At 38.7% G+C, this 144,179-nt stretch overlaps 3 protein-coding genes, 3 long non-coding RNA genes, 13 other non-coding genes and 2 pseudogenes across 23 annotated transcripts; 17 read left to right on the top strand and 4 right to left on the bottom strand.

The window, feature by feature from the left end:
• Positions 1-2,687: 2,687 nt before the first annotated feature.
• Positions 2,688-14,195, top strand: LOC135750182 (uncharacterized). Its single transcript, XR_010532612.2, has 5 exons — positions 2,688-3,246; positions 3,994-4,035; positions 4,113-4,156; positions 8,344-8,390; positions 13,857-14,195. It is a non-coding gene; the product is annotated as an uncharacterized lncRNA (long non-coding RNA).
• Positions 5,435-7,988, bottom strand: LOC135750185 (uncharacterized). 4 transcript variants are annotated; one of them, XR_010532618.2, is made up of 4 exons: positions 7,185-7,988; positions 6,797-6,881; positions 6,658-6,704; positions 5,435-5,809 (listed from the first exon to the last, which is right to left on the bottom strand). It is a non-coding gene; the product is annotated as an uncharacterized lncRNA (long non-coding RNA). The 4 variants fall into 4 exon arrangements; XR_010532615.2 differs by having other exon boundaries at positions 6,658-6,721; XR_010532616.2 differs by having other exon boundaries at positions 6,797-7,988.
• Positions 14,196-17,018: 2,823 nt separating the features above from the next.
• LOC141283064 (uncharacterized) lies at positions 17,019-18,035 on the top strand (annotated as a pseudogene).
• Positions 18,036-43,119: 25,084 nt separating this feature from the next.
• Positions 43,120-73,209, bottom strand: LOC135750179 (uncharacterized). Of its 2 annotated transcripts, XM_065268983.2 has the most exons (4): positions 71,962-73,209; positions 59,636-60,068; positions 47,159-47,241; positions 46,755-46,884 (listed from the first exon to the last, which is right to left on the bottom strand). In XM_065268983.2, exons 1-3 carry the CDS (start codon positions 72,121-72,123, stop codon positions 47,174-47,176), a joined length of 663 nt encoding a protein of 220 aa, XP_065125055.1. In that variant the 5' UTR covers positions 72,124-73,209; the 3' UTR covers positions 46,755-46,884; positions 47,159-47,173. The 2 variants fall into 2 exon arrangements, with proteins under 2 accessions (XP_065125054.1, XP_065125055.1); XM_065268982.2 differs by lacking the exon at positions 47,159-47,241 and having other exon boundaries at positions 43,120-46,884.
• Positions 73,210-78,326: 5,117 nt separating this feature from the next.
• LOC135750180 (uncharacterized) lies at positions 78,327-95,266 on the top strand. The gene is made up of 3 exons (XM_065268984.2): positions 78,327-78,592; positions 78,689-79,124; positions 93,855-95,266. Exons 1-3 carry the CDS (start codon positions 78,431-78,433, stop codon positions 94,760-94,762), a joined length of 1,506 nt encoding a protein of 501 aa, XP_065125056.1. The 5' UTR covers positions 78,327-78,430; the 3' UTR covers positions 94,763-95,266.
• An 892-nt stretch (positions 95,267-96,158) lies between these two features.
• Positions 96,159-98,761, bottom strand: LOC135750160 (uncharacterized). Its single transcript, XR_010532609.2, has 5 exons — positions 97,866-98,761; positions 97,606-97,778; positions 97,333-97,554; positions 97,031-97,253; positions 96,159-96,932 (listed from the first exon to the last, which is right to left on the bottom strand). It is a non-coding gene; the product is annotated as an uncharacterized lncRNA (long non-coding RNA).
• Positions 98,762-110,295: 11,534 nt separating this feature from the next.
• LOC135750205 (5S ribosomal RNA) lies at positions 110,296-110,418 on the top strand (annotated as a pseudogene).
• A 682-nt stretch (positions 110,419-111,100) lies between these two features.
• Positions 111,101-113,728, bottom strand: LOC135750120 (uncharacterized). Its single transcript, XM_065268889.2, has 4 exons — positions 113,336-113,728; positions 112,896-113,104; positions 112,406-112,797; positions 111,101-111,863 (listed from the first exon to the last, which is right to left on the bottom strand). Exons 1-3 carry the CDS (start codon positions 113,657-113,659, stop codon positions 112,590-112,592), a joined length of 741 nt encoding a protein of 246 aa, XP_065124961.1. The 5' UTR covers positions 113,660-113,728; the 3' UTR covers positions 111,101-111,863; positions 112,406-112,589.
• A 2,981-nt stretch (positions 113,729-116,709) lies between these two features.
• On the top strand, positions 116,710-116,828 carry LOC135765951 (5S ribosomal RNA). The gene has a single exon (XR_010541200.1). It is a non-coding gene; the product is annotated as a 5S ribosomal RNA (ribosomal RNA).
• Positions 116,829-118,931: 2,103 nt separating this feature from the next.
• On the top strand, positions 118,932-119,050 carry LOC135766515 (5S ribosomal RNA). The gene has a single exon (XR_010541701.1). It is a non-coding gene; the product is annotated as a 5S ribosomal RNA (ribosomal RNA).
• A 2,099-nt stretch (positions 119,051-121,149) lies between these two features.
• LOC135766514 (5S ribosomal RNA) lies at positions 121,150-121,268 on the top strand. Its single transcript, XR_010541700.1, has one exon. It is a non-coding gene; the product is annotated as a 5S ribosomal RNA (ribosomal RNA).
• Positions 121,269-123,378: 2,110 nt separating this feature from the next.
• LOC135766513 (5S ribosomal RNA) lies at positions 123,379-123,497 on the top strand. The gene has a single exon (XR_010541699.1). It is a non-coding gene; the product is annotated as a 5S ribosomal RNA (ribosomal RNA).
• A 2,099-nt stretch (positions 123,498-125,596) lies between these two features.
• LOC135766512 (5S ribosomal RNA) lies at positions 125,597-125,715 on the top strand. Its single transcript, XR_010541698.1, has one exon. It is a non-coding gene; the product is annotated as a 5S ribosomal RNA (ribosomal RNA).
• Positions 125,716-127,826: 2,111 nt separating this feature from the next.
• Positions 127,827-127,945, top strand: LOC135766511 (5S ribosomal RNA). The gene has a single exon (XR_010541697.1). It is a non-coding gene; the product is annotated as a 5S ribosomal RNA (ribosomal RNA).
• Positions 127,946-130,056: 2,111 nt separating this feature from the next.
• LOC135766510 (5S ribosomal RNA) lies at positions 130,057-130,175 on the top strand. The gene has a single exon (XR_010541696.1). It is a non-coding gene; the product is annotated as a 5S ribosomal RNA (ribosomal RNA).
• A 2,095-nt stretch (positions 130,176-132,270) lies between these two features.
• LOC135766509 (5S ribosomal RNA) lies at positions 132,271-132,389 on the top strand. Its single transcript, XR_010541695.1, has one exon. It is a non-coding gene; the product is annotated as a 5S ribosomal RNA (ribosomal RNA).
• A 2,099-nt stretch (positions 132,390-134,488) lies between these two features.
• On the top strand, positions 134,489-134,607 carry LOC135766508 (5S ribosomal RNA). Its single transcript, XR_010541694.1, has one exon. It is a non-coding gene; the product is annotated as a 5S ribosomal RNA (ribosomal RNA).
• Positions 134,608-136,714: 2,107 nt separating this feature from the next.
• Positions 136,715-136,833, top strand: LOC135766507 (5S ribosomal RNA). The gene has a single exon (XR_010541693.1). It is a non-coding gene; the product is annotated as a 5S ribosomal RNA (ribosomal RNA).
• Positions 136,834-138,937: 2,104 nt separating this feature from the next.
• Positions 138,938-139,056, top strand: LOC135750193 (5S ribosomal RNA). Its single transcript, XR_010541705.1, has one exon. It is a non-coding gene; the product is annotated as a 5S ribosomal RNA (ribosomal RNA).
• A 2,100-nt stretch (positions 139,057-141,156) lies between these two features.
• LOC135766518 (5S ribosomal RNA) lies at positions 141,157-141,275 on the top strand. Its single transcript, XR_010532636.1, has one exon. It is a non-coding gene; the product is annotated as a 5S ribosomal RNA (ribosomal RNA).
• A 2,099-nt stretch (positions 141,276-143,374) lies between these two features.
• LOC135766517 (5S ribosomal RNA) lies at positions 143,375-143,493 on the top strand. The gene has a single exon (XR_010541703.1). It is a non-coding gene; the product is annotated as a 5S ribosomal RNA (ribosomal RNA).
• The last annotated feature ends 686 nt before the right edge of the window (positions 143,494-144,179 follow it).

Raw genomic sequence — 144,179 nt, forward strand, 5'->3', positions numbered from 1 at the left:
TCCAGTAGGATGCTTCCCTATTCTGTGCAATGACTGATTTAATCCAGTGTGTCCAATTCCTAGTCTTGTAGGCCTAATTGCCATCTGTTCTTTTGGATTCCTGCCGTGTCTCATAATAACACCTACTTGTTTTTGTATTTTGTAAAAGTGTCGCCCTGTGTCTGATATGTCCCAATACTCCTGCCATAGATATAGTGTGTGACCTTTTATAATGGTTTTCATTTGTGCTTTACTCAGTGCTACTTGTACATCAACTCTTTCATGCTTTATTGAGCTTTTTGCCAATCCAAAGAAAATAAAACCCACAGAAATAAAACCTCTAGCCCCCTGTCATGGAGTGTAAGAAGCACCTGCAATATTTGGTAGATAATGTCCTGCCTGCACGATGCGTTTCCGTGTTGTAAACTTGATAAAGCAGACAAACTGTCCAAGGCTATGACATTTTTATTCTGATTGTTTTCTTCCAACCATTGTAATGCCCATAATATACCCAACAATTCTACAGTATACACTGATAAATTATCTGTTGCTCTCTTTACAATTCTTACTTCATGGTGGGGAATGTAAATTGCAGCCCCAGTGCGGCCTGACTCTGGCTCCTTTGATCCATCCGTATATATAAGTAATTTATTTCGATAATTGTTCAAATATTCTTGAACAATTATCCACTGTGGTATTACTCCAGAATTCTCTTTAAACATTTGTTGTAAGCTTATATCTACTAGCGGTTGTATGAATCTCCAAGGTGGTATTATGATATTGACACAGTGGGGGTTACTTGTATTTGATTAATGTTTGCCCTTTGTGCATTTGTATTCCCCACCCATCCAAAACTATTGAAATTTGTTCTTGTGTATTCTAAGCATTCTTGTAAGATGGATTTTACGGGATGTGTTTTCCTATGTCCTTGTAAATTTACATAATATGTCAACATTAGTTTGCACAACACTTCATTCATCTGTCGTTCATTACAAAAGAAGATTGATGTTTCTTCATGATGTAGCAAAGATTGTCACAATGATGATTTTTAATCCAGTCTCAGGGAATTTCTAACCATTTATAGGTGAACGTCCAATTACTATACAATGTTATATTACATCTTGCTTTAGATGTAGCAAAACAAGTATGCCTCCCATGAACAGTATGGCCATAAACCATCAACTATTGTATAAAGTAATGACTAAATGAAAAAGGTGCTGAGATGACATTTCCCATACAAAAATGTAATATATGGCCATATATGTACATATATTTTACATAGTATGACATATATTTATACATATATTTGACTTATCTGAGAACACAATATATGCCTGCAACATATATGTACATTTATATGTCCAAACATGTGAAAAAAATATTTGGTTTCATCAATATATGATACCATATATCTGCATATATTACACTATAGTATTTGTTTTTCGCATATATGGACAACATTAATTATAAATATGTGCCATGCATATTTGTTTTCCACATATTTATACATATATTTGACTTATCTGAGAACACAATATATGCCTGCAACATATATGAACATTTATATGTCCAAACATGTGAAAAAAATATTTGGTGTCATCAATATATGATACCATATATCTGCATATATTACACTATAGTATTGGTTTTTCGCATATATGGACAACATTAATTATAAATATGTGACATACATATTTGTTTTCCACATATGTATACATATATTTGACCTATCTGAGAACACAATATATGCCTGCAACATATATGAACATTTATATGTCCAAACATGTGAAAAAAATATTTGGTGTCATCAATATATGATACCATATATCTGCATATATTACAGTATAGTATTGGTTTCTCGCACATATGGACAACATTAATTATAAATATGTGACATACATATATTGTTTTCCACATATTTAATAAATGTATGTAAACATACATGCATGTGATACTGATGCATTTTTAAAGCTGTGGCATATGGTTATGGTACTTTGTGGATGTATTTGTCAAAAATGACAAAGAAAACACTGCATTATTGTATTAAAAATACTATATTATGAAGTCCTGTTAGTTTTGTGACCTAAAGACCCCCCCCCCCGGATCACCATCTTTTTGCTTTTATACAGCAAGTAAAAATTATCTGGTCAGATCATCTTTAAATATGTAAGTGAGTGTTCAAGAAGCTTTGAAATGTATGTTCATTATGGGGAATCAACAGCTATTTTAATTACTTTTAACAAAAATTACTTCTTTAGTTTACCATCATCAGAAATCTGCCAACTTAGTCTGTGTATATTAACAAACAGTGATAAGTTGATACTGATTATTATTAATAATCACAAATCAATACATTGTTATTTTATTTTATTATTTATTTTAGTTTAGTTTTTTATTTTATTTGTGCAGGGATTGGTAAAGTTAATAAATAAATAAATAAATAAATAACCTAATGTTATTTTTTTGGTTGCTTTTATATCTTTTAGTATAGTGTTTGTTTAGCGAATTTACATATTATTATTATTATTATTATTAAATCGTGTTAAATGTATTGCTTAATTAATAATAAATAGTCAAAAGAACATAGCATATAATAAAAATTTCCTCCACTGCCTATTGAATGCGGTACACCCAGTCCAGTAGGAGGCGCTAATGACCCTTCAGTTGCCAACCGCCACTCAGGCCAAAAGCGCAGAAGATGACCGGGAAAATCTGACAGGACTGAGCATAGATATGTATATAAAGGCTAGATGGCTCGTCCGCGCTGATGGCCAATTGAGTGGAACGTCCGCATTTTGGCGGCCATCTTAGGACAGGGCGCTCGCTCACTCGTAGCATTGAGTTTTAATGATGCAGGTACTTTTAAATGACCATAACTTGCTTAATTTTTTACCGATTTTCAAACGGATTGGTTTGTTATAAACGTCAAAGATGTACCTATGACACTGAATACGTATACTAAAATAAATAAAAAATTCATGAAACATGTTAAAGCATCCATAATTATAGCCACGTTAATAACGTTTGTAAAAAACCAAACCGTTTGTAAATCCGTCAAGAATTCAGCAAGTTACGAGCATTTTAGTTGGCGTATGTCACTCACCTTCCGTCCACAGCAGCAGGGAGCAGCACTATGGCAGCACTGACCTAAGATGGCCGCCAAGTGACGACACAGCTGACTCCGCCTTGAGCCATCTAGCCTTTATATACATATCTATGGGACTGAGGACTGAGAGAAGAGTATAACAGTACAGCGGGGTTTTAGAAGTAAGTTCAAAATATTTAATATATTTTGCATAAGTTTCTTGCTGTCTAGTTTGTTACAGCCTAATTAGTCATTACTGTTAGGGGAGGTTTGCAAGTTTTTGTCGTAGTAATCGTGTAGCTTGCAGTTTACTATGGTTTGATGCTTAATTTTTCATGGGTGTTTTTGTAAGTAACGTTATGTTTTAATTTAATGTTATTGCACAATGCACAAAACTGTTCAGAATCTTTCCGTTTATATTATTCTGGTTAACCTTATGAAGCATTTACTTAAAGGAACAGTGATTAATAAGGCACTTATTTATGCAGTTAATTCATAATTTACAAAATACGATTTGTTTAAAAAAGGCAATACATTTATAATGCCTAACAGTCACTTGAGAAATTATTCTAGAAAAATAACGTGTACAGACATTTTCACAGACATTGTAATGTAACTGTTACATCTGCATGTAAATTATACAGATAAAAGCAGCTTTCTGGCAACAGGTGGTGTGCTTTATTAATATATTTAAAATGTTCATATCTAATGCATTTTGACATCCCTTATATTTATCTTTATGTAAGAGTTATACTTTTATTTTAGTGAGAGGGTTATGTTTGTGTTTAAGCAGACATTGCAAGCAGGCCAAGCACTTATAGCTTGACATGGCTGGAGTCAATACTACCTCACCAAAATTACAACTAATGTTTGGCTTAATCCTTGCCTAATTGCAGTGTTTTTCCCTTTTATTATTTCTCTTTTTGTAGGCCCATCAGAGTGATTTTCTGAGTTCTTTCACATGCTGTATGGTAAGAGTGAATTTCTGCCAGTTGATATCGGTGACAGGTGTTAATTATTAAGTTTATCTTTGTATTTTTTATTAAAGGTCAGCGAATGGATGGATTATCCAGTCATGGTACATAATGAAAGGTAAATGGCAAGTAATTAAGTAATGTACTAAATGTATAAACTGTAGTGTATTCAGTAGCTACTAATCACCCCAGATAGCAATTTTGTTCCGGCCCAGCTCCGGCCCACACAACCAGTTTTTCCTCGGCCCACATACAACAAAGAATGACGGCCCTACAGTGGCCCAGTTCTGAATTACGGACAAAGGCCACACATGGGCCACAACTGGCCCATGTCTCTGACAGATAATAGCCCATAATTGGCCCAAACCTGGGCCAGAACAGGTTCTAACATCGGTACCAGTTCTCAGCCATAGGTCAACCATATTAAAACCAGCATTTAACCAGAACTTCCAAAACTGAGCCATAACTCAGCCTAATCTTGCCCAAATTATATTAATAAATAAATCACACGAAAAATTACTTTCAAATTGATTGCCTTTTTATTAATCAATAGCACACAAGTCAATAACACTACAACATTGTATGTGTTAAAACTCTTCTAGTATAAACTGCCAGCAATAAACAAAAATACTAGTTTGTTCAAATACATTATTGGCATGAATCTACCAACAACTTAAATTACAAAGCAATTTCATCCTTAGTAAACAAACAAATGTTTAGAACAAACTGATAATAAAAAAAACCTTTGTGACAGTTACATTTGTGTGTCAAACGTAGCTTGCCCAAATTGCCAGCTATACACAAATACAGAAGTTCATTGAAATTAATATATAAGCATGAATAGAAATTTAAATGAATTACCATGGGTAAATACAAGTTTAAACCAAACTGAACTTAAAAGTTAGTTAATTAGAAACTTCATGTGTATGTGAAACCAACTCTACAGCCAGCCAGCCAGCAAAGATACAAGGTCCAGTTAAAGTATTAGCATGAATCTAACTTAGGTAATTTAAAATAAAACGAAAAATTAAAACAATACAATTCATAAAAATGAAACAAACAATCAAACACTACTAATAATCTATGTGTATGAGAAAGTGTTCCTATTCAGGATTGTCCTCAACAAGAAGTACTGCTTTCCAGCCTATCTTTTCTTCTCAGCTCCTCTTTCCATAGATGTAAACATTACAGCAGCCCACTAAAAGAAAACAGATGCAAATCAATAATTGTTATGAAGCAAAAGCCATATAATAAAGTAATTAAAAGCATAATGGTATACTTTAAAACAAACAGTTAGATAAACAATTAGAAGATGAACCTTTTAGGATGAACAGCTTCTGTTTTCTTCCTCAAGTTGCTTTGGATGAAAATGTCTGCGTTGAATGTCTAAATAAAATGAAACATAGCTTAGACCTTAAAGAGGTACTTTTCATTTAGATACAAAGCAAATGAGATATGTTCTAAGCATGTATTTAAAATATATTATATTAGGAATATCCCCATTATTATTTACCAAGAAAATTAAGTCAAATCAATATAAATGAAAGAGAGAAGAACCATATACTGCACGTCTAAGGTCTTCACAATTGTTGTCATACTTTATCCACCTATGACAAATTCAGCTTTGCAGATATAATTCTAAAGATTTGTCAAGTATTGATTTTGGAAGCAATTAAATTAACATTAAATTAAATGGTGGCCCTGATGTACTGTCACTAACCTGAATGTCACCTCCTCCTGTCCTGTCAGCATCCTTGTCCCACCTCTTTACCTGAAGCAAACACAGCACATGATTAACAGAAAATAATTTCACAGTATTCTATATGTAAGGGATAATCCACGGCCAGCCATGCATTAAAGGGTTTTAATGCACGACGTAGAGGCGAAGAACCACCCGACGCGTAGCGGAGGGTGGTTGCCTCTGCGAAGTGCATTAAAACCCTTTAATGCATGGCTAGCCGTGGATTATCCCACTTATACCTTGGTTATTTGCCAAGTTAAAGCTGTAATTAATGTTTACAGTGTAATTTTAACCGACAGGTAAAAAATGACGGTCATCTTCTTAAGTTAAGGCTCGCACTCCGTCCGCTTTAAATAAAGTAGTGCCATTGTATTGCATTTATTTAAATGAATTATCATATTTATTTAAACTCATTAAATAATTTATGAATGACAGCCAACACTGACAGTGACAAGGCAATCTTTATTTGAACTAATCATTTATTTAAATGAATTATGTAAAGTGTGAAATAAAACCGACGTCTCTAACCACGATTACTATATAAGGACACATTACATTTATTGAAATGGATTAAATTAAATGAAAACAAAAATCAAACAGTTGGAAATCTCTCTCTCGCTCTCTCTGCAAGTGTAACTGTGTTACTATGGTTACCAATGTTTATAGTAGTGGATTAATTTCTAACTTTAATCAAACTGACTGGAACTACCTGTGCGTTAAACGGTTTTAATGCACACCTTCCAGCCAATCAGAATCGAGTATTTAAACAGACCATGGTATAAATTCAAAATATTTGTATTTTTACCAATTTCCTTTGTATTCAACAATGCAATTCGTGTAACTAAAGTAATGTTAGGCTATGGTCAGTTCTTACTCACCTAATGAATGAAACCACTGTCCAGCCCTCTGTATTTATCAGCTTTCACTGAAATCACAATGTGACTATTTAGCCATATAGAGCAATCTTTTGATATATAAACACAAAGATGCAAACATGAGCCTCAATATTTAATTTACCTTAATGTGTCTATTGGAATATACACCCCATCATCCTTCTCTTGTCCCACTCCATAGTCTTCATGTCTTGATGAACACAGACACACTTTCATCAAAAAAGGAAATTAAACGTTACAGAAATACGTTTTTTAAATATGTTTTTTATATAAATGTTCTAACATCAGGAAGACCAGATAACCAAATTCGATTACTTCATTATAATATGATCACAGTTATTCTTAACCTGATGGAAAACAGCTAATTTAATATCAATATAACGTTAATTGTCACACATTACGTTATACACGAATCACGTAAACGTTTGCATCCCTTTATACGTTTGTAAGACATTTAAACAAAAACATTTTTATGATTGGAAAAGTTTAAATATTTAAGTTCAGGTACTTACTATCTTTCATCCTGCTGCCTTTGAAATCTGTGTGTCCGTTATGATTGATTGACGCGGTGTAACTGCTACTCCGACGGTAACCCCGCCTATTGGTTAATTTGATTGGCCGCCGCTCGGCTTCCGTTAACAGGAAAGCTCGTCTTCTGTTATGTGATTGGCCAGTGGCACTCGCCTTTTTTGATTTGATTGGCCATCTCAATCATTTTTGACAAGGTGTTCAACGTAATGCTGAGTTGCAGGAACTAGAAAAAGATGACGTTAAAATACCGCGAGAGTGATTTGAAATCAGAATGCTGTCCATGATCTTTCGAGTCGCTCTCGCAGTACTTTGATGTCATCCGCGTGTAGGTTCTTGTTGCACTTCATAAATAAACTGCGCATCCTTAACGTAACGCGAAGGTTAACAATACATTTGGTTTATTTCTGCAGTATCTAACATTTGATTGTACACAATGATAGTTTTACTTAGTCATTGAAGTCAGAAATCTTCAGCACAGTAACGTTTATTTCTGCAGTATCTAACATCTGATTGTACACAATGATAGTTTAGTCATTGAAGTCAGAAATCTTCAGCAGGAATAAACTCCTGCTACAATGAAAATCGCGCAAAAGCAAGTTTAAATAGAAACGATCCATGGTGCTTCTCAAAGCAATGTTATAGAAACTTTTAAATTCAGAAAGAAAAACTTTTGGAAGTTCAGGGTCATTTGAACAAAATAATCTTGACCCATGATCTGAAGGCAAGTTTATGTGATTGAAATGTAGACAAACATTATTGTCCAAATATATTAGTTTCTTTTAATACAAAACTAACATTTTACTTAATAAAGGTTAAATAAACATTAAGATTAAGATAGCCTGAAAATCCTTCAATTTAATTATTTATTATAAATCAGTATTTTAAATGTGGCTTACAATCACTAGACTGATCTGGGCCAGAATCACTACACTGATCTGGGCCACATACCTCCCAATCACAACTGGCCCAAATATTATCTGCCATCATGGATCCAGTGCCATCATTGCCACACCCGGCCCATACTTGGCTGACATGTTGCATGCCGTTGCCGGCGGCACGCCAGCAGTGCCATCATGAGGCCACATTCGGGCCGAGTCCGTCTGCTATCTGGGACATTACCTCTATCACTCTCTCTAAAAGACTGAGTTAGAAGAAGCTGAGCGACTCTTCATAGTGAAGATGTTATGGTAATGTAAATCTTACGTTTTTATATTGCAGTTATATATAATATATCAGAGACAGCACGTCATTTTAACCCTGTTTTATGGTAAATGGGGTTTTGCACCCTAAAGGCGCTTTTCCATTGCATAGTACCCTACAGGTAAGGTCGAGTCAGCTCACTTTACATTGGCTTGGTTAGCTTTTCCATTGAGGGAGGGATTATAGGGGTGTCAAATGTATATAGCACGACATTCGTTGCTCGACTTATCGAGGCTGTTTTTTAAGATGGCTCCTGTCTGTATGTACTGTCTTTATAATGGATCTTCTTATTAGGGCTGTCACTTTTGAGAAAAATCAAGCACCCATATCCCGCGCTTGAGCGTGTTTCTGAAAAGTAATCGTCACTGAAAACAAGCACACATACATAGCCTATGTATGCGCGCGTGCATATACATTAACCCTGCGCGTGCTGTTTGCTTGACCGTTTTTAATGATAGAGAGCACAAACCATTGATATTTGAGAAATAAAACTTACCGCTGAGTTAAGCAGATCTTACTTCGCTCTGTCGTCTATGTGACATGCGACAGTCAGCACGTGATCATTTTAAATCAGTTTACAAGACAAATGCTGTTGGTTGATTAATATAAAGTTTACATCAGGGCTTTGAACCTGAATTTTTTCCCAATTGGTTCGTTCCGAACAGAAACAGTATTTTAACGTTTCCGGTTTTTGGTTCAACCCTAAAGTTGACGTTCCTGAACCGGTTAGAACAAAAAATAAAGTTCCCGGACCGGTTAATAACGTTCCATGTCAGCTGTGGGACATAAAAATAAGTAGGCTGATCATTAGGACATTAAAATTAAGAAAAATTATGTAGACTAATAAGTTAAGTCTCTATCTTGTCATCGAACATTAAAAAGGCTAAATTATGTAAGCGACATAACTGACATGCCTACATTTGTTGAGTGCACTTAAACGCACACACACAGACGGAGAACGAATTCCAAACGGCGCTTCGGGAAGAAGATGCTGCATAAACAGTCGCTCCACATAAAGTGAAAATGATGATGTTTTTCAGTGCTTTATTCGCCAAATGTATTTTATACATCAAGAGTTCTGTCTTTGAAGGGCATAGGGATAATCATGTTTGATTGGAGTTAGGGCTGTCACTTTTGAGAGAGATCAAATTCGAACGGATATCGAATATCATGCAATATATTCGCTTATCTAGGTGCCCCCCCCCCGCGTGCATCAAAAAAAAAAACCACTATAAGGGAGATTCAATCACAAATTTATTAACAGTGACAGTCATAAACAGGACTGTCTGAATTATTTATTTTACTTTTGAAACAGCAGGTTATAAACTTATGATGAATAACAACTTATATGAAAAAAAAACTATTCAGAACAGGTACAGACAATAACTTAAACTGCAGCAGGAAGCCCAAACGGAATTCACGCCGCAGATTTCAATGGAAAACTCAGTGGATTTAATGCGCGTCATTGACAAGCAAACATATCCCGCGCTTGAGCGTGTTTGTGAGAAGTAATATCTTTGACAACAAGCACACATACATAGCCTATCCCACACGTTTGTGAGCCGTCATTGACAAGTACATTAACCCTACGCGTGCTGTTTGCTTGACCGGTTTTAATGATAGAGTGCACAAACCCTTTGATACTTGAGAAAAAAATTACTTACCGCTAAGTTAAGCAGATCTCACTTGACTCTGTTGTCTATGTGACGCGCGACAGTCAGCACATGATCATTTCAAATCCGGTTACAATGCTGTTGTTGTTCAATATAGTTTACATTGCGTTGTAAAAATGATGAAATTATCTTCATACATGCTAATTTCATAATGTGAACCTATTAGCACAAGCTTTTTATTCTGCTATAATATTTAATATTAACAATAATATGTCATTTTATATACAAACTATAATTCTATCTTGACATGCACATTAGGTTCATGTTGGTCCAATTTGATTCCCTCTCTTGCACACAGTTGCCGTCGTCGGTCTCACTCTCAGCCTCCTTCCTATTACGAGGTGTTACTTAAAAAAATGCGCTACACATGGTATTTTAAAAACCGGATGGTTTATTTATAGTTCGAATACGGATATTTCACGTCATGTTCAAATGCATATTCGAATATCGAATAAAAAGTCACAGCCTTAATTGGAGTTGGGCCGGACACATTCAAATACATGTGCGTCTGTGTGTACAGAATTTTTTTTATTTTAGCGCCTTTTTGCGGTTAAATTGTTTAAAATCACTTAAGTGTTAACATTTGCAAGCCTTTGAAAACACGTGCAAATGATCAACTTTCACCCTATTTAAATTTGCATATTATTCCGCAAATCGCATGCGAGCCGAACTGTGGGTTGTGATCTGTACAGATCACTGACCAACTGCGATCCGTTACACCACTAATTAGTATTAAAAAAAAACAAACAAACATCTTGAGATACTTGGTAGCTTACAATATTTACTAGGGCTGGGTATTGTTTCAAATCTTTCGATCCGGTGCCAGTTTCGATACCTCCGTTTCGATACCGTTTCCTAACGGTACTTTTTCCCGATACCATATGATTAAAAATCCATTGAAACCTTAACAAAAATGCAATAAACACACAACTTTTATTAATTATTATTAATAAAACTGGTTGTGCGTTTTGGATATGGGGTGCGCCAGCATACACACTTATCAGTTTTTTTTATGAAAATAAGGACAAAAATAAAGAATTTAAGAATATAATTAACACTGCTTTATTTTATGAAATGTCAAATGGTCTTTAGCTTGGACTAGAAGTATTTAAATAAGTGGGTTCATTATATCTGCAACTTTGACAAAAAGTTACAATATTTAAATGGGTGACTTGAGTTTTACTGGGAAGATTTGTATGCATGTGTGTTTTTTGTAAACAATTCCATTTAATCAAAATATTAAATACATTTGGGATTTAATGATTTAAAATGATTAGAAAATGCGTTCAATGTCATTTCATTCAAGTGAAATTAGCAAACCAGTTAAATTTAGTTTGTTTTAAACAACGAGCCAGGCTTTGTAAGCAGTGTTGGGCTGCGAGTGTGCATTAAGTTTAAACCATAGACTGTAAAAAATAGGTTTAAACGCATCGTCCATTTTGGGAGATGAGGGCATGAAGGCTTTGCGATGCGGAGAGACAGGCGCGAGTATTTCATAAGGATTGAGAGACCGAAGCTGCGCGTGTGGGTCAAGTTTAAACACCTTGTCGAGAGACTGTTGTGCTTTAAATTGAAACCCCTCTTCACTTTAGGAGAAGCGCCGTTTTGGTTGACGTGCCTTTCACGGAGACAACACGGCCATACTTGCGCTAACTCTAAGACAAATGTCACAAAGACTTTCTGTATATTTCTCATATTGCATCCTTTCTACACTTGTGTTGTTGAGTGACTGCGAGAATTTTCAGAAATCCTCTCCGTCACGTGGTGATGGACAGCCAATCACCAGCGCTTTAGATCCTTACATGCAATTACAGGCTCACACAGACACAGCCGCTTGGCTTTTTGGAAGCGACATTTGGCACAGAAAGATAAATAATTTTTCGATACTTCAAGTATCGGAGTTTTTCGTTCGATACCATAAAAGAATCGACGTTCGGTACCCAGCCCTAATATTTACCTCTTATGATTGAGCATTAGAGACTTGGGCTTGAGTAGGCTACCTGCTGGTGGCAAGCTTCTCATTTCTCTGAGTCAACGATGACCGGAAGTGACCTTCACAGAGTCAAATTGCACAGAAATCTTGTCAAAGAACTGAAAAATGAACGTTATTTACCGGTTACCATTATTTTCAATTAACGGTTTTGTTCTGGAACATATATTTTTGGAAAGTTTCTGGTTTCATTTCTGGTCCTTGCAAAACGTCAAAAGTTTCTGGTTTTCGTTTTTGTTCCTTGAACCGGTTCAACGCCTTGGTTTACATTGCGTTGTAAAAAAGATGATGAAATTCTTCATACAGGCTAATTTCACAACAAAAATGTATTAAAGGGACATTCCACTTTTTTTTGAAAATATGCTCATTTTCCAGCTCCCCTAGAGTTAAATATTTGATTCAATCCAATCCATTGAATCTGATTAGACCATTAGCATTGTGCTAAAAAATAACCAAAGAGTTTCAATATTTTTCATATTTAAAACTTGACTCTTCTGTAATTAAATTGTGTTCTAAGACCGACGGAAATTAAAAGTTGTTATTTTCTACGCAGATATGGTTAGACCTACTCTCATTCTGGCATAATAATCAGTGACTTTGCCGATGTAACATGGCTGCAGCAGGCGTAGTGATATTACGCACTGCCCGAAAATAGTCCCCTGCCTTTGAAAGTAACGAAGGGGACTATTTTCGGGCAGTGTGTAATATCACTACACCTGCTGCAGCCATGTTACATCAGCAAAGTCACTGATTATTATGCCAGTTTGAGAGTATATTTTCTTGGTAAGAATCAAATGTTTAACTCAGGGGAGCTGAAAAATTTGCATATTTTCAAAAATAGTGGAATGTCCCTTTAACACAAGCTTTTTATTCTGCTATAACACTATAAACAATGATATATGTAATTTTATATACAAACTATAATTCTATCTATCTGGTTCGTGTTGGTCCAATTTAATTCAGAGCACTTGTTTGGTTTGGTGTTTTCATTTTCATTGTAAGCCTTTAAAAAGTAATTATTTTAGATGCAATTTTGTAATATTTACGGCTTAAATTCTCTTATATATTTTTTTAAATATTTAAAATCATTCCGCAGAATTATCCAAAAAAGTCTGCAGAAGCCGGAGCCACGTCTTCCCTCTCTTGCGCACAGTTGCCGTCGGTCTCCCTATTACGAGGTGTTAAACTGTAAAAAATGCGCTACACATGGCATTTTGAAAACCGGATGGTTTATTTATAGTGGATATTTCACGTCATGTTTGAATGCATATTCAAACATCGAATAAAATGTAACAGCCCTACTTCTTATTATACTGTTTGTACACTTACAAAGTTCCACTTGGGGTTAGTGCCTTGCTCAAGGGCACAACGGTGGTGATGACCAGGATTCAAATCACAAATTCTAGGCTAGCATACTGCTGTGCTACCACCACCCCTTTCAGCTTAGTGCCTGCTTTCAAACCACACCCATGGAGATATCTGCCAACAAATTGACAATCATTCATGGGGCTACAGATGCATTCAAGAATTTTCGATGAGAGGTGGTGGAGGGTGGTGTTTGGCACTATGACCCTATCTCGCCTGCAAATTAAATTGGTGCAAAACTGTGAGTAGTAATAGGCAAGTAAGTGTGGCCTTACTTGCCTATTCACATACTTTGTCACTTAATTTTACTGACTTGCACTAGAAGAAACGGCAATAAAGATTTTTTTATCTTTGTGATAAGTTTATCCACCAGTGTTTTGTCTATTTTTTACCTAAAACTTTTTCTTTAAAATGTACCTTCTCAGATGCAGTTATGTCAAAGCACTCGTTTCGGCTGGACAGATTGGAACAGACCTGAATGGGAAGATGGCAGAGCTAAGACTGGCAATGTCCAGGAAAAATGTTAACTAAAAATGAGTGTTTTCCCCCAGCGAGTGAGTTTGGGAATGTTTTAAATGTGCCTAGAAGTTTGAAAATGTAATACTGAGGGAAAAAAGTGAGCGCTTTGAAAAGGCTTTAAAAAGAAAAAAAAGTCTGATGTTGATGTTAAATGAAGTTAAAGTTTTTACTTGAAAAGTTTGTACTTGTTTGTACTTGTAAAGTCTGTGCTGAAAAAAATGCAGTAAAGTTTGTATTTGAAAAGACTTGGAATTGTGTGTTTTGTAGAATGAGTACAAATATATGTGCAGGCTGTATAAAAAACATAGTTGTGCCACTAATATAAGTGAAAGTACATGGTGTCATCATATTAGAAGCATATTTGTATCCCTAATATAAGTGAAAGTAGGTAGGTACACCAGTTTACCAGGTAGGTAAAACATAATTCAGATGCCAATTTACAATCCAATTAAAATATTAAAGAATAAAAAGAAAAACCATTGCATACCTGGTAAGAATGAAGATCTGTTTACAGATTCCTCAAAGTAAAATTAAATACATGATGCTATATCAAAGATACAGCATCATGGGGGTGCATTTCTAGATATTGAAAGTCCCGCCTAAATCTTCTACACATCTCCTTAAATAGCCAGAGAACAAAGCATATAGGAATTTGGTACTGATTGGTTGTTGTAAAAACTAAGGGCTGTCCTTAATCTGTATACAGTGGGTGATTGGTTTATGCTTAGAATGGGCGGTGTCTATCAACATTGAATGAAGTTTCACATATACTTTAACATTGAATTCTGTTGTTATATGAGTGAGACCATTGTAACCACTTGCAATGAGGCATTCCAATAGAAAACAAATAAGATACAGATTTTAGATTCTTTGTGCATGTAGCATGTCATATACAGTTTGCTTTGAGAGAAAAGAATACAAATGTATGACACCCTAAAGGTGTGTCTTTGAAACCCAAATGTGTCTCAGTGGGAAGTCCACCGTGAATCGTAGAGAGTTGCCTTCCCGGGCACTCACTTTGCCCCCATGCAGTGTCCTTTGGGGAGGTGCTATATTTATTCAGGAAATTATCTTACACCCAGACATGGATTAGACTAGTCCTAGACTAAAATAAATATAAGAGCTGTCCAAACTGAAAACATGACATATCTTAAAATACACCAGTGCCCATAGTTTGGCCTCAAAATGCACACAAGTAATGTTTTTAGCAAGGCATGTTTGTTTAAACTAATTATATTTCTTAATTAAACTAAGGTCTAGTCCTGGCTTAAGCTTATGGAAACCACCCGGGGCCGGAGTGGGACTCATTTTCAGCCCTGGAGTTTCATGACTTAGACCAGCCCACTTTAGTTCATGACTAACTATATTAAAATAATACAGTTAAATCCTCAGTAGCCTATACATAAGTGTGCAATAGTGAACTGTTTTCTGCATCCTTGCAATTCATTGTATTTTTTTAAATAGATAATTTCCAAATTAATGCAAATACAGTAAACAATTATGATTTTTGCTCTAATCTTGCAGCGCTAAGATAAGGTATTTTTATATTATTCAATTAAACATATTCAAAAGCTACTAAAAGGGAACAAATGTGTTTGTGTTTTCCCCTATATTTCTATTTTAAAAAAAATGGTGGGTCTTGAGATTACCTGTTGGGTTGAAAAAGTTTAGAAACTCCTGATATACAATACACAAGCAAGATTTATCAAGTATGCAGAGGAACAGGAGGAAAAATAAAAAAATCCTTATCTTAATTTTTAGTACTTGGATCATGTACATTGCCAAATACCTTGTGTCGTAAAAGAACAAATATTGAATGGACTTGTTTTACTTAAGAAAACATTATATTCATATGAAACGTTTTAAATAAACTGATGAGTTTTGCATCATGAATGAATAATATGAATAATATAAATAACAGACGATGAATAATATAACTATTCATAGATCATTCATTATTTGTCTCATTTTTATTTAAGTGGCCGTTCGTATCAGGTCGCGCATCTAGACGCGCGGCAAATGCCCTCAAATACAGACGCATCTGAATCTAAACTCGTGTTCACAGGCGAGCGCTTTGAAAAGCAACCCGTGCGTCTTGCGCTAACATTTTTAAAGCCGGCAAATTACGCGAGTGGGGCTGAATAAGTGCTGGCAGCAGCAACCTTCAACCCGGTGGCATGACATCTCACAATTCGGCGCAAATTAAAAAATTGCAATCACACAGAGTTACTACAGAAGGCATGCACGGGCATAGGAGAGAGAGCTCGCGCACAAGCACAACCTGTTTGTGTGGGAAAACACTTCTAATCTTTCATGATAAACTCGAATCAGTCGTCTTCTCTGCCAGTAACATGTGACGTTTACGTGAAAATGCAAGTACAAAACACAGCCAACTTTTAAAGTTGCTCTAAGCGAATAATGTGCGACGTCACTTCCTGTTGATGATTGAACTGTTTTCAAACAGACAGAGCGTAGCTAACTCCTCCCCCTCCCTTCCGTGCTTTCATGAACGCGCCCAACCCCCACCCCCAAATCCTTCTTGTCGTTTATTGGCTGGAATACTTTGTTTTGTTTTGTGCTGCTAGGTTTGGCCATTTGTTGATATTGCCGTTTGTGAAGCCTGGGCTGTCTACAGAGATCGCGTTTTTTTACAGTTTGATCAGCGGACAGGCAGCAAGCAGATAGTGAGGAGATGTTTCCGGTATGTAACAAAAAATGTTTTATGGTCTAAAACGCTTCAATTCGCTTAGAGCACCTTTAATTCTTTCATTCAGTGTCATGTTTGAGAGGCTCTGTCTAGGGGTTTCACGCAGAGAAAGAGAGAGAGCGCGCGTGCACAAGAGAGGCACCACCGAGCGCGCACAACAATAAATGAAGCCGTTTTAAATGAAAATAAAAATGTAACGTTAAATGTTGCGGCCATTGTTGATTTTGTGGCGCACACAAACAAATCAATGTATGGATAACACTGCCAGGAGCAGAAGCCGCCATTACGCGAAATGAATGTAAATAGCGACGCGTCGACGCATTTTACGCATGTCGACGTATTTTCATAGTCGACGTAATCGATGACGTCGACGCGTCGTTGCAGCACTAGTTTTGTCTCTTCCTCAAATCTAAAAGTTCACATGAGGTCACACAGTGGTGAAAAGCCTTTCTACTGCACTGAATGTGGAAAATACTTCAGCACCAAACAAAGTCTTGATTTTCATAAGAGAATTCACACAGGAGAAAAACCATACGAATGTCCTCACTGTGAGAAGAGATTTAGTCAAAAACATTGTTTAAAGACGCACATGATTTTACACACCAATAAGAGACCGCATCACTTTAGGGATTCAAGTTCTTCACAGCAGAAAATTTACTCTAAAGAGAAACTCTATCAATGTTCACACTGTGATAAACGTTTCTGCAATAAACATCAGCTGATAATCCATGAGAGAATTCACACTGGAGAGAAACCTCATCACTGTCATGTTTGTGGGAAGAGTTTCAGTCAACAATCAAACTTAGTAAACCACCAGAGAATTCATACAGGTGAAAAACCTTTTAAATGCTCTCAGTGTGACAAGACGTTTGCTTATTCAGCTTCCTTAAAAGCCCATCAGAGACTTCATACTGGAGAAAAATCTCATCACTGTAATGTTTGTGGGAAATTGTCAAACTTTCAAAAGCATCAGAGAACCTTACAAATGCTCTCAGTGTGACAAGACGTTTGCTCGGTCAGGTCAGTTAAAAGACCATCAGAGAGTTCATACAGGTGAAAAATCTTACAAATGCTCTCAGTGTGACAAGTCGTTCACTTTATCTGGTAACTTAAAAGCCCATCAGAGACTTCATACAGGAGAGAAACCTTACAAATGCTCTGTCTGTGGAGAGAGATTCACTCATTTTGGAAGTCTTCAGCATCATCAGAAGAAACATCCTGAAGAACAAGCGACACTGAAATCATCATAGCGCCTTAAAACTGTTTACACACTAACCATGTAATGGTAAAAATAAAACTTGTTCAAATGTCTTCAGTGTGTGTATCGGTTCTTTTTGAACATTTCCATCTCATTTTAACAAAACCATGATAATATTGATAACCGTGATAACTTTGGTCACTATAATCATGATATGAATTTATATAATCACAAAAGATGAATAAACGAAGGGGATGAGTACCTGGCATTTGAATTTCCAGCGTGATTTCTCTCCAGGCTGCTTAATTTTTTATCCTATCATGGTATAGTGGGGATGACACAAACACTCTTTATCTTTCCACATAGATATTGTAGAGTTAAGTGTCTCTAACTTAACAAATAAACAGAGAGATACAGGTCCAACATGTGCTCTCTAATGCTGCGTTTACACCAACCGCGGTAGAGGGGTGAAGCGCGAGTGATTTCAATGTTAACTCAATGTGAAGACGCGTTGAGGCGCGTCAACAGGTCCCGCGGTGCGAAAGAGGCGTGCGGTGCGGAAGGCGCCAATTGAGCGTTGTGCGCGGTACGCGCGAATGGTGCTTTTTGTGCATTTTGTGGTTCACGCGAATTTGCGGCTGACGCCCGAGTTGAATATTTTAGCTTTGGGGGAATTTCGCGCTGCGTTAACCAATCAGGAACCTGCTTGCTGCTGTGGTGACAGCCCCGCCCGGAGTCACTCATTTAACCAATGCTTGATATTGTCCGTAAGCAGTCACCCGGAGCTACACCACACAAGTTCTAATTTCTATAGAGGAGACGGGAATAAAAAAAACCTCGCTTGAAAGAGTGTCAGTGAGGACATTGGGCAACCTGGTAATTGTAATACATATTTCCCTTTTGAGTCACATGACGTTTATCGACCCGCGTCGTTTATTTTACCCCAATAGTAAGGTTACCAAATACAAACTGGTAACTCTCTTGATAAATGCACAATCAACATCAGTCATATTGCAAACAGACAACCGCATAGCACTTGCCCCTCCCACAAGAAGCGGAGTTTGCCTCTGACGCGCGTCAAATGCTTGCTTTTTCCGCACGTCTACTCTGCTCTACACGCGCGAATGCATCCAAATTGTTTCAGCGGCAAACCACGTGTGGTAGACGCGATTTTGACGCCCGAAACGCGGTTGGTGTAAACTCAGCATTAGCACGACTATTCTGCCAGGTTTTCCACTTCTCCCACCTAACCACAAGGGGGCAACGTCACATCATGTGTCCTATAAAATCTACACAAAAAAACACTACATCCTCCTTTCTAAGATCAGTTGTACTGATACATATAACTCCAGATTAACTAACCCCTCTGTACAGTAAGAGACTATATCCAAGGCTAAGTGTTTACCAATTCAAACTTCTATACTATACCTAAGGCAATATAACCCATTGTCTTTTTCTCAAATATTAATGTAGAACTGTACATCCAATGGTATATTAAGAACAATAAGCTAATGAACATTAACTGAACTCTTAACTAAGAAGGTGGGGTAGACTGCCCGATCCTTCTACTGAGTGTGGGGGTTTATTCTGCCCCGTAGAAATCACTCAGTCTCACCAGGGGTACCTGCTATTTAACCACAAAATCCTTCAAGTACCCCGGAGGTTGTCTCTCTTGCAGGGTAACGTGCCAGAGGCTCAGAACTGCATGGTTCAACTGGGCCCCGCTCTGCATTATCGGATCTCACTGGCTGACCCGTATGCTCTGGCTCTAGGATGGTCTGCGCTGCTGGCGCCACTGGCATAGCACTGACTTCCTGACAGTGAGTACATGACTACTGTAAGATGGCGCCGCCCATGGCTGCCGTAGCCTCTCTGTATGTTGTGGCTTGTGTGTTTTGTTTGTTTTGCACTACCCCTGTGTTTTGCCTGCGTGTCTATACAACGGAGGAACTTAGGGCTGCACGATTCGGAGAAAAAATCTTATTGCGATTTTTCTGATCAAAATTGCAATTCGCGATTTTAAGTGCGATTCAATAGTATATAATAAAAGAGCTACATCCAGGTTTGTTGTGGTGGTTTTAATAGCACCAAAGAAAGATGCTGTACTACTGTTTATTTAAAACCTCTTAAACATTGTGCCAAATTGTCTGCAGGACTTTGCTCTTCTGCAGACCAACTTTTTTTTTTAATCTAAGAACATTAAAATACAATTTAACAATTTTTTTTGAAAGTTTTATTTAAAATAACAAATAGGCCAACGTATTTTGGCTGTCACTACAACAATGCTTCTGACAAGCAAATGTTTAGTTTTTTCTTTTAATCATAAGACTATACTCATCTTGTTTTACTTTTCAGGCATCTGTAATAAATGTAAATATATTAGTTATTAGAATCTATGATTTAACATAAGCAAAAAATACAAATAAAACACTGCACAGTCCTCACTGTAGGATTTTAAATGTGGAGCTGCAGAAGCTTGTTCAGTTAAGAGTAAGGAGTGATTTTAATTTTTGGTGTGTAATAAACATTTCTGACACAGAAAGCACCAGGTTAATGCCACTTTAAGACACAAGACAGCTTTAAAACTGCTCTGCTTCAATACTGATAAACATCCAGCTGTTTATGTTCACTTAGACAAGAAAGAAAACTTAAGTTTAGTGATCACACGTGTGCTGACTGCTCTCTGTGTGCGCGCTTCATGAACCCTCGTGCCTGTAAATATTCAAAGTGGTGCAGATGTGCGCGTGCAAGAAAGTATAATGTACCTCTTTCGTCTGCTGTGTTCCGGGCTTTAATGAAACCTGCTTATAGTCTGATGAGGCGCTTGTCATTGTTTGCGATGCATGACGAGAAACGGACGTACATACACCTTTCTTTAAGTCCAACATTACACAAAAGGGAAATGTTTTTGCGCATTTCTGTACTTTCATTTGCCGGTTAATGAGTTATAATGGGTTTTTAAAAAGACTGAATCCAAAATCTGCCAACTTCATGACATTCTGCGTTGTGCAGTTAATTCCATTTGTATGCATTTCGCGATGCTGTCTGTGTTTTCCGCATCGCGGAAATCATATGGCCGTACATTTTGTTGAGGAGTTGAACTGCTGCTCGCGCTCATGTTTTCCAATTGGTGTTATCTGACGTGTTGTCAGTACCTCAGTGTTAATGCACTCTATTAGGTTAAACTGCATCAAACGTAAAATGCACATGAAGCGAACTGTCAAAAACTGCGTACTAGATGATTGTTATATTTGATAGTTTTGAATCGAAATAATCGCAGCTCTTGCGATTCGAAAATCGCATCCATTCACATCGCGATTTCGGTTTAAAAACAATTAATCGTGCAGCCCTAGAGGAATTTATGCATCACAGGGGTTTAACCCCGCCGGATTTATACCCTGATCTACTCACCCGTTCCACGGACATTCTGGATATTCTTGTAAGAGGTACCGCATTCTTCGCCGCTGCTATACGGTGGATCAGAAGGCAGCGGGGAAGGAGAGCTGGTTCTCTGGTATGACTGCGTCGGAGGGGTGCGAGGATGCCTCTTCCGGGTATATTCCTCGAAAACGTGAATTCTCTTTGCAATAAAATGGATGAACTCCAGACAGTGTCTCGTAGCAAAGAGCAAGGAATTTCACTCAACAGCTGTTTTCGCGTTCGTGGAGACTCATCTGTTGCCAGCTACACCCGACGAGGTTGTGAAGCTGGAAGGCTTCTCTTCGTTCTGGGCGGACAGAGACATTGCGGCAGTAAATAAGTTGCATGGTGGTGGACTATTGTTTTTTGTAAACAATCGCTTGTGTTCCGATGTAACAGTGATTAGCCAACACTGTTCCATTGAATTGGAATCACTCTGTATCCTTTGTCATCCATTTTATCCCCCCTGTGAGTTTAGCTCATTTATACTCGTGTGTGTTTACATTCCACCATCTGCTGATGTCACGCAGTGGTAGACGCACTGGCTGAACAAATAATGAGTATGGAAGGCCAGCACCCAGACATCTTTGATATTGTTGTGGGCGACTTCTATGGGGCAAATCTTAGCTGGGCGCTTCCTAGATACAGGCAACAAGTCACATGCACCACTAAGGGAGTGAATACTCTCGACCACTGCTATTGCACAATCAGGCAGGCTTATCATTCGGTGCAACGTGCGGCGCTGGGCAACAGTGATCATGACCTTATCCATCTTATATCTAGTTACAGACAGAAATTAAAACGCTTTAAACCTGTAGTGAGTCAGTTCAGAGTGAGGTCCAGTGAAGAACGCGAGTGACTCCGCGCTTGCCTTGAGGGATCGGGCTGTTATCAGGCCTTTGAGTGGGCAGGCCCAGAAGCTGACAACAACCTGGATGAGTACACTGATACCGTGACATCATTCATTGGCTTCTGTGGGGAAGTTTGTGTCCCTCTCCGCTCCAGAAAGATCTATAACAATGACAAGCCTTGGTTCTCCCCTTAGCTTAAATGGCTGAGGAAGGAAAAGGAGGTGGCCAGACATAGTGGAAATGACGATCTGTTTAAACGGGCTAAGTACAGATGTGCCAATGCAGTACGAGAGGCGAAACAACGCTATACAGACAGGCGGCTGCAGCTGTCGGATGGCAACCCCTCCTCAGTCTGGATCGGCCTGAAGAAAATTAGCAACTACAGACCCAAGTCCCCACCGATGCCCTGCAGCCTCCCCCTCGCCAACAAACTCAACGAGTTTTACTGCAGGTTCGAGACAGTGCCATCTTCATCACTTTCTCTAGTCCCCCCTGGGCCCAGTGCCGGCGCCAGCCGAGCGCTGATGAGGGGGCGTCTAAAATACCAGAGGGGGCGATCACATGAATACATATAATTCCCCCAGCTAGAAAATACATAGGTTTGGTACATTAAGTTTTAAAGTGTTATAAACAAACATCTCTGTAATACAACCACAAAAACTACAGCTATAGTGAGCAACGTACAGAGCTCTGAACAATACAACAACAACAAAAAAACGCATACCTAACGTCACATATTAGCACAACACTACTCATTAGAAGTTCAGACCCAGAGGTAGAAATAAATTTTACGTAATGGTGGGGGCAGTGTTGGCAAATAGAGTTGATGGTTTTCAGCCCAAAAACGGTCCAAACGCAACATTTTATCAACATTTTGGTTCAATTTGATCATACAACGTAGTTATTTTAACTGCAACAAGTAATGCACCAAGCTAGCGATTAAGCAGCTAGAGAACCACAATAGCAAAATGACAATAACTCGTTTACATATACAGCTATGCTGTAGAATAGGCTAATTCAAATTCGTTAATTATAAATTTAACAATGTCTGTTTTTTTATCTATTTACTCCTGATAAACAGGTGTGTGAGAGAGAGAGATCGTACAGGCTTACCTTTAAATGCAGAACAATAATAGGCTGTTGGTTGTACGTTGACTTGCAAGGATGCTGAAGAACATGAACATCTGAACTTTTCAAAACTATGTACAGTCTGGCTGAAGTTCATGGTGCCCGAATTGACTTAATGACAGCCGAATATTTGGATCTTTGCACCTGAAATGCTCCGATAATTCATCCACGCCACGGCATTAATTGATGTGTGACAATCCGGAGTCCGGTTTGTAGAACTTCCAATGCTATTTTCCATATATCCATTGCTACAGGGCAGGCCCAGGTCACTCTCACACTCCTGTCTGTAAATTTTTATATAATTTCCCACTTCGACATCTTGATTTCCCTCTGAGACTCAGAACGCGGGCTCATTGTCGGCGTGCCTCAAGCCGTCAACACAAACTTGTTCAACTTCAGGCGCGGCTGCAAGAACCAACAACCACATGACGTCAAAGTACCGCGAGAACGATTCGAGAAATCATACTAAGTGTCGTTTCGTCTCGCTCTCGCGGCATTTTGACGTCTTCGCCTGATGAATTCGAACAAGCCTATAGGCTATACATGAGTGGGCGTGTGTCACGGTAGAATGCACACTTGTTTTTTTGTTTTGTTAAATAATTAGACTTTAAAATTCCCTTTAGGAAGACAATACAAAAGGCAAACGTGATTTTTAAATAGCGCATTTTATCATTAAAATCCCATTCAACATTAATGGTGATCTGAGGTGGCGGGATAGTGCCAGTGAGGGGGCGACGCCCCCTCACGCCCCCTCGTGGCGCCGGCCCTGCCTGGGCCACAACCATGGCTTCACCCTCCTGTTTCTCCATCTCTGTCCCCTCCCTCTTCGTTCACCACCTCCCCCATCCCCCCTCCTCACCAGCCCATCAGTGCTTTCTTTGTCACTGAGAGGCAGGTGATACGACTGCTCAGGACAGGACACTCGGAAAGCACCCGGCCCTGACTCTGTCTCACCGTCTACCCTGAAGTACTGTGCTGAACAACTCGCACCGGTGTTTACCCACATCTTTAACATCTCATTGGAGCTGTGTCATGTCCCAGCGTGCTTCAAGGCGGCGACCATCATCCCTATACCCAAGAAGGTCAAGGTTTTGGGCCTAAACGATTACAGACCTGTCGCTCTTACCTTCCTACCAATAAAGGTGATGGAGCGCCTCGTTCTGGCCCATTTGAAGTCCATCACAGATCCTGCACTGGATCCCCTGCAGTTTGCCTACAGAGCCAATAGATCTGGGGAGGACGCAGTGAATATGGCTCTGCATTATGTCTTAGAACACCTTGACACTGCAACAAACTATGCCAGGATTATGTTTCTGGACTTCAGCTTGGCCTTCAATACAATCCTTCCCTCTATCCTGGAGCACCAGCTGTCCCTGCTGCAGGTACCAGTCTCCACTTGCAAATGGATTGAAAACTGACTTTCTCACCAACAGGTCCCAGCGGGTGAAGCTGGGGTCGTGTATCTCCAGCTTTAGGTCTACCAGGTTCCCCACAAGGCTGCGTTCTTTCCCCTGCCCTGTTTACACTTTATACAAACAGCTGCACCTCTCTCCACCACTCGGTGAAGCTCCTGAAGTTTGCAGATGATACCACCCTGGTGGGCCTCATATCTAGGGGGGATGAATCTGCTTACAGGAGGAGGAAAGAGTGGTTGCAGAGCTAGTGTCGCGGGTATAACCTAGAGCTTAATGCTCTGAAAACAGTGGAGATGGTGGTGGATTTTAGGAAGAATGCAGATCCACCCCTTCCCATCATGCTGGGGGACACCACAGTGACCATTGTGTAGTCTTGCCGTTTCCTTGGGCTGACCATCTCCCGCAATCTCAATGGAGTCAGAGCATCATGTTCCTCATGAAAAAGGCCCACAAGCGGTTGTATTTTCTGCGACAGCTGAAAAAATTCAGGCTGCCCAGGCCAATATTAATCCGGTTTTACTCTGCCATCATTGAATCCATTATCACACAAGCCATAATTATATGGTTCCCTGCTGCAGCAGCCAAGGACAAGACCAAGCTGCAGCGGGTGATCTGCTCGGCAGAGAGAGTGATCAACATCTCTCTACCTTCTCTGGAGTCCCTTCACAACATCAGGGCTGTGAGAAGGGCAAGAAAAATTATGGCTGACCCATCTCATCCAGGCTGTCCCATGTTTCAGCTGCTCCCTTCAGGTAGAAGGCTTCGGCTCCCGAGAACTGCTAAATCCCGGCATCGCCTGAGCTTCTTTCCCACAGTCGCCAGGCTGCTTAATGACAGTTCAATTTATTTTCAGGTCTGAATGCACTTTTTACACTTTATTGTTTCTATTACTCCTACTTTTATTATTCAGTATTAGTTTAAGTATCATTATTACATTTAGCACCTTTCATATGATTGTGTATTATGTGTCTTATCTTTGTTTTGTCTTAATGTTTCGTTTGCCACATTACATCCATGCATGAGTGGCTGTAAAAAATTCCAAGTGTGTTTCAGACTATATGGCAATAAACTGAACTTTGAACTTGAACTTTGAGATGAGGTGGTTTTGGCACAGGTTCCCTCTGGGAGTGTCAATGACGTATGACCTTGGTGCTTCCGTCTGTCTTATTACTGTCCCCTTCTCCTTTGTGTCCTTTACCCAAACATGATCGCCTGGTGTCAGTCTTGTGAGATGTTGAGCTCTGTGTTTTTTGTTGAAGTCCCGGCTCAATCTCAGTCTCTTTTTCTGTTTCTCTTTTTTCAGTTTTGGTTAAGTCAGTCCAGCCTGGGTAAAGAGATGACAGAGTGACTGGAACTGTTGTTCTGAGCTTCTGGCACATTGATAGCTGTGCTGGACTGTACCCGTTGGCGAGTGGCGTGGCTCTGTAAGCCATGAGTGCCAAATATGGGTCTTTATCTTTCTGGAGGAGACCTTTAACCGTCCGCACAGCTCGCTCAGCCTCATCATTGCTCTGAGCGTATCTGGGGCTAGAAGTTGTGTGTGTGAACCCTCACTGTATTGCAAATTGAGCATTCAGACGAGAACTGGGGTCCATTATCTGTCATGACCTCGGACGGTGTGCCGTGCCTGGCGAAGATAGACTTGCAATGTTCCAGTACTGCTAATGAGGTTGTAGATTTGAGTTTAGCTACCTCAATGAAATGGGAAAAGTAGTCTACCACCAATGGATACTGTTGGAGAAAATGTATTTCTTATGACATTTTTGAATATATTATGTTACCATTTATGAATGTATAATCCTTTGCTTAGAATCATATTTACTAGCTACTCAGAAAAACTGCCAAGGTGAAATAGTGGGTAGAATGTTCCCTTGTTATCATACGACCTTTGATTACTGCATATTCAAGCTACATCATCAAGTTACTATCTTGTTTTTGGTAGAATGTAGACACTCCTATTCTTCTAGACTTAGAAAAATGTGTGATGTTGTTACCATTGTGAAGGTCTGTTAGGTTCGACCTTTGGAATGAACCAACACTGTGATTAGAACCTAAAAAATACAGTCCGCAGAGAGACATCTCAATCTGGGTTCTCCCTGCAGAATATTTACTACCCTATTCGTGGTCTGAGTGTGTCTTATTTTTGTTAAGGTTCATAAGTATTTTAAACCTGACATTTTGGTCCTTCGAGCCGGATTCCAACACATCCAGTGATCAACAGCGGAGGAGACATGCCAAAGCCCGTCGACGGCCGAGTTCTAGGAATTCGAAGAAAGTCCTGGGTGGTGAAAATTCCTCGCCAGGCCGGCATTTAAGTCTCCTCAGCTGGTGATCTCGGGATTGATGGAATCCGAAGCTAAGAAGACAACTCAGATGGAGTGAATCGGGTGAGTTTCTGATTGGTAATTTAAATTGATATTTACCATAAGAAAAGGGGACAGCTGAATTGGTTTGAGTCCAATATGGGTAACTAAGACCCTACAGTGTCGGCCAAGAACAGAATTGTGGGTTCGAGTCCCCAATATCTGTTGGACAGTTGAATTGAGAGGGTTCGAGTCCCCCAATAACTGTCAGTCAGCCGAATGGAGGGTTCGAGTCCCCCAGTAGCTGTAGGGGATCCCGGGGATCGCCCTAAATAATTACTATATTTGTGTAAAACCAAATATTTATTCGGTGTATGTTTTGTGTTTTATGCGTTTTTTGTGTTTGATGTGCTGAAGCAATTGTATTATATTGTATTATATATATACTGTAAATTTACCCGCTGTACTGAAACAGCGACAGGGAGAGAAACCCTGAAGGTTCAAAACAACCAATAAGTTAAACGCTGAAGTAAGCACACTGTGTAAACAAACAGAATGTGGTGTTTAGAATTCCCCGGGGAAAGAAAAGTAGAAAAAATAGAAAAAAAGGAAAGAAATTGTTGAATTTTTGTTGTTTAATTTTTGTTTTTAAAGATGAGAAATTGTAGTAGTGCTTGTGCTAAGAAGGATTTAGAAGGAGAAATAATGGCTATAATGAAACTACTCTAGGAGCAAGGCCAACCCCTCCCGTAGTTCCTATAGCAGCCTCTAATGTCCCTGTAGCAGCCCCTGATATCACTGCCCAAACCGGTCCTCTCCCATATCATGGTCTATATGACCCTGCCAGAGAAGCACGTATTTTGCAGCGATTTTGAGCCATTGACTTTGTCATGTCTCAACAGCGGGGATGGTTATGGTTAAGTTAATAGAAGAGCATTTCATTGCCTATGGATTCTATATTTACTTAAGAAATGTTTGTAAGGCATGTACCATTTGCATAAAACATATCCAGCTACATTGCTTGGTTTGTCTGAAGCAATTCCAAACAGCCATGACTTTGACTGTGTAGATATTATACAAACATTAAGTGTTGATGAATACTTAGACAATCTGCCACTTAAAAATTCCAATTTGATTGTTACAATGATGCTTATCTTTTGTGGACAAAAAGGGAAACGAAAGGCAAAAATCACAAAAAACATGTGATATGACTGGTAACAAAAAACCTAACACTTATATTTATTTTTTGTTATGCCTGGGGAGCTGTGCATAACTCTCGAGCATGGCAGCAGAGAGGTTTCCTGAGATGACCCGGGAACAGGTTGCGGTAAAAGCCCACCTGAAGGGAGATTCTAGTGAGATTGAACGGAAAACCCTTGCTGACCAGGCAGCTACGGTTGCCAGCCGCATGAACGGCAGAGAAACTCTTACTGCTCAAATGCGTCATCTATGGTGACAAACTACTCACAGCTCACAGACATAGCTGTTTTCAATTCAATGCTCCAGAAAGGAGAAATGAGAATGTATTGAAAATAGATAACAATATTTGGAAATTTAACACTGATTCGTAAATCCAAAAGCCTTTTCCTTATTTGGTCACACAGATACACAGTGTCGGACGCTTAGGCGTTTTTCAAATGTGTTCACATTTTAATGCAAATTGGTGGGCGAGGGGTTTTTAGGAAACATGCGAAAGCAATTGTTTGCGGATACGTAACTTGTCAAAAGCACAATTTGGCACCCCATATTCTATCAATTCTAAGCAGAACTCCTCAGGGCTGTTTAGTGAATGGCAGTGTGACTTCATAACTTACACCTAAATACAAGGGTTATCAAGATGTTTTAACTAATAGATTTTCTCATTTGGTGTAAAGTTTTTCCCCACAAAGAAAGGCTTTGCTGCCTTTATGGCTAATATGACAACATAATATTGTGCCAGGGCAAATGTTTAGCTTCTGATGTTTTGGTCACCTAATGGTTTCTATAGTTTCAATGGAAGTCAATACTAGTTATTTCCTAGTAATACTTAGAACAAGATATTTCCTAACAAATCTGTTTAAACAAAGTTTTTTGGCCATGGAGCTCTCTTGTTTTCTTTTCTTTTGTTTTTATGTTTTTGCAGAGATATATGACGACGGCCTTCAAGAAATTCACTGAAAATTTCAGGCCAATGGTCATTTTTAATTATTACACTGAAGGGTATGAGCAAAATTAACACAAAACACAATGTTATTTGCTGTGTTGATTTCTATTCTGATTCACAATTCAGATCCATTATTCCATCCATGATTAGAACATCACAGTATTTTTTTCAGCAGTAACTTTAGCTCATACATACGATAAGATGCCTAATATTTCCAATTGTTGGGTATGTCAATCTTTTCTTCAAACATCTACATCTGATACACACCAGGACTTCTGAACGCCAGTATAAGAGTGACGCCATGGAAAAAGACTATGTTACAACTGAGGATATGATACAATGGTTGTTTGGAGGATCTTGATGGGAAAAACTGTTGAAAATATTTGTTCCAATATTATCTGCTCTTTTTCTGATATGTATGTGTTTGACTTGTGTGATACAATGTGTGTCCAAAATGACAAAGAAAATGATTCAATCTGTACTTACTGATGCATATTTTATGTGTTATATTGCAGACGGAGAAGACTATAAATTTGTTGTTCGGAAAACTACTAAAGCCTATGATGATACTATGTAGAAAATTTCATTTGTCAAAAATAAAGGTTTAACCCTAAAGTGCCTAAGAAGGTAACAGGTTGCAACAGAAGTAAAAGACATTATAAATGATAAACAGGTGGGAATGTTGGAGAAAATGTATTTCTTATGACATTTTTGAATATATTATGTTACGATTTATGAATGTATAATCCTTTGCTTAGAATCATATTTACTAGCTACTCAGAAAAACTGCCAAGGTGAAATAGTGGGTAAAATGTTCCCTTGTTATCATACGACCTTTGATTACTGCATATTCAAGCTACGTCATCAAGTTACTATCTTGTTTTTGGTAGAATGTAGACAATCCTATTCTTCTAGACTTAGAAAAATGTGTGATGTTGTTACCATTGTGAAGGTCTGTTAGGTTCGACCTTTGGAATGAACCAACCCTGTGATTAGAACCTAAATAAATACAGTCCGCAGAGAAGCTCAGATCAAGAGACAGTTGAGTGTTTCCTGATAAGACATCTCAATCTGGGTTCTCCCTGCAGAATATTTACTACCCCATTCGTGGTCTGAGTGTGTCTTATTTTTGTTAAGGTTCATAAGTATTTTAAACCTGACAGATACTGGTTATCGTTCCACTGAAACAAGTCAGCACCCACCTTTGTCCATGTTCTATCAGGGAATTCTGTAGGCAGCAGTGGCTCTTTGGGGTTGATTCTTTCTTTTGCACATGTGTCGCAGCTCTCAACCACTTTCTGAAGCTGTGTAGACAGTCCTGGGGCCTCATTTATAAACGTTGCGTACGCACAAAAGAAGGCCTACGCCACTCTCTACGCAATAGTTGTTATTTATAAAAAGCAAACTTGACGGGAAAATGTGCTGTCGGTCACGCAAGCTCTGACCCAGGCGTACGCACAAAAACGAGTGAAATGAGAAATGGCGACACAGTCGGCAGATGGAAGAAACACGTGAAAGTGACAACAGTGCCTCTCATAAATAACATGAAGACTTCACAAAGCAAAAGTCTTACAATTAACAGCCTTACACGAACACCCGTTTGATCGATCAGCAGTGAAACAAAAAAATAAAGATATCGAAAATTACAACAGAAATTCAAATGAACACATATATATTTGCTAAAAGAAAAGTGAAATATGTTCTGCAATAATATTGGCATGTTGTGCAATTCATCCTCATAAAGAATATAGTTCACAGAACGAAATAATGTACAAAACTGATATTCTGGCGGAGCAGATATAGATGCAATTACATAGACAGATAGATAGATAATTAAGGAGATATATAGATAGATAGATAAATAAATAGATAGATGTATTAATTGTCCACTGGGGAAAGTTGTTTTCGTAGTAAACCATATCTTCATAATCTACGGAATTATGGTATTCATATGCCTTTACTGTGTTTTATTTTTGATAAAACAATGCATGGCGTATGTCTAAACCATTCAGAAAGCAACAAGAAATTACATTTGCGCTAAACAATGTCCCCTTTCCCCAACCCGTGGCAGACACACTCTGGCGATGGAGTGCTAGACGTTTTTGTGCCTCGACTTTGATGTCCGACCATTTCTTTATTTCGGCCACGGTCCGAGGTTGTGAGGCTACAGCATTTACGGAGTCTGCCACCGTTTGCCACTCAAGTGCCTTTTTTGGCATTAGTAATGCCCACACTGTGCCCTCCAAACAACATTTTTCTCCTCTTTTCCACCTCGCCAACGATAACTTCTACTTCACATTGAGTGAAGTTACGTTTTTTTGATTTCCTCTCTGTGTTTGCCATGATTTCGCAATCAATGCATATTAAATTGTGGGCGTTTCACGGACTATTTATGGACAACTATGGGCGTGTCATGAAGCCGCAAAAGCTGCGCTACATTTAGAATTGATTGTGATTTATTAAGGGAAAAATGCGTAGGATGTGCGTGCGCACGGTTTTATAAATCCGATTATTTCTGTGCGTACGCTCGTCCTATGTTTTATCCGTACGCCACTTCTGACGCAAATCCTACGCAAAGTTTTATAAATGAGGCCCCTGGTCACCAGACAGATTGCTTGGCTCTTTCACAACACTTTGCTATGCCCTGGTGTCCTGCGTGCAGTTTCTGAAGGATGTCTGTCTGTAGTAGCTGGGGAATAACTAGTCTACATCCTTTCAGTAGTAAGCCGTTCTCCACTGATAGCTCTTCCGCAACCTGTTTGTACGGTAGGTAAGCTCTGTCTATTGTGGATCTGTCTGGCCAACCTCAGTACAGTACCTTTTCACTTGGCTCAGTATTTCATTACAATCTTGATTTCCCTTATTTCTTGTAGCCTCTTTTCTGTAGCTGGGAGGGTTGACATGATCATGTTTACATACAGGTTGACTTCCTGTTCCTGCTCCAGCTGCCCTCTGTCTCTCAAATGCACCCTTGATAGAACGTCCGCCGTGGCCAACTTCTTGCCGGTCACATGGGAGATTGAGAAACTGAAAGCCATCAGTCTCATTCTGAGTCTCTGGATGCGTGGCGGGAGCTCATCCAGGCTCCTGGAGCCTAGTAACGGAACCAGAGGCTTGTGGTCTGTCTCAACATGGAAAGTAATGGCCACCAGGTAGTCTGAGAAACGCTTGCACGTCCATGTGATTGCCAAAGGCTCTTTCTCAATCTGCGCATACCTTTTCTCAGTGTCTGTGAGTGCTCTGTTGTAAAGCTATATGTGACTGGCTTGAGGTGGCCCTCCTCCTGTCTCTGGAGTAGTACAGCTCCCAGTCCAAATGATGAGGCATCAGCTGAGACGACCGTCTCCGCTTTTGGGTTGTAGAGGGCCAGACCAGGTGGCATGCTCAGATCCTCTTTGATGCTGTTGAATGCTTTTTTTATCATGCCCCCATGAAACATGTTTTGCTTCCTCAACAGGTCCCGGAGTGGTCTCTTTTCTGCCAGATGAGGTTAGTACTTCCCCAGGTGATTTACCATCCCGAGGAATCCTCTCAGTCACTGCCCTCACATTGTTAGGATCTGCTCTCAAGCCGGCTTCATCTATGATTTGTCCGAGAATTTTGACATGGTCTTTTGAGATCTCACATTTTCTTACCTCTCAGCATGATGCCTGCCTCCTGCAGCCTCCCCAGCACCGCAAGCAGTAGTGTGTCGTGCTGGGTTTGTATGTCTCCGTACACGAGCACGTCGTCCATTTGGCACAGGACACCATAGAGTCCCTCCAGTATCTGAGACATTCTCTTCTTGTAATGTTCTGGTGCTGAGGATATGCCAAAGCAGAGGGGTTAAAACAAAACCTCCCAAAGGGAGTGAGGAACGTTGTGAGGAGAGCGGACTCCTTGGCGAGGGGAATTTGCCAAAACCCTGAGTTTGCATCAATTTTTGAGAATAATTTGACGCCCTCTAGCTGTCCAACTGTGTGTTCGACTGATGGGAGCATATGTCTCTCCCTTTTGACTGACTTGGTCAGATCCACGCAATGCGCACCTCATCTTTGCCTGGCTTTGGGACAGTGACCATACAGCGCACCAGTCTGTGGGTTGTTCAACCCTTGAGATCACCCCCATCTCTTCCATGCGTGTGAGTTCTTTTTTAACTTTAGACATGAGAGGCAACGGGATTCGTGGTGGGGTTGATATGGAGAATGGTTTGGCGTCTGCTTTAAGCTCTATCTTGTATTCACCCTCCATCTTGCCTAACCCTTTGAACAGTGTGGGGAACTGCTCCTTGACTCTTTTCAGGACTACATACACTACATACACTTCCGGTTTGGGGATTTTACGGTCTGTTCTTATCGTGGCTGTGAATCTTTCCTTCACCATGATGTGTCACCATGGACCTAGGGTGACCATTCGTGCCAGTTCCGCCGGACACGTCCCGAACATGTTTTCGGGTTCGTTCTCCGGAAGTCGCGTTGGTCGACCGCATACGTCAACAAGGTTTAATATTTCAGGTTTAATTTCAGAAAAGCAACCGTTACATTTCAAGGTAAGAATGAAATTACAATGGCTGTATGTCATAAAAGAAATAAATCTTAATTTTCTAATGTATTTTAACTGAAATGTGAGAACCTTGATGACGTATGCGGTCGAGTAACACGACATCCGGAGAACGAACCCGAAAACATGTTCCGGACGTGTCCGGCGGAACTGGCACGAATGGCCACCCTACCTGGACCCTGCAGCACTTTCTTTGCTCTCTCTAGCTCTGGAAACTGCCTTTTCTGAAATACGTCTTCCGATAGCACTGTTACGTCTGCCCCTGTATCAATTTTAAATACAGCTGTGTGCACATTCACTTAAGTTTGATTAGCCACGGTTCACCATCTGAACTGACTGTGCCTAGGAAAGCTATATCCTCCTGCTAGAGCCCCTGACCTGCACACTTTTGCAAAGTGACCCTTTTTCTGACACCGGTTACATGCTACTTCTCTGGCAGGGAACTAATTTTTGCTGTGTGCTGGCGTTTTACCACACCAAATGCATTGTGTCTGGTTACCTGGCTGGGTCTGATAACTGCTTTTATAATTGGTTCCAGGCTGCATTTTCTGCTGTCTTCCTTTGCCTTTGTCAAACTTGTGTTTTGGTTAAATGCTATCCACGTCTGTGGCCTCTGCCTTAAAGTTACTCTTCAACAGATCCTGTTGTTTTTTTACGCTTTCACTCTGACGTGCGCGCATCACCGCTCTCTCCAGCGTTAGTTCAGTGTCCAGCTGCAGTTGCTCCGACAGCTTTTTATTGCGCAAGCCTACAAAAAGTCTGTCACGGACCATATCATCATGTAGCTGTCCATAGCCGCAGTGCTCTGACAAGCAGTGGAGTGCAGTGATAAAACTGTCTCTCCTTGTTCCTGCTGTTTCTGGTTGAATTTGGCTCGCTCAAAGATAACATTTCTCCTCACTACGAAATGTCCCTCTAGCTTCTCTTTGACAGTGTTGTACATGCTTGCCGCCACCTCTGTCATACGAAGTGAAGTCACGATATCTTCAGCCTCGTCCCCCATAGTATAAATTAAAGTGTTCACCTGGTTTTCATCCGGCTGTAGTTCTAGACCTGATGCAATCCGGAATCTCTCAAACTTTCCAATCCACTTGGGCCACTCACTTGGGTGGTGGTGGAATCTGGAATCGCTCCATTTTCTTTCCTCTTTGTCTGTCGCGAGCGTTAACTAGGGTTCACGTTAGTCTTTCAATCTAGCTTAACTTCAGACTTACTAACTAAAGTTAACGTGAGATCTGTTTCGACCTCACTCTGACCGTCACTACGGTCTAAAAAGTAATGATCACCTTCGTTCTGCCTATGACCGAGACCATATGTCAACAAAGTCATGCCATGACCTCCTGAAGCAGAACGACCCGCGTCTATAATTAGCAGAGAATGCTCCCGGTTCAGTCTCTCACCTTGATCGCCTCATACGAGACCGTGAGTAAGAGACTACGTATTCAGGTAAGAAATTCCTGACTATTTCCTTGTTGCATTCCACTAATTCGTTACCTAAACGGTGCGGGTGCCTTGTGCCCCCGAGAATTGTTGTGGTTTGTGTATTGACTTATTATTTCTAGGTATATACCTTTCATTTAAACTTATATGCACTAGATTTCCGGGTAATTTAAGTTGTTTATCCGTGTGCCTCTACTGCTGTTCGCAGCCGTGGGCTTTGTGCGAGCCCACTAAGTGCGTTCGCGCGCTGGTGTGGGCCGCCATTATACCTGTGTTTGTATTTACTGCTGTTTTCAGCTGGTATATTGTCTGCTACTAGTGCTATTTTTTGTTGAATTATTTAGTTGGGGGCTGTTTTTTCCAGTACATTATAAACAGCCCTGTTATTATTGTGTTCACTATTTCAGTCTGTTAGGTGCGTTTACGTGCTGGTGCAGGCTGTGGCAGTATTTCCCCACACCCTATACCCCTGTTCGCAGCTGGTAAGGGGTTAGTGTGTGCCTGCTAAGTGCATTCGTGCGCCGGTGCGGGCCATCATAATACTGTGTGCTGTCCTTTTCTGCTCTTAGGTACTTTTTTCGCCTTGAGTGGCGGCTACAATCACACTTTTTCCTGCAATACTCCCCTCTGACACACCCTATACCCCTGTTTGCAGCTGGTGGGGATAGTGTGCGACCGCTAAGTGCATTCGTGCGCTGGTGCGGCCCACCGTATTACCTTGGCGGATTGCTGGAGGAGGACTCCAGGCATTATATTGGGTTTCTGTGTTGCTGCAATGGCTTCCCACTACTGCAGGATCTGCAACGCCTCCATGAGTTCTAGGGATGGGCACAGGGAGTGCCCCACATGCCTTGGAGCTGCCCACGTGCTGGAAGACGTGGACAATCCCTGTAGTGCAGCCTGTGATCTCTCCAGGGACGAGCGACGGCGCCGGGCCAGCCAGGTGCGCGGCCATGTGCGTGAGGAAGGGAGCGGGAAGCGGCGCTCCCCTGACCAGCCGTCCCTCTCCAGTAGGCATGGGCGTAAACACAAGCGCAAGCGTTCACGTTCGCGTGATCGACAGCGGGATTCCCCCCATGGAGTTACCCAGGTTGAGCCACCCAAATCTGTTAAGCCCCCTGCCTCAGCTACGGTGGCAGAAGGCAGCAGCACGGGGTCACTCGAGATCCTTGCGGCTCTCCAGGCTCTGTCACGGAGGTTGGACAAGTTAGAAGGTAACCAACAGGACTTATTACATGAGGATCCCCTCTCAGTCAGGCCCGAGAGCTTCGGCGAGGAGGAACAGCAAGACAATGTAGATGTGTTATCCCTATGCGCTTCACACACAGTGGTGGACGACACCACAGGTGGCGACGACCTCGAAGGGGAGCTACATTCTAGCTCTGCTGAGCCAGCTGACGGCTCTACGGAGCCAGGAGAGGCCCCTGTCAGTTCCCTGATGTCACGGGTACTGAGCGCTGCCAAGGTTTTGGGCCTTCAGGGGCCTACATCTGCCCCGGCTCCCGCTGAAGGTGTTTGGGAGGGCATCTCCCGACCTGAACCACGGCCTTCTATACCTGTAGCAGATGACTATACTGCAATGCTGAGGTCATCAAGGGGTACAAATTCGAAACGGCCCCAGTTTAATGCAGGTTGTCGCCAGCTGGCAAATGCTAGTTATCCGGTTGAAACTGGACTGGGGAACATGCCACCAGTTGAGTCACCTATGGCTGCATTGACGTCTCTGGGGTTTTCCCGTGTATCCTCCGATCCACGGTGCCCTCGCAAGGAGTGTGCCAAGACGGACCGTCTGGTCACCAGTTCCTTCAACGCATCAGCTAGAGCGGCCCGTATGGGTAACGCTCTAGCCATCACCCTGGCGGCTCTACGGAAGACACTGGGCCCAGACGATCATGATTCCAGGGCCCTGGTCGACGCGGCTCTTTCTTCCCACTCCCAGCTGACACGTGACGTGGGGGATGCTATGGCCTCTGCAGTGCTGTGTCTCAGACAAGTTTGGCTGGCACAAACCTCCCTGCCAGATGCCATCAGACAGGAGCTACTCAACCTCCCTGTGGTACCAGGACACGTCTTTCACACTGGATTCCAGGAGGTGCTTGATCGGATTGAACGGACTGCAGCATCTAGGGAAGCTGTCCAGAGGGTTTGCTCTAGGTCTGCTTCAACTGCCGGCCGCCCACCTGTCAGTAGGTATAGGCTGCGGCAGCCTACCCGGCCTCCATCAGCAGGTGACAACCCAGAGGCACGGGACTGGCGATTTCGTGCACCTGACCGACGTACAGCCTCAAATTCCAGAATTAAGGGACGACGAGGACCACAGCGGGGCACAGGCAGGGGTGCAGGCCGCGGTGGCGGTCCTGCATAGGAGTCCCGGGTCGCCCGTCGATTGTCCTTCCCAGCTGTCACGGACCTCCTGGGAGGGCATTGTGCCAGACCCTTGGGTCGTGGCTACGGTGGCTCGTGGCTAACGATTACAATTTCGGCGGCGACCCCCAACGTTTTCAGGGATCAAGATAACGTCCGTAAAAGACCCTGTTTTAATGTCCGTCCTCGTCAAAGAGGTCCAGGAGTTACTTCTGAAAGGGGCCATCTCAGAAGTTCCGCCCAGCGCACAGCTCACTGGGTTTTACTCCAAATACTTTATTGTTCCAAAAAAAGACGGCGGTCATCGGCCTGTTCTCGACCTCAGGCCCTTGAACCGATATCTCAAGGTGCTACCCTTCAAGATGGTCCACACAAGGGTGGTGATGCAGTCTATCCAGCAGGGGGAGTGGTTCACGTCCCTGGATCTGAAAGACGCCTACTTCCACGTCCCAATCTGTTCAGAACACCGGCCCTTCCTGCGCTTTGCCTTTCAAGGCAGGGTATTCCAGTTTCAGGTCCTTCCCTTTGGTCTTTCTCTGGCCCCAAGGGTCTTTACGCGCGTGGTGTCAGCTGCGCTGTCCCCCCTCCAGGCTCGAGGGTTGAAGATCTTGCCCTACCTGGACGATTGGCTCATGTGTGCCCCCTCTCAGGAGCAGGTAATAAGACACGAGCACAGTTCTGGCCCACATTCAAATGCTAGGCTTCACGGTCAACCACAAAAAGAGCAACCTGCAACCCCGCCAACAGGCAGAGTTCCTCGGCATCCTTCTGGACTCGGTAAGCATGACTGCGTCTCTCACTTCACAAAGAGCAGACAGCTTGATCAACATGACGAAGCAGTTCCACTTGGGCAGCCTTGTCACAGCTCACAGAGTCCAAAAGCTACTGGGCTTGGTGGCCGCAGCAGCAGCAGTGATTCCTCTGGGCCTGCTGAGGGCACGCCCCCTGCAGTGCTGGTTCAATGCTTTCCATCTTCACCCCAGAGACGACAGGCAGATGAAACTGCGTATATCTCAAACCTTCATCAAAGCCCTACGCCCTTGGAGCAACCGGGAGTTCATTTTACAAGGTGTCCCACTGGGGGGCCTTCCCCACAGGAGACAGGTCATCTCAACGGACGTGTCCCTGACAGGCTGGGGGGCTGTCTGGGAAGGAAGGGCAGTGAGGGGCACATGGCAGCCGCTGTGGATGAAGGAGCACGTAAATGTCCTCTAGTTGAAGGCCATCCATCTTGCTCTTCAGAAATTCCTGCCAGAGTTGCAAGGCCAACATGTTCTGGTGAGGACAGACAGCACTTCGGCAGTGTATCATATCAATCACCAGGGAGGCACGAGGTCCCAGCGATGCCTCCAGGTGGCAGAGGAGTTGCTGATATGGGCATGGCCTCGATTTTCCTCACTGAGGGCAGTGCACATCCCAGGTGTGGAGAACAGAGCGGCCGACATTCTCTCCAGGACAGGGCCACTCCCGGGAGAGTGGAGGTTGAACACCGACGTAGTTGTTCAGATCTGGATGCGTTACGGTGCGGCCCAGATGGATCTCTTTGCTTCAGCGGAGACAACACACTGCCCAGAATGGTACTCCCTCATGGGGCAGGAGGGCAGTTCGGGCCTGGATGCTCTGTCGCAAGACTGGCCAACAGGCTTGTTATACGCTTTTCCTCCTCTCCCTCTCATAGCTCAGGTCCTCCGAAGGATCAGAGAGGGCCAACACTCAGTCCTGTTGGTCGCGCCACGGTGGCCGGCGAGGCCATGGTTCCCAGAACTCCTCCGGATGCTGCAGGGTCAGCCATGGCAGTTACCGTGCAGAGCAGATCTCCTGACGCAAGCAGACGGGCGGATTTGGCATCCGAACCCGGGAGCCCTGCGTCTATGGGTTTGGCCCCTGCAGAGCCCATCGATGGACAGCTAGATAAGGCTGTACAGGAGACACTTAATAATGCCAGGGCCCCATCTACCAGAGCTGGCTACGCACTCAGATGGAGGATCTTTTCAGAGTGGTGTTTTGGCTTGGGCATCGAGCCAACGGTTTGTCCCGTGCCACAAGTATTATGCTTCTTGCAGTCCCATTTTGATCTGGGCAAGGCAGCCAGTACGATTAAGGTCTATGCTTCAGCCATTTCAGCTTTTCACCAGGGGGCAGATAACACATCCCTGGGTAGGCACCCTCTGATTAGCCGGTTCTTAAGGGGAGCCCGCCAGTTACGTCCAGGTCGCACCTTGCGGGCACCAAGCTGGGACCTGCCTACAGTTCTGACATTTCTCACTGAAGGTCCTTATGAGCCTATTGCAGACACAGATTTACGGTCTTTGTCTCTAAAGACAGCATTTCTCTTGGCTCTCTGTTCAACCAAACGAGTCGGGGAGCTGTGTGCTCTCTCCGTTAGTGATGACTGTTTGAGGTGGCAGGCAGGGGGCACTGGCGTGTCACTCTGGCCGAATCCAGCTTTCCTGCCAAAAGTGCTTGATCAGCAGTCCATGAACAAGGTGTTGGAGCTGGCCCAATTCCAGCCTTCCGCTGCCTCACAGGCAGAGCATGACAAGCTTAGCACATTGTGTCCAGTCAGGGCCTTGAAAGCCTATCTGATCCGTACACAGGCTTTAAGAAGAATGCACTCTCAACTGTTTGTCTGTTATGGGGCGGCAAGGCAGGGACTGCCGCTTTCCAAACAGAGGCTATCTCATTGGCTGGTGGAGGTTATTTCCCATGCCTATAAGGCTCAGGGGATACCGGTCCCAACAGGTACAAGGGCTCATTCTACTAGGAGTGTGGCTACATCTTGGGCTGCCCTCAAGGGTGTGGCAGCAAGCGACATCTGTGCAGCGGCTTCGTGGTCTACGCCATGCACTTTTACAAGATTTTACCGGGTGGATGTGACTCGACCAGCTCCGGTCGGCGACGCTGCCCTCATGTCTGTGACTGAGCGAGGTTCTAATTGATCCTGGGTTCCTCGCGACTCTGTTGGTATGTGTCATCCCTTTTTAGACCGTAGTGACGGTCAGAGTGAGGTCGAAACAGATCGTAGGTTACGCAGGTAACCATGGATCTGTGAGACCGAGGGATGACCGTCACTATCCTTGTCGCTCGGACCATTCTGAGGCGCTCAAGGTAGGAGACTGAACCGGGAGCATTCTCTGCTAATTATAGACGCGGGTCATTCTGCTTCCGGAGGTCATGGACATGACTTTGTTGACATATGGTCTCGGTGATAGGCAGAACGAAGGTGATCATTCCTTTTTAGACCGTAGTGACGGTCATCCCTCGGTCTCACAGATCCATGGTTACCTGTGTAACCTACGTTCTCTCCAGTTAAATCGGCAAAACGACATTTCTTGTTAACCCGATTTGAGAAACTGAAATCTTCTGACACCATGTAGAGTAAAGTGTCTCTAACTTAACAAATAAACACAGAGATACAGGTCCAACGTATTCTGCCAGGTTTTCCACTTTCCCCCACCTAACCACAAGGGGGCAATGTCACATCATGTGTCCTATAAAATCCCTGAACACTACAGATATATACATATCTATACATATCTATAATCGTTCCATAACTCCACAAGTTTCTCCTCCTACTGTACAGTCTTCCTAGCTCTTTTTGACATTTGTCTGCGTTGAATTGTTGTGGCCGCACTAATTGCGTTATTGGGTTCTGTGCTTCAATAGACCAATTTCGTGTTTGCAAACAGAGATGACGTTTTTGTGGGCGGAGCCAAACTGGTTGCAGAAAGTGACTGCTCCGCGGTAGGGTTGTGAAGTGTTTTAGCATTAAACCGTGATTTTTATGGATCCGGTGTTCTGTCAAAGTCTGATTCCCCTATGTTTCCCTTTAGTGCAATGTTTCTTATAGCATTTTAATCACGTTACGTTTATTTTTTAGATAGATAAAAAGTTTAAATGGCTTGGCATGTATGTAATGTATAGGTATTGTTCTTTTCTGCTAAATCAATTATTTTTACAGTCTGAATCGCTAAAGTACATATAAAAGCAATACTATCATGTATTATATATAATAGCGTTTATTAAATATTTCATAATTTACCTGTTTTCTATTATTTCTTCCTTATATTTATCTTACATGTTTGTTCTAAAACTATTATAAAAGTATTATGTTTAAACATACATTAAAAAGGCCTGTTTATATATTAATAACACTTTATATCATGTGTGTTTGTGTGCTATATTTATATATTTATTAAGTATGTAAACATAATAATTTTAGAACAAACAGGAAGAAGACATAAGCTAAGATATAAGGAAATAAAAAGAAATAATAGAAAACGAAAAAATTATGAAATATAAAAAAAAATTCATTTCAGTATAAAAAAACATTTATTCTGAATAAATTATAATTGTAACGTGATAAAAACGCTATAAGAAACACATGGAGGGAACAGACTTCGACAGAACACCGGACATCTTCTCTACATATTTTCTATTCTAATTATTAAAAGATTTCCAGATGATTTCCTCGCTCCATTTTGTCCGTTTAAGGGCTTATTGTAATCATAAACACCTACGTTTATCTTCAAATTATGTCTTCGACGATGGTATTCTATAAAAATGAAAGCCATCTTTTTTGGCATTCTAATTCTGACACTTAACAGCACAACAGTACATTTTCTAGTGAGTTATCTTGCTCTTTTCACTCGTGTCAGATTCATTTCCACTGTTTTTCTGCAACCGCATTGCGCGTGCAGATTGCAGTGACGTAACTGTGACGTCTACTCTAAATTGGTCTATTGGTTCTTGATCTGCCGGTTTTTGTAGGGAGATGTCACACAGCAGGATTGTCTCACAAAATTTCACTGCCAGAGTTTTGTCAGAGGATAATTTTAATTCGCAGTGGTCATTAATCGTCTGTCTGTGAACATGTCAAACAAACGATCAAAGACGGCAGATGTTAGCCTAGGATTCCAGAAATCTTTTAGGATTTCAAAATTTGTCCCAGACAGCTAAATCGTGGCTGAAATCTCACAGTGTGCACCAGGAAATTAAACCCATCGTCGTTTTGCCAGATATGCAATGTTTTTTTTTTTTTTTTTGATTACAACTGTTTGATGATTTATGCTTTGTATTTTTGTGACTTGGCTTTTGAATTTTGATTTTCCTACATGGTTAATACATTATGTTTGGATTTATTCTGCATTACTCTGAATTCTTGATTGTTGTAAATCTCAGTGTATCCTTTGTTAACATAAATCTATGATATAGTTTAAGTCTTGATAATTAAGTTCTACCCCTAAGTAAGTTGTCGTATTTATATGTAGACTATCAGGGTGGTAGTCATAACCTCTGGCCATTATCTCTCCCATAGTTTAGTTGTTAGTCATATGATTTAACTATATTCAGCTAGACTGAGCTAGTCTGAACCCCTGATTATAGTTTGAGCGTTGTATTAAAGGAAAACACCACTGTTTTTCAATATTTTACTATGTTCTTAACTCAACTTAGACGAATTAATACATACCTATATTTTTTTTAGAAGCCACCAAACACTTCCATGTTTTCCCTATTTAAAGACTGTTACATGAGTAAGTATGGTGGCACAAAATAAAATGTGGCATTTTTTTAATGCTCTTTTTACTCCGTAACGGATATGAAAAAACAGGTTTTAAAAAAGTAAACAAAACCCAACTTAATTACAGTAAAGTGAGTGAATGTAATTCATAACTTTCCACCTCTGGTCATTATTCCTGCTATCAGTGGCGGGGTGAAAAACAAACACAACATTTTCCAGTTATATTTTTATTTTATTAAAATAACATTGGTGAAAAAAAATACTTCTCAATTGCACAAATTCTTCATTAAAACATTTGAAAAACAGAAGTAAGAGAATCCAGTTATTTAACTATTACAGGAAACAAATTTTTAAGATGCACAATCTTCACCTCCAACTAGCAACACTGGACCACTATGTACACTTGCAACTTTCTTTAATGATAAAAATGGTTTTCTTTATTTCAATTTCATGTACAGCTGCTTTGCAACAATGAACAGTTGTAAAAAACGCTATATAAATAAAATCAACTTGACTTGTTTCAATGTTGTGTTTACACGCACAATACAGTTTAGTGTCACCGTCTCACCCTTTTTTAGTTACAGCAGCGGCTCAGGGAACATGACATAATGTTTGGATCTCATTGGTCGACCTGTTTATTCGTCGGGAGGAATAAAGGAAAATTCAACACAGTAATCGAAAAAAACCTTTCCTTTTTACACTGTGAAATAGCCAAAGTCATTCATAGAAATCCATTGGTTTTGTTCTAGCACATTATCACGTCCAACATTTACTCCAAATATACGTGGCCAGTGCTATGATGATTTCAGTGAAGTTTGTTCTTCAGGATGTTTCTTCTGATGATGCTGAAGACTTCTAGAACGACTGAATATCTCTCCACAGTGAGAGCAGACATAAGGTTTCTCTCCTGTATGAAGTCTCTGATGGTCTTTTAACTGACCTGACCGAGTAAACGTCTTGTCACACTGAGAGCATTTGTAAGGTTTAACACAGTGCTTTAAGTGACCCAAACGAGGTGCCGGTACTCTTTTTTTTTTTTTTGCTGATTCGACTCCTCCTATATTGAAAGGGTTTTATATTTAGCAGTCAACAGACTACCTTGTGAAAAATAATAATTCCTTTTATAAGTTTTTGGATTTGCTTGAGCTAGAAATAGCTCATAAATAAAATGTGCAAAAAGATTTTGAAAAATACCATTAGAAAGAACTTTTGAACATAAATAAAATGTGCAAAATGTAAATATGTGAGTAAAATTTTCAGCATGGTTAAATTCTAAAACTAGTTGTTCAGATTGAAAGAGATTGAAAAAAAACTTTAAAATGACACCAAGACCATGTCTATGGGTTCAAGAATAACAAAATACTGCCCATTTGAAACTAGAAAGTCATCACTTTATTTTGTCCCATTGTTTTCCATTTTGCGGGTGGTAAAATTCCCGTGCGCGTCGTTCAAATTCATTGAAATCTCGTTCACTTGTAGTTAAGCAATTAAACTAAATGTATATTAAAATTTCAAGAATGTTTTACTCTGCACATCGCCTGAGGAAATCCGAAGTTGCGTCGAGGGGAACCAAACTGACAGCCGCGACAGCGGAGATTATCACGTACTGTACCTACAAAAGGGTATATTGGAAAAAGCTTGCGTCTAACCTGCAGCTATCATTTTGGCTTGTTGGGATCATGTCAGCCAGCGAGTCCTCTGATTCTGACCTTGTTCTTTTACGACTCAGAGTCTAAAAGAAGGAGGGTATATTAAGTGTTCATTGTATTTTCATTTTAACCGAGCACCTATGGTTGCGCGTTTCACACACACAAGCACACACCTCTCGAGTCCAGACCACACTGACTAGCTGTGTCCCAATTCAAGGGCTGCAACCTTATGAGCATTCGACCTTAAAAGGTGAGCACTCGGTCTTTCAAGGTGGAAGCCTCAGAAGTTCGCGAAGAGAACTGAAATGAGACGGTCTAACCTTCGGAGGACCCATAATTAGCGTCACCTGCTGCACGCGCCCACCTGCACGTTTCTGACTTATTAAAATAAATATGACATCAGAAAAATCATTAATTTATTTTAGAAATATGACACGTTGATGCATATTAAACTATTCAACAGTATACCAAATTAATCAACCTCATAAATATACGCAACATAAAAAGAATATTATTAACACAAAACATAACTTATAATACTAAAACAGTGACAAGAAAAAATATTTTCTGATAAATACATTTTTATTTAATACAGGGTTTAATTGTTTATTTTTAAATATCCACCCATAATATGCAGCCGTTGCAGAGGCGCAATGACTCTTGGGATATCCTCGGCTGTTAAGGATCCATTCGTTCTATCCTTAACAGCGCGGAGAAATGAGGACGCATTTTGAGGCTTCATTCTAAGCATCCTTTGAATTGGGACGGCCTTACTGGCCTTAAGTCGCGCTGCTGTGACGCAATCGGTCTTAAAATACGTCCTTAAAAGGTCGCAGCCCTTGAATTGGGACACAGCTACTGACAGTCAGCGGCAAAAGCGACGCATGCGCTTTTAACTTGTAAACGCATGGGTGTATGTGTAGTCTCTGCTCTCGGTGAGACGAATTAAGAAGCGTACATTGTGAAGGGCGCTCTGAAAAGCGGCAGCGCAGTCAAAGGATTAAATGAAACCTCTGATTTTTAAACAGCTGGCAAATGAGCGTTCCGGTACGCTAAAAGCACGTTCTGGGCGCACGGAGAGGTGGTGGTGCGCTCAAGAGCTATATTTGGAAGTGGCGGTACTGAGTACCGGCGCGTTCCGGCCCACTTAAAGCACTGGTTTAGCACCTATATGAAGTCTCTGGTGCCTTTGAAAGTTTGACGATTGACTAAAACTCTTCCCACAAACACTACAGTGATGAGGTTTTTCTCCAGTATGAATTCTCTTATGGTCTCTTAAGTGACCTGACTGAGTAAATGTCTTGTCACACTGAGAGCATTTGAAAGGTTTTTCACCTGTATGAATTCGCTGGTGTACCACTAAACTGCTAGGATGAATAAAACTCTTCCCACAAACATGACAGTGATGATGTTTCTCTCCAGTATGAATTCTCTCATGGATTATCAGATGGTTTTTATTGCAGAAACGTTTATCACAGTGTGAACATTGATAGAGTTTCTCTTTAGAGTAAATATTCTGCTGTGAAGAACTTGAATCCCTAAAGTGATGCGGTCTCTCATTGGTGTGTAAAAGTAAGTGTGTCTTCAGATAATGTTTACGGCTAAATCTCTTCTCAAAGTGAGGACATTCGTTTGGTTTCTCTCCAGTATGAATTCTCTCATGGATTATCAGCTGATATTTATAACAGAAACGTTTATCACAGTGTGAACATTGATAGACTTTCTCTACAGAGTAAATATTCTGCTGTGATTTTAATGAATCTGAATCCCTAAAGTGATGCGGTCTCTCATTGGTGTGTAAAAGTAAGTGTGTCTTCAAATAATGTTTACGGCTAAATCTCTTCTCACAGTGAGGACATTCGTATGGTTTTTCTCCTGTGTGAATTCTCTTATGAAAATCAAGACTTTGTTTGGTGCTGAAGTAATTTCCACATTCAGTGCAGTAGAAAGGCTTTTCACCACTGTGTGTCCTCATGTGAACTTTTAGCCGAGATAAGACGACAAAACCCTTCCCACACTGCTCACAGTGAAACTGCTGCTTCTTCATCATCTTCTTCTCTCTGTGCTCTTCTGAATGAAGTTTCTTCTCTTGTAAGGAAGTAAAACTGATCTCAGATCTGGTGAAGAGTTCATGTTCTGTGTGTTTTCTCTCATGTCTCTCTAAATGTCTCTGTGAGCTGAATGTCTGTTTGTGCAGAGTTTGTGCTGTTAGTCGCTCTTTTGATGTTGAGGACGTTATTTCTTCACTCTTCACATCTGAAAGAAACATGAAACAATGAAATGATCTTTTCACTCTTATTTACACAAAGAACAATCAATTGAGATTCTGTATCTTTTTCTATATTCACAGATATAGACAGAAGACAGCTGTCAGTCTTGTTATTACAACCGGGTTATTGCACATCAAATAAACCAAAATTTGGAAACATACAAAGCTAAAAAATTTTTTTATAAATTTTGTTATTGGACAGAAAGACAACATAACTTGTGATCAAAGACAAAATATTAAATGTAATGCATGAATATTTACTGAGTGAGTAATCCACTATTTTGTAGAGGGAGTCAAATGGACCAATACTTTCACAGTCCTTGTTGCATTATATGGTGACACTTCTAGAATGAAATAAAAGTATTTTTTAAAACCTACATGCCTGTTGTCCAATAAGTATTAAAGATATCCTAAACTATATCCTTAAAATTTTAGTCCTTAAATTATTTTTCTTTTGGTTAGTGAGTTTGTGTCTGAATACTCCCTTTTATAGATGATTTTATCGGACACAAGTCCAATGACGCGACTACACGTCTAGCCGGAACTTTAGTTCCAGTCTCTGTGTTTAATTGTTTGACTAGTTGCTAAACTGAACTCTTGAACAAATACCTTGTCAAAAATAACAATTCCTATGTAATCTATGTGTTGTTTATTTTGCTTGTTATATAAATAAACTACATTAAAAGGACTTTGTTGTTATCCTTAGCGGAGTTTACCGGAATTTACTCGTGTTCCACGAAAGCCGTTTGTTTATGTTGTTACTGCTCAAACCATCTATTCAGCGCTGCAAACTTGTCACCTTTCAATGAATTTGGTAGCTTTGGATACATAATAGGTCATTCTTGTGATTCAGCTATAGGGATGTATATCCCAGCCAACATTGATATGTGGGCCCCACGTGGGTCCCATCTGGGCAGCATGGTTTTCCCTATGTGGGCCCCATATAGGTTTGCCCACGTGGGATCTGTGGGGCCCTCATGGCACCTATGTAATAATTTTATGCTTGAAATACATTTAAAATCTTGAAATAATAAGTTTTGGTTGATTGTCACTTTTAAACAAAGAGCAAACAATATAACAGATATGATTTGATCAGTATAAAACGTTTTAAATAAAAATTCATTATTTTTTACATTTAATTGTGATATTTATAATGTTTACCTGTTTATCTTGGGCGCTGTTGCTATTTTCCCGGCGTGAAAATGTTTTTGCGCCGGGCGCAAATCAATAAGGGGTTGGTCTGAAGTAGGTTCATTATTCATAGGTGTGGTTTGGGCGTAACGTCAAATAAACCAATCAGAACGCTATCCAACATTCCCTTTAAACGCAAGGGCGCAAGTTCCATGGCGGGTTGCTATTATTAGGACGGATTTACAAGGCGCACGCCAGGAGCGGTTCACAGCCGAGGAGACCGATGTCCTAGTACGTGGGAATCCCACGCTTGCCAGCATAAATCGGGCACGCCGTGTAACGGGAGGTGGATCTGCCTCAGGACCTGACGCCAGCAGAGGACATCGCTGCGTCCACCCTCACCGCTGAAAGGGTTTGGGGGCTTTGAAATCGGACCCAAGAAACGCAAGGTCCAACCCCAAAGTAGACTAACAAATCAAGTTCATATACATTAAGGTTTCTTATGAAAACATTTAAATTATTATTTACATAAAATAAACGTAATACAGCCACACAACAAACTTATGAAAATATTTTAATCGTTATTTGCATGAGAATTTTTTAACGCAGCCACACAATAAAAAAAAACTATCACCACAATGCTCACCACTATGATTCCCCTTATATCGTGTATTAATATTTTTTAGTGTAACAATTTATGATTTGCAAAAATAACTGTTGCATCTGTGTAGATTAGATGCAAAGTGTATGCGCGTTGTGCAAGCTATACGGTCAAGCATGCGCCCTTAAAATAGCATAATGTACAACGCGCAACGCGCCACTGTCTTTAAACTTTTTTTTCTGGTCAGTGGCGCAATTGTTTTTTGAAACTGCAAAATAGCATCAGGAACACGCCTCTTTTTTTGCGCTGAACCACCAGGGAGCGCAAGTTCATTCCCTAGTTTGTCGACGTGCGTCTGTGGAGGGAAAAACCCGCTGTGCGCCGTTGCAAAATACGAATGATACATGCGTCACTGACAAAGTCAATTGCGCTGGGTGCAAGATAGGGCCCTTAATGAGTTTGGCTGTGGATGCTTTGGAAGTTCTTCATAAAACTGTTGAGTAAAGATTAATTGATGAGCAGAATTAAGAGCATCTCCAGAACAGTGAGCAATATGTGTGTTGTTTTTCAGTCTCAAGTATTTTAAGAGTTTGACTTCTTTCAATGCTTATTTTAAGTGTTATGTTAAATTGTTAGTCATTACCTGCATTAGCAGTTTTGAAATGTTGATGATTATTTTAGCATGGAAAGTGTTATAATTTGACAATTAAGTATTTTGATAAATTGAACCTTTACAGTTTTTTAATTTAGATTTCTCATATTGCACCATGTTTTAGATGTCTCCTTATTTAAAACACCTGATTTGACTCATCAGCCTCCTTCCAAAATGGTAAACATGTGTCCCTAACAAGCTAATGAGTTAAATCAGGTGAGTTACATAAGGAGACATCTAAACTTTCTGGGAGGGGGGTGCCCGAGGACCAGGAGTGGGAAACACTGTTATAGATGAATGAACTGTTGAATATTTATGCTGAAAGCTGATATTTAACGAACTGAAATTATTTTGCTTATATCGATTTTAAGTTTTAAACAATATATTATTTAAGTAAATTACAATTAAGCATTAAAAGTACATAATACATAATTACATAATAAGGGACCAGTCCAGTACCCATTAAAAACCCATACTGGGCCCTGGTAAATAATGTGGGCTTCATTAGGTGGAGCCAATATGGGCCCCATGCGTGTTGCCCAGCTGGGTCCCACTGTGGCGGAGTGGAAAAGCTCTATGTGCATATTTATGTGGTATTTACCTCGAGTAATTGGAGGTGTGTGTAAGTAATTAACCCTGCAACTATAAAGCCAAAGCTTGTGTCATGCGGAGGAGGTCATAGTTCATGTGGTCACGTGAGAGAACCCGAAAGCATGTCAGAAATGAAAACGTCTTTGAGTTCCTTGTGCGAGTTTACCATGTTTCCCTGATGCATCCGTGCATGCTGTCTTTGTGGAGTTTACAAGGTGTACCGTCAGTGTCTAAGTTGGGAAAGTCCGTCGCTGTTCTCACACTGTTCTTCCTACCTGCTCTCTTCGGGTTTTTCTTATGATTACCTGCTTGATCAACGAACTCGGCTTGTTTATTGTTGTTGTTTTTTTTTCTTTTTGAGTGTTTTGTTATTTCTCTGAATTTGGCATTTATTGCCGATGTCAATGGGGAAAGCTTCAATGTGTGAATTGTGTGTGTGAAGTTTACTCCACTATTCTGTTGTTTTGAAGTCGTCCACGAATTAAAATTGGGAAAAGAAAAAAATTGAAACGATCTGTGTTTTTTGCTTTATGTATGTAACCAGTGGTATATTTGACTTATCCTGGGTTTAATTTATAAAATTTGACAGAATAACCCCACTCAGTTTCTATATCAAATTCATGTGGGCAACCCAGGTGGGGCCATAGAGACAGAGCGCAGCGCATCATAACCTGAAAACCACGCCCACCGGGGGGGAAACAATCCAACCGTCTCCATTGACTTTGTATTGCGAGAGGCTGCCTCCTTGTCATTTCTGTCTTATAACAAAAAACAGAATAATGCCTAAAAGCTTCTGTGTGACAATATGTACAGCTAACGAGCCAAAGAACCCAGAAATACGTTTTTATAAGATGTCGAGCCGTAAAACTCAGCCTTTAAGGCAGGGCTCTAGAGTGCGACCAATTTGGTCGCACATGCGACCTAATTTCTCAATGGTGCGACTTAAAAAAAATATCAGGTCGCACTGGTGTGACCAGGAGTTCGAGGGAAAAAGCCATGGTCCAGATCTACGTGTGTGTACGTTTAAAAATGCGTGTGCGCTCCAGTCAGAGAGAAAGAGAGAGAGAGAGAGAGAGGTGAGTATAGCCTTGGTCCGTCAGATAAACAGAGTGAATGTAGCCGGGGATGATAAGAGAAGAGGAAAAGAACGATTGACAACTTTTTCGTTAAGAATGTTAAGTTAATGCCTGATCCGTCCAAAGATCATAACCAATGCTCTGACATCAACCTCCCGTCACATCAGGTCCGAACCCGAAGACGGAATTAGGTAATGAGCCTCTTACAATCGAGTCAAAGCCAGAGAATAATTCTTTTGAAGAAAATTATTTGAACGTAACCCCGAACAGCAATACCGCGTGCCGTGCGCCAAATTTATAGAAAAAAGCCAGGAATCAGGACCGCTGTTTTCTTCATAATCTTACTTCCAAATCTAATCCTATAAACCTTTCGGTGTTTGCTGTATCGCTATTACCGCCCTGCCATACTGTCTTAAATGGAGAAATAAGTTAATTCCTTGATTTGCGTTGTTGATTCATTTATAAATAATTCCCCCAAGGGTTTAGTTTATGCGCAAAAGCATTAAAATGAATATAACATGATGATTACATCTATCTTTTGTGAAAAAATAATAAAATAAATAAGCCTACATGAAATGTGTTTAACTTAAAATATTAGCAAATTAACAAAACGAATACAAAATTAGCCTATAGCAGGAATGGGCAACTGGCGGCCCGAGGGCCGCACATGGCCCGGGGTAAATTCTAATACGGCCCCCTGGACCATATTATACATAATCAAATACAAATGATGATTTTTGTATTAGGACGTAAATACTCCCAACCAGGAGGGGGCGCTAGGTCCCGCGGATCCTCACAGTAAGCATAGTCCCGTGTTTGGGTTTATGTGAAGAAGAGGTCTTCACGGAGTCCGAAAACCCGAGGTCAGACCCAAGACCCAATCAGGTTCGGTCTAAAAGTTTCACGCATGCCTCGGACACGGGTCGGGTACAATAATCCGGTCTTGGGTTATTTAAAATGAATGTTTTTTTGCCAAACGGACCCGAGAAGCCCTGAACTCTCGCATGTGTGTCAATGTCCTTTTCAAACGTCTCCTCTGTTTGCAAGAGCGCTTGTGACATTGTGTGGCTGGCGATAGGTTAATTTTCGTTCAGACAGACATGTCAGATATTTTTAAATGTACATTTTAGCGGTTACCTTGGTGTCATCGTCATATAAACAAATGGAGCAGCTCGCCAAATTGGTTGCGAGGCCACCGGGGCCGCAGACTGCATACACGCGAGTTTACATTCTGGTCCAGTCGGGTTAAAACCAATTCCACTGGTTTGGGTGACGGGTTCGTACTCGGGCCAGAATTGCTCTCAGATTTGAAAGGTAAAATACACTGTTATTCAATTTTTTTAGATATATTTTGTTTTGAATTTATGTGTTATTTATTTCAAATAATTTTGTTCTCTAAGGGCAGGATGAGAAACTCCTCTATACTAATTTAAAAGTGCCTTGCTTGTTACAGATGTTAAAGCAATGCAGTTAAGAAGTTTTATCTGAAATGCTTGTCCACTGAAAATAAATTTATGATTTAGAATTAGCATAATTGCTAAGTTTTATAGTTAAAGGAGCAGTGAATCAAATACTAAATTTTAACTTGATAATTTGTTATATAAGAGGTCATCATACTTAAATGAACATCCTGCAAGTTTCAGAACTGAAAACGTCCGTCCTACTGAAATATAACAGTTTTTGGCACCAAGCCAGTAAAACAAGGCAGTGTGGAATTCGAAAAACTATGACGTCAAAGGAGAATTGAAGCACCTCCCAAAGCCAAATAAAACCACCACTTTTGTAGCCCTGCCCACAGCTTCGCGTGACACACGTGTGTCTCAACAAGTAAACATGTCTTTGAAGATTGACAAATGTAACCAAAATGACTTTTAAATAAATTTTTTCTGAGAGACTTTTATTTTGATGCGGTGATCTGTTATGATAGACTAACCATGGAAACGCATTTTCGGTTGTGGAAGAACCGCGTGGGAACAACACAGAAGCTGAATACTTTAATTCGGAGGCTTGGAACATAACATTAGGAATGCGTGGATAAAGGTTGTTTTTGAAGAGTTCCAGCTCACGTGGGGAGTGTTTGATTACCTTGTGTACTGTGCGGATTCACTTGTAAAGAAGTCGATGCTGGATTTGCAGAGAGACTGTGATTAAAAGCACCACTTATATTGGATCTGACAACAATGACACAGCAGTATACACAGTAAGACATTTTACTTTATTTAAGTTACTGCGTTTCACTATTGCTTTGTTAGAAGAGATTGCTTGATATGTCCTGTTGTAACATCCGTGTCTAAACACGTTTGTTTGACTGTTTTAATTTACTAAAAACATTAAACGATTAATAAAGGTACAACACTTAACAATACGACTGTAGTTTAAAGGTAGAAATATACAAAGGTAGTGATAAGGAAGGATTTATCAGCCGCAGTTTAGATTCTGATGCCCGTTTACTGTGTTGTGTACGGTAATTTAGGCGAGTTGCGTTTGAAAGGTCAAACACTCAACAAAGCTTTTTTTATCATATAACTGTGGTATTTAACATTACGTGAATGTAAAAGCAACCTCACAAGCACAATAGAAATATACAAAGTTATTGATAAGGATTTATTAGCCGCAGTTTACATTCTGATGCGCGCTTACTGTGTTGTATACGGTAATTTAGTCACGTCGAGTTTTGTTTCTACTTTAATATACGTATTGTCATTTATGTGTATCATCTTTAGCACCCAGAATCTTTTGTGGCTCAAACATATTTGTGTTCGGCTGCTATTTTTACACATTAATGTTTTTAAAACATTTCCCCACATGTAATGACGGGGAATGAAGCTGTCCAATCATAGCAGTGGGCGTTTACGTCCAGGTATTTAATGCGGCCCGCCCCTTCAAACAAACCATTTCTCTAGAGAGCCACTAATCCATGTTACAAAATAGCCTATTACTTATTGCTTTTGATGTTTTTGAATGTAAAAACCACGCGGACATCATAAGTAGACATCAGACAACAGTATAAAACAATAAAATCGACAAATTCACCGCCCCTTTAAAATCTTTAAAGACAGGTTAATTGTATATTGTGGTTTCTTAATAAAGGAAATTAAGAATGATGTAAATTGTGCGTGTGGTTCTGGCCCCCTTGGTATAAAGGAGAAAAATGCTGGCCCTCCTCATTTTCAAAGTTGCCCATCCCTGGCCTATAGCCTATATGAGTTTATTTTTGTGTGACGCGCTCCAAATCCGATGCAGCACAAAAAACATTTTTTTTATGCAATCTCATCACGCGTTTCATGCCATCACCGGCGCGGGTTTAGGCAGGGCAGCGAGAAAAATACACTATACTTTAAACATTTAACATTCTACTTGAGTTTTCTGGACATCCCTTTGGAATCACTGCATATCATCAATTTAAAAGGTATGAGCGCTTATGAGTGTTCAAACACTGCTGACCGCTCAGCTGTCAATCTGCCGACCCTCACAAAGTTTCACATTAAATGATAATATATTTGTCCAGTCATGGCCCTGTGCTTATTTCTGTCAATGTTCTACATGAAGATATTTGAAGGTTTCTACTTATTCACGATTTGCGGTGCGGCCGGTCGCAGTCTTATGTAAAACGGGCGTGTATGAAATAAATTGATGCTGATGTCGGATAACGGGTCAAGTGTTATTTTAATCGCGCGGATGCGGGTTATCAAACAGGACTGTGCATGACTCGTATAAGGAAAATTATAAAATAGCCTACATGTTTATATTCTGTATTAAACCACCATGGTCGCTAAACTTGCGGTGTTAAAGGGACAGTTCACCCAAAAATGACAATTCTGTCATCATTGACTCTCCCTCATTTTGTTACAAACCTGTATACATTTCTTTGTTCTGATAAACACGAAGCAAGATATTTTGAGGAATGTTAATAAGCAAAGCAAGCATGAGCCTCATTCACTTCTACTCAACTCAACTCAACTTTTATTTATAAAGCACTTTCAAAACCATTAAAATGGATCAAAGTGCTGTCCATAAGTGTAAAACAACTTTAAAATTACACATAAATTCCATAAATTCTAAAAAACAATAAAACAAAACATCATCACATGACACCACAAATCAAACACATAATCACTCACAGTTCCCGGACCCTATCAGATACCAAACGCTTTATAAAATAGATAAGTCTTCAATCCTTTTTTAAAAGTATCCATGCTTGGCAGGGATTTCAGTGATAGCGGCAATTCATTCCAAAGTGCAGGGGCCGCAACAGAGAAGGCTCGATCTCCACTACGCCTCAATCGAGATCGAGGGACGGTTAGCAGCATATTCTGAGAATAGCATAATTGGCGTTGAGACCGATATGGGATTAACATATCATTTATATATGTAGGAGCTTGATTGTGTAATGCTTTAAAAACAAACGTTAACACCTTGTATTGGATTCTGAATTTAACAGGTAACCAGTGAAGGTTTATCAATACAGGTGTTATGTGATCTCGTTTTCTGGTATTTGTTAGAAATCTCGCTGCAGCATTTTGAACATACTGAAGACGAGTAACCAGTGATTCACTTATGCCTAAATAAAGAGCATTACAGTAATCTAACCGGGTTGAAAGAAATGCATGCAGAACACAATCTCCAAATCATTGTATAAAAGGATGGGTTTTAATTTGGTTAATTTTCTCAACTGAAAAAAAGATGATTTCACGACGCTATTAACTTGCCGATCAAAGCGCATTTCAGAATAAAAAATAACACTGAGATTCCTTACCTGACTACACATATTATGGGTCAATAGTCCACAATTTCCAGCCGAACTATTCCCAGGCTGTTTATTCCCAAACATAATAAACTCAGTCTTATCATCATTTAATTGTAAAAAATTATTTGCTAGCCATCCCTTTACCTCAGTCAAGCACTTTTGAAATTTACTTAGTGATATACAACCATCACTAATTCTAAGAAAAAAATAATACTATGGAAGTGAATGGGGCTCATGAATGGTTTGGTTACAAACATTCCTCAAAATATTTTCATTCATGTTCACCAGAACAAAGACATTTATACAGGTTTGTAACAACATGAGAGTGAGTAAATTATGACAGAATTTTCATTTTTGGGTGAACTATAAATCTGATGCGGTCAAAAATTAGAGTGCACCTAACTTTTGTGCTGGTGCACCTAAGAAAAAATGTTAGGCGCACCAGTGCAACCAGTGCAAAAAGTTAGTCTAGAGCCCTTCTTTAAGGAGAAAAAGTGGATCGCCGACTACATTTCTCCCTAGTGGACGCAGTTCTACTAACACGAGTACTATGAAAAGTTGCCTGTTTCCACTTTTGTGTCTTATAAAAACTCGTAGATTTATATATCTATGATAAAAACTTATTTAGAGATTAAACTTAAAAACAGAATAATACCTAAAAGCTGCTGTGTGACAAGGTGTACATGTACAGAAATAAGTTTTTATAAGCTGTCGACCTCAAAAAACGAGCATTTAAAGACACAAAAGTGGAAACAGGCAACTTTTCATAGTACTCCTATTACTAGAACTGCGTCCACTAGAGTGATCACATGACAGGAAACAGGAAGTAACACTATAAAAGGAAGTAGCAAAGAGCACATGGGTAGCATATGCTAAAGCAAAACCACTGCTGGATTGTGGAGTTTCTTTCTATGTGGACTTACCCTTCCAGACACCTTTTGTGGATTACACTATCACTGGATTGTAAATACACTGAAGAACACTTTGCACATTTGGACTTTAAACACGCTTGAACTTTTACATTGTTTTAGGTTTGGTTTTCTTGTATTCCTTTCTTTTAACAGTCTTAAGTTTTAATGTGGTGTTTTAAGTTCTTTGTGATTCTTGTAAATACACTTATTTAATTTCATTGCACTGGTTTGTCATCCTTTTAACGTTGTTTTAACCTCACACACTAAGATCTGACCCCTTTTAACTATTTGTAACTTAGCTGATAGGGCTGATCGTTACAAGGTTATGTTTTACAATTTATAGTCACCTTATTTGCTGCCGAAGTTTAACCTCCTAAGAACCAAGCTTTGGTTTGGCTTGTATTTTAGATTTCTTCCAGCAATTTGGGTTAGGAAGAACCAATAAATATAATAACCAAATATTTTTCTTTGACATGAAGCAGTGTAATAGTCCATGTTTGTGTAGAACAGGTTCCAGTTACACAGAATTAAGTTTTATGGTGCAAACAACATACGCACACTTGCAGGTAATCTGTTATTTATAAAGGGAACATTGCTTTGTTTTATAAGTTATAAAATTTTTTGGCGTATACCATTTTTGGCTTTTGTGAGTACGAAGAATTTTAGTAAAGAGCCTACGTTTTATACATGATACCCCAGGTCTTAGGAGGTTAAAGGAGTAGTCCACTTTATAGATGGGGTCCATTGACTTTTCATAGTAGGTCAAAAAAATACTATGGTAAGTCAATGGGCCCCATCTTTAAAGTGGACTACTCCTTTAAGCAGTCTTTGCAGATTGAATGTGTATGCTCAACTCACAGTTTTTTCTCAATCGGATGCGATAAATAAGTTGTGCACAGGGCTTTTCATTAACATTTTTAAAAAAAAGTTGCCAGCCAGCTGAAAAAAAAACTGAGATAATTCAATTTTCCTAGAGATCCCATTCAGAGCGATCTTTAAAACAGACAGGGACACGCAGCCGCTTGCCATAGGGCAATACTTCTGGGTTTAAACATTTGCGGAAGAGCGCCATCTAAGAAAACTACCCATGAGGAGTTTTTTCAGCCAATGGAATCACGCAGGGGTCCTAGGGGAGACCGAATTGCTCATGACACCGGACTTTGGTCTTAAAGGGGAAGTTACCTAATTTTTCTCCTGTCTGTCGCTTTTTTATCTTCTTTTTATGCTTGTATAAGTTTTTGTGAGAATTATGAAAATGCTATATATAACATAAAAACCTTATTAAATAATAAAAACCTTTACCTTGATACATACCTTTATCATGATATCAGTGTAACTTTCTGATTTGTGCCACTGGCTCATCTTTTTATGTTAAATTGTTAATGTACAGTGCTTTGCAACCTTTTTAATTTATGTTTTATTAACCTGCAAAAAAAACCTCTACAGAGGCCATAAACGTTACCTGATTATTGGTTGCTTTTTCAAATATTACATACATGCTTGGATTACTAGTCCTAGCAGTCAAAAATAATTTTTACTTTTACAGAGAAATGACAACAAAAGTGAATTACACTGATATAAAGCTACATTTTTAATTTGCATGGTATAATAAGGTGGAATAATAGTCACAGCATAATACTCAATACTCACTACTCTTGAGTACTTTTAGGGGAGGTTCACATTTTAGGGGAGGTTCACAAAAACGCGACCGTCATTTGATCCTTGTCACATGACCTGCTGTGCATTTGCGGTATTCTGAAAAGTTTAAATGTTTTTAACTCGATGCTGTGCGACACGCCTGGAAAAAATTAGCGCGTCGCACCACGTGCATGTCGCTTCCATTATGAGGGCCGTCTACATTTGATAAAATGAACTTGGGAGCGCAAAAGACTCGAAATGTGATTCGCCCCTTAAAGAGGCTACTTTTTACTCGTACTTCGAGTGGTATCTAGGCCAGGTAGTTTTACTCTACTCACATTAAAGGGGACATATTATGAAAATCTGACTTTTTCCATGTTTAAGTGCTATAATTGTGTCCCCAGTGCTTCTATCAACCTAGAAAATTTTAAAAAGATCAACCCAATAACTTAGTTTTGGTAAACCATTTTCTGCAAGCATGTGAAAAATAGGTCATTGTAATTTGGCCCTTATTGTGATGTCAGAATAAGGTAATACCGCCCCCTTTATCTGCACTATCCAACCACAGCACAACCATTTAGTGCAGAGAGAAAGAGAGAGATAAAATATTTCACAGCACAATTGAGTTTCAATTGCAACAAACCACCATCATTGTGATCAGTGGTTGCACTTCATCCGCTCATTTGCATTTTAAATGACACACCCAAAACGGCACACTTTTGCTCAGACCTATTTTAGACTTAGTTTACATCTTAAAAAAAATCTCATAATATGTCCCCTTTAAATTTTTTTGGTAAGTAATGGTACTTTTATTTGAGTATGATTTACTGTTCCCATCACTGAACATGCCTTTGTTTTCTTTCTTTGCTTATAACTGAACTTTTTTAAGGCTCCAACATAACTCTGACTTTGTATGCACATTTATTCAGAGAGTGAACTCGACGTGAGATGCTGTGCACTGCATTGCCAAGTCCTCTGCTTTTTTGCAGACTTCAGATTTGGGCTATTTTGAAACTGTTCCAGCGAGTTGATTTTTTTCTGCGGGTTAAAAATGAAAGGATTTTGTTTTACGTGACAGTAAGACGTAACTGAAAAGCTATACAAATGCGATTAGGGTGGTCAGACTGAAAATTAATTTTCATAAATGCGTTTTGAAAAGGATTTCAAACCACCTCTGGATGTAGCCTGAAACAGATTAGAAAAAAAAAACGGATTTCATGCGGTTTTTGGCCGTTCACACATTCTAAATGTGATTGGATCCTATCGCATATGCACCAAAATCAGATTTGAACTGACAGTGTGGGCAAGGTCTTTATTCCTTTTTCACCCCTGATGAGTTTGCACCCTTGCTAAAAAACAGGTGCTCACATGACAGTTAAAAGCTGACATACCTGACAGAATAAAATCATCTTCCTCAGTGTGATCTTCCTCTTCTGTGGGTTCAATTTTGATTTCTGTGGGTTCAGTTTTAATCTTCATCATGAGGTTCGTGCAGTCGATGAGTTTAACTGAACACATCTGCAGGACCTGCTGCTGTTCTCCAGCGTTACAGACAGAATCCAGAGACTCTGTGGAGGTTTGATCCTCCTGTAAGCTCTGTTTACTGTCACACACTGTAGTGTCCTGAGTGTCTGTGGGCTTTGACTCAGTATAACAGAGTAAAGTCAGACTGAGATCTGAGTCCTGTGTGTGTCTGGATTTCTCTTCAGAGAGTTTAGAGTCCAGCAGTGGCTGTGGTGTGCGGCTCTGATCTCTGCTCATCCACACTGGATCCAGACTCACAACATCAGTCACATACCATGAAGATTCGCAACAATCCACATCCTGACAACACAACACAACACACAGCCAGATTATAACGATTTCATTTCGTCAAACAGACAGTGATTCAGGTACAGTGTTGGGCAAGTTACTTCCAAAGTGTAATACATTATATATTTCAAATTACTGTCATTTGAAAGTAATTAATTACATTACAATATTACTGACTCTGAACTGTAATGAGTTACACTACTTTTGCATTACTTTTGAGTTACTTTCATCAAAATAACAGAAGTATGACTAGGCATTATAAAATGTTAAAATGTAGTTTATTGATGCTTATAAATCTAGAAGTTATGTGTTGGCCCTCGAGCTTTGAATAGGCACAGTGAAGACTTATGGCAAAAAACAGTAACAATGACTGTCAGAGTCATAAACATGGACAAATGATCTGGTAAAAGTCTGGTAAATGATGGTAGACATACCAAAAACGATAAAGCTAGAGCCCACTATAATGCAACCTATAGACTAATAACATGGCAAGACACGCAACCTCTTTTCATTTCTATTCTTTAATTCACTTTTAATTCAGATTCACAGCACAAACCTGGCATGCACTGGGTTGACACAACTTATCAAAAAGTGCTATTGGAGGATCAGGCCTCAAGGAATACAGCTCATTTCAGTACAATCAATATAAGGATTACATGTAGGTTAACATATAATTGCTTAATAAAAAACAGACAAACAGAGGAACACTGCTTTTTGCCAAACAATAAATATAGGCTTCCATACAACGGCTGTTAAAAACTTTAAACAGTGATGTTTAAATGTACTATTTAAATAACCATGTTTAAGTCTACATTAATGTTATGTTGTAGCTTAGGTTGCTGTTTGTAATAAAACTGTAGATAGCATAGGAATAGCCTAGCAATCTATTATGTATTTGGACTGTAACCATAGCAACGTTAGCTTACCTTGTCATTGCTGGTGTGGTGAAATGGATTTTACTGGCAAGATTTCTAAAAGTCTTTACTTCTGAAGTTCAAGCAGCACAGGAGACCGATAGAAACTTTCTGTTGCTTTTACTTAGTGCTCTCATTCGCAGAATTACGCGTGTGCTTGATTGCGACTACTTTAGTCAATGCTTATACAGCCGCGGACTTCCCAGATTCGGCTCTTTAAGAAACGCGTCAAATACAAAATTAAAGTAAAAATGAACATGCTGCATACAGCACCTGGAAACAGACATATACGCTGCGTCCCAAACCGCCAACTTCCATACTATATAGTAGGCAAAGAGTACGAGAAGTAGTGCTTTTCGCCAACTATATAGTATGGAAGTATGCTGTTTGGGACGCAGCCATTACTTATGGCGCTTTTCCATTGCATAGTACCCCACGGTTAAGTTTAGTTTGGGTCGGGTCAGCTCACCTTACTTTGGCGTGGTTAGCTTTTCCATCGAGTTTAGTATCACTTCGGAGTGGGAGGGATTATAGGCGTGTCGTTATATTTACGCTGCCTACTGCTGTGACATCATACACGTGAGAGCGTTGTTGTACATTCCCATGCATTCATTTATTTCTCAGTCTGCCACAAAATTAAAATTGGCCACCACAAATAGATGTTTGCACATCGCGTTTATACCTCTGTCTCACATGACAGTTTCTGTTCAAACACCCGACCCGTGGCGTCAGTCGACGGCGCTTCGCTCAGCCTCATTCAAGTTGCATTTAAGCATATATAATGCGGTCGTGCACGTCGCGAATGTGCTGCCACCAACTGCAAGTCTGGAAAAAAACTGTTTCACACCGCATGCGTGAGCAACGCGTATGTATGCGTAGCGTGAGCAGCGCGTGAGGAGAGCGTTTGCTGCGCGTGGCCATTGTGCTTTCACACCGGCTGCGTTTGCAGCGCATACTGTGCAGTTTAAATAACAGTATAAAAATCTCAAGTTCACATGACTTTATTTTACATGCATTTATGAGCAAAACCTCTTTAAGACGCTTTTTGAAGGTCAGTGTAATTTATATAACTGTGATTTGTTTAATCCACATTGTTTTCGTGCTGTTCTGGTCCGTGTAACGACAGATATAGACACAAAACACAATTATAGACATAAAAAGCCCATGGCACATTATAAAATCTGTTTCTCTGAAGTTTTACGATAAAATAAAGAATTCACTCAGTGATTGACAGCATATAGCAGTCGATCGTGTTTCCCTTCAACAGTTTAAGCATAAGATTTAAATTTATAGATTAATCTATTTCTCTGAAGATTATGAAGATAGATGAGGACTCATTTGCTGGGCAGAAAGTGAATGAACGCAGTCTTCTGGCAACAGTGTGTTAATATTTCATTGCTTTCTTTTAAATTGCTCAAAGTCATGACTGTTTCAAACACACTTAGCTTCACATTCATGATTTTATTGTAAAATTACCCTTTTTCGCGTCAATCCACGACCATTTAAACTATAAACCAGGGCTGGACTGGTAATCTGGCATACCGGGCAAATGCCCGGTGGGCCGACGCACTTGAGGGCCGGTCGAAAAAATATATTTTTTTTTATTTGGCCAACAACCGGCCCATAAAGCAGGGACAGCGGCCCATTGGTTCATTTTCCATACTGGCACCGGGGTGGCCCAATCATCTCTTAACAGGCTCCACCCCTCCCCTTCTGTTTCTTAAATCAGATGCTGAGGGGGAGTATCATTATTATACACACTAATTTTGTGAGACGTATCATACATCTCATTATTTTTGTCTGACCAGCACATAACACTCGTACATCGCGCGCCGTTGCTTTCTTTCTTTGTTTCTGTTTGTTGATGGCGCTAAAAGGCGCGTTGACAATGTTCTGCATTTTCCAAAAAAGTTAGCGTAAGATGTTTGTTTTTTCGCCCAGGAGAAACCTAATCAGCAGCCCATTGGTTCTTTTTTATTTGACATTTGGCTAGCCCAATCACAACTTTTTGAGCTTTTTTATGAAGCATGCAGGGTCAGTGTGCGTCTGTCAAAATAAGAGAAGACTGAGAACCGAGTTGACGTGCGGTAAGCAGAACTGCTTTTAAAACACTGTCGTTAGATATCCTCTTGATAAAACACAGTCAAAACACTGTTTGCAAAATGACAGTGATTACGATGCAATAAAATACAGTGTGGGCAGAATTATTAGGTAGCTAAATCAAACTTTTGATCACAGTTTTTATTAAACATATTTTACTAATTCCAAACCAAATTAATTCTTAAACTACCATCAATTTAGTAAATAAAGCATTTATAAGTAATGCATTATTGCTAATGATGGCTGGCTGGAGACAAAAGCAGAAAAAAAGTGTGCAGAATTAGGCACATTTGCTTTTACATTTCAAATGGGCCAAAAACGTTTAACACACACACTGGAAATTCATTATTTGATGCCCTTAAGAAAGATGCCATGCATGGAAATTGCAAAATTGAGGTGTGACCATAAGAAAAGAAATCCTGATTCAAGGTCATAAAATAGAATGAAAGGAAAATATATAAAAAAACGAATGTTAGTCATTAAAATTACTGTGGTTTGGAATTGGTTAAAAGGTTGTCAGGAAAAAGCGAGACTGCGACTTCATTGTAACATTTATCAGGTCTCTGTGTTATCATAAGGTGGTCAGAATGGTTACCTTAAACATTGTGCACACTGGCTAAGACAATTAGCAGATTTTTAAAACCTGCAAAGCCTTTTACACTGCTTACATTTTTGTAATGTCACGTGTCAACTCATATATTTTTCTAATCATTATATGGAGTTGATAGTCAAGATTGCAAAGATTTGTGATCCTATATGTAGTGGGCCGGTCTGGGCCAAAATGCCAGGGCCAATTTTTTGTCCGAGTCCAGCCCTGCTATAAACAATGCCCTGTCACTTTAATTGAGCGTGAGCAGCGCAGCAAAAATAGAGCCGACGCCGAAACGATAGCAGCACTGCTGCTTCAGCATATCGAACGCCAAGAGGGCCAAATACACGCGTATTTTAACACGTACTTTACGTGTACTTCACGTGTACTTTACGTGTACTTCACGTGTACTTTACGTGTACTTTACGTGTACTTTACGCGTGAAAAATTAACGCGTACTTTACGCGTGAAAAATTAACGCGTACTTTACGTGTAAACAACACGTTAAGTACACGTAAAATACACGTTAAATACGTGTAAAATACGTGTAAACAACGTGTGATTCAGACATCAGTTTCCAGTTTAAACGTGTCAATGTGATTGGTTGCCTAAAAGTTGGGTCAAACCATTTCTCTAAGCCTGGGGGATGTCTGACACTCATAGGCTACATGCTACCACCATTACAGATTTCAGTGTTGTTGTCCTTTTCTTGTGTAGCCCATACAAATAAATAGGCAGATTGCAGTTTTAAAAAGGTATAGTAGTTATTTATAATTGAAAGTTATTGAATAAAAGGCCCATTTTGCACATAAGTAAGCATTCTGAAACCTCATTCACACAGACCTCTGGTCCCAGAAAATACCCGTAAAATTGCCAGACAAGCGTCTGTGTGAACAAAAACTCGTTCCGTTAATCTTCTGGGATCGTTGCCGGAAAGAGGACCTAGTAAGATACGCGGGTAACCCTCTGTGTGAACAAGAATGCCATAAAGGGCGTGTCGAAGTGAGGACGCGCGCGTCATCATCACAACACAAGTTATGGTTCAGCTCCTTACAACGAGAGACAACATGTATATAAACATTCACCACGAGAAATGTTGCAAACTAGATTGAAGCAGTTATCAGGAAATGATATATGAGACGCATAAACAATGACGCACGTGCCGTAGTGAGGACGCGCGTGTCATGGCAACATGAAGTTGGTTCAACTCTTTAAAATGAGGGATTTACAACATTCACTACGAGAAATGTCAGCATACTAGACTGAAGCGGATATCAGGTAAGTTAGCTCGTTACTTACTGCGTTGAAACGGAGATCATTCAGCAGCATAAAAGAATATCGCGTCACGTGCTCATTTGAGCTATAATAAACGAAAATACCCGCATGTCATCCCAACGAGATATATTGTTCAGCTCCTCAAAATGCGGGTTTTAAATGCATATAAACAATCACGATGAGAAATGTCTGAAAACTGTATCAAAGCAGAAATCAGGGAGCTTGTCAAATATCCACTCTGAAGCTGAGATCATTCACCAGAATAGAACTGTGCATTCACGCGCTCCTTTGTAGTCTTATCATAAACAAAAATGCACGCGAGTTGTTTCTGGAGAGAGAAATAATAAATAATATGCAAACTTCAGACGCTGCGTAGAAGAGAGGGTGGGACTTTCAACATGTCACGTGTCTTTCCGGGACCATCAGATGCCGTGTAATCTTGGCAGTGTGAACAAACAAAAACTCTAACTATTCCGGAAAAATCCAGGATGCATTTTACGTGTATTTTACGGAATTTCTGTGTGAAAAGGGCTTGATTGTAACACAATTTAACACACCTCAGTTTTCTAACATTTGTTAATGAAAAAGGTTACAGGTGTGATTCTTTAAATTGAAGATATAGAACATAGTAATGAATTTTCGTTTTTGATAAACAATATAAACTTAAAATTATAAAAATTAAAGATTTAATTTACAGCTTTGGCCAGTAGGGTGCAACCAAGATGCCCCACAAGGGCAATATTACAGAAATGCCACATCTAAAGATAAGATCTATCAAGCTCAGCGTTCTAAATGGCTTCAAAACACAGTGGTTTCTAAAGAGATAAGATACTCACCCTTAATGTTTTAAATGAGTAGTCTTGGCCATGTGTACTTACGTCAGACCTGTCAGCAGCAGACCTGTGACTGTTAAGGTGTCTAGCCAGGTTACATTACTTTGGCTAGATAAGATTAATTTGAAACAACCCTGGGTTTTAGGTGCCATGAAAGTTACTCAACTCAATTATTTAACCACTGTAATTCTGTGAAATCTTAGCACACACTTAGGGGTAGTTTCCCGGACAGGGTTTAGTGTAAGCCAGGAGTCCCAGGACTAGGCCTTAGTTATTTTAGGACATTTAAGTTGTTTTTACAATCATCCCTTACAAAAAAGCATTACTGTTGTGCATCTTGAGAGAAAACAAGGCAATGATGTATCTTAAGTGATGTCAGTGCAAGCTGTTTTCAGTTAAGACAACTCAAATATGCGTTTTAGTCTGGGACTAGACTTAAACCTTTTCCAGGAAATTGCCCCCTTAGTGTCTATAATTTTACTACAAAGTGTTTAATACTACAATGAACAAAGTACTTGTACGCAGTACTTGTCTTGCATAGAGCCATATATCAACGTGTTCCTTGTACTGCAAGGCTACATTAAGTTTAATTGTGTTACCTGGACATTATTCTATTTTCTCCATCAAAGGTTTCAATAAAATAAGAAAGATACATTGACAGTGACATTACATTACATTACATATTCTATTATACATTATTTACTAAAGCCTGCTTTTCTTTAAATAAAACCTGCCTTTTGAACAAAATTAATATAAAGGGTTAAAGTAGCAGTGTAAAAGGGGAGTCCCCTTTTACACTGCTACTTTAACCCTTTATATTAATTTTGTTCAAAAGGCAGGTTTTATTTCAAGAAAAGCAGGCTTTAGTAAATAATGTATAATAGAATACAGTACATATTAAAATGATCAAAAATAAGCTTTTAAGCTGTTATCCTTTGACAGCACTCCCTAGAGCAGGGGTGCCTTAACTCATCATGTTGTAACTCAGTGCTGGTGTCTTGCAGACAGTCCTCCAGGGTCGAGTTTGGGAACCCCTGCCCTACAATGATAAAGCACTACAACTTGGAAAAATAATATGTCTTGAAAGTAAATACAAACTTTTTGTACACTTCCGTCATTGTTATTTGCACTTAGTTTTGTACAGGTTGTTTGATACTAGTACCAACCTGTCTTCTACCTAACTAGAGATGTTCCAATACATTTTCTCTCTTCCCAATACCTGGCCTTAGGGTATTGGCTTTTGCAATTACTGATCCGATACCTGGCGGTGTTTCTGTACATACATACTTCTAGCCCTGCATGAATTTATATAATTATTTTATTGTGTGCTTCAATTATTCCTTAATAAAACATAAACAAATACATACAGTGAACGAGATAATTTTATTATCTCAAGTACATTTGACAGTACTATTATTTATTACTTAAGAGGAAAAAAAACTTCACATGCATCCAAAAATCTAAAGGGGGTTGCACACCAGACAAGAAGTGCCACGTTGCGTTGTGTCTAGGACAACTTGGAGGTATCGTACATCAGACATGCACCAAAATGACAATCGTTTCACTAGATAAGACCCTTATGCCTCTTTTGGGATCGTTTACAGTCCTTTGAAAATCCGTTGAAAAAAACTGTTAAGTGTTGAATTAAGTATTAAGTGTTGGGCTCTATTAAAGTCCATTAAAATTAGAAAAATCCTGCAATGTTTTCCTCAAAAAACATAATTTCTTCTCGACTGAACAAAGAAAGACAACATTTTGGATGATGTGGTGGTGAGTAAATTATCTGGATATTTTTTAAGAAAATGGACTAATCCTTTAAAGGCACACAAGGCAAGTCTGAGTATTATTTGTCTACTAGCTCCCCCTTGTGTCTGGGAGTAAATGCGTTCTATATCTAAGACTATACGAGACTGAAGGACACCGGGTCGGATACAGCGAACTTGCAAGTGGGGTATTCTTCCTACAGACGGTAGGGGCGGGCGAGAGAGTCTTCATTCGTCATGTAATGAGTCATTTAACCATATACCGACTTGCGAAAATGATTTATTAACATAAAAATGCTGCCTTGTGTCCCTTTAAGATGTGTTTTTTTTTGTGTGGATCGGATCATAAGTGGATGAGAAGGACACATTCTGTTTACACCTGGTATTTAAATCTGTCAGTTTTGTCCACTTTCAACCTCTTCTGTTCTGAATACTTTTAGGGGATGGTCTGTGGAGACTGTGGGCGATTCCTTCTGCTGTCATTTAAACATGAGCAGGAGTAATGACGGGTTTAAATGGACACAACTAATATTATGCCAGAGTCCGCTGCTTGTAAGTAAACATGCTGCACAGTGTTTTGTATATTTATATGTAAAAGCTTTCTTTGATATTTCTTTGATATTCTCTTGTGGCTGTTGGAACACATTCTACCACATGCGCGCTTACACTACAAAAGCAATCCGATCAAAAGTGTTTTCAACTACCTCTGAATGTGGTCAAAGGTGGACGAGCTCAAGATGTTTTGAACATCATTTACACCTGTCTTTAGCATCGTCCACTTGTGATCCGATCGACAACAGCACATCTTAATACCAAGTGTAAATAGCCCCTTACTTGCGCTTCCAAGCTTTATAATGGTAGAAAACATCAATTAGGGAACCACTTCTGACTTTAAACCTCAATAAAGTGCATTCATCCTTCACAGAGGTAATCCATACTCAAATATTGCCACTCATTGCGCATTGAGTCCAAGACATCATTACCGGAAACTAGTTATGATAGTTTATAAAGTTTAAAACATTATCTTTTCTTACTATATAGCATTGATTACCCACAGAAGACCTTTATTAACCCCTTGGAGCGGTGTGGATTACTTCTTTAAAGGCTGCACTTCTTTGGGAAGTCAGAAAATGTACCCTGATCCATGTTTTTCCCATATTAAGCTCGGAAAAGCAAGGACATTTACTAAAACAACTCCAAATGTGTTCGTCTGAACATGTGTATCTCGAGTTACTGTGTGGGAGTACATCATGGGGTCATTTTAAAATCTGTCTGAAATATCGCTTTAAGTATTTAAATGGAGTATAGCAATACATAATTGGGACTAAATAACAAAGGTAAAATAAAATATAAATTCCTTTTAATATTAGTGTACCTAATTGGATTGATCATGCTTTACTTTTTGTTAAGACAACCCCTGTTTTAAATGTTAACATTTATTTTTTTATGTTCTCACATTTCGCTGTAACCATAAAGCAACCAGGACAACACACCTGAGTGACTGAGAGCAGGATGAAGAAAGAATCGGACAAGAAAATATCAGCTGGTGCCCATGAGGAGACATATTGTTCTTGGACCTGCTTTTTCTGTTTAGTAATAAGTGGTTTTATGTAGTTAAATAAAAGTAATTTAATATTCAATCCACAAGCTAAATTTCCTACATTTTCTTAAAGGGGTAGTTTACCCAAAAAGGAACATTTTGTCATTTACACAAACAGTTTGGTTACAAACATTTCTCACAATATCTTCCTTCGTGTTTATCAGAACAAATAAATTTATGCGGGTTTGTAACAACATGAGAGTGTGTAAATGATGACAGAATTTTCATTTTTAGGTGAACTACCCCTTTAACATTATACCCAGGGGTAAAAGAAATGTATGTTTAACATTTTTAGTTTGTCTTTTTTTGTTACTGCTACTTTCAACAAGACTAATTATTTAGCCAAGCTTATTTTGTACTTTAAGAAATTAACAGCTTCTATGGGTTTTAAGACCCAGATATGTGCTCACAGTTTGCCCATAGAATGCCCAGTGGTCCCACAATTTTCCCGCAGTATGCCCACACTTTGTCCATTGTGCCCACATTTTTCCCATGTATTTGTATTTAAATAAATTTTTCCACACAGTATTTTGTATATGTGATATCTGTGAATTTGTGATAGTATTTTGTATTTGAATTTTAAAACAATTCCATGTATGTATGCCTATCTCAGATCATATCATATGCATGTGAAAGGCAGTTTCTGGTATACATAGCAGAACACAAAAGGTTTTCTGTGTCATTAGAAATGCAGTCAAAAAGTGGGACAACAAGGATAACAGATCATGAAGGTAAGAACCTTAACCATGCCAGGTGAGGGATATATTATGGCTGAAAAACAATAAACCAATTAATGAAATATATATGTCATATGTGTATTTGACATATAAATTCGTATTACCTTTTTGTTAGCTGTCCTATTTTGAGATAATTATTAGCCTAATAATAATAGTATAATTAACATTATATAATACATTCTTAAAATGAGGATAAACCCTTGGAAAGACATAGGAAATAATATAGAAATTTAGCCCTTTTATAGACTTCTTTTCACCTTTCACTTTTCGACCAAATTTAGCCTTTTTCTAGATGTCAATTTATAGACGTCTTTTCAACGACATGATAAACACGTCTTTTCACCTTTCACTTTTCAACCAGAATTTCACGTCATTAAGACGTCTGGAGAAGTTGTCGTTTTGACGTCTTTTCAACCAGATTTTGCTGGGTGGGAAGTGTGTGCTAAGATTTCACAGAATTACTATAGTTAAATAATTGAGTTGAGTAACTTTCATGGCACCTAAAACCCAGGGTTGGTTCAAATTATCTTATCTAGTCAAAGTAATGTAACCTGGCTAGACACCTTAACAGTCACAGGTCTGCTGCTGACAGGTCTGACGTAGGTACACATGGCCAAGACTACTCATTTAAAACATTAAGGGTGAGTATCTTATCTCTGTAGAAACCACTGTGTTTTGAAACCATTTAGAACACTGAGCTAGATCTTATCTTTAGATGTAACATTTCTGTAATATTGCCCTTGTGGAGCATCTTGGTTGCACCCTACTGGCCAAAGCAGTAAATTAAATCTTTAATTTTTAATTTTATAATTTTAAGTTTATATTGTTTATCAAAAACGAAAATTCATTACTATGTTCTATATCTTCAATTTAAAGAATCACACCTGTAACCTTTGTCATAAATAAATGTTAGAAAACTGAGGTGTGTTAAATTGTGTTACAATCAGAATGCTTACTTATGTGCAAAATGGGCCTTTTATTCAATAACTTTCAATTATAAATAATTACTATACCTTTTTAAAACTGCAATCTGCCTATTTATTTGTATGGGCTACACAAGAAAAGGACAACAACACTGAAATCTGTAATGGTGGTAGCATGTAGCCTATGAGTGTCAGACATCCCCCAGGCTTAGAGAAATGGTTTGACCCAACTTTTAGGCAACCAATCACATTGACACGTTTAAACTGGAAACTGATGTCTGAATCACACGTTGTTTACACGTATTTTACACGTATTTAACGTGTATTTTACGTGTACTTAACGTGTTGTTTACACGTAAAGTACGCGTTAATTTTTCATGCGTAAAGTACACGTAAAGTACACGTAAAGTACACGTAAAGTACACGTGAAGTACACGTAAAGTACGTGTTAAAATACGCGTGTATTTGGCCCTCTTGGCGTTCCATATCAGCAACGCTCCTGCCACGCAGGCACGCGCTGCTCACGCGTGCGGTGTACATGCTTTAACTTGTTAACATGGGCGCCGAAAAAAACACGCGCTGCTTACTGCGGATGTTTTTCATCGCTAAAAGGGTGTTTGGAAACTTATAGCAGAACACAGATAACAACATGTTTGCTTGAGACAGCGCAAGCTAGCAGTAAGCTAAAGCTAATATTTACATTATAGCGATGACGTGACGATTCTCTCAGACCAATCAATGATCTACAGTGTTTTCGTGTCACGTTTGGTATCAGCTCGGGTCGCTTGGAACCCCAACCGAGGTGGTACGAAAAAAAGTATCGGGGTACTACGTACTGCACCCAATGGAAAAGCTCCCAAAAATAAGCTGACCCGACCCAAACTAAACAAGCGCCAATATTTTACCCGCAGCTTTTTCCTGTGTGGATGCTGGTCGCGCGCATTGGTCAAAAAAATAAAAAAAAATAAAAGAACACGTCTATTTTTTAAATGCATTGTTGTAACGCGCTCGTTACTAAGACTGTAACGAGTAAAATATTACCAAAATTTTATTAGTAATGCTTTATATTACTGGATTACAGCAAAAACTAATATATTACTGTAATATATTATATTTTGTAATGCGTTACTCCCAACACTGTTCAGGTAAAGGTTGTTTAAGCTGTACAAACCTCTCGTTTCAGTCCTAAATCTCCTCTTGAACTCAATGTTGCCTCCAGTAACGCCACCTCTTTCTTCAGCTGAGAGATTTCTGTGATGTAATCATCAATATCCAGCATGGACAGATCAGTTCCTACTGATTTACAGCACATCTCATCTGTCATCATCAACATCTCAACACTAAAATAAACAGAGACAAGACTCTGTTAACACTCAATAAAACACTTAAGAGAGAAAAAGACTGAGGATACACATCACACGGGCGCTCTCTCTTTCTTTAGTGGGTTTATCGGCGGACTACAGAGCTGCAGCGCCTCCTGCTGTACTGGAGAGAGAAGACGCACAACACTTCTTCTTTGTCGTCGTCGGTTTTATTGGCGGTTGGCAAACTAGCATAAAGTTGCATTTCCGCCACCTACTGGACTGGAGTGTGAGCAGCAGATTAAATAAAATAAATAAATAAACTATTATAGTCTGTCAATTAATCCAGTAGTTTTTAGGAATGTAATTACATAGTCTAGACTTTTATAAGTTGATTTCCCCTATTGTCATGTTTTGTAGTCCAACTTGATTTCATATTTCTTATAGTGTATCAGAATGTGTTCTACAGTCTCTTGAGCTTTACAATAGTCACAGAATCCAGTAGGATCCTTCCCTATTCTGTGCAATGACTGATTTAATCCAGTGTGTCCAATTCCTAGTCTTGTAATTGCCATCTGTTCTTTTGGATTCCTGCCGTGTCTCATAATAACACCTACTTGTTTTTGTATTTTGTAAAAGTGTCGCCCTGTGTCTGATATGTCCCAATACTCCTGCCATAGATTTAGTGTGTGACCTTTTATAATGGTTTTCATTTCTGCTTTACTCAGTGCTACTTGTACATCAAATCTTTCATGCTTTATTGAGCTTTTTGCCAATCCATCAACAATTTAATTTTCCTCCACCCCTACATGGGCGGGAACCCACAGAAATTAAACCTCTAGCCCCCTGTCATGGAGTGTAGAAGCACCTGCAATATTTGGTAGATAATGTCCTGCCTGCACGATGCGTTTCCGGGTTGTAAACTTGATAAAGCAGACAAACTGTCCGCGGCTATGACCACATTTTTATTCTGATTGTTTTCTTCCAACCATTGTAATGCCCATAATATACCCAACAATTCTACAGTATACACTGATAAATTATCTGTTGCTCTCTTTACAATTCTTACTTCATGGTGGGGAATGTAAATTGCAGCCCCAGTGCGGTCTGACTCCTTTGATCCATCCGTATATATAAGTAATTTATTTTGATAATTGTTCAAATATTCTTGAACAATTATCCACTGTGGTATTATTCCAGAATTCTCTTTTAACATTTGTTGTAAGCTTATATCTACTAGTGGTTGTATGAATCTCCAAGGTATTAATGATATTGACAAAGTGGGGGTTACTTGTATTTGATTAATGTTTGCCCTTTGTGCATTTGTATTCCCTACCCATCCAAAACTATTGAAATTTGTTCTTGTGTATTCTAAGCATTCTTGTAAGATGGATTTTACGGGATGTGCTTTCCTATGTCCTTGTAAACTTACATAATATGTCAACATTAGTTCGCACAACACTTCATTCATCTGTCGTTCATTACAAAAGAAGATTGATGTTTCTTCATGATGTAGCAAAGATTGTCACAATGATGATTTTTCATCCAGTCTCAGGGAATTTCTAACCATTTATAGGTGAACGTCCAATTACTATACAATGTTATATTACATCTTGCTTTAGATGTAGCAAAACAAGTATGCCTCCCAAGTACAGTATGGCCATAAACCATCAACTATTGTATAAAGTAATGACTAAATGAAAAAAAGTGCTGAGATGACATTTGGGGTGGCAAAGCTTTTTCAGATCCGCCAGGCATTACATGGCTATTGCCATGAATGAACTATAAAGAAGAGAAAAATGTAATATCTGCTGCAAGTGGCGATCCAGGTTTCAGCACCACCTTTGCACTACTTTGGTCTGTCTATTATGAGGGAATGGGGAGGGAGAGTGTGCGGCCGCCACTGCATACCATTTATGTTTATTCATAAATTATGCTTCTAAAAATTACTTAAATATCATAATTTAACCAAGGCCTAGTCTTGGCTTAAGCTAATCTCTGTCCGGGAAACCGCCGCTTTATGTAGAGACAGAGTGCAGTTATAGAGTGCCGAAGTCATGACGTCACTTTGTAGGCCAACCCGGAAGTTAGCGGCGAATGGGTTCCCTCGATCGAAAAGCCATTCATTTTTCCCATAGATTTTTGGAAAATCGCAAAAAATAAGATCTGTGTTCAACAAAGAGTTATGAACCTTACACGTTTTGTCTATCAAGATAATCTTTATAAGTTAAACTTAAATGTATACATTTTGAAGCCTAAATAAAGCCGTCAGATATAAAATGCTAACGGTATGCTATAAACGGACTACAGCGCACCGGTCGCGGATCAACGTCATCATCAAGCTTCCTCAAACTTTATTTAAAAAACACGCTCGTCCATTATGATCTGCGCTGTTTATGGACACTTATCCACTTTTTCATGAGAAATATTGCCCATTCGTTATTTCCAAAAATGTTAGAAATGTTGTTTACGCGTGCCTCTTTGAGATTTTTTGTTAATGTTTTATTTATTTCTTAGTTTATTATTTCGTTAGTTTATATAAACCTTAATATTATTTTCTTTGTGATTAAGGTTATTATGCATGATCATTGCGGCCCAAATAAACTTTAAAGATTATCTTTCACTGTATTATGTTTGATTGTATGTTTGCATACCATTTGCTAATTCGCCAGAAAAAACATCTCAGAAGCCCTAGCTATTGCCGAATCAATTTCCAATCGTATGTACTTTTTCTTACTTAGACGATAGAAAACCATAGATCGAGGAGAGAGAACCACTATAAATCTGGACATAACAGTGCAGCTTAGATGCTGGTTTACTTACCGGTATTGTAAGGGCCAGCATGAGGGACAAGGTTTATCAAGTCTCATTAAGTAAAACTATGGAGAGATATAGGAGTTAAATAAAGTGTTCTATGTATTTATAAGATAACTATACAATCTCTGAACAAACAGAACACAGTTAAATTCCAAACATTTAATATAATGGTTATATATATAATTATATATGTTAAATTTAAAGAGAATTGTCCAATAGCATCAATGCTTAAATACAATATATTATAATTAAACCATACATGTTCCCTAAATAAACCATATATACTAATTTTGTTCACATTTTCTATATATTTTTACCTGGTAATCCACAAGCCCTAATGTGAGAGCCTGTGTAGTAAATTTTATCTCACATTACTGTGAGCTGACTGGTGTATAGTTACAATAGTATACAATAGTTTAACATTTAATTTTTGGTATTTGTTAGACAAGTGACTTACAGTGCATTCAAGCCATAGATATCAGCGTGTTCTCTGGGAATTAAACAAAAGTTAACAAAATGCTCCAATCACTGATCCAAAGAAACGCTGCAGCAAGTTTTGTAGTAAACATCTTTATTTTCATAAAATAAGTAAACTGAAAACAAACTATATACTATATAATTCACATGACAAGTCTCTACAGGGAAAGAAGGTATTTTTGCAACACAATGTGAATGCCCACATGGAAAATGCAAGTGCAAGTGTGTATAGTTGTGGCGAATTTTAATCAAGGTCCTCAAGGATGATTTCTTTGGGTCTCCTCCATCCAGCAAAGTACGTAATGGAATCCTCAAAATGAGCAACATATTCACACACAGCACTGAAAGTATCCCTATCTGGCAATCCTGTCTCCATTCGAATCACACTTTCACTCATCTGAAAAGCTGAATACCTGTCATGACAGTTACTCGTTTGCCTTTGGAGTTAGTCTTTGAGAAGCTGAATCTCTGTTATGGAATGTTCTAACTCAATCTCAACCTGGATTCTTCTTCTTCGTCCAGACTGCAGCTCTTCTTTAGTTGTGCTTTTATTTGGTTGTTTCTCAGAATTGATAGTGAGGGTTTGATCAGCCGGAGATGGTTCATCATCTTTGTCAGCCATAAATTGTAGCCATTTCCTCCTCTTTATAAATGGGTGGTGGAACATTTTTAGGCACATCAGCCCTATCCTGTCTCAGGGAGTATGAATGATCTTCCAAAATTTGTCCAGTGGGAACATCATTTGTGGATATAAACAAAACGGGGACATTTTATCCCCTGCAGGAAAATGACAGCTGCAGATGCGAGAATGGACACTGGGCATCCGGTCAGCTCGTCTAAGGATAAATTCAAAATAAGCAGTGTTAGTTTTATGGAAGTTACGCCTTTACAAATTAAAATTACAAAAATCACACGTTACTATTAAAATAACAAAGATTAATATCATTGTTATCTAATGCCTAACTAGTGCTGTTTACAAATAACTACAATCATTATTATTAGTGGGTAAAGCAAAGTTGAATAAAAGTCAATAAACCAGGTATTATTTTGAATATTTTAATTAAACACATTTCTCGAAGTAACGTTAGCCTTTAATAAAACTGCAGCGGATCTAATCTATTAAACAGCAAAGTAAACAAGCTTTAAGATATTTTAAGAGAAAGACACAGGTAAGTTATTTTAGCTGTTGATTTTGTAATGAAAAACGTTTATTCTTGCTAACTTAGCCTTTTTAATTCCATCTGACCGTCAAAGTATCATATCATTCGCGTGTTGGGCAATATGCACCATTAAAGTTTGGTCGTGGCCACATTAAGGCAGTAAATACGGTGTTCACATGGAAATCATCGTTGTGCTTACCTTACGGTGTCGTGAGCAATCCAGTCCCCCCGAGCAATTCTGCCCCCCTAGGACCCCAATTGGTACCTAGCAGTAATGCCTGGTCAAAAACTTGTCATCGCGATATCTTGATGCTAATGGCTAATCGAAGCTGCGTTAGTGGTGTAGCAAGCTAGGTACTTTTTACAAAATAGAAGCATACAAAATATTTTTAAAATAAAAGCTTACAAAAATAATATAATTAATGAACTAATATTCATGTTGCAAACACGTGAGCAGCACGTAATGACACACGTAATCGCCTAAAAACCCAATTAATTGCCTTACACAACAAAAACACATTTCAATTTTATGTTATTGATTACTAAGTTATCTGAACGTGAAACATATTTTTTTAAACCTCAGGATTAAAAAAAATGACATTACGTTATTACGGTGAGTGCAACTGGTGTTTGTGTTAAGCTATTTTACCCGATAGCTGTATGCTAAGCTGGTACGTCACGTTAAGCTAATTAAAAAAAAATCTAAGAACGAGATTTGGTAGATCTCACCACCTAGAGCATCAGTTATATACTACTATATTAAACGGATAATTTAAAATAGACCAATTGTAATTTTAACAACATTCTAACGATATAAATCATCACGAAATTTTGAAGGAATTGTAATAAGGCGCTACAAAGGCTACCCATGAGGAGTTTTTTCAGCCAATGGAATTACGCGGGGTCCTAGGGGGGCAGAATTGCTCGGGGGGACTGGATTGCTCATGAGTCATGACAACGGCACGAACAGTCTCCGCTGGGGAACATCGGACGGTAAACGAGCATCTTTCATCGACGACTTGTGGTTGCATCTCTGGACAAAACAAAACATGTCAAACTACAGTCTCTCCACAGTACAACAATATTTGGAAAAACTACAATTTTAAAAGACTAAATATATAACGTTATGTATCTGAAAGGTAAACTTCTGAGAACGTGAGGCTGAAAGGCTAGTGACAGATTTCCTGTCATGATGACGTCTAAACTCCCCGCCAAGGATGTAGTCCCTATTAGCAACTTGTTAGCAACCACCGTTTTTTAAGGCACAATAAAGTTTAAAAAAATCACAAGCAGATTATAACTGGTGTATTTTATGTCATAGAACAAAACGTGAAAATATTTAGAGGTTTTGTTAACCACAGACCTTATTTCAGGCGATTTAGCAAAAACCCATTCAAAAAACCCATTGACTTCAGGGCGAGGGAACCCGTAGTGCTAAAATGCTAACTCACTGCCGCGTTTTAGCCTACAAAGTGACGCCATTACTTCGGCACTCTATTCTAATTTGAAAACCACGCCCACCGGGGGGAAACAATCCAACCGTCTCCATTGACTTTGTATAGCGAGCGGCCGCCTCCTTGTCATTTCTGGCTTATAACAAAAAACAGAATAAAAGCTGCTGTGTGACAAGATGTACAGCTAACAAGCAAAAGAAAAACCAGAAATAATTTTTATAAGCTGTTTTTATAAGCTTTTATACGTTTTTATAAGTGTTTTCTCTCTCCCGTACAGCAGAAGTCGCTGCAGCGCTTTGGCCGCCGATAAACCCACCAAAGAAAGAAAGAAAAAGTTCGCATGTGATGTGTTTGTATCCTCAGTGTTTTTCTCTCTTAATTGTTTTATTGAGTGTAAACAGAGTCTTGTCTCTGTTTATTTTAGTGTTGAGATGTTGATGATGACAGATGAGATGTGCTGTAAATCAGTAGGAACTGATCTGTCCATGCTGGATATTGATGATTACATCACAGAAATCTCTCAGCTGAAGAAAGAGGTGGCGTTACTGGAGGCAAAACTGAGTTCAAGAGGAGATTTAGGACTGAGACGAGAGGTTTGTACAGCTTAAACAACCTTTACCTGAATCACTGTCTGTTTGACAAAATAAAATCATTTATAATCTTACTGTATCTGTTTGTTGTGTTGTCAGGATGTGGATTGCTGTGAATCTTCAGTGTATGTAACTAATGATGGATGTCTGGATCCAGTGTGGATGAGCAGAGATCAGAGCCGCACACCACAGCCACTGCTGGACTCTAAACTCTCTGAAGAGAAATCCAGACACACACAGGACTCAGATCTCAGTCTGACTTTACTCTGTTATACTGAGTCAAAGCCCACAGACACTCAGGACACTACAGTGTGTGACAGTAAACAGAGCTTACAGGAGGAACAAACCTCCACAGAGTCTCTGGATTCTGTCTGTAATGCTGGAGAACAGCAGCAGATGCTGAAGATGTATTCAGTTAAACTCATCGACTGCAGGGACATCATGATGAAGAGTGAAACTGAACCTACAGAAATCAAAACTGAACCCACAGAAGAGGAAGATCACACTGAGGAAGATGATGATTTTATTCCGTCAGGTATGTGTCTCCTCAATTATTGTATTTTTTTTTATATTTGAGCACCTGATTGTATATTTTTTTTAAATTACAAAACAAATACAAACAAATCAGATATAATATAACCCTGCTACGAATCTAGAGTGCATATCTTAAGAGATACGTACATTAAGAACAGAATAACATGGGCCATGATATACAAGGCAAAAAAGAAAAGAAAAAAAAGGCAATTACATATTCAAAAGAAACTAAAGCAAAAGGGCAATTATTCAATAAGAATGTTTATAAATGAAGCCAATTTCACAGCATTCTTATTTTTAAACATAAAAAAGTTTCAACTTATTCCTCCAATGAGTAATGGTGATCATTGCGAAAAATACCACATTTTGTATCATTAATTGTTAGATTCATTATCTGAATTCCTTTGGATACAAGCAATTGTATAAGGTCCAGCCAAAACCTTTGTACATCTTCACACAAACAGAAAAGATGATCCAAATCTCCTGGTTCATTTTCACAAAAGTTACTGTTTCTTACATCCATTTTAAATCTCTGTTTTAAGAAATCATTAGTTGGATAAATCCTATTCATAATTTTAAACTGCATTTCTTTAATCTTTGGTGGGACAGGGATCATCTAATCTTTCTTAAACCCCATTCACACAGACCTCTGGTCCCAGAAAATACCCGTAAAATTGCCAGACAAGCGTCTGTGTGAACAAAAACTCGTTCCGTTAATCTTCTGGGATCGTTGCCGGAAAGAGGACCTAGTAAGATACGCGGGTAACCCTCTGTGTGAACAAGAATGCCGTAAAGGGCGTGTCGAAGTGAGGACGCTTGCGTCATCATCACAACACAAGTTATGGTTCAGCTCCTTACAACGAGAGATAACATGCATATAAACATTCACCACGAGAAATGTTGCAAACTAGATTGAAGCAGTTATCAGGAAATGATAAATGAGACGCATAGTCCAGTTGGGTAGTGCACATATTAAGTAATACCATTACAGAGGTGATAAAAGCGCCAAATTTTACATGAAGCTTCTTTAGGACCTCCTGAATGATTTCAGCCTAGGAGCCCAGCTGAAATATTAAAATTTAGTGTCAAAGCACTTAAAAAACTATATTCATAAAAAATGTTTTTTGTTTTTTTCCTCTCAAGTAAAACTTTCAGGGTAATGGGCTTTTAAGACCTCTGCATAAGCTTAATTTTGTTAATTTGTACTCCGGCCAGTAGATCTTCCAAATAATAAGTGTAAAATAAAGTGCTGAGACACCTTATACCTAAAAAAACCCCTCAAAAAGCCCTGTATAATATAAGCGGAATTATTAAAAAAGCCAGCAAAAATGCTTCAATGTTAAGAGATTTTGGTTTTCTCTTAAATTTTTCAATTCAGCTAGGTCATTCATATCGCTATTTTCTGAGTACATAGTCTGGTCATTAGTTTTATGTTAGGCTGCATCACATCACTTTAAATCCTATTTGTGTGACAGTACATAGCTAAATGTACTTTCAGTTATTTGGGTTTCCTATTGTAGACGTACAGGTCAGAATATCTTGAATTGTTTGTTCTTTTATGCTTAAATAACATTAGTTTCTGAGACTTCAACATGGAGCTGATCTGGGCTCTGTGTATTATTTGCCAGAAAGACACCTCTGAACCCCTGAGATGTCCCTTGCAGACACCTGGGACTAGTGGTGATAAATCTGATGCCTATAGATCATTTCTTGCTAATGTCGAGCAATTCAGGGCGATTGACAATCTTCCAACTAAACTCTATTTTGGGAATGATGAAACTGCTAGCAATTTTGCATCACATTCTGCTTTTTGGCACAAATCTTGCCACCTAAAGTTTAACAATTCAAAGCTTATGAAAGCGACAAAGAAGAACATGGGAAATCCTGTTGAATCTGGAGGGGGAAAGCCAATGAAACGACAACGTTTGGATGACACTTCCAACGTTTGGATGAACCTGTTTGGATGACACTTCCAGAAGTCCCCACAGCCTGCAGAGAACTTATCAAATATGGCTGTAAGGGGGATTGTTCCACCTGCAAATGTGGCAAAGCAAGTCTAGACTGCACACCTCTTTGCAAATGCAACTGTAACAACTCATAATTATCAATTACAGGGTCAATTAAGATCACACTGCTAATACTTTGACATGTATTGAAGCTAAAGTTCATACACTCTTAAATAAATATATAAAATTTCACCTTTTGGATTCATTTGAATTCTTTATCTTGTGCAGGAAGTTGGAAATTGCTGTGTTTTTAAGCATATTTCATTGATAAATGTATACTTCTAATATGACATGTTAAAAAGATATTTTCTGAGGGCTCCTAGGCCAAAATTACACTATAGACCCTAAGGTAACACCATGCAAAATTTGGTGCTTTTATCACCTCGGTAACGGTATTTTCACTACGCCACCGGACTAGCATAAACAATGACGCACGTGCCGTAGTGAGGACGCGCGTATGGGGGTAATATGATGCCAATATTATTGAAAATGGACAGAGTAAAAGTCACAAATAGATATAACAACTTGTAAACACAAAACGCAATCTACAAATAGATTAAAAATCCACAAACACAGTCCTTGTGATCCGCAAATGTAAAACAAGATCTACGAATCGTCTTTGTGATCCACAAATATAAAGCATGATTTACAAAAAGAAATCAGTGACTTGTACTTGAAAACCAGAATTTGAATGAATGTAAAGTGACTTCTTTGCAGATGAATATCATTTTCTATTTGTAGATTGTGTCACATTTGTTTTCAGAATTCTGACACTATTGTTTCGCTTTGGTGACAAAATAATGCCATAATCGTTGAAAATGAAGAGACTACAATTTGTAAACACGAAACAAATCTGCAAATAGGTTCCAAAACTGCAAACAAACTCCTCATGATCTGCAAATGTAAAACGAGATCTACAAATATATAAAAATCCACGAACAGACTCTTCATGACATACAAATATAAAATGCGATTTACAAATAGATTTAAAATCCGCAAACCAACTCTTTATGATTCACAAATAGAAATCATCGACTTGTACTTGACAAACAGAATTTAAATGAATGCAAAGTGATTTGTCTGCGCATGAGGGTCATTATTTGTTTGTAGATTGTGTTGCATTTGTTTTCAGAATTTTGGCACAACTGTTTCGCTGTTTTCCATTAAAAAAATCTACAAATGCCCTCCTCACAATTTGCAAACAAACACAGTCTAACTTGTATTTTCCAACCATTGTAAAAAGACATTCTTACACATTCTGTGCAAAGTTCAGCATGCAAGTGTTGAATCTGTGTTTGCAGATCACAGGGCATTCACGAATCCTTCTGCACAAGTCTACAGATCTTTTTGGCACTATCTTTCCGCAGAGTTTGTCACTACGATCCACGCGTGTAGTCAGCCAATCAGGGGTATTGCTTCAAAGTAATGCCACGCCCCCTCAATAAGCTCTTTTCAAAATAAAAGCTGGGCTCACTGCCATTTACCGTTGCCGGTGTTACAGCGCTGAAAGGCGGCCAGACCGCGTTATCGATATTATATTAAGGATATTAAAGCATTTATGTATAGCATGGCAAATATGTAGCATTAACGTGAACTAGAACAACCCCTCGTTTAAGTTATTATCAGTGCCTGACAATTCAGCCGAGGTCATTAAATCGTTAAAAACACTGCATGAAGCGGTTTTATCATTAAAACATCAGTGTCTCTTCAACGAACATTTGCCGAATGTCAGCGAGCCAGCTGGATGGAGTGGAGCTGCTAAGGTGACGCAGCTAAAATAAAGCAAGCGGGTGCAACGATAATATTGGATGTAACTTGCCGTAATTAACAAAAACATGAGCCTTATTTGACAGCAGCACTAATTGAACTATTTGACCATATGCATTTGATATACATACCGTGACCGGAATGCACTTACAAATCGCGCTGTTATTAGAAACATTTAACTGTTTCCAGACTGAGCATGGAGACAAACAAGCGCAAGCCGTTTATAGAAGCAGCTGCCTGTCAGCGTGTACGGAATGAAGTCAAAACGGTCTCGGTTTTTAGACCGGCAGTCTGCCTGTGCCATTCCACCCTAATCCGGACTGCAAATTACATGTTAATATTATATCCACCATTTACAATCCTTCCTTTAAGGTCTGTTCTGCTTTTAACAGCTCAAAGCTATTACTCTCTGTAGCTTTCGAGTCCGTTGTAGGCTACAGGTAAATTTTGCAGTTGTTTTAGTTAACTTTGCAGAGCATTTTATTGTCGGAAATGGTCCTGGGCTGGGTTTTCCTATAACGATTGAACTTAGCACTCAAGAGCGCTTTCTACAAGGTAAAACGATCGCTCGCAGCTGGGTTTTAAGTGCTACTAACGAGTCGCTATCCCTTTGTCAAGTGCTGAAATGTCACTTACTGAATGACTCGTAATTGTAGCAGAAGCTTGTTTAGGCTAATGATCTTCAGCCGATGTGCACTAATATTTTTTAAAATATTATTAATTATTTTTCAATGACTTATTAAATGTTTTAATAATTTGTGCATCATGAAATATTCTTTTTTCATATTTAGTTAGGACTCGTCCACTGCGCAATGCCTTCTGCATTTTATAATATAGTTTAGATTTTTCTTTTTATTTGTTGTTTATTATCTATGTTTATTTATTATTAAGGATTATTGCATTACCCAGTTGCGAGCGATCGTTATACGTGCATCTTTGGGAAACGCACGTAAATGAACAACGAATGTTCGTTAAGGAGCTCGTAGAAAGCGCTCTTAAGTGCTAAGTTTAATCGTTATCGGGAAACCCAGCCCTGTTCGTTTGGAATGTGACTGGCACACAGCTCTAGTCAGGACTGATTAGGCTATCCATTTATCAAGTATTGATTAATTATTTTCACTTAATCCCTTTTGCATTTTACAAAAAGTAGAATAGGCAGGCATATTCTGAATTTAATCAAAATTATGACTGTGGTGTTGAAGGAACCTTCCTTTAGTGATAAATAAATAAGTTATTTAGCTATTATTATCTAGCAAATATGACAGTTTTAAACAAACTAAGTAGCCTATTTATTTATTTATTTATTGGCAAATGCAGAACAACAAGGAACATGTAGAACATAGGCGACACGCCTCTACCTTGCGATGAGAAGATTAATCATGGGGAACATAAGCTAAATGTAATTTTAAAATGTATTTAATTTAAAAACAAATTTAAACCGAAAGCGGATTGTTTATGCTTGTCAAATTTATGCTGGCTCGGTCAAAAAATTTCGTCAGGCAGTATTTGATATATGTATTTGTGTTCATGGAAAACAATATAGGCCAGGGGCGTAGCCAGTAATGGGCCAGGGCGGCACTGGCCCGCCCACATAACTCCCTGGCCCGCCCAGGCAAGTTTAACCAAAATACATTTTTAGTTTATTTTTTATTATTCAAATGTATTTAATAAAATATATTAACATAAACCGGCTTTATTATTGACTGGTGTGTGTTTAATTTGCTTTCTAAATAAAATGGAATTGTTGAAGCAAGTTGTAGGAAGCTTCCGAAACGTAATTGGTTGCTTGGTTGCTAGGAGTTCTGATAGATAGACTCTGTGGGGGGCGGCGGCCGACGGGCTCTGGCAGTCTGCCAGCTAACTTTGCTAACTGCTTTTTTAGCTAATATTAACATTGCCACAATAATGGCTAAAGTTTCTTTAATGTGTTATTTAAAAAAGCAAGATTTGATGAAGAAGATACGCCACTGCCTCCATCTACCGAGTCTTACCAGCCCAGTTCTTCAGACGCTGGTGGCGCTGGCTGCCGCTTGCTCTCTGGCGGCAGTTCCAGTGCTCTCGCCCGGTCAGTCTGACACAGGTTACCCGCCGATCTAACTGCAATTGATGAACCACCTTCACAACCCAATTTGCATCCATGAGTTACAACCCGCCTCAACAACCTTTTGTTTTTTAAAAAAGAACTCTGTGACTCTTTGGACTATAATGAGATCATTTCTGTTTTCAACATCAAACCCAGGCGTTTGCGTCTTTTGTAGAATTAAAACAACAAAGGTAGGCATGCTGTTTAACTAATTTCCTTATTTTTGCTCGTGAAGTGATTTAACTAAGTGGTGTGTTGTGTATAGATGTATGCCAGCCTTATAGGTTAAACTTACATTGTTTAATTTAAATGAGTTGCTATTTTTGGCACAAAAGCTTCATTTCCAACAGGCTGATTGCACTGTATATGGTTGATTTAACATAACTTAGGCAGTGTGTTGTTGTTATTTATTTCAAACCGTGCTCTGCTGAGAGTTTTCGTCATTTCAATTTATTTTTAGCCTACTTTATTTCAGGTGAACTGTTTTTGCCTGGTTTGTTCAGCCTTTATTGAGCTCTGTTGGTTGAACATGTTTAGACAGTGTTTTATTATTGACTTTGCCAAAAATTGAAAAGTAAAGATGTCACTGTTTTTGCAGTTTGTCTATTGTTTTTTTCCACTCTAAGGTTTAATTATTATTTAAGTAATTTTATTCTGATAAACTATAGGCCCACTCACTTTTACTCCGGCCCGCCCAAAATACAATTTCTGCCTACGCCCCTGATATAGGCTATAGAAATTCGTGCTGAGTGACAGGAAAAAGACAACCGTGCTATTGGCACAAGAAAAAAAGGGTCAATGAATACGAACAAATAAATCGAAAAAAAATTAAGATATTGTTGATTCTGCATTTATCCAGCCCAGCATAAATTTGACAAGCATGTGCTTTCGTTTTAAAAATGACAGTTAAGCCTTTAATCATTTAAGGGAGAAAGGCGTGTAGCCTACCTTTGCTTTCTCCTCATTGTTCTGCATTTGCCAATGAATAAGTCAGTCATATTTGTTATAAAAAAAATCAATGTATGCTACATAATAATAGAACTTGTTAATTTTTTACCAAAATAAGAAAAAGAAAGTCGGTAAAAATGTGCACCCAGCTAGACACTCAAAATGAGGGCCGGAGTGGGACTCGCTGACTATTAAAATAATATAATTAAATCCTCAGTAGCCATATCTGCTATAATGTTCTCTGCAGCCTTGAAAATTCATTGTATTTTTCTAATATATCATTTCCAATTCAGTGCAAATACAGTAGCCTAAACAATTATGATTTTGCCATAATTGTGCAACCCTATATTTTAATATTATTTAAGTAAACTTGTTAAAAAACTACTAAAAGGGAACAAATGTGTTTTCCCCTATATTTCTATAAAAAAATGTAGGTCTTGTAAATACGTAGGTATGGGGTTGCAATAGTTTGGAACCTACTGATATACAAAACTGGCTAATATGTCCTGACTGGAGCTGTGCGCGTCTGCGAAAAAAAAAAAACGAAATAGGCGTCAGCTCATTTAATGTCATTGTGCTTTCAGTTAACCTGTTTAGAACTAGAAGTGTTCGCCCTGCCCTCGACTTTAGGCGGTGCGTTCAAGTTCATATACAGCGTGCAGACAGCGTGCCCGAGCGCGAGGGGGAAAAGTCCGCGGGAGAAACTCAACAGCTTTAATGTACAAAAACCTTACGACAAACGAGAAACGTTCTAACGGAAGCCTTCAGTCAAGCAGGATTAAAAAGAGGATGAGAAACGTGCAAAATATACAATATACAGTATATGCAGTTATGTCATTAATAACTACTGCTTTTAAAAGGACTTTTAAGTTATTGTTTTTGTTTCATTTTCAAAGTTTGATACATTGTGCATAATGACATACTTGGAAAAAGGGATAATTCAACAATAATTTATAATTGTATATCTTTTATTAATTTTATGAAATACATCAACTATATTTCAATGCACATTTAGGCCCTGAACAAAAAACAACTCGCGAGGGGAGGACTAGGGATTAACCCTTAATTAACTTTAAGGAATTAACTTTAGTGTTTAGAATTCAGTTAAAAACCAAAAAAAGAATTCTGTGTGCTTTTTGTTTAAAGTGCTTGTTTTTATTTAATGTATTTATTTATTCACTGGTGGTAGGGTTGGGGGACCATGAAAAATAATTTGATGTAACGGGTGGAATAATTTTAACATGTCACCTGCAGTCCGGGTGAGGGTGGATTGCAGACTGCGGGTCTAAAAGCCAAGACGGTTTTGACTCGATTTGAGTGCCTAGCTCGATTTGAGTGTCTAGCTGGGTATGCGGTTTTATCTACTTCGTTTTTCTTATTTTACACTGTAAAAAATGTTTTGTGGCTTAGTAAATTTAACTAAATAAAATTAGTCAATTATATAAAAAATAGGTTAAAAGAAAAACTATTTTTGAGTAGAAAATAATGCAAAAATGTGAGTAATTCTAGATTAACACATTATTTAGTTAATTCCTAAATTTTATCATGTAAAATTTGTGAGAAGGAAATTAAATAATTATAAAAAAATAATAGGCTGTATGTACTTAAAAATATAGTGCATCATTTTTGCATCCACTTTTTAAAGTAAATTTTACATGGAATTTTTAGTAGGCCTAATTGCTTCTCCATGTAAAACTTACTTAAACATTGCAATTGCTTAAATTGCAAAGGCTTAAATTCAATGTAAAACTTACTTTTAAAAAGTGTATGTAAAAATGATGCACTGTATTTTTTTTTTTAGTAAATCCAGCGTATAATTTTTTTCATATTATTTTTATCAGTGTACTTAGTTTGTTTAAAACGGTCATATTTGTTATTAAAAATCATCAATATATGCTACGTAATAATAGCAAAAGAACTTATTTATTTTTCACTAAAATAGGAAAGTTTCTTCATGCCACAGTCATAATTTTGGATAAATGCAGAATATGCGTGCCTATTCTACTTTTTGTAAAAAGCAAAAAGGATTAAGTGAAAATAATGAATCGATACTTGATAAATGGGTGACTTGTTCATTATTGTAGTATCAAGAAATGCATTACATTTTTTAAAAACAAAGCCCGCCTTTTAATCTTTCTGACTAGAGCTGTGCGCCAGGCAAATTCCAAACGAGCAGGGCTGGGTTTCCCAAAAGCATCGCTAAGTAGATCGTAAAAACAATCTTAAAATTAATCTTAGAATTATGGGCCGTTTCCCAAAAGCTTTGTAGCTTAAGTAGCACTCGAAAATCATCGTAGATCTACGAGTGCTCTGGAGTAATCGTTAATTTATAAGTGCATCGTAAGACAGCAGTGTTACAAGGTCACCTGCAGGACAACCAGCAAATTGCACTCCTGCAATAACGATAATGTAATGTTTTAAATGTAGGCTATATTTATTTATTGGGTTTTTTTTCTTTGTTTATTTGTTTAAATTACTTTAATATAATATATTTAAAATTCAAACGAGAAATGAAATTTAAATGACTAAACATAAATTAATTAAGAAGGAAAACGTATTTGGTACAATTTTGGTAAAAGTTGGTACCAGCAAATTGATAAATGGTTCCTACCAATTGCTGCTATAATTCATCTAGGCTACAGTAAAAACAATATTTTTTTGAAGGGTATGGCATCTGATTAAAGAAACCAAATAAATATTTACGGTACAATGCAATAATCCTTAATAATAAATAAACATAGATAATAAACAACAAATAAAAAGAAAAATCTAAACTATATTATAAAATGCAGAAGGCATTGCGCAGTGGGACGAGTCCTAACTAAATATGAAAAAAGAATATTTCGTGATGCACAAATTATTAAAACATTTAATAAGTCATTGAAAAATAATTAATAATATTTTAAAAAATATTAGTGCACATCGGCTGAAGATCATTAGCCTAAACAAGCTTCTGCTACAATTACGAGTCATTCAGTAAGTGACATTTCAGCACTTGACAAAGGGATAGCGACTCGTTAGTAGCACTTAAAACCCAGCTGCGAGCGATCGTTTTACCTTGTAGAAAGCACTCTTGAGTGCTAAGTTCAATCGTTATAGGAAAACCCAGCCCAGGACCATTTCCGACAATAAAATGCTCTGCAAAGTTAACTAAAACAACTGCAAAATTTACCTGTAGCCTACAACGGACTCGAAAGCTACAGAGAGTAATAGCTTTGATCTGTTAAAAGCAGAACAGACCTTAAAGGAAGGATTGTAAATGGTGGATATAATATTAACATGTAATTTGCAGTCCGGATTAGGGTGGAATGGCACAGGCAGACTGCCGGTCTAAAAACCGAGACCGTTTTGACTTCATTCCGTACACGCTGACAGGCAGCTGCTTCTATAAACGGCTTGCGCTTGTTTGTCTCCATGCTCAGTCTGGAAACAGTTAAATGTTTCTAATAACAGCGCGATTTGTAAGTGCATTCCGGTCACGGTATGTATATCAAATGCATATGGTCAAATAGTTCAATTAGTGCTGCTGTCAAATAAGGCTCATGTTTTTGTTAATTACGGCAAGTTACATCCAATATTATCGTTGCACCCGCTTGCTTTATTTTAGCTGCGTCACCTTAGCAGCTCCACTCCATCCAGCTGGCTCGCTGACATTCGGCAAATGTTCGTTGAAGAGACACTGATGTTTTAATGATAAAACCGCTTCATGCAGTGTTTTTAACGATTTAATGACCTCGGCTGAATTGTCAGGCACTGATAATAACTTAAACGAGGGGTTGTTCTAGTTCACGTTAATGCTACATATTTGCCATGCTATACATAAATGCTTTAATATCCTTAATATAATATCGATAACGCGGTCTGGCCGCCTTTCAGCGCTGTAACACCGGCAACGGTAAATGGCAGTGAGCCCAGCTTTTATTTTGAAAAGAGCTTATTGAGGGGGCGTGGCATTACTTTGAAGCAATACCCCTGATTGGCTGACTACACGCGTGGATCGTAGTGACAAACTCTGCGGAAAGATAGTGCCAAAAAGATCTGTAGACTTGTGCAGAAGGATTCGTGAATGCCCTGTGATCTGCAAACACAGATTCAACACTTGCATGCTGAACTTTGCACAGAATGTGTAAGAATGTCTTTTTACAATGGTTGGAAAATACAAGTTAGACTGTGTTTGTTTGCAAATTGTGAGGAGGGCATTTGTAGATTTTTTTAATGGAAAACAGCGAAACAGTTGTGCCAAAATTCTGAAAACAAATGCAACCCAATCTACAAACAAATAATGACCCTCATGCGCAGACAAATCACTTTGCATTCATTTAAATTCTGTTTGTCAAGTACAAGTCGATGATTTCTATTTGTGAATCATAAAGAGTTGGTTTGCGGATTTTAAATCTATTTGTAAATCGCATTTTATATTTGTATGTCATGAAGAGTCTGTTCGTGGATTTTTATATATTTGTAGATCTCGTTTTACATTTGCGGATCATGAGGAGTTTGTTTGCAGATTTGGAACCTATTTGCAGATTTGTTTCGTGTTTACAAATTGTAGTCTCTTCATTTTCAACGATTATGGCATTATTTTGTCACCAAAGCGAAACAATAGTGTCAGAATTCTGAAAACAAATGTGACACAATCTACAAATAGAAAATGATATTAATCTGCAAAGAAGTCACTTTACATTCATTCAAATTCTGGTTTTCAAGAACAAGTCACTGATTTCTTTTTGTAAATCATGCTTTATATTTGTGGATCACAAAGACGATTCGTAGATCTTGTTTTACATTTGCGGATCACAAGGACTGTGTTTGTGGATTTTTAATCTATTTGTAGATTGCGTTTTGTGTTTACAAGTTGTAATATTTATTTATGACTTTTACTCTGTCCATTTTCAATAATATTGGCCTAAAATTACCCCCATACGCGCGTGTCATGGCAACATGAAGTTGGTTCAACTCTTTAAAATGAGGGATTTACAACATTCACTACGAGAAATGTCAGCATACTAGACTGAAGCAGATATCAGGTAAGTTAGCTCATTACTTACTGCGTTGAAACGGAGATCATTCAGCAGCATAAAAGAATATCGCGTCACATGCTCATTTGAGCTATAATAAACGAAAATACCCGCATGTCATCCCAACGAGATATATTGTTCAGCTCCTCAAAATGCTAGCCTAGAAATCTAGACGCACCCTAGCGGCCGCAAAATATATTTGCTGCCAGGGTTTAGTCTAGGCACTCACAATACACTTAACCGGTCCAAAAACCAAAATTTGGTCAGGCCAATCACATCGTGTGTAGCGTCTGTGGGGCGGGATTAACATGATGACGACAGAGCTGCAACGGTTCCTACTTGAAAACAGAGAATGGCTGCTGCTGCTGGCGAACAGCTATCTTTTGAAGCGGCTTTGGCCGCGACTCTGGAGGACTTAGACTTATGTTTTTCTTTGAGAGAAGAGCAAATAAACCCTACTGAAGTCCTTTTTAAGCAAGAAAGATGTGTTTGGAGTTTTGCCGACTGGTTACGGTAACTACGTCACCTTCTTCGTTGCTCTGATTGGTCATAGCGCTATCCTATTGCGTGCAGAGGCATTTTGAGGGACAACCTTATATCCCGCCCCTTGCATTGAGCCGTTTGTGTGAAGAGTTGCCAGACCTTACATCTTGATGTAGGTCTGGCTAACCAGGCTATCAACATGCGGGTTTTAAATGCATATAAACAATCACGATGAGAAATGTCTGAAATAGGGATGCTTAACGATTAATCGCGATTAATCGTTAGCAGAATAAAAGTTTTTGTTTACATCATATATGTGTGTGAACTGTGTATAATAACTTTGTATAAATAAATGTACACACATGCATGTATATGTTTTAGAAATGTTTACATGTGTATATACATTTGTATATTTATGTATAATTTATATTATATATAAATATAAATACTTAATATATACATTTTTTTTTCTTAAAATTATACATGAATGTGTTCATATTTATATATATACATATTTATTATACACAGTTTACACACATATGTGATGTAAACAAAAACTTTTATTCTGCTAACGATTAATCGCGATTAATTGTTTAGCATCCCTAGTCTGAAAACTGGATCAATGCAGAAATCAGTTAGCTTGTCAAATATCCACTCTGAAGCTGAGATCATTCACCAGCATAGAACTGTGCGTTCACGCGCTCCCTTATAGTCTTATCATAAACAAAAATGCACGCGAGTTGTTTCTGGAGAGAGAAATAATAAATAATATGCAAACTTCAGACGCTGCATAGAAGAGAGGGCGGGACTTTCAACAGGTCACGTGTCTTTCCGGGACCATCAGATGCCGTGTAATCTTGGCAGTGTGAACGAACAAAAACTCTAACCATTCCGGAAAAATCCAGGATGCATTTTACGTGTATTTTCCGGAATGTCTGTGTGAAAAGGGCTTTATTGTCTCCTTACCAAACTCTTTGAGAATATAAGCTCTTTTGAGCAAGCTTGTTTGGCAGTTTCTTATAAACTTGTTGCAAAGTTGTCTTAAGGTAGGAATGATTTTTGAGTGTATTATATCCTGCTTAACCATAGTGATACTGGTAGAGCTTTCAGATCAATTTGACCATTTGATTAAGTACTCCTTTGGTGACTAAGAAATTGAGCATTTGAAAATGCATTTGAAAATGAGTACAAAGAGTGATAGTGGCCATTTACATGGGTATTCTTAGTTAACATCTCAGAGGGTACAACATTAGCATTAGGGGTGGGAAAACAGATTTCAAACTGTATAAAGTTAAGACTGACTTTGTTCAGGATTCACTCCAACTCCGATGAACCCTGAGTGCTTCATACGCTTCGATTGAATAAACTACTTTTTGATTGAGACCTTCAATGTCCTCATCATTTTTCTTATACTACCCAACAAAATTCTTTACTTCTGCATCAGCGCTTCACACTCCTGTCCAGTAGTTGGCAATAAATTTGTTTAAAAATAAACCTATATTAAAGCTAAAATCTCGTTGACATAGATAACACAGAATAACATAAAATTACTAGTTTGATCATAATTTTTTTAGCAGTTTATTTTACAGAATTTGTTTCCTCCATAGTGTTTTCACAATTTTCAGTTTTGTTAAAAAAAAAATGTAAGCGACAAAGAGAGGTGCCATGATGCAGATGATTATATTTGAAACAACATCTCTGGTCGCTTAAAATGCATAAAACTGAAAAAAACACAAAGTCCAAACACGTAGTAGTATCCTCCAAACCGACATGGGTGCGGATTTATAACAAAAATTAAAATGACAGAAACAGAATGCGGCACACTAATCAAATGACCTGGATTGTCTTGTTTTTGGAAATGAAATTTGTAAAAATCGAAATTGGAAAAACGATTAATTGCACAGCCTTATAGTTTCTAGTGCAATTTGCCCGTTTCAGTCAAATGGGTGTCAATAACGGGGTGTTCTGTTAATCACGGGTTTGTCCCAGGCAAGACACTGAATTGTTTGTTCATGAGTCTAACCATAGGGTGCATGGTAGCCTATATAGCGGGCGCGTGCTAGAAGGAGATGTGCATAGTAAAATAAAGACAAATATATTTACGGAGTTGTCTACCCCATCTCATGACAGAATATTAGATTATTTTATTTGTTTTTATGAGATATTTAATTTTTTTTGTTGACATTTTGTTCATTTTGTTGATTTTGCGCTGAGTTGCAAGATTGTGGAATCGCAAGAAACTGGAGGGACTGTTATATTTCCAAATTTTGGTTTATTTGATGTGCAATCACCCAGTTGTAATAACAGGACTGACAGCTGTCTTCTGTCTCTGTGTCAATATAGAAAAAGAAACAGAATCTCAATTCATTGTTCTTTGTGTAAATAAGAGTGAAAAGGTCATTTAATTTGTATTGTGTTTCTTTCAGATGTGAAGAGTGAATCATGTTGTGATATAGAAATAACGTCCTCAACATCAAAAGAGCGACTGACAGCACAAACTCTGCCCAAACAGACATTCAGCTCACAGAGACATTTAGAGAGACATGAGAGAAAACACACAGAACAAAAACTCTTAACCGGATCTGAGATAATTTTTACTACCTTACAAGAAAAGAAACTTCATTCAGAAGAGCACAGAGAGAAGAAGAAGAAGAAGAAGCAGCAGTTTCACTGTGAGCAGTGTGGGAAGGGTTTTGTGTCTTTCTCAAATCTAAAAGTTCACATGAGGTCACACAGTGGTGAAAAGCCTTTCTACTGCACTGAATGTGGAAAATACTTCAGCACCAAACAAAGTCTTGATTTTCATAAGAGAATTCACACAGGAGAAAAACCATACGAATGTCCTCACTGTGAGAAGAGATTTAGTCAAAAACATTGTTTAAAGACGCACATGATTTTACACACCAATGAGAGACCGCATCACTTTAGGGATTCAGATTCATTAAAATCACAGCAGAATATTTACTCTGTAGAGAAACTCTATCAATGTTCACACTGTGATAAACGTTTCCTTCATAAACATCAGCTGATAATCCATGAGAGAATTCACACTGGAGAGAAACCTCATCACTGTCATGTTTGTGGGAAGAGTTTTAGTCAATCATCAAACTTTCAAACGCACCAGAGACTTCATACAGGTGAAAAACCTTTCAAATGCTCTCAGTGTGACAAGACATTTACTCAGTCAGGTCACTTAAAAGCCCATCAGAGACTTCATACAGGAGAGAAACCTTACATCTGCTCTGTCTGTGGAGAGAGATTCACTCATTCTAGAAGTCTTCAGTATCATCAGAAGAAACATCCTAAAGAACAAACTTCACTGAAATCATCATAGCACTGGCCACGTATATTTGGAGTAAATGTTGGACGTGATAATGTGCTAGAACAAAACCAATGGATTTCTATGAATGACTTTGGTTTTTCACAGTCTAAAAAGGGAAAGTTTTTTTCGATCACTGTGTTGAATTTTCCCTTTTTCGCCGACGAATAAACAGGTCGACCAATGAGATCCGAGCATTATGCCATGTTCCCGGAGCCGCTGCTGTAATGCAAAAGGGTGAGACGGTGACACTAAACTGTATTGTGGGTGTAAACACACCATTGAAACAAGTCAAGTTGATTTTATTTATATAGCGCTTTTCACAATTGTTCATTATTCCAAAGCAGCTGTACATGAAATTGAAATAAAGAAAACCATTTTTATTATTAAAGAAAGTTGCAAGTGTACAAAGTGGTCGTTGTCGCTGGCCAGTCCCTGTGAAAGTCCGGAGGACGTCCTCGCGGACGTCCGCTCGACATAACGGGTATCCTACACAATGACGTTCGCAGAGGACGTTTAGGGGACGTCCTGGGGACCTTTTTTTGTTAGCTGGGACTGGGAGCTGGCTGTCCAATGACATGGTTGGCCCAACGTTGGTCCAACGTTGTTTTAGTGGTTTTTAAGTTGGCAGAAGGTTGGTAAGGTATTTTTTAGGTTGGCAGAAGGTCTGCTGGCCGTCCAATAACATGGTTGGCCCAACGGACGAAATTACATTGGGCCAACGTCTGCACCCAACGTTGGCCCAACACAACAACAAACGTTGGGCCAACATCTGGGGCCTATTGCACAAAACTAGGATAAGGGATTAAGCCGGGATATCTTGGTGATCCTGGCTCAATTGATACGTGATCCGGTTGCACTAAAGCTGGATGGGGGGCAGGAGGATATATTATGGTATAAATTACCATGGAGATCTATTCTGTGGAGCTAGCCTGCTCCAGACCAGGCTAAATTCCAGGATCTATTTAATCTCATCCCTTATGTCAGTCAGCAATCACCACAAATGGAAACCAATAATTATTTCACTGCCCAACATACATTGTTATCACATATAAGTAGACCCACTGTAATTTTATTAAATGTTTGTGATCATTAATTTTTATAATTTTGGATAAATTATGATTTTTAGATGATGTTGCTATCATTAGATAATTTACAGTTTCCTAAAGACTATAAGGCCATATATAAAATGATAGAACATTAGGGCCACAGAGGAAAAAAAACAGACAATGAAGTCGTAATATTGTAACTTGTTGTTTTAGAGGAGGACAGTTGTTACAATAACAGTTGTGGGGCATTTCGTGGAATTGTACTTCAGTATAGTTTCAGAATTGTTATAAGTATCAGGACTGTAAAAACAATATGCATATTTCCACAGAAAGAACACCAGCCTCAAATGTATGACTTTCTCCTTTCCTCGGTGTGGCCCTTATACCATACACATTTCATATAAATATAAAAGCACAAAGTGTAACATTATGTTTCTTTATTGAATAAGGACAAAACAAAGCAGGTAAACCATCAGCTCCTTTCGAAACTGAAGTCACACAGTGACTCTACAAGATGGAAAGCACAGAATCAAAGCATATTATACAACCAAAGGATAAATACACATTCCAAGGTCTGTATATAACACACCCTGCATGTCTGCACACTGAAATAAATGCAGGACAAATCCATACACATTAACTGAACCGACAATTTCAGACAACTGAAAACAAGACAATTAATGGATGCAGTAGCCTCCCTGCAAGCTTGTATTACAAACAGTATACACACAGTATACAGCACAAACATCAAAAAAAGTGAAAGGACACATACTGACTAAAATAATTCAACACATATTGGTCCCTCAGCAGCCGACCACTGTTGTCATCAGAGAAGATTTCCGGATTGTCCCAGTCCATGGCTGGCGGCACTCTGGGTGCCCTCTCCTTCCTCAGGCAGGCCACATTGTGGAGGACACCACAAGCCACAGTAATGTCACATGCCCTCACAGGGCTGACCCTTAATTTGTGAAGGCAGTGAGAGCGTGCCTTCAGGAGGCCAAAGGTCATTTCAACTCTGGCCCTAGCATGGGCATAGTTGTAGGCCTGCTGTGCTTCCTGGGGGTCTGTGAAAGGTGTCAGGAAAAACGGCTGGCAGCCTTACCCCCTGTCTACCAGCAACACACCAGAGAATTCACCTGTCAACACAAAATCTCATCATTACTAATAAAACACAGTGATATTGTTGACACAGCCATTATGTAAAAAGTGGTAATATATGGGTTGTGTGGCTCACCTTGTGATAGGAGCTGATAGATTTCAGAGGTCCAAAAGATTCGGGAGTCATGGACTGAGCCAGGCCATTTTGCCAGTGTTCAATGGAAAAGATAAAAAAGTTATGTTCACCTGAACATTAATGCTGTAAAAAGATTTCATATTTACAAAATCTGCCTCATGGGCACCTGAGGGGGCTTTTATCCTTATGTTTGTGCAGTCCAGTGCACCAATGACTCTGGGTCCTGTAAAAGAAATGAGATTTTGTGATGGCTTCCAATGATGACTCCTTTGTATAGTACTTTCACAAGTTTGACATGATACCTTATGCCTTTTGGAATCCAGCGAGATGGTCTCCTCATCATCATCGCTGTTATGTGCTGATGAAATGGGGCCTTGACCCCATCACATTTAATCGGATTCATATTGAAGCTAGTAGACAAGACGTGCCAGGCCTACAGTATGCCTTTGATGGAGTACTCACTGGATCAGCATCGTCTGGTGCTCGTGCTGGTGGCTTTAACAGTAACACAGTGCTGCCAGACACTACAAGGCAATGATTGTGATTGTGTCCCATGTAGAGATGGAAGAACATACCTTGTATGAAGCGGGTGGCATCTTGTGAGGGACCTATGCTTGTCTCTTTTCCCCCAGGGATTCCCTCCAACAGGCCTGCCTTTATTTAACTCCAAAGCTGGCCTCTGCTGGGATGAGGTCAGCTTTTGGTGACCCACCACCCGTGCCTTGTCTCTAGGTATTCTTTTTCACTGCTAAAACAGTACAGACAATGTGTGAGCAGGCACCTTCTGGGTACAATCTATGCTTGTGCATTATTAAGTATTAGTCAGAGCCCTTACCATTCTGCAGATTTTGATTTTGACCTGCTGCCATGTCCGTTTTGGCCCGGTCATATTTAATCTACATCACACAACACCACACACAAAAAGAGAGACTTTCTTTAACACACAAGAACATTCAATGGAGTCACACTGCAAAAAATGACTTACTTTGTATTGTTGTCTTGTTTTCAGTAAAAATATCAAAAATTCTTGAATTAAGATGCATTTTCTTGATGAGCAAAATGACCTAGGAAAATAAGCAAAAATATCAGCCAATGGAATAAAAAAATGTTTTAAATTAAGTGTTTATGAAAAAGTATATTTCAAGAAAACTTTTAATACATCTTAATTTAAGAATGTTTTGATATTTGTACTGAAAACAAGACAAAAACACGTAGAAAGTCATTTTTTGGCAGTGCAAGGAGCAAGTGACCTTGGGTCCTTTGAAAGGCGCTTTATAAATTAAATTGATTATTATTAATAGCTCCTCTATTTATTAAATTGAATTTTATTTATAAAGCGCTTTTCACAATTGTTTCATTGTTTCAAAGCAGCTTTACATTAATAAAAGCAGAAAAAAAAAGAAAAAGAAAAAAAAAACGGTGTACAACATAAGAAGCAGAGTACATAATGAGCGTAGTAATAATGTAAGGCTTTCATAATAATTTATTGAAGCCTTATCCAGTGTGATGGAGTTACTTTACACAATTTCACTCATATTTGCAGTCTATTTCAATAAAAAAATTAACTGTTTTATAATCAGAGTACAATTGCGTTTTTGGAGATGTGAATTAAATCTTTTAATTGTAATTGTGATGTTTCAGCGGAGCGGTGAGTGTGTAATTGTGCACTACTTACCCATTCAGGCGGTCTGCAATACTTTGCCACGCTTTTTCTCTCTGCTTTACTGTGGCGGTGTTGCCTTTCTTCTTAATTATGTCTTTTACCTCCTCGTATGGATTTGTGCCTCTGACGGGGAAAAGAACGCCGCTAGTTGCCATGGTGAATCGGTGAATCTGTGATCGGTGGCGGGGTCTAGTTGAGTGAGCCGTGAGCGCGCACCTATCCAGGATTGGTTTCACCTGGCTTGATGAATCCGTGTCTGATCATCCTGGCTTGGTCTTTGTGCAACCAATTAAGCGTGGACGCACTTGTTTTGGCTTCATTGAGCTCAGCTCAGTCATTTAGCCTGGATGTCTTAATTCTACTTTTGTGCAACAGGCCCCTGTTTGCAACCTGGGTTCTTGCTATTTTTAAAATGAATAACACTGGCTTGCTTCGCATAGTTGGCTGAGCCGCTAACGCTCTGCATAACAATCCGCGTAAGTTTCATCATCATCACGTTGCGTGAGCTTCCTGACAGGTAAAATTCGAATGCAAAGTTTTACGTTCAAATATTCATATTTTTTTACATTCGACGAATATCCGAAATTCGAATTATAATTTGACAGCCCTTGAATAAAGACAACATAACTAGTGATCAAAGATCTGAAAAGTAATGCATGAATATTTACTGAGTGCTAATCCATTGAGTCCTTGTTGCATTGCATGGTGACACTTCTAGAATGAGAGACTTTTTTAAGCCTACATGCCTGTTACTTAACAAATATTAAACATATCCTAATAGTTTGTGACTGAATCCCACTTTTATTAAACAGGTGTTCAGATGACAGTTAAAAAAATAAAAAATACAACAATAATGGAGGAGACGTAGCTGAATGAATAAAATCATCATCTTCCTCAGTGTAAAGCTCTTCTGTAGGTTCAGTTTTTATTTCTGTGGATTCAGTTTTTATTTCTGTAGGTTCAGTTTTTATTTCTATGGGCTCAGTTTGTATTTCTGTGGGTTCAATTTTAATCTTCATCATGAGGTTCGTGCAGTCGATGAGTTTAACTGAACACATCTTCAGGATCTGCTGCTGTTCTCCAGCGTTACAGACCGAATCCAGAGACTCTGTGGAGGTTTGATCCTCCTGTAAGCTCTGTTTACTGTCACACACTGTAGTGTCCTGAGTGTCTGTGGGCTTTGACTCAGTATAACAGAGTAAAGTCAGACTGAGATCTGAGTCCTGTGTGTGTCTGGATTTCTCTTAAGAGAGTTTAGAGTCCAGCAGTGGCTGTGGTGTGCGGCTCTGATCTCTGCTCATCCACACTGAATCCAGACATCCATCATTAGTTACATACACTGAAGATTCACAACAATCCACATCCATCTCAACACTAAAACACACAGAGACAAGACTCTTTTTACACTCAATGGCCCTCATTTATCAAAAGTACGTACACCAAATTTCCAGCGTACACCTGGCGTACACCCAAAACCACGGTGACTTTGAGATTTATCAATATGGACGTTGGCGTACGGCACGCTCAAATCCTACGCCAGCTCAGGAGGTGGTGTACGCACATTCTGAGTTAGTGCAGAAATGCGCAAACAATTCCTAACACCACAAAACGCACTGACAAATGAAAATATATGATATATTATGACGCACTGTAAAAAAACAAAAACATAGTAATTATAAACTTCAGTGTTTATTTTTATGCAACATGTACTTCAATGTTTAATTTGTGAGACTTTACCGAAGCATTTGATTTGTAGGCATATGTATTCCTTCAGTTGAGAGCATGGGCGCTTTACCTGACGTTTCAGGGCAAAGCATGTGAGCGGATCGGAGCGGAGCCTTGAGCGGTGCGGTAATATTCCATCAAAGCGCCTCTCTAAAAATTCCGCTCGCTCAGTACCGCTCGTTGAACCCAGAACGCCCTTTAATAATTTGCTAGTTCGAGAATCTGTAAAAACGTCTAGCAATAAGTTATGGAATTCAAGCCTTCTACATAAATGTAAAGTAAAAATCAAAGTTAAGATTGGACAGGAAGAAAACATTGAAAAGAAGTGCGGAGAGACTGTAAAAGTCAGCAAATATTCATCCTGGAATCTGAAGCTGCACATTGAAAGAAAGCACAAGGATGTGCTACGAAAACATGGTAATAATGCATCAACAGGTAAGCTAGTTACATACTATTCGATGATAAATAAATAGCTACACATGAATAGGTAAGGTAAAATGCTTGTGTTGTATGGAGCCATAAATCCGATCATGATGATATGCGGACAAAATCATGGCCACGAATTATCTTTTATGCTACATTATGAACACTTCTTTTTCTTATTTAGTTTAAAGTATGGCCATAAATATAAAATTCGTTCCCAATATTCAACAGTTTGTTCCTTGGAATTAATTATTATAATATTTCGTCATTACTATTACAATTATTATTACTTCAAATTATGAATTAGTCTAGTAAAACATGTGGATGTCGTGGAAACAAATTGTTAATTTGAATTATATCCGGAGCTCCGTATCAAACTGGATCTTAGCTAACAAACAATGTAAATACAGAAAAACACACTACAAAAGTTAAGTTACTACATCATTTTAAAATATTATTTAAAAAAAACTTAACCGAACCATTAAGCAGACATATAAGTTAGATGTAGGCAACAGTAAATAATAATAATAATAAATAATTATTCTTCTAAATATCAATTAAGCGTCATTAATAATAAAAATAATAATACAAATATTACAAAATGTCATGCAATTATTAATGTGTTTTTAATCCCGCTCTTTAAACTCCCAAATAAAACAATTTTGTTTCTTTCCACTTCCCTGGTTTCTCGTCTTTGCCGTCTTCCATGTGTCAATGTCGTAAAATGAGGGCGTGGGGGAGGTGGAGACTTGAATTTATATGGGGTCCGTGTACCTTTTGATAGTTTGTTTTTCAACTTCAAATGAAGTAAGCAGAAACGAGAAAACGGCCCCTTTGTTCGTGTTTTCGTTTTTTACCGAAAGACGAAAAACGAGATTTCGGGTTGATTTTTCGTTTTTTTGTTTTTTGGTAAAAAACGAATAAACCACTCTAAAATTCGTTGTGACGTGTGGGCGGTCGCTAGACGCACCTCTCCGCCAATTGGTCAACCAAAATGTGAATATGTGACATCATCCGTTGTTCCTCAAGTCTGTTCAACAAAATAAAAGTCCTCCGCTGCTGTAGCCTACAGCCTACTGATCTGTTAAATGTATAGATTGAGCTATCTTCTGTGTAACCTAAGTTTTGAATAAATATTTATTTCTGGACTGTTTAATGTTATTATGTTATTTTATTTTAGATGTTTGATAAAGCGCGCTTCCCATATACAGCGGCGACTAGAGAAGGTAGATAAATGTTCAGCCAAGTGTAATACAGTCATAACTTTTCTTAAACTTCTTAAAATCATGGAGGTAAAAGTGAAAAGTTTTTTGGATGCTGCAGCAACAGCTAGCGTTGCCACATAGCACATAAAATACAGGATTGTCCGGAATTATTTATTAGATAAATAATTGATGTGTACAGAATCTTACCGTCTCTTATACAGTACACAAATTTAATAAACACACAAAGAAAATAATTAGGACCTCATAGTAAATAATCAATTTCTAAAAACAGAGAAACTCAAAATATCCAGACAGAAACAGTTCTGCGAGGGAACTTCTCCTGATTGAGCTTCACGTTTCTTTATTGTCGGAGATCACCCGCATTGGCTTGGCTAAAATTTATCACGAAGGAGGCATACATATTTCTAAAGACATCCTCATGAAAACAATTTCGTCGAAATAGGTCTATAGTAACTGCCTACAGTTTACATTTTTGCTCATAAAATTGTAAATTTCAATATTTTTTAATCTATTTAAGCTCTTTATCTATTTTATATTATATAGGCCTATATAACGTATTCGGCTTCGGGCAGATCTCAAGTTTTTAGCAAGGCAGAATAATATTCACAGTGCAATATTTGCTACTGGGTGTATGAGTACATGACTAAAATGGCTTGTTTTTAGTCACATGTTTGTATTGAGGACAGTCACGCATGTTCGGGAAGTAACAATGCTTTTACGTAAGTAGATTTTTCAGTATTTCCACCCCTGCAAACATGACTCTTGCAGATATAATAGAGAGTAGGCCAACATTTTTATATTTCTCCATAAACCTTCGAATAATAACAAATTTTTTTAAATAAACGTATATAATATATATTTATTAATGAAATATATTTTAATATTTTTCATATAATTCCACAAATTCTATTTCCCAAACTCAGAGCAATTAAACACTAGCCTAAATAAGAAACATTTTTGCAAAATTGTTCTCGACTGTGTGTAGATCACCTTGTAACTTGTGTATAGATTAACCGGTTCTTGCCATGAATATACTCAGAGATGTTAGAATGCCTTAATAAATATATAAATAAATAGTCAATAAACGAAGCCAATTAAGCTACCTAAAACATTCAAAGCATAATTTACAGAGAAAAGATTATAAAGATTTATTGTAATACATTTTATAAGTAATGTCAAACTATTCATTATATTCCTTATCAGTTGGTGTTGCAACCCTACCTCAAGGCATTATGTGGTATAATTACGAAATATTTTATATTTATTCGTATTCATGGACACGCTTTTCTGCTTTTTTCGTGTGACCACATTTATTTCTATAAATAGTTTTTCGTGTCCCGCCCGGCTCGCACGACTTTATTTTTAATGTTATTTTAAGTATTGTTTTTCCTGTTTATTTTATTTTTAAATTATTGCTTGGTGTTGGGGTTAGATTTGGGGTTTGGGTTAGGATGTAATTTTATGTATTGGTATTGCAAAACTATGAAAATCATAGCAGATTTTTTTGTTAGTATTCGAAGGTTTATGGGGAAATCTAAAAAGATAGGCTACTTGTGCAATAGTCATATTTGCATGAGTGGGAATACTAAAAAAATCTAACGACTGAAAAGTACTGTCAAACTTCCCAAACATGCAGTGTGACTGTACTAAATACAAATCTTTGACTAAAAAGAAGCCATTTAAAAAGTACTCATGAGTATAGCCATGGCAAATATTGTACCGCGTGAATTCCGCTTGTTAATGTACCATGTAATTTGCAAATGTATCTTTCATTCATGTTTTTTTTGTTGGTGCTAACACTAAAATTAGAGACATAAAAATAAATTTATCTAAAATTATTATATTTATTTATTAATTAATTATTATTATATATATTTTTTATAAATAGGTCTAACATTCAATATTAATATAAATATAAATGAACAATTATTACAAATCTATTTAATTAATAATGTCTTAATAATTATCATCATTCTTACCAGCAATGAGCTTAGCTCGATCATTATAAGCCAAGCCAATGCGCGTTATCTCAATAAAGAAACATGAAGCTCAATCAGCATTTCTGCATTAGGCAGAACTTGCTTGTCGTATTCTGTCCTCTTATTTTGAGTTTCTCTATTTTTTAGATATTGATTATTATTTACTGTTAGATCTTGTTATTCACCACACAGCAAATATCATCGTGTGTTTATTAAATCACGTGTACTGTAAGAGATTGAATCAATCCAATATTGATTTGATTCAACATCAATTCTTCATAAAACAAATAAATCCGGCAAAAATGTGCCAAAGCTTTCTGTTGCACTGTGTTGAAGCATCCACCAAATTACTTGCTTTTACATTCATGAAGTAAAAATTTAACAAAAAAATATTATTTTAGTTGTAATAAACAGGTTAAAATATTCCTCTTCACAAGAACGCGATTTGTGGTTCATTATTAAAAAACAAAAGCGCGCACACAGAAATCAACCGAAGACAAACCGAAATCATCACTTCAACAAAATTACCACATGACATTGTATTTTTAGTAACTTTTCATATCTGTCGTATAAATCAAACTTTATCTCTTGTCCAAAACTGAAGAAAGGTACGTATTTACACTTGGTTGAACATTGCACTTAAGAGCGCTTTCTACGAGCTACTTAACGAACATTTGTGGTTCATTTGCGTTTCCCAAAGATGCACGTAACGATCGCTCTTTATTTAATATATTAAATATAATAAATATTTATACAAAAAAAAAACTTGTACCAAATACGTTTTACTTCTTTATTAATTTATGTTTTGTCGTTTAAATTTGATTTCTCATTTGAATTTTTAATAGATTATATTATATATTTAATATAAAATAAACAAATAAGAACCCAATAAATAAATATAGCCTACATTTTAAACATTACATTATCGTCATTGCAGGAGTGCAATTTGCTGGTTGTCCTGCAGGTGTCCTTGTAACTCTGTTGTCTTACGATGCACTTAAGAATTAACGATTACTCCAGACCACTCGTAGATCTTCGATGATTTTCAAGTGCTTGTTACGAAGCTTTTGGGAAATTCTAAGATGATTCGTACGATCGTTCCCTTACGAAAATACTCCATGGTTTTACGACAGTTAAAACTAAAAAACCATGGTTACTGTAGTAAAACCATGGTAACCACAAAATAGCATGGTTTTGACAACTATGGTTTTTAAAAACCATAGTTAAACCATGGTTAGTGTAGTAAAACCATAGTTTTGCTGATAGGAATCCATTCACCAAAAACATGGTTACTACAGTTTTACCACAATAAAACCATGCTTAATTTTCGTAATGGTTTTTACGATCTAATTAGCCTTATGATGCTTTTGGGAAACCCTATCCTATCTGCGCTGTTTATAAAGGGTAGCGCGGCTTCACCAAATATCTAAAATAAAATAATAAAATAAAAGCATGCAGGTGCAGATTAATATTTATGAAAAAAAAAATGGTCCGAAACCCGTTAAGTTACAGAGAAGAAAGCACAATTTAAGACTTGACCTGTAAAGTTTAAAGATTAGCCTATTGCTACAGCAGCGGAGGACTTTTATTTTGTTGAACAGACTTGAGGAACGACGGATGATGTCACATATTCACATTTTGGTTGACCAATTGGCGGAGAGGTGCGTCTAGCGACCGCCCACACGTCACAACGAATTTTAGAGTGGTTTATTCGTTTTTTACCAAAAAACAAAAAACCGAAAAATCAACCAGAAATCTCGTTTTTTGTCTTTCGGTAAAAAACGAAAAAACGAAAAAAGGGGCCGTTTTCTCGTTTCTGCTTACTTCATTTGAAGTTGAAAAACAAACTATCAAAAGGTACACGGACCATATGGGCTTGTTATTCTAATGACGATCGTTTTCAGCCGCCGCATTTATGAAGGGCAGATATTGCGTACACCTGAATTTCAGAGGTACGCACAGCTTCATAAATCAGGCGGTGAGAGGAGTGTAAGCATAATCGTACGCCAACATATACGCCCGTTTCTACGCAAGAATGATAAATAAGGGCCAATGAAACACGCAAGAGAGAAAAACACCGACACAAACCCCACACAAGGTCACGCTCTTTCTTTTAGTGATGTTACTTTTAAAGCGAGGCTTCGGAGCTTGTGTCGAGCAAAAGTGGGCATGCCAGATGAAGCTTTGATTCGAAGCTTGTGTTGTTAACGTTGAAATCACGTGACCAACGACACTTTCTGCTTAGTCACGTGCGCGCTTCGCTTTGCGTGTCGGAAGGTTCGAACCCTAGAGGTTTTTTATGAGTTATTTGCCTTATTCACATTTTGGTCCCACATAATACTGTATATATAGTATTGTATTTACTTATACTTGTGTGCGCGTCTGTTATTATATGCGTGTGAACATTATTCTGTACAATACAGTAATCATATGAATATTAACTCATACTGGAATTTAATGCCACACTTTAATGAGTAAATACGTTTATTATATAGACCATTTACAGACATGTTGTCTAAGCTTTATTTGTACACACATAATATTAATATTCATCTGAATTTCATCAGCTTCTTGTTTCATTGACAGAGCTTTTTCCAGAAGCAACTGCTATATGTTTTATTAACCAAAAGATGGCGCTGTTTTCGACACCCTCATGGTTCGAAAAAGTATCGGCGCTTCGTTCCAGGGGGGCAGGGTTTCATATTTTATTGAAGCTTACCTGGGCGCCACTGCTTAGCAAACCCCCACCTGCTGTTAGCATCCCATTGACTCCCATTCATTTTGGGGTCACTTTGACAGTAAATAACTTTACATCTGAGGCGTTTAAAGACTCCATTTGTCCATTAATTATTTCTAAATCTACACGAAAATGTATAAAAGGCTCCATTACCATGTATCTTACGTTATGACCCAGTAGAAGGCGAAGCAGTGTTTGTAAAAATATGCTAACGATTGCGTCTGTTGGTGCAAAGTCCTTGATTCACTTGTGGCAGGAAAAATAGTTCTTACTCGTCAGATTTCAGTCAAAATCAAAAAGGTTTAATTCAAACATAAACACAAAATTATACAAAAATCCCTTTGTTCTTGTATCACCTAAAATATTACAATTGTACATTTGTAACTTGCGTTTCCTATAACGAGTAAACCTAAGTTTTATACACAAAAGACCGCAACACGGTAAGAAAACTGTTTCTCCTTATTTCCTAACTTGCACCTGCGCAAACTAGTTCCACCGCAGGTGGGCGTAGCGAATACAGAAACGAAACCGAAACTACACATTCACTAATTATACATACAGAAATATAAGAAATTATACTAAAACATAGGACATATCAGAAATAAAGTTACAACAATTTTTGTTTGTTATTACTTGCAAATCAACACTATAAACAAACGATAATAATATACAAATTATTAACATATTAATTTGGCTCTTACAGCGTCATAACCTGCGACTCTGTCGCACAGTAGAGAAATTACCGTATGGACAGGAGGAGAAGCTCGTAGGCAATCTTTTACTGTCTATGAGGCAATCGGGTGGCCATGGAGGCATAAAGTCAAGGGAGATTATTAATAAGAATACTTACCAAATTTGCTCCTGTTTACCCTCGCCGTCTCTGCAAGATTCGGTGGGGGATTCAGATTTCGCGTGGCACGGCAATTAGAAGACTTACAATTGTCAGACAGGTTGCTCACGTGACATCTACGTCATCAAGATCAGTTTGAGTCTGCGCAGTACACTCGACCCCCAGGAAGTGCGTGCTTCTAATTGACTTCACTTGTCTCCGTTGAATCCAATGGGGTCCCTGTGTCCATTGCTGCATCGGAAACCGCCTACTTCATACTATATAGTACGCAAAATGCAGTAGGCGAGGCAAGTAGTACGGATGACCTACTACTTCCTTTTAGATTTTGCAGTGTGCATACGATGGAAACTTCACTATCACATGATGCCCTGGCAGAGGAGTTATCCAACGAAGAAGAAGAGGCATGCGGCAGTTTTCGCACTGGAAGGACATGACGTGATGACGACGTATGTCACGTGATGTAGCAACATGGCGGATGTAGTACGTCCGAATCTTATTCATACTACCACGATTCATAGTATACAGTACCTACTGTTTTAACGACAAGTAAGTAGGTACTTCATCTTATTCAGTACCTACTATACGGTATGCGGTTTCGGACGCAGCACATTTCTTTTACTGTCTATGCTTCATTTGAAGCTTCATTTCCCCATCACTACTTTCTTTCTTTAGCGGGTTTATTGGCGCACTAAAGAGCTGCAGCGCTTCCTGCTGTTCTGGAGAGAAGGAACTCTTCTCTGATAGCACAGGTGAGCAGTGGCAGGACGTGTTACAAATTCTTTTGAGGGGGCACAAACAATAAAAAATCTAACTTTTACTTCTAAGTAAAATTATTACTTTTACAATGCAGGACAGCCATTTATCAAGTGACAATGTATCCTTACTACTTAGCTAAAATGCTGAAAATTTTTACTTTTGAAGTCAACTGTTAAAGCATAAAATAAATGTAGGCTACTAAGGACAGCGGCTGAGTTAACGAGACACTGCATGAATCATAAGTAGTTGTTAAGTGCACTCTTTACAAAGCTGTGAAATATTTTGCGTCTCTGTTATTATCACTGTTTAGCAAAGACTTTTCATTTTCTATGAATGAGTGCTGTGACTGAAAGCTGGCTTGGTTTTGATCTATCTGTCTGTCTGTCTGTCTGTCTGTCTGTCTGTCTGTCTGTCTGTCTGTCTGTCTGTCTGTGAACATTTTTTCATTTTTTTACTTGATATATTTATTTATTTATTTCATTTACACAATCATTTATTATTAACTTTTATGTTTTATGTATGACGTTTTCGATTTATTTATTAATCAAATTTTTTTCTGTTTTATTATTTCTTGATATTAATTGTTACGTTCCTGTGTGTGTTTTACTTGATATATGTATTAATTTATTTATTTGTTTCATTTACACAATCATCTATTAGTAATTTATATATTTTTATTTAGTAAATTTTCCATTTATTTATTCATTTAATTTTTTTCTGTTTAATTATTTATTTATATTTATTGTAACGTTCGTTTGTGTGTTTTACTTGATATATTTATTTATTTATTTATTTCATTAACACAATCATTTATTAGGAATTTATATATTTTTGTTTATTAAATTTTCGATTTATGTATTGATTTAAATTTTTTTCTATTTAATTACTTATTGATATTTGTTGTGACGTTCCTCTGTGTGTTTTGCGTGTTTTCTGTCTCTTTCCAGCGATCCGTACCTGCATTCTTCTCAAATCCGTTCATTGGGTCTTTCTGGGGAATCCCGATGACGTCATTCATACATTCACCAATCCCGTTACACGGACTGATGTGAATCCCACTCGCCATCCCGGTAGCCAGCTTTTTTTCGCTGAAATAATGTACCCTCTTTGTTCTTTCGCTCATGCTGTCTCAGTTCATTATTGTTTGTGTTTTGTAAAGCGTCGGCACGCCTTGTTTTCTCCCCGGTCCTCTTGTTTGTTACTTTTCCCCCTCGGCTGTCTTGTCTGTCTGTTTGTTCGTTGGGAGGAAGCGGACAGGTATGAATGTCACGTGACGTCCACTATGCCCACACGTGGGCATTAATATAACTGCCAAATACACTAGGTTAAGAGCGTGTGCCACCCGCTTTACGTTTTGTGATTTTGTTAGCCAGAGTAGGTTAGTTAGGGCGTCGCTGACGCTGAAGATTTATCTACAATGGTATTTTTTTTTTTTTTTGTAGATAGATTAGAGAGCTTACGTATAGCTAGAGTGTGTATTGGTATTTCATTGCTTTTTATGTGGCACTGCTCTTGTCCCTTATCCCCTCACAACTGTGTTCGTGTTCTCTTTCTATGAATACTGTAAATATTGTTCCCACTACCCCTTTCACTGCGCTTAACCCCTGCACTTGTATTTGTGTATAATAAACCACTTGGCATCGTAGATGTCTATTGCGTCCGGTCCGGGTCTTCTCTGTCCGTTACACGCGTGATCCTCCGGACAAAACATTAATAAAACATCCCTGTTGTTGCCCTGCTTCTCTGGGTCGTAACTTTTATTTATTTTAGTTTTAATTTCTACTTTATATTTATTTATTTATTTATTTATTTAATTGCTTGCTCGCTCGTTTATTCATCTGTTTATCTTTTATTGCTTATTCACGTATGGGCATTGTTTAAGAGGCCCGTTTTGACAGGGTCTCTCGCTTACGGCCATACCACCCTGAGCACGCCCGATCTCGTCCGATCTCGGAAGCTAAGCAGGGTCGGGCCTGGTTAGTACTTGGATGGGAGACCGCCTGGGTACGGCTCATGACCCCCGCAAGTCCCTATCCTGGGTCCCGATCACCTTGGAAAAAGCCAAGTAAACAGATCAGCAGGACGGTGGAGGGAGGACATGTGTTAGATATGGGAGGGGCCAAATAGAGGTCAATGTTTTCTCACTTCAGAACATCAATACTAAATTTACTGTTCTTTTTATGTTTTTTTGAGTAAGACCATGAAGACTAGAATCTTTGACTTGAATGTTTTATTAAGTATAATATGATGTCTGTCATGTAATGTAACATACATAATGCTTTAATGAAAACAATAAAAAACAAGCAATGTAACACATGTTTTTGCTCATATCTATGTGAAGTATGAATTAATGCACTTTACAAATAAACTTGAGACTTTTAGTTACAATGTTTGCAAGATCACTGAAAAAATCTAAAAAGCTATATTAGGCTACTTGAACAAAGTGTAATTTGCTCATATCTGAGATATTATTCACTCTATTTGCCCTATTCACCCTCTAGAGAGCATGAAAAATGTACACATAAACGGCCTTAATGGAATTTTAGAAAAATACTTAATCTTTACCATACTGGTAAGTAATTCAGCCTCTGTTATACTCAATACAGTTTCATGTGACAGTCTTAACCTCTATTAAGTGGACAAATGGAGAACAAGAGAGATGAATCATATGTTTGGAAACAATCTTTTTTTATTTGTTCAACAATATATATCTATAGAAATAAATAAACAACACAACAATAATAACACAGGTAACAAGGTAAACAGAATAGAATTTACATTAATTATTAAGTAATTTAGCAGAAAATAGCTAAATAGGTACTAATAAGTTATTATTTACAGGATTCTTATTAAGATTTATACATGCACACATTGAACAATATACAATATAAGTACAATCAGTGTTTCCCCAATACTGTGTACAATATATACAAGGGGATGAAGTAAACTAGGTCTGATCCAGGTCTGAACCAGGTACAAACCATACCCCAGAAATCTGCTATTGTGATTTGGGGGATGTAGTTGGCTCTCTAATTGTTATTTTTCTTCATTTTTAGTTCCTCATCTACTACACTTTTGAAGTGTTTGAAACTGTTGAACACAACACCTTCAAAACCTGAAGTGGTGGACTTTCTAGTTGCTGGGCAATACGTAAATATTTTTTGGCTACTTTCAGCAGCCTTGTCTTTGGACGGCGTGTACCTCTTACGCTGCCCACCACACTGGGGTACTTGGTAGGCCCCACAAGGCTTCGTGGATTTATGAGGCTTGATTGGTCTGGATGTCAGCGCAGGAGGCAGTGCGAAAGGTATGACCCCTTGAATGCTGGATGCCCCACAGAGCATCATGGATGATCCCTGTGGCTATGCAGGAACCACTACAAGGACAGGTGCTTTTGACGCTCTGGATAGGATGTACGTGACCACAGGGGGTTTAGGTTGAATGGGCCGGTTCACAAACTCTTCCACATCTATCCTGCAAAAATAAATCATACATACGATGATGAGTATATTTCATAAAAAATAATGGGTATGACTATCAATTTACATGGTTTGTTGTGTTTAAGTTTAAACCATTCAGCAGATGAAGTCAGATATGTTCACATGTAAGCAACAAGGTACAAGAGGCTGTGCTGTATCGTGAATAAGTAACGGCTGAAGGGGTTGCAGGCACTCCGCTTCGTGTTACTTATTCACGACACAGCACTTGCCTCAAGTACCTTATTGCTTTTATAAAACAGTGTTATGTCCTAATGTTGTTGGCACAGTTCATAACATAACGTAACAAACAGTTACCACACAATATTAAAGTTAAAAAATATATTAGTGCAACTTTCATGAAGTTAAATCAGTAAAATCATTTCTTCCGCTAGAAAAAATAGTCCCTGACCGTGAACAAGAACGTTCCAATGTGTAATATGCATGAAAGCTCAAATAAAAACAACAAACTGATCTCAAACTTTGTCTCATTCTATGTTTATGTTTATACGTGTGGTTGCTAAGGGTTTTACAGCTTACCTCCGCTTCTGATCATGCCTTTTCCCAGCTGCATGACATAGGCTCTGGTACTGAACCTGAGGTCGATCTGGAGCTGGAAGGGATTCTGACAGAGTAGGAGCTGCTGGCATTGGTTCTTCTGACAGCACTCGTTGGTGGGGTTTCACCTTTGGCATTACGGTTGCCCTGTAGTTAGCCTTGGCATTCAGATTGGGCAGTTGAGGAGCATCATATCGTTCTTGTTGTAGGCCAGCACTGCACCTGCAAGGGCACTCATAAACAACCCATAGTTGGCATGGCTCTGTTTGATGACAACAGCATCCCAGCGGTGCTGCCAGTGTCGGATGTCCAGTCTGATCACAGTGCCCTTCTGCACCCAGTCCCTGAACAGATTCTCCAGGAAGGACGAAGCACTGTCACAATAAAAATTTTCAGCATGTGTTCTTTTTTTTTTTTTTGCATTAAATGAATGACAAATATTATCAGGGTATATGTATGTGTTATTACCTACCGACAACAGTTGTTATCTGCATATATGACAGCAGGTGCAGGAGCCCTAGCTCGTTCAAAGTGGGCCATCAGACCTTTGGCCATACGTCTGTAGCACCCCTCAGACTCAGCTGCCACCACCACTGTGGTCAAGAACTGGCCCCACTCGTTCAGCACACTGGTGATATACTGCATGGTGCCCCGGCCATCACCATATATCTTCTTAAGGACCTGGAAAACACAAAGCAGAACATTCATTTGATAGTTTCTATCAATAACCTGTCTGCCCAATATAATTTATATGAATTACAATGCATGTACATTTTGTATCCATCACATTTGAACGCTGAACAGTGAGGCCAAAGTCCCTTTTTCAAAACAATAGGTTGGCTCAAGTCATTTTAAAGTGACTAAACAAATATTAAGTCTGCTGAACTTCATGAATTGATACAATACACATACCTTTTTTGTGCCATCAATGCAGAGGATTTCTCCAGACATCTTCTCCATCTCCATGATCATGTGCGCACGCCTCAGCACACGGGCACAAGGAAGGGGAGACTGGGGCAGAGGAGGGGTGTAAGTACCAGCAGCTTTGACAAAGGACAGGATGCTCTTCTGAGACGATGCAGATCCATCCGTACACTGCAGCTTGGCCTCTCCCTGCTTGTACAGACGGATGCATGGGTACAGGTGTTGTTTTTGGTGCCTGCTCAGATGCTGTTTCAGTGAGAAGCTTTTCCCACACACTTCACACACATGTTCCTTTGGAAAATGAAGCTGCATGTGCCGAGTCAGGTTGGACTTCACAGACAAACTCTTGTCACGCAATTGTGTCCCTCCACATCCATGATTTCTATCGGTTGTAATAAAACAGAAACATTCAGATTGGTTTCTTCTTTTCAAACTGTACAGGGGACTAAACACTGGAAAACCAGGAGATGCAAAACATGTACACAAGTAACAGTACTGCTAATACTATTACCTAAAGTAGGAGTAAAAAGGTATTTTATTGATGTTATCAGATTTACTTTTTAATGTGATATTTCACATAATTAGCTGAAAGTTCAAAAGGTAATGGTTTTATAATTGTAGACTTTATTTTTGCTTGCCTTGTGTTTTCAGTGTTTTAACATGTTATTGACTGTTAATGGATTATCATATTGTACAGTATGTAGTCAGTCAATTCCAACAGGAAAAACTGGCATTAGTATTACTAGCAATAAGTAAAATCTACCTGTATTTGGATAGTAGTTTAGTCTTAATGTCCAGCCCTGATTGTGTTTGGGTATTTCCAAAGTATTTAATTTGAGTAAAATATTACAAAGACTCGAATAACTGCACTTTACGATACACGTTAGCAGTTAACTTAGATGGGCGACTATATTTTCTCTATTAAAGCTTTTAAAACTTTAATAACTTTGTAATTACTGCACGTAAATCCACGCGAATCCATACAAAAAAACTGTTAGAAAGCATTTATATGAATATACTGGTAAATATACTGGACTTACCTCTTGTTTGCTGTAACCGATCTCAATCAAATGATGATAGTAGTGTTATTTACGTTTGTCACTCGCGTGATGCACTTAATATTCAAAGCAACGGCGCCATTTGATTGGTGGGTTGAGGAAGCGGCCTGCTCAACAGAGCTCAGTGATTGGTTGGTTGAGCAGCTCAACTTGCTCAACGGCGCTCAATGATTGGTCGGCATAGGGACTTGGAGGAGAGAACGCCTGGGTACACCAGGTGCTGTAAGCTTTTTGTGCTTGCTTCCTTCCTTCTTTGTCGGATGCACTTTTCTCATTTTTTACCTCGATCGCCGCATTTCCTTTCCGGATTCTGCAGTGGTTTGTCTTTTCTCCGTCTGTGCGCCAGAGGAGCCGCACAGTCTCGTCTTTTCCGCCGTCCTCCACAAGGGGGCGGTCAGAGGCTTGATTTGTGGCTTTTTGCTCACTGCCCACAGCAGCACGGCGGAGGAGCGGTCATTAACAAAGCGCTGTGTTGCAGGTGATTTGACGCCATTCACGTGTAAGAACGAGCGTATATGCTGCATGGTCTGTTCTTTGAAGGACAAAAGTTAGTTAAGTTAACCCACCCCCATTCGTTTGCTCCTCTGTGTAGGACAGCGGCTGGGTTAAAGAGACACTGCATAAATCATAAGCAGTTGTTAACACCATTAAAACGTGCAGCAAAAAAATGCTGTCAAATATTTTTTGCGTCTCTGTTATTATCACTGTTTAGCAAAGACTTTTCATTTTCTATGAATGAGTGCTGTGACTGAAAGCTGGCTTGGTTTTGATCTATCTATCTGTCTGTCTGTCTGTCTGTCTGTCTGTCTGTCTGTCTGTCTGTCTGTGAACATTTTTTCATTTTTTTACTTGATATATTTATTTATTTATTTCATTTACACAATCATTTATTATTAACTTTTATGTTTTATGTATGACGTTTTCGATTTATTTATTAATCAAATTTTTTTCTGTTTTATTATTTCTTGATATTAATTGTTACGTTCCTGTGTGTGTTTTACTTGATATATGTATTAATTTATTTATTTGTTTCATTTACACAATCATCTATTAGTAATTTATATATTTTTATTTAGTTAATTTTCCATTTATTTATTCATTTAATTTTTTTCTGTTTAATTATTTATTTATATTTATTGTAACGTTCGTTTGTGTGTTTTACTTGATATATTTATTTATTTATTTATTTCATTAACACAATCATTTATTAGGAATTTATATATTTTTGTTTATTAAATTTTCGATTTATGTATTGATTTAAATTTTTTTCTATTTAATTACTTATTGATATTTGTTGTGACGTTCCTCTGTGTGTTTTGCGTGTTTTCTGTCTCTTTCCAGCGATCCGTACCTGCATTCTTCTCAAATCCGTTCATTGGGTCTTTCTGGGGAATCCCGATGACGTCATTCATACATTCACCAATCCCGTTACACGGACTGATGTGAATCCCACTCGCCATCCCGGTAGCCAGCTTTTTTTCGCTGAAATAATGTACCCTCTTTGTTCTTTCGCTCATGCTGTCTCAGTTCATTATTGTTTGTGTTTTGTAAAGCGTCGGCACGCCTTGTTTTCTCCCCGGTCCTCTTGTTTGTTACTTTTCCCCCTCGGCTGTCTTGTCTGTCTGTTTGTTCGTTGGGAGGAAGCGGACAGGTATGAATGTCACGTGACGTCCACTATGCCCACACGTGGGCATTAATATAACTGCCAAATACACTAGGTTAAGAGCGTGTGCCACCCGCTTTACGTTTTGTGATTTTGTTAGCCAGAGTAGGTTAGTTAGGGCGTCGCTGACGCTGAAGATTTATCTACAATGGTATTTTTTTTTTTTTTTGTAGATAGATTAGAGAGCTTACGTATAGCTAGAGTGTGTATTGGTATTTCATTGCTTTTTATGTGGCACTGCTCTTGTCCCTTATCCCCTCACAACTGTGTTCGTGTTCTCTTTCTATGAATACTGTAAATATTGTTCCCACTACCCCTTTCACTGCGCTTAACCCCTGCACTTGTATTTGTGTATAATAAACCACTTGGCATCGTAGATGTCTATTGCGTCCGGTCCGGGTCTTCTCTGTCCGTTACACGCGTGATCCTCCGGACAAAACATTAATAAAACATCCCTGTTGTTGCCCTGCTTCTCTGGGTCGTAACTTTTATTTATTTTAGTTTTAATTTCTACTTTATATTTATTTATTTATTTATTTATTTATTTAATTGCTTGCTCGCTCGTTTATTCATCTGTTTATCTTTTATTGCTTATTCACGTATGGGCATTGTTTAAGAGGCCCGTTTTGACAGGGTCTCTCGCTTACGGCCATACCACCCTGAGCACGCCCGATCTCGTCCGATCTCGGAAGCTAAGCAGGGTCGGGCCTGGTTAGTACTTGGATGGGAGACCGCCTGGGAATACCAGGTGCTGTAAGCTTTTTGTGCTTGCTTCCTTCCTTCTTTGTCGGATGCACTTTTCTCATTTTTTACCTCGATCGCCGCATTTCCTTTCCGGATTCTGCAGTGGTTTGTCTTTTCTCCGTCTGTGCGCCAGAGGAGCCGCACAGTCTCGTCTTTTCCGCCGTCCTCCACAAGGGGGCGGTCAGAGGCTTGATTTGTGGCTTTTTGCTCACTGCCCACAGCAGCACGGCGGAGGAGCGGTCATTAACAAAGCGCTGTGTTGCAGGTGATTTGACGCCATTCACGTGTAAGAACGAGCGTATATGCTGCATGGTCTGTTCTTTGAAGGACAAAAGTTAGTTAAGTTAACCCACCCCCATTCGTTTGCTCCTCTGTGTAGGACAGCGGCTGGGTTAAAGAGACACTGCATAAATCATAAGCAGTTGTTAACACCATTAAAACGTGCAGCAAAAAAATGCTGTCAAATATTTTTTGCGTCTCTGTTATTATCACTGTTTAGCAAAGACTTTTCATTTTCTATGAATGAGTGCTGTGACTGAAAGCTGGCTTGGTTTTGATCTATCTATCTGTCTGTCTGTCTGTCTGTCTGTCTGTCTGTCTGTCTGTCTGTCTGTCTGTCTGTCTGTCTGTCTGTCTGTCTGTGAACATTTTTTCATTTTTTTACTTGATATATTTATTTATTTATTTCATTTACACAATCATTTATTATTAACTTTTATGTTTTATGTATGACGTTTTCGATTTATTTATTAATCAAATTTTTTTCTGTTTTATTATTTCTTGATATTAATTGTTACGTTCCTGTGTGTGTTTTACTTGATATATGTATTAATTTATTTATTTGTTTCATTTACACAATCATCTATTAGTAATTTATATATTTTTATTTAGTTAATTTTCCATTTATTTATTCATTTAATTTTTTTCTGTTTAATTATTTATTTATATTTATTGTAACGTTCGTTTGTGTGTTTTACTTGATATATTTATTTATTTATTTATTTCATTAACACAATCATTTATTAGGAATTTATATATTTTTGTTTATTAAATTTTCGATTTATGTATTGATTTAAATTTTTTTCTATTTAATTACTTATTGATATTTGTTGTGACGTTCCTCTGTGTGTTTTGCGTGTTTTCTGTCTCTTTCCAGCGATCCGTACCTGCATTCTTCTCAAATCCGTTCATTGGGTCTTTCTGGGGAATCCCGATGACGTCATTCATACATTCACCAATCCCGTTACACGGACTGATGTGAATCCCACTCGCCATCCCGGTAGCCAGCTTTTTTTCGCTGAAATAATGTACCCTCTTTGTTCTTTCGCTCATGCTGTCTCAGTTCATTATTGTTTGTGTTTTGTAAAGCGTCGGCACGCCTTGTTTTCTCCCCGGTCCTCTTGTTTGTTACTTTTCCCCCTCGGCTGTCTTGTCTGTCTGTTTGTTCGTTGGGAGGAAGCGGACAGGTATGAATGTCACGTGACGTCCACTATGCCCACACGTGGGCATTAATATAACTGCCAAATACACTAGGTTAAGAGCGTGTGCCACCCGCTTTACGTTTTGTGATTTTGTTAGCCAGAGTAGGTTAGTTAGGGCGTCGCTGACGCTGAAGATTTATCTACAATGGTATTTTTTTTTTTTTTTGTAGATAGATTAGAGAGCTTACGTATAGCTAGAGTGTGTATTGGTATTTCATTGCTTTTTATGTGGCACTGCTCTTGTCCCTTATCCCCTCACAACTGTGTTCGTGTTCTCTTTCTATGAATACTGTAAATATTGTTCCCACTACCCCTTTCACTGCGCTTAACCCCTGCACTTGTATTTGTGTATAATAAACCACTTGGCATCGTAGATGTCTATTGCGTCCGGTCCGGGTCTTCTCTGTCCGTTACACGCGTGATCCTCCGGACAAAACATTAATAAAACATCCCTGTTGTTGCCCTGCTTCTCTGGGTCGTAACTTTTATTTATTTTAGTTTTAATTTCTACTTTATATTTATTTATTTATTTATTTATTTATTTAATTGCTTGCTCGCTCGTTTATTCATCTGTTTATCTTTTATTGCTTATTCACGTATGGGCATTGTTTAAGAGGCCCGTTTTGACAGGGTCTCTCGCTTACGGCCATACCACCCTGAGCACGCCCGATCTCGTCCGATCTCGGAAGCTAAGCAGGGTCGGGCCTGGTTAGTACTTGGATGGGAGACCGCCTGGGAATACCAGGTGCTGTAAGCTTTTTGTGCTTGCTTCCTTCCTTCTTTGTCGGATGCACTTTTCTCATTTTTTACCTCGATCGCCGCATTTCCTTTCCGGATTCTGCAGTGGTTTGTCTTTTCTCCGTCTGTGCGCCAGAGGAGCCGCACAGTCTCGTCTTTTCCGCCGTCCTCCACAAGGGGGCGGTCAGAGGCTTGATTTGTGGCTTTTTGCTCACTGCCCACAGCAGCACGGCGGAGGAGCGGTCATTAACAAAGCGCTGTGTTGCAGGTGATTTGACGCCATTCACGTGTAAGAACGAGCGTATATGCTGCATGGTCTGTTCTTTGAAGGACAAAAGTTAGTTAAGTTAACCCACCCCCATTCGTTTGCTCCTCTGTGTAGGACAGCGGCTGGGTTAAAGAGACACTGCATAAATCATAAGCAGTTGTTAACACCATTAAAACGTGCAGCAAAAAAATGCTGTCAAATATTTTTTGCGTCTCTGTTATTATCACTGTTTAGCAAAGACTTTTCATTTTCTATGAATGAGTGCTGTGACTGAAAGCTGGCTTGGTTTTGATCTATCTATCTGTCTGTCTGTCTGTCTGTCTGTCTGTCTGTCTGTCTGTCTGTCTGTCTGTCTGTCTGTCTGTCTGTGAACATTTTTTCATTTTTTTACTTGATATATTTATTTATTTATTTCATTTACACAATCATTTATTATTAACTTTTATGTTTTATGTATGACGTTTTCGATTTATTTATTAATCAAATTTTTTTCTGTTTTATTATTTCTTGATATTAATTGTTACGTTCCTGTGTGTGTTTTACTTGATATATGTATTAATTTATTTATTTGTTTCATTTACACAATCATCTATTAGTAATTTATATATTTTTATTTAGTTAATTTTCCATTTATTTATTCATTTAATTTTTTTCTGTTTAATTATTTATTTATATTTATTGTAACGTTCGTTTGTGTGTTTTACTTGATATATTTATTTATTTATTTATTTCATTAACACAATCATTTATTAGGAATTTATATATTTTTGTTTATTAAATTTTCGATTTATGTATTGATTTAAATTTTTTTCTATTTAATTACTTATTGATATTTGTTGTGACGTTCCTCTGTGTGTTTTGCGTGTTTTCTGTCTCTTTCCAGCGATCCGTACCTGCATTCTTCTCAAATCCGTTCATTGGGTCTTTCTGGGGAATCCCGATGACGTCATTCATACATTCACCAATCCCGTTACACGGACTGATGTGAATCCCACTCGCCATCCCGGTAGCCAGCTTTTTTTCGCTGAAATAATGTACCCTCTTTGTTCTTTCGCTCATGCTGTCTCAGTTCATTATTGTTTGTGTTTTGTAAAGCGTCGGCACGCCTTGTTTTCTCCCCGGTCCTCTTGTTTGTTACTTTTCCCCCTCGGCTGTCTTGTCTGTCTGTTTGTTCGTTGGGAGGAAGCGGACAGGTATGAATGTCACGTGACGTCCACTATGCCCACACGTGGGCATTAATATAACTGCCAAATACACTAGGTTAAGAGCGTGTGCCACCCGCTTTACGTTTTGTGATTTTGTTAGCCAGAGTAGGTTAGTTAGGGCGTCGCTGACGCTGAAGATTTATCTACAATGGTATTTTTTTTTTTTTTTGTAGATAGATTAGAGAGCTTACGTATAGCTAGAGTGTGTATTGGTATTTCATTGCTTTTTATGTGGCACTGCTCTTGTCCCTTATCCCCTCACAACTGTGTTCGTGTTCTCTTTCTATGAATACTGTAAATATTGTTCCCACTACCCCTTTCACTGCGCTTAACCCCTGCACTTGTATTTGTGTATAATAAACCACTTGGCATCGTAGATGTCTATTGCGTCCGGTCCGGGTCTTCTCTGTCCGTTACACGCGTGATCCTCCGGACAAAACATTAATAAAACATCCCTGTTGTTGCCCTGCTTCTCTGGGTCGTAACTTTTATTTATTTTAGTTTTAATTTCTACTTTATATTTATTTATTTATTTATTTATTTATTTATTTAATTGCTTGCTCGCTCGTTTATTCATCTGTTTATCTTTTATTGCTTATTCACGTATGGGCATTGTTTAAGAGGCCCGTTTTGACAGGGTCTCTCGCTTACGGCCATACCACCCTGAGCACGCCCGATCTCGTCCGATCTCGGAAGCTAAGCAGGGTCGGGCCTGGTTAGTACTTGGATGGGAGACCGCCTGGGAATACCAGGTGCTGTAAGCTTTTTGTGCTTGCTTCCTTCCTTCTTTGTCGGATGCACTTTTCTCATTTTTTACCTCGATCGCCGCATTTCCTTTCCGGATTCTGCAGTGGTTTGTCTTTTCTCCGTCTGTGCGCCAGAGGAGCCGCACAGTCTCGTCTTTTCCGCCGTCCTCCACAAGGGGGCGGTCAGAGGCTTGATTTGTGGCTTTTTGCTCACTGCCCACAGCAGCACGGCGGAGGAGCGGTCATTAACAAAGCGCTGTGTTGCAGGTGATTTGACGCCATTCACGTGTAAGAACGAGCGTATATGCTGCATGGTCTGTTCTTTGAAGGACAAAAGTTAGTTAAGTTAACCCACCCCCATTCGTTTGCTCCTCTGTGTAGGACAGCGGCTGGGTTAAAGAGACACTGCATAAATCATAAGCAGTTGTTAACACCATTAAAACGTGCAGCAAAAAAATGCTGTCAAATATTTTTTGCGTCTCTGTTATTATCACTGTTTAGCAAAGACTTTTCATTTTCTATGAATGAGTGCTGTGACTGAAAGCTGGCTTGGTTTTGATCTATCTATCTGTCTGTCTGTCTGTCTGTCTGTCTGTCTGTCTGTCTGTCTGTCTGTCTGTCTGTCTGTCTGTCTGTCTGTCTGTCTGTGAACATTTTTTCATTTTTTTACTTGATATATTTATTTATTTATTTCATTTACACAATCATTTATTATTAACTTTTATGTTTTATGTATGACGTTTTCGATTTATTTATTAATCAAATTTTTTTCTGTTTTATTATTTCTTGATATTAATTGTTACGTTCCTGTGTGTGTTTTACTTGATATATGTATTAATTTATTTATTTGTTTCATTTACACAATCATCTATTAGTAATTTATATATTTTTATTTAGTTAATTTTCCATTTATTTATTCATTTAATTTTTTTCTGTTTAATTATTTATTTATATTTATTGTAACGTTCGTTTGTGTGTTTTACTTGATATATTTATTTATTTATTTATTTCATTAACACAATCATTTATTAGGAATTTATATATTTTTGTTTATTAAATTTTCGATTTATGTATTGATTTAAATTTTTTTCTATTTAATTACTTATTGATATTTGTTGTGACGTTCCTCTGTGTGTTTTGCGTGTTTTCTGTCTCTTTCCAGCGATCCGTACCTGCATTCTTCTCAAATCCGTTCATTGGGTCTTTCTGGGGAATCCCGATGACGTCATTCATACATTCACCAATCCCGTTACACGGACTGATGTGAATCCCACTCGCCATCCCGGTAGCCAGCTTTTTTTCGCTGAAATAATGTACCCTCTTTGTTCTTTCGCTCATGCTGTCTCAGTTCATTATTGTTTGTGTTTTGTAAAGCGTCGGCACGCCTTGTTTTCTCCCCGGTCCTCTTGTTTGTTACTTTTCCCCCTCGGCTGTCTTGTCTGTCTGTTTGTTCGTTGGGAGGAAGCGGACAGGTATGAATGTCACGTGACGTCCACTATGCCCACACGTGGGCATTAATATAACTGCCAAATACACTAGGTTAAGAGCGTGTGCCACCCGCTTTACGTTTTGTGATTTTGTTAGCCAGAGTAGGTTAGTTAGGGCGTCGCTGACGCTGAAGATTTATCTACAATGGTATTTTTTTTTTTTTTTGTAGATAGATTAGAGAGCTTACGTATAGCTAGAGTGTGTATTGGTATTTCTTGCTTTTTATGTGGCACTGCTCTTGTCCCTTATCCCCTCACAACTGTGTTCGTGTTCTCTTTCTATGAATACTGTAAATATTGTTCCCACTACCCCTTTCACTGCGCTTAACCCCTGCACTTGTATTTGTGTATAATAAACCACTTGGCATCGTAGATGTCTATTGCGTCCGGTCCGGGTCTTCTCTGTCCGTTACACGCGTGATCCTCCGGACAAAACATTAATAAAACATCCCTGTTGTTGCCCTGCTTCTCTGGGTCGTAACTTTTATTTATTTTAGTTTTAATTTCTACTTTATATTTATTTATTTATTTATTTATTTATTTATTTAATTGCTTGCTCGCTCGTTTATTCATCTGTTTATCTTTTATTGCTTATTCACGTATGGGCATTGTTTAAGAGGCCCGTTTTGACAGGGTCTCTCGCTTACGGCCATACCACCCTGAGCACGCCCGATCTCGTCCGATCTCGGAAGCTAAGCAGGGTCGGGCCTGGTTAGTACTTGGATGGGAGACCGCCTGGGAATACCAGGTGCTGTAAGCTTTTTGTGCTTGCTTCCTTCCTTCTTTGTCGGATGCACTTTTCTCATTTTTTACCTCGATCGCCGCATTTCCTTTCCGGATTCTGCAGTGGTTTGTCTTTTCTCCGTCTGTGCGCCAGAGGAGCCGCACAGTCTCGTCTTTTCCGCCGTCCTCCACAAGGGGGCGGTCAGAGGCTTGATTTGTGGCTTTTTGCTCACTGCCCACAGCAGCACGGCGGAGGAGCGGTCATTAACAAAGCGCTGTGTTGCAGGTGATTTGACGCCATTCACGTGTAAGAACGAGCGTATATGCTGCATGGTCTGTTCTTTGAAGGACAAAAGTTAGTTAAGTTAACCCACCCCCATTCGTTTGCTCCTCTGTGTAGGACAGCGGCTGGGTTAAAGAGACACTGCATAAATCATAAGCAGTTGTTAACACCATTAAAACGTGCAGCAAAAAAATGCTGTCAAATATTTTTTGCGTCTCTGTTATTATCACTGTTTAGCAAAGACTTTTCATTTTCTATGAATGAGTGCTGTGACTGAAAGCTGGCTTGGTTTTGATCTATCTATCTGTCTGTCTGTCTGTCTGTCTGTCTGTCTGTCTGTCTGTCTGTCTGTCTGTCTGTCTGTCTGTCTGTGAACATTTTTTCATTTTTTTACTTGATATATTTATTTATTTATTTCATTTACACAATCATTTATTATTAACTTTTATGTTTTATGTATGACGTTTTCGATTTATTTATTAATCAAATTTTTTTCTGTTTTATTATTTCTTGATATTAATTGTTACGTTCCTGTGTGTGTTTTACTTGATATATGTATTAATTTATTTATTTGTTTCATTTACACAATCATCTATTAGTAATTTATATATTTTTATTTAGTTAATTTTCCATTTATTTATTCATTTAATTTTTTTCTGTTTAATTATTTATTTATATTTATTGTAACGTTCGTTTGTGTGTTTTACTTGATATATTTATTTATTTATTTATTTCATTAACACAATCATTTATTAGGAATTTATATATTTTTGTTTATTAAATTTTCGATTTATGTATTGATTTAAATTTTTTTCTATTTAATTACTTATTGATATTTGTTGTGACGTTCCTCTGTGTGTTTTGCGTGTTTTCTGTCTCTTTCCAGCGATCCGTACCTGCATTCTTCTCAAATCCGTTCATTGGGTCTTTCTGGGGAATCCCGATGACGTCATTCATACATTCACCAATCCCGTTACACGGACTGATGTGAATCCCACTCGCCATCCCGGTAGCCAGCTTTTTTTCGCTGAAATAATGTACCCTCTTTGTTCTTTCGCTCATGCTGTCTCAGTTCATTATTGTTTGTGTTTTGTAAAGCGTCGGCACGCCTTGTTTTCTCCCCGGTCCTCTTGTTTGTTACTTTTCCCCCTCGGCTGTCTTGTCTGTCTGTTTGTTCGTTGGGAGGAAGCGGACAGGTATGAATGTCACGTGACGTCCACTATGCCCACACGTGGGCATTAATATAACTGCCAAATACACTAGGTTAAGAGCGTGTGCCACCCGCTTTACGTTTTGTGATTTTGTTAGCCAGAGTAGGTTAGTTAGGGCGTCGCTGACGCTGAAGATTTATCTACAATGGTATTTTTTTTTTTTTTTGTAGATAGATTAGAGAGCTTACGTATAGCTAGAGTGTGTATTGGTATTTCATTGCTTTTTATGTGGCACTGCTCTTGTCCCTTATCCCCTCACAACTGTGTTCGTGTTCTCTTTCTATGAATACTGTAAATATTGTTCCCACTACCCCTTTCACTGCGCTTAACCCCTGCACTTGTATTTGTGTATAATAAACCACTTGGCATCGTAGATGTCTATTGCGTCCGGTCCGGGTCTTCTCTGTCCGTTACACGCGTGATCCTCCGGACAAAACATTAATAAAACATCCCTGTTGTTGCCCTGCTTCTCTGGGTCGTAACTTTTATTTATTTTAGTTTTAATTTCTACTTTATATTTATTTATTTATTTATTTATTTATTTATTTAATTGCTTGCTCGCTCGTTTATTCATCTGTTTATCTTTTATTGCTTATTCACGTATGGGCATTGTTTAAGAGGCCCGTTTTGACAGGGTCTCTCGCTTACGGCCATACCACCCTGAGCACGCCCGATCTCGTCCGATCTCGGAAGCTAAGCAGGGTCGGGCCTGGTTAGTACTTGGATGGGAGACCGCCTGGGAATACCAGGTGCTGTAAGCTTTTTGTGCTTGCTTCCTTCCTTCTTTGTCGGATGCACTTTTCTCATTTTTTACCTCGATCGCCGCATTTCCTTTCCGGATTCTGCAGTGGTTTGTCTTTTCTCCGTCTGTGCGCCAGAGGAGCCGCACAGTCTCGTCTTTTCCGCCGTCCTCCACAAGGGGGCGGTCAGAGGCTTGATTTGTGGCTTTTTGCTCACTGCCCACAGCAGCACGGCGGAGGAGCGGTCATTAACAAAGCGCTGTGTTGCAGGTGATTTGACGCCATTCACGTGTAAGAACGAGCGTATATGCTGCATGGTCTGTTCTTTGAAGGACAAAAGTTAGTTAAGTTAACCCACCCCCATTCGTTTGCTCCTCTGTGTAGGACAGCGGCTGGGTTAAAGAGACACTGCATAAATCATAAGCAGTTGTTAACACCATTAAAACGTGCAGCAAAAAAATGCTGTCAAATATTTTTTGCGTCTCTGTTATTATCACTGTTTAGCAAAGACTTTTCATTTTCTATGAATGAGTGCTGTGACTGAAAGCTGGCTTGGTTTTGATCTATCTATCTGTCTGTCTGTCTGTCTGTCTGTCTGTCTGTCTGTCTGTCTGTCTGTCTGTCTGTCTGTCTGTCTGTCTGTCTGTCTGTGAACATTTTTTCATTTTTTTACTTGATATATTTATTTATTTATTTCATTTACACAATCATTTATTATTAACTTTTATGTTTTATGTATGACGTTTTCGATTTATTTATTAATCAAATTTTTTTCTGTTTTATTATTTCTTGATATTAATTGTTACGTTCCTGTGTGTGTTTTACTTGATATATGTATTAATTTATTTATTTGTTTCATTTACACAATCATCTATTAGTAATTTATATATTTTTATTTAGTTAATTTTCCATTTATTTATTCATTTAATTTTTTTCTGTTTAATTATTTATTTATATTTATTGTAACGTTCGTTTGTGTGTTTTACTTGATATATTTATTTATTTATTTATTTCATTAACACAATCATTTATTAGGAATTTATATATTTTTGTTTATTAAATTTTCGATTTATGTATTGATTTAAATTTTTTTCTATTTAATTACTTATTGATATTTGTTGTGACGTTCCTCTGTGTGTTTTGCGTGTTTTCTGTCTCTTTCCAGCGATCCGTACCTGCATTCTTCTCAAATCCGTTCATTGGGTCTTTCTGGGGAATCCCGATGACGTCATTCATACATTCACCAATCCCGTTACACGGACTGATGTGAATCCCACTCGCCATCCCGGTAGCCAGCTTTTTTTCGCTGAAATAATGTACCCTCTTTGTTCTTTCGCTCATGCTGTCTCAGTTCATTATTGTTTGTGTTTTGTAAAGCGTCGGCACGCCTTGTTTTCTCCCCGGTCCTCTTGTTTGTTACTTTTCCCCCTCGGCTGTCTTGTCTGTCTGTTTGTTCGTTGGGAGGAAGCGGACAGGTATGAATGTCACGTGACGTCCACTATGCCCACACGTGGGCATTAATATAACTGCCAAATACACTAGGTTAAGAGCGTGTGCCACCCGCTTTACGTTTTGTGATTTTGTTAGCCAGAGTAGGTTAGTTAGGGCGTCGCTGACGCTGAAGATTTATCTACAATGGTATTTTTTTTTTTTTTTGTAGATAGATTAGAGAGCTTACGTATAGCTAGAGTGTGTATTGGTATTTCATTGCTTTTTATGTGGCACTGCTCTTGTCCCTTATCCCCTCACAACTGTGTTCGTGTTCTCTTTCTATGAATACTGTAAATATTGTTCCCACTACCCCTTTCACTGCGCTTAACCCCTGCACTTGTATTTGTGTATAATAAACCACTTGGCATCGTAGATGTCTATTGCGTCCGGTCCGGGTCTTCTCTGTCCGTTACACGCGTGATCCTCCGGACAAAACATTAATAAAACATCCCTGTTGTTGCCCTGCTTCTCTGGGTCGTAACTTTTATTTATTTTAGTTTTAATTTCTACTTTATATTTATTTATTTATTTATTTATTTATTTATTTAATTGCTTGCTCGCTCGTTTATTCATCTGTTTATCTTTTATTGCTTATTCACGTATGGGCATTGTTTAAGAGGCCCGTTTTGACAGGGTCTCTCGCTTACGGCCATACCACCCTGAGCACGCCCGATCTCGTCCGATCTCGGAAGCTAAGCAGGGTCGGGCCTGGTTAGTACTTGGATGGGAGACCGCCTGGGAATACCAGGTGCTGTAAGCTTTTTGTGCTTGCTTCCTTCCTTCTTTGTCGGATGCACTTTTCTCATTTTTTACCTCGATCGCCGCATTTCCTTTCCGGATTCTGCAGTGGTTTGTCTTTTCTCCGTCTGTGCGCCAGAGGAGCCGCACAGTCTCGTCTTTTCCGCCGTCCTCCACAAGGGGGCGGTCAGAGGCTTGATTTGTGGCTTTTTGCTCACTGCCCACAGCAGCACGGCGGAGGAGCGGTCATTAACAAAGCGCTGTGTTGCAGGTGATTTGACGCCATTCACGTGTAAGAACGAGCGTATATGCTGCATGGTCTGTTCTTTGAAGGACAAAAGTTAGTTAAGTTAACCCACCCCCATTCGTTTGCTCCTCTGTGTAGGACAGCGGCTGGGTTAAAGAGACACTGCATAAATCATAAGCAGTTGTTAACACCATTAAAACGTGCAGCAAAAAAATGCTGTCAAATATTTTTTGCGTCTCTGTTATTATCACTGTTTAGCAAAGACTTTTCATTTTCTATGAATGAGTGCTGTGACTGAAAGCTGGCTTGGTTTTGATCTATCTATCTGTCTGTCTGTCTGTCTGTCTGTCTGTCTGTCTGTCTGTCTGTCTGTCTGTCTGTCTGTCTGTCTGTCTGTCTGTCTGTGAACATTTTTTCATTTTTTTACTTGATATATTTATTTATTTATTTCATTTACACAATCATTTATTATTAACTTTTATGTTTTATGTATGACGTTTTCGATTTATTTATTAATCAAATTTTTTTCTGTTTTATTATTTCTTGATATTAATTGTTACGTTCCTGTGTGTGTTTTACTTGATATATGTATTAATTTATTTATTTGTTTCATTTACACAATCATCTATTAGTAATTTATATATTTTTATTTAGTTAATTTTCCATTTATTTATTCATTTAATTTTTTTCTGTTTAATTATTTATTTATATTTATTGTAACGTTCGTTTGTGTGTTTTACTTGATATATTTATTTATTTATTTATTTCATTAACACAATCATTTATTAGGAATTTATATATTTTTGTTTATTAAATTTTCGATTTATGTATTGATTTAAATTTTTTTCTATTTAATTACTTATTGATATTTGTTGTGACGTTCCTCTGTGTGTTTTGCGTGTTTTCTGTCTCTTTCCAGCGATCCGTACCTGCATTCTTCTCAAATCCGTTCATTGGGTCTTTCTGGGGAATCCCGATGACGTCATTCATACATTCACCAATCCCGTTACACGGACTGATGTGAATCCCACTCGCCATCCCGGTAGCCAGCTTTTTTTCGCTGAAATAATGTACCCTCTTTGTTCTTTCGCTCATGCTGTCTCAGTTCATTATTGTTTGTGTTTTGTAAAGCGTCGGCACGCCTTGTTTTCTCCCCGGTCCTCTTGTTTGTTACTTTTCCCCCTCGGCTGTCTTGTCTGTCTGTTTGTTCGTTGGGAGGAAGCGGACAGGTATGAATGTCACGTGACGTCCACTATGCCCACACGTGGGCATTAATATAACTGCCAAATACACTAGGTTAAGAGCGTGTGCCACCCGCTTTACGTTTTGTGATTTTGTTAGCCAGAGTAGGTTAGTTAGGGCGTCGCTGACGCTGAAGATTTATCTACAATGGTATTTTTTTTTTTTTTTGTAGATAGATTAGAGAGCTTACGTATAGCTAGAGTGTGTATTGGTATTTCATTGCTTTTTATGTGGCACTGCTCTTGTCCCTTATCCCCTCACAACTGTGTTCGTGTTCTCTTTCTATGAATACTGTAAATATTGTTCCCACTACCCCTTTCACTGCGCTTAACCCCTGCACTTGTATTTGTGTATAATAAACCACTTGGCATCGTAGATGTCTATTGCGTCCGGTCCGGGTCTTCTCTGTCCGTTACACGCGTGATCCTCCGGACAAAACATTAATAAAACATCCCTGTTGTTGCCCTGCTTCTCTGGGTCGTAACTTTTATTTATTTTAGTTTTAATTTCTACTTTATATTTATTTATTTATTTATTTATTTATTTATTTAATTGCTTGCTCGCTCGTTTATTCATCTGTTTATCTTTTATTGCTTATTCACGTATGGGCATTGTTTAAGAGGCCCGTTTTGACAGGGTCTCTCGCTTACGGCCATACCACCCTGAGCACGCCCGATCTCGTCCGATCTCGGAAGCTAAGCAGGGTCGGGCCTGGTTAGTACTTGGATGGGAGACCGCCTGGGAATACCAGGTGCTGTAAGCTTTTTGTGCTTGCTTCCTTCCTTCTTTGTCGGATGCACTTTTCTCATTTTTTACCTCGATCGCCGCATTTCCTTTCCGGATTCTGCAGTGGTTTGTCTTTTCTCCGTCTGTGCGCCAGAGGAGCCGCACAGTCTCGTCTTTTCCGCCGTCCTCCACAAGGGGGCGGTCAGAGGCTTGATTTGTGGCTTTTTGCTCACTGCCCACAGCAGCACGGCGGAGGAGCGGTCATTAACAAAGCGCTGTGTTGCAGGTGATTTGACGCCATTCACGTGTAAGAACGAGCGTATATGCTGCATGGTCTGTTCTTTGAAGGACAAAAGTTAGTTAAGTTAACCCACCCCCATTCGTTTGCTCCTCTGTGTAGGACAGCGGCTGGGTTAAAGAGACACTGCATAAATCATAAGCAGTTGTTAACACCATTAAAACGTGCAGCAAAAAAATGCTGTCAAATATTTTTTGCGTCTCTGTTATTATCACTGTTTAGCAAAGACTTTTCATTTTCTATGAATGAGTGCTGTGACTGAAAGCTGGCTTGGTTTTGATCTATCTATCTGTCTGTCTGTCTGTCTGTCTGTCTGTCTGTCTGTCTGTCTGTCTGTCTGTCTGTCTGTCTGTCTGTGAACATTTTTTCATTTTTTTACTTGATATATTTATTTATTTATTTCATTTACACAATCATTTATTATTAACTTTTATGTTTTATGTATGACGTTTTCGATTTATTTATTAATCAAATTTTTTTCTGTTTTATTATTTCTTGATATTAATTGTTACGTTCCTGTGTGTGTTTTACTTGATATATGTATTAATTTATTTATTTGTTTCATTTACACAATCATCTATTAGTAATTTATATATTTTTATTTAGTTAATTTTCCATTTATTTATTCATTTAATTTTTTTCTGTTTAATTATTTATTTATATTTATTGTAACGTTCGTTTGTGTGTTTTACTTGATATATTTATTTATTTATTTATTTCATTAACACAATCATTTATTAGGAATTTATATATTTTTGTTTATTAAATTTTCGATTTATGTATTGATTTAAATTTTTTTCTATTTAATTACTTATTGATATTTGTTGTGACGTTCCTCTGTGTGTTTTGCGTGTTTTCTGTCTCTTTCCAGCGATCCGTACCTGCATTCTTCTCAAATCCGTTCATTGGGTCTTTCTGGGGAATCCCGATGACGTCATTCATACATTCACCAATCCCGTTACACGGACTGATGTGAATCCCACTCGCCATCCCGGTAGCCAGCTTTTTTTCGCTGAAATAATGTACCCTCTTTGTTCTTTCGCTCATGCTGTCTCAGTTCATTATTGTTTGTGTTTTGTAAAGCGTCGGCACGCCTTGTTTTCTCCCCGGTCCTCTTGTTTGTTACTTTTCCCCCTCGGCTGTCTTGTCTGTCTGTTTGTTCGTTGGGAGGAAGCGGACAGGTATGAATGTCACGTGACGTCCACTATGCCCACACGTGGGCATTAATATAACTGCCAAATACACTAGGTTAAGAGCGTGTGCCACCCGCTTTACGTTTTGTGATTTTGTTAGCCAGAGTAGGTTAGTTAGGGCGTCGCTGACGCTGAAGATTTATCTACAATGGTATTTTTTTTTTTTTTTGTAGATAGATTAGAGAGCTTACGTATAGCTAGAGTGTGTATTGGTATTTCATTGCTTTTTATGTGGCACTGCTCTTGTCCCTTATCCCCTCACAACTGTGTTCGTGTTCTCTTTCTATGAATACTGTAAATATTGTTCCCACTACCCCTTTCACTGCGCTTAACCCCTGCACTTGTATTTGTGTATAATAAACCACTTGGCATCGTAGATGTCTATTGCGTCCGGTCCGGGTCTTCTCTGTCCGTTACACGCGTGATCCTCCGGACAAAACATTAATAAAACATCCCTGTTGTTGCCCTGCTTCTCTGGGTCGTAACTTTTATTTATTTTAGTTTTAATTTCTACTTTATATTTATTTATTTATTTATTTATTTATTTAATTGCTTGCTCGCTCGTTTATTCATCTGTTTATCTTTTATTGCTTATTCACGTATGGGCATTGTTTAAGAGGCCCGTTTTGACAGGGTCTCTCGCTTACGGCCATACCACCCTGAGCACGCCCGATCTCGTCCGATCTCGGAAGCTAAGCAGGGTCGGGCCTGGTTAGTACTTGGATGGGAGACCGCCTGGGAATACCAGGTGCTGTAAGCTTTTTGTGCTTGCTTCCTTCCTTCTTTGTCGGATGCACTTTTCTCATTTTTTACCTCGATCGCCGCATTTCCTTTCCGGATTCTGCAGTGGTTTGTCTTTTCTCCGTCTGTGCGCCAGAGGAGCCGCACAGTCTCGTCTTTTCCGCCGTCCTCCACAAGGGGGCGGTCAGAGGCTTGATTTGTGGCTTTTTGCTCACTGCCCACAGCAGCACGGCGGAGGAGCGGTCATTAACAAAGCGCTGTGTTGCAGGTGATTTGACGCCATTCACGTGTAAGAACGAGCGTATATGCTGCATGGTCTGTTCTTTGAAGGACAAAAGTTAGTTAAGTTAACCCACCCCCATTCGTTTGCTCCTCTGTGTAGGACAGCGGCTGGGTTAAAGAGACACTGCATAAATCATAAGCAGTTGTTAACACCATTAAAACGTGCAGCAAAAAAATGCTGTCAAATATTTTTTGCGTCTCTGTTATTATCACTGTTTAGCAAAGACTTTTCATTTTCTATGAATGAGTGCTGTGACTGAAAGCTGGCTTGGTTTTGATCTATCTATCTGTCTGTCTGTCTGTCTGTCTGTCTGTCTGTCTGTCTGTCTGTCTGTCTGTCTGTCTGTCTGTCTGTCTGTGAACATTTTTTCATTTTTTTACTTGATATATTTATTTATTTATTTCATTTACACAATCATTTATTATTAACTTTTATGTTTTATGTATGACGTTTTCGATTTATTTATTAATCAAATTTTTTTCTGTTTTATTATTTCTTGATATTAATTGTTACGTTCCTGTGTGTGTTTTACTTGATATATGTATTAATTTATTTATTTGTTTCATTTACACAATCATCTATTAGTAATTTATATATTTTTATTTAGTTAATTTTCCATTTATTTATTCATTTAATTTTTTTCTGTTTAATTATTTATTTATATTTATTGTAACGTTCGTTTGTGTGTTTTACTTGATATATTTATTTATTTATTTATTTCATTAACACAATCATTTATTAGGAATTTATATATTTTTGTTTATTAAATTTTCGATTTATGTATTGATTTAAATTTTTTTCTATTTAATTACTTATTGATATTTGTTGTGACGTTCCTCTGTGTGTTTTGCGTGTTTTCTGTCTCTTTCCAGCGATCCGTACCTGCATTCTTCTCAAATCCGTTCATTGGGTCTTTCTGGGGAATCCCGATGACGTCATTCATACATTCACCAATCCCGTTACACGGACTGATGTGAATCCCACTCGCCATCCCGGTAGCCAGCTTTTTTTCGCTGAAATAATGTACCCTCTTTGTTCTTTCGCTCATGCTGTCTCAGTTCATTATTGTTTGTGTTTTGTAAAGCGTCGGCACGCCTTGTTTTCTCCCCGGTCCTCTTGTTTGTTACTTTTCCCCCTCGGCTGTCTTGTCTGTCTGTTTGTTCGTTGGGAGGAAGCGGACAGGTATGAATGTCACGTGACGTCCACTATGCCCACACGTGGGCATTAATATAACTGCCAAATACACTAGGTTAAGAGCGTGTGCCACCCGCTTTACGTTTTGTGATTTTGTTAGCCAGAGTAGGTTAGTTAGGGCGTCGCTGACGCTGAAGATTTATCTACAATGGTATTTTTTTTTTTTTTTGTAGATAGATTAGAGAGCTTACGTATAGCTAGAGTGTGTATTGGTATTTCATTGCTTTTTATGTGGCACTGCTCTTGTCCCTTATCCCCTCACAACTGTGTTCGTGTTCTCTTTCTATGAATACTGTAAATATTGTTCCCACTACCCCTTTCACTGCGCTTAACCCCTGCACTTGTATTTGTGTATAATAAACCACTTGGCATCGTAGATGTCTATTGCGTCCGGTCCGGGTCTTCTCTGTCCGTTACACGCGTGATCCTCCGGACAAAACATTAATAAAACATCCCTGTTGTTGCCCTGCTTCTCTGGGTCGTAACTTTTATTTATTTTAGTTTTAATTTCTACTTTATATTTATTTATTTATTTATTTATTTATTTAATTGCTTGCTCGCTCGTTTATTCATCTGTTTATCTTTTATTGCTTATTCACGTATGGGCATTGTTTAAGAGGCCCGTTTTGACAGGGTCTCTCGCTTACGGCCATACCACCCTGAGCACGCCCGATCTCGTCCGATCTCGGAAGCTAAGCAGGGTCGGGCCTGGTTAGTACTTGGATGGGAGACCGCCTGGGAATACCAGGTGCTGTAAGCTTTTTGTGCTTGCTTCCTTCCTTCTTTGTCGGATGCACTTTTCTCATTTTTTACCTCGATCGCCGCATTTCCTTTCCGGATTCTGCAGTGGTTTGTCTTTTCTCCGTCTGTGCGCCAGAGGAGCCGCACAGTCTCGTCTTTTCCGCCGTCCTCCACAAGGGGGCGGTCAGAGGCTTGATTTGTGGCTTTTTGCTCACTGCCCACAGCAGCACGGCGGAGGAGCGGTCATTAACAAAGCGCTGTGTTGCAGGTGATTTGACGCCATTCACGTGTAAGAACGAGCGTATATGCTGCATGGTCTGTTCTTTGAAGGACAAAAGTTAGTTAAGTTAACCCACCCCCATTCGTTTGCTCCTCTGTGTAGGACAGCGGCTGGGTTAAAGAGACACTGCATAAATCATAAGCAGTTGTTAACACCATTAAAACGTGCAGCAAAAAAATGCTGTCAAATATTTTTTGCGTCTCTGTTATTATCACTGTTTAGCAAAGACTTTTCATTTTCTATGAATGAGTGCTGTGACTGAAAGCTGGCTTGGTTTTGATCTATCTATCTGTCTGTCTGTCTGTCTGTCTGTCTGTCTGTCTGTCTGTCTGTCTGTCTGTCTGTCTGTCTGTCTGTCTGTCTGTGAACATTTTTTCATTTTTTTACTTGATATATTTATTTATTTATTTCATTTACACAATCATTTATTATTAACTTTTATGTTTTATGTATGACGTTTTCGATTTATTTATTAATCAAATTTTTTTCTGTTTTATTATTTCTTGATATTAATTGTTACGTTCCTGTGTGTGTTTTACTTGATATATGTATTAATTTATTTATTTGTTTCATTTACACAATCATCTATTAGTAATTTATATATTTTTATTTAGTTAATTTTCCATTTATTTATTCATTTAATTTTTTTCTGTTTAATTATTTATTTATATTTATTGTAACGTTCGTTTGTGTGTTTTACTTGATATATTTATTTATTTATTTATTTCATTAACACAATCATTTATTAGGAATTTATATATTTTTGTTTATTAAATTTTCGATTTATGTATTGATTTAAATTTTTTTCTATTTAATTACTTATTGATATTTGTTGTGACGTTCCTCTGTGTGTTTTGCGTGTTTTCTGTCTCTTTCCAGCGATCCGTACCTGCATTCTTCTCAAATCCGTTCATTGGGTCTTTCTGGGGAATCCCGATGACGTCATTCATACATTCACCAATCCCGTTACACGGACTGATGTGAATCCCACTCGCCATCCCGGTAGCCAGCTTTTTTTCGCTGAAATAATGTACCCTCTTTGTTCTTTCGCTCATGCTGTCTCAGTTCATTATTGTTTGTGTTTTGTAAAGCGTCGGCACGCCTTGTTTTCTCCCCGGTCCTCTTGTTTGTTACTTTTCCCCCTCGGCTGTCTTGTCTGTCTGTTTGTTCGTTGGGAGGAAGCGGACAGGTATGAATGTCACGTGACGTCCACTATGCCCACACGTGGGCATTAATATAACTGCCAAATACACTAGGTTAAGAGCGTGTGCCACCCGCTTTACGTTTTGTGATTTTGTTAGCCAGAGTAGGTTAGTTAGGGCGTCGCTGACGCTGAAGATTTATCTACAATGGTATTTTTTTTTTTTTTTGTAGATAGATTAGAGAGCTTACGTATAGCTAGAGTGTGTATTGGTATTTCATTGCTTTTTATGTGGCACTGCTCTTGTCCCTTATCCCCTCACAACTGTGTTCGTGTTCTCTTTCTATGAATACTGTAAATATTGTTCCCACTACCCCTTTCACTGCGCTTAACCCCTGCACTTGTATTTGTGTATAATAAACCACTTGGCATCGTAGATGTCTATTGCGTCCGGTCCGGGTCTTCTCTGTCCGTTACACGCGTGATCCTCCGGACAAAACATTAATAAAACATCCCTGTTGTTGCCCTGCTTCTCTGGGTCGTAACTTTTATTTATTTTAGTTTTAATTTCTACTTTATATTTATTTATTTATTTATTTATTTATTTATTTAATTGCTTGCTCGCTCGTTTATTCATCTGTTTATCTTTTATTGCTTATTCACGTATGGGCATTGTTTAAGAGGCCCGTTTTGACAGGGTCTCTCGCTTACGGCCATACCACCCTGAGCACGCCCGATCTCGTCCGATCTCGGAAGCTAAGCAGGGTCGGGCCTGGTTAGTACTTGGATGGGAGACCGCCTGGGAATACCAGGTGCTGTAAGCTTTTTGTGCTTGCTTCCTTCCTTCTTTGTCGGATGCACTTTTCTCATTTTTTACCTCGATCGCCGCATTTCCTTTCCGGATTCTGCAGTGGTTTGTCTTTTCTCCGTCTGTGCGCCAGAGGAGCCGCACAGTCTCGTCTTTTCCGCCGTCCTCCACAAGGGGGCGGTCAGAGGCTTGATTTGTGGCTTTTTGCTCACTGCCCACAGCAGCACGGCGGAGGAGCGGTCATTAACAAAGCGCTGTGTTGCAGGTGATTTGACGCCATTCACGTGTAAGAACGAGCGTATATGCTGCATGGTCTGTTCTTTGAAGGACAAAAGTTAGTTAAGTTAACCCACCCCCATTCGTTTGTTTGCTCCTCTGTGTAGGACAGCGGCTGGGTTAAAGAGACACTGCATAAATCATAAGCAGTTGTTAACACCATTAAAACGTGCAGCAAAAAAATGCTGTCAAATATTTTTTGCGTCTCTGTTATTATCACTGTTTAGCAAAGACTTTTCATTTTCTATGAATGAGTGCTGTGACTGAAAGCTGGCTTGGTTTTGATCTATCTATCTGTCTGTCTGTCTGTCTGTCTGTCTGTCTGTCTGTCTGTCTGTCTGTCTGTCTGTCTGTCTGTCTGTGAACATTTTTTCATTTTTTTACTTGATATATTTATTTATTTATTTCATTTACACAATCATTTATTATTAACTTTTATGTTTTATGTATGACGTTTTCGATTTATTTATTAATCAAATTTTTTTCTGTTTTATTATTTCTTGATATTAATTGTTACGTTCCTGTGTGTGTTTTACTTGATATATGTATTAATTTATTTATTTGTTTCATTTACACAATCATCTATTAGTAATTTATATATTTTTATTTAGTTAATTTTCCATTTATTTATTCATTTAATTTTTTTCTGTTTAATTATTTATTTATATTTATTGTAACGTTCGTTTGTGTGTTTTACTTGATATATTTATTTATTTATTTATTTCATTAACACAATCATTTATTAGGAATTTATATATTTTTGTTTATTAAATTTTCGATTTATGTATTGATTTAAATTTTTTTCTATTTAATTACTTATTGATATTTGTTGTGACGTTCCTCTGTGTGTTTTGCGTGTTTTCTGTCTCTTTCCAGCGATCCGTACCTGCATTCTTCTCAAATCCGTTCATTGGGTCTTTCTGGGGAATCCCGATGACGTCATTCATACATTCACCAATCCCGTTACACGGACTGATGTGAATCCCACTCGCCATCCCGGTAGCCAGCTTTTTTTCGCTGAAATAATGTACCCTCTTTGTTCTTTCGCTCATGCTGTCTCAGTTCATTATTGTTTGTGTTTTGTAAAGCGTCGGCACGCCTTGTTTTCTCCCCGGTCCTCTTGTTTGTTACTTTTCCCCCTCGGCTGTCTTGTCTGTCTGTTTGTTCGTTGGGAGGAAGCGGACAGGTATGAATGTCACGTGACGTCCACTATGCCCACACGTGGGCATTAATATAACTGCCAAATACACTAGGTTAAGAGCGTGTGCCACCCGCTTTACGTTTTGTGATTTTGTTAGCCAGAGTAGGTTAGTTAGGGCGTCGCTGACGCTGAAGATTTATCTACAATGGTATTTTTTTTTTTTTTTTGTAGATAGATTAGAGAGCTTACGTATAGCTAGAGTGTGTATTGGTATTTCATTGCTTTTTATGTGGCACTGCTCTTGTCCCTTATCCCCTCACAACTGTGTTCGTGTTCTCTTTCTATGAATACTGTAAATATTGTTCCCACTACCCCTTTCACTGCGCTTAACCCCTGCACTTGTATTTGTGTATAATAAACCACTTGGCATCGTAGATGTCTATTGCGTCCGGTCCGGGTCTTCTCTGTCCGTTACACGCGTGATCCTCCGGACAAAACATTAATAAAACATCCCTGTTGTTGCCCTGCTTCTCTGGGTCGTAACTTTTATTTATTTTAGTTTTAATTTCTACTTTATATTTATTTATTTATTTATTTATTTATTTATTTAATTGCTTGCTCGCTCGTTTATTCATCTGTTTATCTTTTATTGCTTATTCACGTATGGGCATTGTTTAAGAGGCCCGTTTTGACAGGGTCTCTCGCTTACGGCCATACCACCCTGAGCACGCCCGATCTCGTCCGATCTCGGAAGCTAAGCAGGGTCGGGCCTGGTTAGTACTTGGATGGGAGACCGCCTGGGAATACCAGGTGCTGTAAGCTTTTTGTGCTTGCTTCCTTCCTTCTTTGTCGGATGCACTTTTCTCATTTTTTACCTCGATCGCCGCATTTCCTTTCCGGATTCTGCAGTGGTTTGTCTTTTCTCCGTCTGTGCGCCAGAGGAGCCGCACAGTCTCGTCTTTTCCGCCGTCCTCCACAAGGGGGCGGTCAGAGGCTTGATTTGTGGCTTTTTGCTCACTGCCCACAGCAGCACGGCGGAGGAGCGGTCATTAACAAAGCGCTGTGTTGCAGGTGATTTGACGCCATTCACGTGTAAGAACGAGCGTATATGCTGCATGGTCTGTTCTTTGAAGGACAAAAGTTAGTTAAGTTAACCCACCCCCATTCGTTTGCTCCTCTGTGTAGGACAGCGGCTGGGTTAAAGAGACACTGCATAAATCATAAGCAGTTGTTAACACCATTAAAACGTGCAGCAAAAAAATGCTGTCAAATATTTTTTGCGTCTCTGTTATTATCACTGTTTAGCAAAGACTTTTCATTTTCTATGAATGAGTGCTGTGACTGAAAGCTGGCTTGGTTTTGATCTATCTATCTGTCTGTCTGTCTGTCTGTCTGTCTGTCTGTCTGTCTGTCTGTCTGTCTGTCTGTCTGTCTGTCTGTGAACATTTTTTCATTTTTTTACTTGATATATTTATTTATTTATTTCATTTACACAATCATTTATTATTAACTTTTATGTTTTATGTATGACGTTTTCGATTTATTTATTAATCAAATTTTTTTCTGTTTTATTATTTCTTGATATTAATTGTTACGTTCCTGTGTGTGTTTTACTTGATATATGTATTAATTTATTTATTTGTTTCATTTACACAATCATCTATTAGTAATTTATATATTTTTATTTAGTTAATTTTCCATTTATTTATTCATTTAATTTTTTTCTGTTTAATTATTTATTTATATTTATTGTAACGTTCGTTTGTGTGTTTTACTTGATATATTTATTTATTTATTTATTTCATTAACACAATCATTTATTAGGAATTTATATATTTTTGTTTATTAAATTTTCGATTTATGTATTGATTTAAATTTTTTTCTATTTAATTACTTATTGATATTTGTTGTGACGTTCCTCTGTGTGTTTTGCGTGTTTTCTGTCTCTTTCCAGCGATCCGTACCTGCATTCTTCTCAAATCCGTTCATTGGGTCTTTCTGGGGAATCCCGATGACGTCATTCATACATTCACCAATCCCGTTACACGGACTGATGTGAATCCCACTCGCCATCCCGGTAGCCAGCTTTTTTTCGCTGAAATAATGTACCCTCTTTGTTCTTTCGCTCATGCTGTCTCAGTTCATTATTGTTTGTGTTTTGTAAAGCGTCGGCACGCCTTGTTTTCTCCCCGGTCCTCTTGTTTGTTACTTTTCCCCCTCGGCTGTCTTGTCTGTCTGTTTGTTCGTTGGGAGGAAGCGGACAGGTATGAATGTCACGTGACGTCCACTATGCCCACACGTGGGCATTAATATAACTGCCAAATACACTAGGTTAAGAGCGTGTGCCACCCGCTTTACGTTTTGTGATTTTGTTAGCCAGAGTAGGTTAGTTAGGGCGTCGCTGACGCTGAAGATTTATCTACAATGGTATTTTTTTTTTTTTTTGTAGATAGATTAGAGAGCTTACGTATAGCTAGAGTGTGTATTGGTATTTCATTGCTTTTTATGTGGCACTGCTCTTGTCCCTTATCCCCTCACAACTGTGTTCGTGTTCTCTTTCTATGAATACTGTAAATATTGTTCCCACTACCCCTTTCACTGCGCTTAACCCCTGCACTTGTATTTGTGTATAATAAACCACTTGGCATCGTAGATGTCTATTGCGTCCGGTCCGGGTCTTCTCTGTCCGTTACAACGCGTGATCCTCCGGACAAAACATTAATAAAACATCCCTGTTGTTGCCCTGCTTCTCTGGGTCGTAACTTTTATTTATTTTAGTTTTAATTTCTACTTTATATTTATTTATTTATTTATTTATTTATTTATTTAATTGCTTGCTCGCTCGTTTATTCATCTGTTTATCTTTTATTGCTTATTCACGTATGGGCATTGTTTAAGAGGCCCGTTTTGACAGGGTCTCTCGCTTACGGCCATACCACCCTGAGCACGCCCGATCTCGTCCGATCTCGGAAGCTAAGCAGGGTCGGGCCTGGTTAGTACTTGGATGGGAGACCGCCTGGGAATACCAGGTGCTGTAAGCTTTTTGTGCTTGCTTCCTTCCTTCTTTGTCGGATGCACTTTTCTCATTTTTTACCTCGATCGCCGCATTTCCTTTCCGGATTCTGCAGTGGTTTGTCTTTTCTCCGTCTGTGCGCCAGAGGAGCCGCACAGTCTCGTCTTTTCCGCCGTCCTCCACAAGGGGGCGGTCAGAGGCTTGATTTGTGGCTTTTTGCTCACTGCCCACAGCAGCACGGCGGAGGAGCGGTCATTAACAAAGCGCTGTGTTGCAGGTGATTTGACGCCATTCACGTGTAAGAACGAGCGTATATGCTGCATGGTCTGTTCTTTGAAGGACAAAAGTTAGTTAAGTTAACCCACCCCCATTCGTTTGCTCCTCTGTGTAGGACAGCGGCTGGGTTAAAGAGACACTGCATAAATCATAAGCAGTTGTTAACACCATTAAAACGTGCAGCAAAAAAATGCTGTCAAATATTTTTTGCGTCTCTGTTATTATCACTGTTTAGCAAAGACTTTTCATTTTCTATGAATGAGTGCTGTGACTGAAAGCTGGCTTGGTTTTGATCTATCTATCTGTCTGTCTGTCTGTCTGTCTGTCTGTCTGTCTGTCTGTCTGTCTGTCTGTCTGTCTGTCTGTCTGTGAACATTTTTTCATTTTTTTACTTGATATATTTATTTATTTATTTCATTTACACAATCATTTATTATTAACTTTTATGTTTTATGTATGACGTTTTCGATTTATTTATTAATCAAATTTTTTTCTGTTTTATTATTTCTTGATATTAATTGTTACGTTCCTGTGTGTGTTTTACTTGATATATGTATTAATTTATTTATTTGTTTCATTTACACAATCATCTATTAGTAATTTATATATTTTTATTTAGTTAATTTTCCATTTATTTATTCATTTAATTTTTTTCTGTTTAATTATTTATTTATATTTATTGTAACGTTCGTTTGTGTGTTTTACTTGATATATTTATTTATTTATTTATTTCATTAACACAATCATTTATTAGGAATTTATATATTTTTGTTTATTAAATTTTCGATTTATGTATTGATTTAAATTTTTTTCTATTTAATTACTTATTGATATTTGTTGTGACGTTCCTCTGTGTGTTTTGCGTGTTTTCTGTCTCTTTCCAGCGATCCGTACCTGCATTCTTCTCAAATCCGTTCATTGGGTCTTTCTGGGGAATCCCGATGACGTCATTCATACATTCACCAATCCCGTTACACGGACTGATGTGAATCCCACTCGCCATCCCGGTAGCCAGCTTTTTTTCGCTGAAATAATGTACCCTCTTTGTTCTTTCGCTCATGCTGTCTCAGTTCATTATTGTTTGTGTTTTGTAAAGCGTCGGCACGCCTTGTTTTCTCCCCGGTCCTCTTGTTTGTTACTTTTCCCCCTCGGCTGTCTTGTCTGTCTGTTTGTTCGTTGGGAGGAAGCGGACAGGTATGAATGTCACGTGACGTCCACTATGCCCACACGTGGGCATTAATATAACTGCCAAATACACTAGGTTAAGAGCGTGTGCCACCCGCTTTACGTTTTGTGATTTTGTTAGCCAGAGTAGGTTAGTTAGGGCGTCGCTGACGCTGAAGATTTATCTACAATGGTATTTTTTTTTTTTTTTGTAGATAGATTAGAGAGCTTACGTATAGCTAGAGTGTGTATTGGTATTTCATTGCTTTTTATGTGGCACTGCTCTTGTCCCTTATCCCCTCACAACTGTGTTCGTGTTCTCTTTCTATGAATACTGTAAATATTGTTCCCACTACCCCTTTCACTGCGCTTAACCCCTGCACTTGTATTTGTGTATAATAAACCACTTGGCATCGTAGATGTCTATTGCGTCCGGTCCGGGTCTTCTCTGTCCGTTACACGCGTGATCCTCCGGACAAAACATTAATAAAACATCCCTGTTGTTGCCCTGCTTCTCTGGGTCGTAACTTTTATTTATTTTAGTTTTAATTTCTACTTTATATTTATTTATTTATTTATTTATTTATTTATTTAATTGCTTGCTCGCTCGTTTATTCATCTGTTTATCTTTTATTGCTTATTCACGTATGGGCATTGTTTAAGAGGCCCGTTTTGACAGGGTCTCTCGCTTACGGCCATACCACCCTGAGCACGCCCGATCTCGTCCGATCTCGGAAGCTAAGCAGGGTCGGGCCTGGTTAGTACTTGGATGGGAGACCGCCTGGGAATACCAGGTGCTGTAAGCTTTTTGTGCTTGCTTCCTTCCTTCTTTGTCGGATGCACTTTTCTCATTTTTTACCTCGATCGCCGCATTTCCTTTCCGGATTCTGCAGTGGTTTGTCTTTTCTCCGTCTGTGCGCCAGAGGAGCCGCACAGTCTCGTCTTTTCCGCCGTCCTCCACAAGGGGGCGGTCAGAGGCTTGATTTGTGGCTTTTTGCTCACTGCCCACAGCAGCACGGCGGAGGAGCGGTCATTAACAAAGCGCTGTGTTGCAGGTGATTTGACGCCATTCACGTGTAAGAACGAGCGTATATGCTGCATGGTCTGTTCTTTGAAGGACAAAAGTTAGTTAAGTTAACCCACCCCCATTCGTTTGCTCCTCTGTGTAGGACAGCGGCTGGGTTAAAGAGACACTGCATAAATCATAAGCAGTTGTTAACACCATTAAAACGTGCAGCAAAAAAATGCTGTCAAATATTTTTTGCGTCTCTGTTATTATCACTGTTTAGCAAAGACTTTTCATTTTCTATGAATGAGTGCTGTGACTGAAAGCTGGCTTGGTTTTGATCTATCTATCTGTCTGTCTGTCTGTCTGTCTGTCTGTCTGTCTGTCTGTCTGTCTGTCTGTCTGTCTGTCTGTCTGTGAACATTTTTTCATTTTTTTACTTGATATATTTATTTATTTATTTCATTTACACAATCATTTATTATT

Source organism: Paramisgurnus dabryanus, chromosome 12, assembly GCF_030506205.2.
Source record: "Paramisgurnus dabryanus chromosome 12, PD_genome_1.1, whole genome shotgun sequence".
Taxonomy (NCBI): Eukaryota; Metazoa; Chordata; class Actinopteri; order Cypriniformes; family Cobitidae; genus Paramisgurnus; species Paramisgurnus dabryanus.

Excerpts from the sequence above, each read along its gene's own strand:
- LOC135750179 (XM_065268982.2), bottom strand. The coding sequence starts at position 72,123 with ATGTTGATGATGACAGATGAGATGTGCTGTAAATCAGTAGGAACTGAT. Across the intron at positions 60,069-71,961 it reads ATTTAGGACTGAAACGAGAG|GATGTGGATTGTTGCGAATC; the intron begins GTTTGTACAGCT and ends TTGTGTTGTCAG. Across the intron at positions 46,885-59,635 it reads AGATGATTTTATTCTGTCAG|ATGTGAAGAGTGAAGAAATA; the intron begins GTATGTCAGCTT and ends TGTTTCTTTCAG.
- LOC135750120 (XM_065268889.2), bottom strand. The coding sequence starts at position 113,659 with ATGCAGCTTCATTTTCCAAAGGAACATGTGTGTGAAGTGTGTGGGAAA. Across the intron at positions 113,105-113,335 it reads GCATTGATGGCACAAAAAAG|GTCCTTAAGAAGATATATGG; the intron begins GTATGTGTATTG and ends TGTGTTTTCCAG. Across the intron at positions 112,798-112,895 it reads GCAGATAACAACTGTTGTCG|TGCTTCGTCCTTCCTGGAGA; the intron begins GTAGGTAATAAC and ends TTATTGTGACAG.
- LOC135750180 (XM_065268984.2), top strand. The coding sequence starts at position 78,431 with ATGTTGATGATGACAGATGAGATGTGCTGTAAATCAGTAGGAACTGAT. Across the intron at positions 78,593-78,688 it reads ATTTAGGACTGAGACGAGAG|GATGTGGATTGCTGTGAATC; the intron begins GTTTGTACAGCT and ends TTGTGTTGTCAG. Across the intron at positions 79,125-93,854 it reads TGATGATTTTATTCCGTCAG|ATGTGAAGAGTGAATCATGT; the intron begins GTATGTGTCTCC and ends TGTTTCTTTCAG.